The 124,493-nt window shown below is 39.1% G+C and overlaps 5 protein-coding genes and 1 pseudogene across 13 annotated transcripts; 3 read left to right on the top strand and 3 right to left on the bottom strand.

Annotated features, from left to right (window-relative positions):
- The first annotated feature begins 3,094 nt into the window (after nucleotides 1-3,094).
- LOC127629113 (45 kDa calcium-binding protein-like) lies at nucleotides 3,095-12,519 on the top strand. Of its 2 annotated transcripts, none has more exons than XM_052106181.1 (7): nucleotides 3,095-3,213; nucleotides 3,757-4,101; nucleotides 4,870-5,006; nucleotides 5,406-5,519; nucleotides 5,598-5,756; nucleotides 9,346-9,521; nucleotides 9,621-12,517. In XM_052106181.1, the coding sequence occupies exons 2-7, from the start codon at nucleotides 3,758-3,760 to the stop codon at nucleotides 9,795-9,797; spliced, it is 1,107 nt and encodes a 368-aa protein (XP_051962141.1). In that variant the 5' UTR covers nucleotides 3,095-3,213; nucleotide 3,757; the 3' UTR covers nucleotides 9,798-12,517. The 2 variants fall into 2 exon arrangements, with proteins under 2 accessions (XP_051962141.1, XP_051962142.1); XM_052106182.1 differs by having other exon boundaries at nucleotides 3,101-3,382; nucleotides 9,621-12,519.
- An 8,405-nt stretch (nucleotides 12,520-20,924) lies between these two features.
- On the top strand, nucleotides 20,925-33,622 carry LOC127629120 (carboxy-terminal domain RNA polymerase II polypeptide A small phosphatase 2-like). The gene is made up of 7 exons (XM_052106199.1): nucleotides 20,925-21,318; nucleotides 28,199-28,350; nucleotides 29,331-29,432; nucleotides 29,742-29,798; nucleotides 30,485-30,577; nucleotides 31,097-31,282; nucleotides 32,234-33,622. The coding sequence occupies exons 1-7, from the start codon at nucleotides 21,258-21,260 to the stop codon at nucleotides 32,357-32,359; spliced, it is 777 nt and encodes a 258-aa protein (XP_051962159.1). The 5' UTR covers nucleotides 20,925-21,257; the 3' UTR covers nucleotides 32,360-33,622.
- A 425-nt stretch (nucleotides 33,623-34,047) lies between these two features.
- nckap5l (NCK-associated protein 5-like) lies at nucleotides 34,048-74,429 on the bottom strand. Of its 5 annotated transcripts, XM_052106150.1 has the most exons (13): nucleotides 74,279-74,429; nucleotides 49,898-50,026; nucleotides 49,726-49,794; nucleotides 44,048-44,086; nucleotides 43,701-43,820; nucleotides 42,799-42,888; nucleotides 39,597-42,688; nucleotides 38,583-38,715; nucleotides 38,388-38,460; nucleotides 37,458-37,772; nucleotides 36,537-36,688; nucleotides 36,135-36,400; nucleotides 34,048-35,625 (listed from the first exon to the last, which is right to left on the bottom strand). In XM_052106150.1, the coding sequence occupies exons 2-12, from the start codon at nucleotides 50,015-50,017 to the stop codon at nucleotides 36,149-36,151; spliced, it is 4,455 nt and encodes a 1,484-aa protein (XP_051962110.1). In that variant the 5' UTR covers nucleotides 50,018-50,026; nucleotides 74,279-74,429; the 3' UTR covers nucleotides 34,048-35,625; nucleotides 36,135-36,148. The 5 variants fall into 5 exon arrangements, with proteins under 5 accessions (XP_051962110.1, XP_051962108.1, XP_051962112.1 ...); XM_052106148.1 differs by having other exon boundaries at nucleotides 34,048-36,400; XM_052106152.1 differs by having other exon boundaries at nucleotides 34,048-36,400; nucleotides 37,458-37,751.
- Nucleotides 74,430-75,623: 1,194 nt separating this feature from the next.
- LOC127628563 (KAT8 regulatory NSL complex subunit 2-like) lies at nucleotides 75,624-87,197 on the bottom strand (annotated as a pseudogene).
- A 2,645-nt stretch (nucleotides 87,198-89,842) lies between these two features.
- mlh3 (mutL homolog 3 (E. coli)) lies at nucleotides 89,843-97,970 on the bottom strand. 3 transcript variants are annotated; one of them, XM_052106154.1, is made up of 12 exons: nucleotides 97,678-97,970; nucleotides 94,952-97,416; nucleotides 94,553-94,629; nucleotides 92,730-92,834; nucleotides 92,518-92,602; nucleotides 92,366-92,434; nucleotides 92,036-92,144; nucleotides 91,777-91,936; nucleotides 91,659-91,682; nucleotides 91,477-91,555; nucleotides 91,136-91,284; nucleotides 89,843-90,044 (listed from the first exon to the last, which is right to left on the bottom strand). In XM_052106154.1, the coding sequence occupies exons 2-12, from the start codon at nucleotides 97,413-97,415 to the stop codon at nucleotides 89,949-89,951; spliced, it is 3,417 nt and encodes a 1,138-aa protein (XP_051962114.1). In that variant the 5' UTR covers nucleotide 97,416; nucleotides 97,678-97,970; the 3' UTR covers nucleotides 89,843-89,948. The 3 variants fall into 3 exon arrangements, with proteins under 3 accessions (XP_051962114.1, XP_051962117.1, XP_051962116.1); XM_052106157.1 differs by having other exon boundaries at nucleotides 95,159-97,416; XM_052106156.1 differs by having other exon boundaries at nucleotides 89,925-90,044; nucleotides 91,136-91,210.
- Nucleotides 97,971-100,121: 2,151 nt separating this feature from the next.
- tmem240a (transmembrane protein 240a) lies at nucleotides 100,122-111,684 on the top strand. 2 transcript variants are annotated; one of them, XM_052106202.1, is made up of 4 exons: nucleotides 100,122-100,822; nucleotides 101,108-101,214; nucleotides 103,636-103,844; nucleotides 110,527-111,684. In XM_052106202.1, the coding sequence occupies exons 1-4, from the start codon at nucleotides 100,766-100,768 to the stop codon at nucleotides 110,679-110,681; spliced, it is 528 nt and encodes a 175-aa protein (XP_051962162.1). In that variant the 5' UTR covers nucleotides 100,122-100,765; the 3' UTR covers nucleotides 110,682-111,684. The 2 variants fall into 2 exon arrangements, with proteins under 2 accessions (XP_051962162.1, XP_051962163.1); XM_052106203.1 differs by having other exon boundaries at nucleotides 101,024-101,214.
- Nucleotides 111,685-124,493: the final 12,809 nt, after the last annotated feature.

Genomic DNA, 124,493 nt, shown 5'->3' with positions numbered 1-124,493 from the left:
TGACAAGTGATTTGTTAATTTTCTAGTTGTTAAAGAGCTCCAAAGGTGTCATGTATTTACAGATAGGGTGATGCCTGAGAAAGGACAAAAGCTAAGCAAAGTGTTCATTACAATCAAAGGCATCTTCACCTTATCATGTCTGAAACTATCCATTGTTCCCTATACACCCACAAACCTTCTTGAGGTATTGCTTTGACAAAGATAGCACTGTTGGAACAAAGTACTTTTCAATCACTCTGGACAAAAAGAAAAACACTAAATTGATCCAGAGATGTGGACCTGTTGACCTTGGACACAGTAGCAGGCCACACAGGGCTTTAAATCCGAGTGTATCACCCTGCAGATTAGCATCAAAGTATGTCTACAACATTTGATCTTTGTACCAAGACCAACAGAACAGTCAGTATGTGATGATATATTATGGTGAACACACAAATGTACATTGCATAGATTTAATTAGGCTTAAGAATTCCCAACAATATTCCAATTCCTATAACGACACAAATAAGTAAGCGATAATAAATGTCTCACTGTACATCAGTGTACATTTTTAGTCCCACTCCATCCCTGATGGATCATTTTACTCTTTATTGAACAGTAATTTTTGCCAAGTTTTACAAGTTAAATAACTGTTTTGCATATGTCCTGAAAGTAATAATAAAAATAAATAAAAATATTTTAAAAATCCCGATTCAGGCTTTGTTCAATGTTTTGTGAGAGTGTAGAATCGTGAATTCAGTACAGTAAATCGAACAAAATACACCCTTTTTCATTTCTGATTTAACATATTTTAAAAAATATACAGGGGGGGTGGGTCTGTTTTTTATCTGATTAATTGAAGAAATAATTAAAAATTAATTGATAATCAAAATAATAATTAGTTGCATCCCTACAATAGGTAAATAACTAATAAACATGTTACAAAAAGTAATATATAAAATATAATATGTTATTTATTTATTGAATACATTTTTAAAAAGCCAATATGTGACCAAAATTATATTTAAAAATAAAAAATAAATAGAATTAGTAAAATGTATATTTTCATAATGTACCTAGTTAGAATGTCCCCTTTATAATTAACAGCATTAGCTGGATAATAATTTATTTCATTATGGACATTATGATTTAAATATACCCACATGAATCAATATCGTATCGAAACTGGAATATAATCGAATCAAGAGCTTGTGAATCTGAATGTAATCGAAACATAAAATCTGAATCAATACCTAGCCCTATATATGACACAACACAACAAAATCAAGCTACAACGTAACAGAAAAGTCACAGCACAATTCAATTAAACCACGTCACAAAGTAAATAGGCCACAGCACAATTCAATTAAACCACGTCACAAAGTAATTAAGCCACAGCACAACAAAAAAGCAACAAAACAATTAAATTAAGCCACACACAAAGCATAGGAGTTAGTGATATCAACATTTCCCCTTCTGTGGCTATGTCAGCAATACCTCCGTGGCTTTTCCCTATGCCTCTAGTGGACATACAGTTGTATGAAGAGAAGCATAACAAGGAAAGAAATGTGTTGGAAAGTGTAACAGTACAACAATATATTGATCAAACATATTATAATGCAGTGCAAATTTATACAGATGGATCAAAGGACCCAGATTCTGGATTTACTGCAGCAGCAGTTTACATACCACATTTTAAAGATAAATTTCAAAGAGGATCACTAACCATATTTCGGTATTTACTTCTGAATTAATAGCAATATTCCTAGCACTTCAATGGCTTGAGGAAATACAACCTACAAGGTCAGTGATATGCACAGATTCACTCTCAGCTGTCAATATCTTGTCAAGCGGCATATCAGTAGCAAGACAAGATTTGATATATGAAGTGATGCAGAGTCTATTTAGAATAAAAAAATCTGGGCTTATTGTACATTTTTTGTGGGTACCATCACATGTGGGTGTTAAAGGAAATGAGGAGGCAGACCATATGGCTAATCAGGCTTTGAATCATTCTCAAATTGACATAAAAGTATCATTAAGTAAAACGGAAGTTAAAGGAATTATAGCGACTGAAATAAGAAAGATATGGCAGAAAGAATGGGACGGTGGAATTAAAGGAAGACACCTGCATCATATCCAAAAAATAGTTGGTCTAGAAAGAAGAAAATTTGGAAACAGGAAAGAGGATGTTTTAATTTCTAGAATGTGTATTGGACATTGTGCATTAAATAAGAGTTTGTATAGAATAGGGAAACATGAGAATGGTAAATGTGATAATTGTGGTCTAGAAGAATCTGTAGAACATGTAATTATAAAATGTGATGCATATGAAAGAGCAAGATTACATCTAACTCAAGCTTTAAGATCTTTGGGAGTAAATGACGTATCTCTTCAGGTTTTGCTAGGAAATGGCCCAAAGCAATCAAGAATTTATCAAGAATTATTTCATTTCTTAAAAGATACAAGATTGATTAATAGAATATAACATAGGTTTTTTTCTTTTTTCTTTCTCCAACTTTCCAACAATTTAGCGCTTCACACTCCAATCCAGTAGGTGGCGGGAATGCACCATTTAAGTTGGATTGCCAACCGCCATAAAAGAACAACAGAAGAAGAAGAAATTAAGCCACAACGCAACGAAATTAAGCCTATGTTGTGGCTTAATTTTGTTGTGTTGTTTCTTTGTTTTCAGCGTTTATTTGCTTTGATAGTCTTGTTTTGTTGTGCACCCCTCGCTTACTGACCGATCAGAAATTGTTCCAGAGAGCAGTGTAATTGTGAAATCAAATTACATTTACTCAAAATATACATGATAATGATTTGATATGGAAACAGAGCGCATCCTTTACCCTGTTTATTTTAACAAGACGCTGGTAAGACTCTGGTTGACAAGATGCCACAATCTCCCTTTCCACAATACATGGCACGGAGAAATCTGACCTTAATAGACAACATTCCTCAAAATCATTAAAAACGAAACCAGTACGGATTTCAACACGGACGGTTAAAGAGAAAGATTATAAGATTTCCGATGAAAGATACGGTATGTGATTTATTTGGTATGCCGTTATTGTACAGTAGGTGACGATATGCGAGTTATTCCTCCAGTTCGCCGCCAGTAACAGAAGAAGAGGAAGTGATATTTTCTTGACAACGAAGCAACTGTTTCTTTCCTGAACGCTCCTCTAGTGTCAGTCTGCGTGAAATCCTGCGGTCATTGCTGTCTCTTTTGTGAGTTTGTGTGTGTGATCAGAGTACACACATAGAGAGAGAAGGTCACTTTCAGAGCCATAAACCTCCCCAGTAACCAGCGTTTCATCTCGAGTTGCGACGTGTACAGGAACTACGCGATGAGTTGCACATAGACAGCCAGCTCACAGCAGGCCATTCGCTTCTTTCGGTTTACTTACTTTATACATTTTTCCCGGCTTGTTTATTATTTTACTTACTTTATACATTTTTCACGGGTGGCTTGTTTATTATTTTCTCTTCTTTACTAACTGACAGACTGCACCTTTATTAGATTTAGCTAATAGTTTCACCAAGATGTGCTGTTTCAAAATTGATACTAACTCATATTACCTCATCTAAATAAATGATTCTTTGAGCAGCAAATTGCTATTCAATTGTAAATTAATCGCCACCCAAACAAGTGTAGTCATTCGATTTACTTCTCATGTTGACCGCTTTCACTTTGACCCTAATATCTCACTGAACATCTTCGAGTCTGTCAGTGTTTGTGTTTTGAACGTAGTCTTTATTTCCTTTTCATAGTATGTCTGCATTTGTTTGTGAAGTTGAAACCATGACTAACTGGAGAAGATTTCGGATTGGTTGCCCGTGGGCCTCATGTTTGGCAGTATTTGTGTTTGTGTTGCTGGCCGAGAATGTTAACGCCAGGCCGGCGAATATGTCAGCATTGAAAGACAAACATCTCAGTAGTAAAGAGGAAAACGAGATCCTTCCACCCGACCATCTGAACGGTGTGAAGCTGGAGATGGATGGTCACCTTAATAAAGACTTTCATCAGGAGGTGTTTCTGGGGAAGGACATGGAAGAATTTGAGGAAGACTCGGAACCCAGAAGGAACAGGAAGAAACTTATTGAAATCTTCACCAAGTATGTCCACCGCTGTTGAAGTATGAGAGTTTCCCCATTATGTTCTTAGTTGTCATTTTGAAGGGCTAGGTCACCCAATACTGAAAATTATCTCCGCTTACTCGCCCTCATGCCATCACAGATGTGTATGACTTTCTTTTGCAGAGCACAAATGAAGAATATCTCAGAGTTGTGTCTATACAATGCAAGTGAATGGTGACCAAAACTTTGAAGCTCTAAAAGCATTTAAAGGCAGCAATCTAGAGCTCTAGATGGCTTTATAGGAAATGTAACTGATTTTAAAATTATGATCGCCAGGGAGACTGCTGATGTCAAGGTTTAAAGTGAAAAAGGAGCTATATTTTGGCCTGTTCTCATCCAAAATCAATTTGATCTCTTCAGAAGACATTGATTTCACTGCAGTTTTATGGATTGTTTTTAATGCTACATTTATGTCCTTTTTGGAGCTTCAAAGTTCTGGACACCATTCACTTGCGTTGATATGGACCTGCAGAGCTGAAACATTCTCACACGCATTTGGAATGGCATGAGTGTGAGTAAATAATGAGAGCATTTTCACTTAGGTATACTATTCTGAGAGCAATTTCAGTATATCATCATGACAAACATAGCAAATATAATTAAAAACATATAACTTTATAATTAAATGCATATTTGATCACCTAAGGTGTATATGTTTTCAAATAAATATGCATACTATTAATTTGAAGCTCAAATACTCTACCTGTTCCAACAGCTGTATTATTAGCTTTTGTTCGCTGTCACTAGGGTGGATATCAATAAAGACAGGAGCGTCAGTGCTAAAGAAATGCAGCGCTGGATCATGGAGAAGACGGAGGAACATTTTCAGGAAGCCGTTAGAGAGAATAAGCTCAGTTTTAATGCTGTGGACCCTGATGGGGATGGTACGTCAAATTTAATTGTCATTCGTTTTGCGCCATAGAATTTTGTCTTGCAGAAATATTTTTATAGGATAGCAAATGTGTGATCAGGTTTCTAAGACATTTAAAAAATGGCTTTCCATTGATATCTTCCAATTATGAAGGCTTTGCACATTGTGACACTGTTTTACTGAGCAAATACACTTGGTGAATTTGTTTTCTTATCTTTTTAAAATGTATCTTTCTTCCTAAATTGCATTTTATTTGTTAGACTTTTTGGTAGAAAATGCACACAATCCTCTTTATTAACGGTGTTTTGTTTTTTCCTGACTATGATTATTCTCATAACATTTAACAAATCCACATGGCTGCTTTTGGTCAAGAGAATTTTTGACCTGATCTGCTCAAATTGTTTTCTCTCAGGACATGTTACTTGGGATGAATATCGTGTGAAGTTTTTGGCAAGCAAAGGTTTCAATGAGAAAGAAGTAGCTGAGAAGATAAAGAACAATGAAGAACTAAAAGTTGATGAAGAAAGTAAGTTGGAACAGCGTGTATTTGATAGTGTGTAGTACTCGTAATAAACACATTTTTAATGATATGGCATCACCACAGCCCAGGAGGTTCTGGAGAGCTTGAAGGATCGCTGGTTCCAAGCAGATAACCCTCCAGCTGACCAGCTGTTGAATGAAGATGAGTTCCTCTCTTTCCTACATCCTGAGCATAGCAGAGGCATGCTCCGATACATGGTGAAGGAGATTGTACGAGACCTAGGTGAGCATTGGAATGTTATTCCTACAGATCATCATAATTAAGGGGTCATGATAGGAATAGTTTACCGAAAAATGTTAATTCTCTTATCATTTACTCACCCTCATGCTGCTCAAACCTGTATAACTTTCTTCTGCTGAACACAAATATATTTTTGAAGGATTTATGATATGTTTTTGTCCATACAATGCCAGTCAATGGGCTCCAGAACTGTATAAAAAAATAATAGGTAATCCACAGGACTCAAGTTGTTGAATCCATGTCCTCTGAAGCTATACTATCACTTTGGGTGAGAAAAATATCCAAATTTAACTCGAGGCCAAAGTATACTACGGTTGTCCGCGTTACTGGTCACTCTGCGCACAGTATGCGAGTGTAACATGAGCCAGCTGGAACGTGATAGCTGTGCGGTATGTGTAAACTTTACTCCCCTGGCCTAAAGAGGCACACTAGCTACAGACACTAGAGGCTGTAGCCTCTTCGTTAGCGCTCCCGCCCCATATGCCAGAGACGCCAGTTCGGAGTGGGTCGATTAGGACCGGTTACAGTGGTGCCGTGACCTGGATGGGAGTGAGTGTTATGGGAGCCAGCTGGTGTGTGATAGATGTGCAGTATGTGTATACCTCACTCCCTAGCATTAAGAGGTACACTAGTTACTGACACTAGCGGTTGTAGCCTTTTGCCTTCTCGTTAGTGCTCCCGCCTCCAATGACTAAGACATCGGTTCGGAGCAGATCCGGGTACACATGGTGAAAATTTCATCATCAGCACAGTCTGCGCAGACTGTCCGCCTGCTGCCAATATTTTCTCAATGTGGACGGTCCTCTTCTGTTCACATCACTGGTGCATGCGCCTGCCATTGATTGTACTAAAAGAGTATTACAAAGCAGTCTTGGTGCACATGCTTCGAATGTGTCAAAAGATATACTTTGGAAGCCATCTTAGTCGACCAGGCACGATCCGATTTGGAACGCAGAAAAAACCAAAGTATACCTGGGCCTTTATTCAATGTAAATCTTGATCTCCGCAGCCTCCTTGGTGCGTTAATGAGAATTTTGTTCACACACTTACTTACATTTGACATATGTGCAGGGCACTGTACACAAACCAGACCATTTTTGGGATACTTTAAAAATGTACTAGCAGCGGTTGCCTTGCCAAAACATTGATGGTAAACACAAAAAAAAAAAAATGCAAGGTCTTATTACTGTATTATGATACTGGGATTAAGGACATGGCAATCACGTGCAGCGTCAAAGAATCACCATCTTCAAGCCTGGACTGTTACGATCGGTCTGGATGGCAAGATTTTTAGTGAATAAGGACTTACATTTTGGTGTGTTTATCACCAAAAACTGAGCTTCTCACTTGAAGACATGGATTTACAGTGCATCCGGAAAGTATTCACAGCGCTTCACTTTTTCCACATTTTGTTATGTTACAGCCTTCTTCCAAACTGGATTAAATTCATGATTTTCCTCAAAATTCTACCAAACAATGTCAACGTGAAAGAAGTTTGATTGAAATCTTTGCAAATTAAAAAAACAAATAAAAAAATCACGTACATTAAGTATTCACAGCCTTTGCTCAATACTTTGTTGAAGCACCTTTGGCACCGATTACAGCCTCAAGTCTTTTTGTGTATGATGCTACAAGCTTGGCACACCTATTTTTTGGGCAGTTTCTCGCATTCTTCTTTGCAGGACCCCTCAAGCTCCATCAAGTTGGATGGGGAGCGTCGGTGCACAGCCATTTTCAGATCTCTCCAGAGATGTTCAAGTCTGGGCTCTGGCTGGGCCACTCAAGGACATTCACAGAGTTGTCCCGTAGCCGCTCCTTTGTTATATTGGCTGTGTGCTTGGGGTCGTTGTCCTGTTGGAAGATTAACCTTCACCCCAGTCTGAGGTCCAGAGCGCTCTGGAGCAGGTTTTCATCAAGGATGTCTCTGTACATTGCTGAATTCATCTTTCCCTCGATCCTGACTAGTCTCCCAGTTCCTGCCGCTGAAAAACATCCCCACAGCATAATGCTGCCACCACCATGCTTCACTGTAGGGATGGTATTGGCCAGGTGATGAGCGGTGTCTGGTTTCCTCCTGACATGACGCTTGCCATTCAGGCCAAAGAGTTCAATATTTGTTTCATCAGGCCAGAAAATTTTATTTCTCATGGTCTGAGAGTCCTTCAGGTGCCTTTTGGCAAACACCAGGCGGGCTGTCATGTGCTTTTTACTGAGTGGCTTCACTCTACCATACAGGCCTGATTGGTGGAGTGCTGCAGAGATGGTTGTTCTTCTAGAGGGTTCTCCTCTCTCCAGAGAGAAATGATGGATCTCTGTTAGAGTGACCATCGGGTGCTTTGTCACCTCCCTAACTAAGGCCCTCCTCCCCGATCGCTCAGTTTGGCCAGGCGGCCAGCTCTAGGAAGAGTCCTGGTGGTTCCAAACTTCCATTTACGGATGATGGAGGCCACTGTGCTCATTGGGACCTTCAATGTTGCAGAAATTTTTCTGTACCCTTCCCCAGATCTGTGCATCGATACAATCCTGTCTCGGAGGTCTACAGACAATTCCTTGGACTTCATGGCTTGGTTTGTGCTCTGACATGCACTGTTAACTGTGGGAACTTGTATAGACAGGTGTGTGTGTGTGTGCCTTTCCAAATCATGTCCAATCAACTGAATTTACCACCGGTGGACTCCAATTAAGTTGTAGAAACATCTCAAGGATGATCAGTGGAAACAGGATGCACCGGAGCTCAATTTTGAATGTCATGGCATGTGAAAATAATGGTATTTTTCTTTTCTTTATTTTTTATATATATATATATATATATATATATATATATATATATATAAATTTGCAAAGATTTCAAACAAACTTCAATGTTGTCATTATGGGGTATTGTTTGTAGAATTTTGAGGAAAATAATGAATTTAATCTATTTTGGAATAAGGCTGTAACATAACAAATTGTGGAAAAAGTGAAGCACTGTGAATACTTTCCAGATGCACCGTAACTAAAGTGGAATGGATTACTTTTATGCTGCCTTTTTTTTTGGACCCCATTGACTTGTATGGTATGGACAAAAACACATACATCTTTCAAAATACCTTTCCACAGTGTAAATCCAGCCAGGTCTCCTAAGCAACCAAATTGGCCCGGTTGCTGGGGAGGGTAGTGTCACATGGGTAACCTCTTCGTGGTCGATATAATGTGGTTCATTCTCGGTGGGGCACTTGGTGAGTCGAGCATGGATGCTGCGGTGGATGGCATGAATCCTGAACACGCGCTATGTCTCTGTGGCAAAGCGCTCAACAAGCCACGTGATAAGATGTGTGGGTTGACGGTCTCAGATGTGGAGGCAACTGAGACTCGTTCACTGCCACCCAGATTGAGGCAAATCATTACGTGACCACGAGGACTTAAAAGCACATTGGGAATCGAGCATTCCAAATTGGGAGAAAAATGGGAAAAAAGACAACAAAAAAAAGTGAAAAGGGTTGTAATTATTTATTTATTTATTCATTTATTTATTTATTATTATTATTATTATTATTAATTACTCAACCCTGTGTTTAAAATTATTGTACAGATCAAGATGGAGATGGAAAGTTGACTCTTGCTGAATTTATCTCCCTCCCCATGGGAACTGTGGAGAATCAGCATGCCCAAGATATCGATGATGACTGGGTTCGTGAAAGAAAGAAGGAATTTGAAGAGGTCATTGATGCTAACCATGATACGATTGTAACCATGGAAGAGTTGGAGGTTGGTCCTTTTTTTATGTGGTGTTGATGATCAGAGTACTTTGGTAGTGTGTCATTCATTTTACATCTGTCCCTTGCTGGTTTACTCTTTCTCTCACAGGAGTACATGGACCCCATGAATGATTACAATGCCTTGAACGAAGCCAAGCAGATGATTGCTGTGGCAGATGAGAACCAAAACCATAACCTGGAGCTAGAGGAGATCCTTAAATACAGCGAGTACTTTACTGGCAGCAAACTCATGGACTATGCCCGCAATGTACACGAGGAGTTCTAAACTCCTCAAATCTGTAAAAAATTAAAATAGTAATATATTTGTATATATTCCTCAAGGCTACACTGAGGGCTATACAAAGTGTTGCAAGAATTATGTTGATCTTTGCTTGCCTCCCAGATTGGGATCAAAAAGTGCGTTTGAACTTGCGTTTGTAACTTAACAAACCTGCAATTCAGTTGCAGTACAAAGGCATAACATTGCGAGTCTGCTTTCGTGATGTCACAGGTGTGCTGCTCAAGGTGTGATTCCTGAATTACAAATGAGCTTACCCCATACATTCCCCTGAAATTAAGTTGAGACACTTTGTCTCTTTCATTAATTTTGGGAGTGATTATAATTTGGAAATGAGTAATGTATGGAAATGAGAAATTTGGTCAGGGAATAGAGTGTTTTCCACATAGAGGTGGAATTGAATTAAACATTTATTAATGTATATAATATAGTTACTTGAAGTGCCATAATATGTACAGTAAATGTTTTGACATTTTGGGTGGATTGGGTGTTAAGACTGTGCTTTAACAGGGGGTTTGTATGATTAGCTTTCTAAGCTGCAACCCCTGTCATTTCTAAAGATGAAGAAAATGTATTAAGGGTTTTTACAAACCCAAAATTATTAATTTTGTGAACTTAATTATATATCACTTCTTTTAGAATCTCATCATTCAAAGTAAACCAGTTAAAGTTTCAAATGCCTAGTAAAGAAATCAGTTTTTTGACAGAGTATAGAAAAAGCTGTCTAGATGTGATTTATTGGATTATTTGAACATTAGCTTTTTTTGTAAGGAACCCTTTTTTGTCAGTTTGGTGAATTCATAATTTCATATGGCCTGAATATTATTTTATGACTGCAAGTGAAAAATCAAATCATCCTGTTACCTCAGGAATTACTTTCAGTCACATGCTAATATTTCAGTGGTTCCCTGACCTACTGACAATATATTGGAAAATTTTCCCAAATGTGGTCATTGCTCCTCCATTGAAGTTTGTGATACACATAATTTTTTTAAACTAATGTCAAGTTTTGTTGTGCAAAGACGGTCTTGACTGTGCAATAATTTCTTTTAAGCATGCTTTGGTAATAGACCCCCCTTTATCATTCCAGTACTTTTGGCTGTTAAAACACTAGCTCCTAATGTGTTCCCAATCATCCATGTACAGAACATTGACTGACCATATATTGCCCTCATCCTGTGGAAATTCAAGTGACCTTTTTTAAGCTTTAAAATGCATCATATTGCTTTTCATACCATTATTATTAGACATTTTAATGCACCAATCAAGCAATGGATGAAATATACCTCTAAATTTGACACCTCTAAAACTACTTGGGGGATTATGCTGTGAAGTCTGGCAACCTTTAAATCTTCGTTAACATTTCTGATATAAACTGTGCCAGATTTGAATGTGAAATTAGGCTGTAATAAAAAAAAACAGCTACAACAATCTGTATATAATTTTGCATCATCAGACCCTTCTGATATCAGGAAGTCAGGAATATAAATATTGACAAATTTGAGAATAAAACCATTGAGAATTCTATAAAACCAATGTTGAAAGATGGAGTTAATATATTTACTTTTATGTCAGGATCATATCCACATAATTAAGTTGTACATTTATTTGAAAGGTCTAGAAAATCTCAGAGAAAAATAAAGAAAATTGCGACATGGTTTCTTTTTGCTTTCTAAAGTCTACAAATAAATTTCAATGAAATTGAAAATTAAAAACTAACCATTTATTCAGGTTTATACTCCTAATATACACCATAATCTACTAGTAGGTAAAAAAAAAAAAGATATGCTGTCAATTTGATACAAAATATTTTCCTGATAATATTGTAATCACTTCTTTTGGAATTAGTAAAATGACAATATACTGTAAGTGACAACTATTTGATTTTGTCAACATCATGTTGTCTTTATAATATTATCCTTACTATTTTTCACACAAGGTATGAATGGGTGTTTTTACATGAAACTTAGCCTCCTCATTCAAATTCAGTTGAAGTTAGAAGTTTACATACACCTTCGCAAAATACACTTAAACTCAGTTTTTCACAATTACTGCCATTAGGTCAGTTAGTATGGAGCCAGAAATATGCCAAAACAATTTGAATTGTGTAAATTTGAATTATAGACTTTTGAATTTGAATTATAAGTGTGATATTGCCAAATGAAATATTACGTTGTATTTTAAATAGGTTTGAATTTGGATTTTTTTAAACTCCAATACTGGACATTTCATATTTAACCAAATTTAATTGTTTTTTTTTTATGGCACAATCTTATAAATATATATTTTCAAACAGCACATTTTTGGTTCTGAATTCTTACACTGTAAATATCCCGTTTTAAAAAATACAGCTTCAAGTTTTCAAGATGAAGAAGAAATTCAGAACACCAAATTCAATATTCTAAAATTCAACCTAAAATCGAACCTTTTTATGCTGCTTGTTTAAACTTATTTTGCATCTTTGAAGATTTATGACAAGAACAAGTGAAATGTACATAATTTAAAATTATTCTCACAGTCAAACTAAAAATAAATGGCATAATGACTAAACATCAATAGGGATGTGCACTCTCTGAGTGAGAATGACAGTCATACTGTGTTTGTAATGTTTGTTGGAGTTCTGTGTGTAAATTATCCATTAAATGCCTTACAATAAGCCTACAATTTGCATGAAATTAATTGTATAATGTAATCACGCCTGCTAAATCACACACATCTGAATGATCATTCGTGATGTTCATGTCTTGAGCTCAAAACGCACTTACAAACGCCAACAAGTGTTTGAAATAATATCTGATGTGGATTCCGATCACAGAATGAAGCAGAATTACATTAATTATTGAGTTATATGTGATGCTTACGCATACTAATCACTTTCATACTAAATATACTTTATACTAAAACAAATACCAGAGACCGCTTTATTTTAAGAATGTGAAATGTCAGAATAATAGTAGAGAGAATTATTTATTTCATCTTATTTCTTTAATCACATTCCCAGTGGGACAGAAGTTTACATACACTTTGTTAGTATTTGTTAGCATTGCCTTTAAATTGTTTAACTTGGGTCAAGATATTTGTCACCATGTGCACTTGCAAACTGTAGTCTGGCTTTTTTATGGTGGGTTTGGAGCAGTGGCTTCTTCCTTGCTGAACATCCTTTCAGGTTATGTTGATATAGGACTTGTTTTACTGTGGATATAGATACTTGTCTACCGGTTTCCTCCAGCATCTTTACAAGGTCCTTTGCTGTTGTTCTGGGATTGATTTGCACTTTTTGCACCAAACTACGTTCATCTCTAGGAGACAGAATGCGTCTCCTTCTTGAGCGGAATGATGGCTGCGTGGTCCCATGGTGTTTATACTTGCATACTATTGTTTGTACAGATGAATGTGGCACCTTCAGGCATTTGGAAATTGCTCCCAAGGATGAACCAGACTTGTGGGAGTCCACAATTTTTTTCTGATGTATTCTTTTGATTCTTTTTTGATTTGATTGATTTCTTCTCCGGGAACCAGCACCTTATCGTGGTGGAGAGGTTTGTGTGCCCTTATGATCCTGAGGGTTGTGTTGTCTGGAGCCATGTGCTCCTGGTAGGGTCTCCCAAGGCAAAGTGGTCTCAGGTGAGGGGCCAGACTAAGAATGGTTCACAATGACTCATGGATAAAACGGCAAAAGGAGGAGTTACCCTGCCCGGAGGATGCCCGGGGCCCCCGTCTGGAGCCAGGCCCAGATGGAGGGCTCGTCGGCGAGCACCTGGTGGCCAGGCTTGTCACGGAGCCTGGCCGGGCACAGCCCGAAGAAGCGACGTGGAACCCCCCTCTACATCCCTTGGGCCCACCACCCATTGGAGGAACCGCAGGAGTCGGGTGCGCTGCCATATGGGCGGCAGTGAAGGCCGTGGGCCTCGACGGACCAGACCCGGGCAGCAAAGGCTTGCTCTGGGGACGTGGAATGTCACCTCACTGGGGGGGAAGGAGCCGGAACTAGTGAGGGAGGTGGAGCGTTACCAGTTGGATCTGGTGGGGCTTACATCGATGCACAGTTTTGGCTCTGGATCCGTACTCCTGGATAGGGGATGGACTCTATTCTTCTCTGGAGTTTCCCAGGGTGTGAGGCGACGGGCGGGTGTGGGGATACTCACGAGTCCCCGGCTGAGCGCCACTACGTTGGAGTTTACCCGGTGGACGAGAGGGTCAGCCTCCCTACACCTACGGGTTGTGGGGAAAACTCTGACTGTTGTCTGTGCATATGCACCGAACAGCAGTTCAGAGTATTCGGCCTTCTTGGAGACCCTGAATGGAGTCCTGAATAGGGCCCCAGTAGGGGACTCCATAGTGATGCTGGGTGACTTCAACGCACACGTGGGAAATGACAGGGACACCTGGAAAGGCGTGATTGGGAGGAACGGCCTCCCTGATCTGAACTCAAGTGGATGTTTGTTATTAGACTTCTGTGCTAGTCATGGATTATCTATAACAAACACCATGTTCGAACATAAGGATGCTCATAAGTGTACGTGGTACCAGAGCACCCTAGGCCGAAGGTCGATGATCGATTTTGTAATCGTGTCGTCGGATCTGAGGCCATATGTTTTGGACAATCGGGTAAAGAGAGGGGCAGAGCTGTCAATCGATCATCATCTGGGAAAGACTCTGGACAGACCTGGGAAGCCCAAGCGAGTAGTGCAGGTGAACTGGGAACGTTTGGAGGAGGTCCCTGTCCGCGAGATCTTCAACTCACACCTCAGGCGGAGCTTTTCAGGCATCCCTGCGGAGGTTGGGGACATTGAACCGGAGTGGGCAATGTTCAAAGCTTCCATTGCCGAAGCCGCGGTGGAGAGCTGCAGCCTCAAGGTTTTAGGTGCCGCAAGGGGTGGTAACCCTCGAACACCGTGGTGGACACTGGTGGTCAGGGAAGCCGTCCGACTGAAGAAAGAGGCCTTCCAGGATTTGTTGTCCTGGAGGTCTCCGGAGGCAGTTGCAAGGTACCGACAGGCCCGAAGGGCTGCGGCCTCGGCCGTGAGGGAGGCAAAGCAGTGGGTGTGGGAAAAGTTCGGAGAAGCCATGGAGAAGGACTTTCGGTCCACACCAAAGTGCTTCTGGAAAACCGTCCGCCACCTTAGGAGGGGAAGCGGGGAACCATTCAAGCTGTATACAGCAAAGATGGGACGCTGTTGACCTCAACCGAGGAGGTTATTGGGCGGTGGAAGGAACACTTTGAAGAACTCCTAAATCCCAACACGCCCTCTATGGTAGAGGCAGAGCCGGAGGATGATGGGGGATCAGATTCTATTTCCCTGGGGAGGTCACTGAGGTAGTCAAACAACTCCGCAGTGGCAAAGCCCCGAGGATTGATGAGATCCGACCAGAAATGCTGAAAGCTTTGGATGTGGAGGGGTGTCATGGATGACACGCCTCTTCAACATTGCGTGGAAATCTGGGACAGTGCCTAAGGAGTGGCAGAACGGGGTGGTGGTTCCCCTCTTCAAAAAGGGGGATCAGAGAGTGTGTGCCAACTACAGGGGTATCACACTTCTCAGCCTCCGTGGTAAAGTTTACTCCAAGGTGCTGGAGAGGAGGGTTCGGCCGATTGTCGAACCTCGGATTGAAGAGGAACAATGCAGTTTTCGTCCTGGCCGTGGAACGACGGACCAGATCTTTACTCTTGCAAGGATCCTGGAGGGGGCCTGGGAGTGTGCCCATCCGGTCTACATGTGTTTTGTGGATCTGGAGAAGGCGTATGACCGGGTCCCCCGGGAGAGACTTTGGGAGGTGCTGCGGGAGTACGGGGTGGGGGGGTCCCTTATTAGGGCGATCCAATCCCTGTACGTCCAAAGCGAGAGCTGTGTCCGGGTCCTCGGCACGAAGTCGAGTTCATTCCATGTGGGGGTTGGTCTCCGCCAAGGCTGCGCTTTGTCACCAATCCTGTTTGTGATATTCATGGACAGGATATCGAGGCGTAGTCGGGGTGGGGAAGGTGTGTGAAGCAGCTGGGATGAGGATTAGCACCTCTAAATCTGAGGCCATGGTTCTCAGCAGGAAACTGATGGAGTGCGTACTCCAGGTAGGGAATGAGGTTTTTCCCCAAGTGAAGGAGTTCAAGTACCTCGGGGTCTTGTTCACGAGTGAGGGGACAATGGAGTGGGAGGTTGGCCGGAGAATCAGGGCAGCGGGGGCGGTATTGCACTCGCTCTATCGCACCGTTGTCACAAAAAGAGAGCTGAGCCGAAAGGCAAAGCTCTCGATCTACTGGTCAATTTTTGTTCCTACCCTCACCTATGGTCATGAAGGTTGGGTCATGACCGAAAGAACTAGGTCGTGAGTACAAGCGGCCGAAATGGGCTTCCTCAGAAGGGTGGCGGGCTTCTCCCTTACAGATAGGGTGAGGAGCTCAGTCATCCGTGAGGAGCTCGGAGTAGAGCCGCTGCTCCTTTGCGTTGAAAGGAGTCAGTTGAGGTGGTTTGGGCATCTGGTAAGGATGCCCCCTGGCCGCCTCCCTAGGGAGGTGTTTCAGGCTCGTCCAGCTGGGAGGAGGCCTCGGGGAAGGCCCAGGACTAGGTGGAGAGATTACATCTCCACACTGGCCTGGGAACGCCTCGGGGTCCCCCAGTCAGAGTTGGTTAATGTGGCTCGGGATAGGGAAGTTTGGGGCCCCCTGCTGGAGCAGCTGCCCCCACAACCCGACTTCGGATAAGCGGTTGAATATGGATGGATTCTTTTGATTTACCCATGATGTCAAGCAAAGAGGCACAGCACAGACTTCAACCTAAATGTATGTAAACATCTGACTTCAGCTGTAGCTGCCTTTATATTTTAGGAAGGGGGTCCCTTACAAGACAATCATATTTTGGAGTCCTTGGCATCAAATAATTTGAAAACAGACATGCTAGATTAAAATTAGTATCCCTTTTATATTTAACAAAATTAAAAAAATTAAAAAAAAATCAGTCAACTCGTGAAACTGCTTATAAAATGTATTAATTTACAATTCTCTATACAAAAAAGAAATATGGTACATTAAGTAGTTAATCTAATTTTCACTTGCAGAATTGTTTATTGCCACAAGGTGGCAGTCAAGTGCAAAAAATTAATAAAGACTGTTGCTAAAATCAGACTATAATGAATATTATTGCATATGCTTTGAAAATATACTAATCAAAATCTAGTTTACCTGCAGCTATCACTTTTTGTCATCAATTCATGCACAGTAGTCCCTAGCAAAAATGTTTGCAAGCAGGACTTATGTAATTTTCAAGTTGAATTAATCTATCGATTTAAGTATTAAAATGAGCAAGGTTTTCCTTTCTCTCCAATAAATAAAACAGTCCCAAATTATAGTTCTAGCAGAGACCTACAATAGGGTGTGGCATTGTTGGAGAGCAGACAGATGGGTTTCAAGTACGGTGGTGGTAGATGGAGGCTTTTTTTCACTGTTATAGACTGTTATGTAAGGAGGGAGAGTCTTCCCACCTCCCCTCACTGTTTTTGTTTTTCTCAATGAGCCAGACTCTCCCTGATGCAGGCCCTGCGCCTGTCCACTAGGCCCCTTTCTTTCCTGGAAGCAGAGACTGGCAGGGGCCACTAAGGGGCAGGTTTGGGGGGAAAGAGAGAATGATTGAGGGAGGGGGTCTCCTTCCCCTTCCCCCTTCCTGCAAATCACATGGCTCCAGACTTGAGCTTCACAGAAACCTCAGATTTGGTCAATCTGGGCACAGCTCTTTTTGAGCATATGCAATACTTGGGTTCAGGTCATTGAGTGCACGGACTGTAAGTCACTGTGGGTGGGAGGTTCTAGGCTGGATTAAGTAGTTTATACCCTGTTCACTGATTATTGATGTAGGCAAAGATTGCAAAGAAAGATGGTATTTGGAGGATATCTCATGTGTGCAAACACCTTGTGGGTTGTGATAAGTACAATTTTGTGTAGCCTAATGTTTTTTGTCTACAATTACTATATTTATGACCAGGGTAAAAATGCTTCCAAATGGAAAATAAACCTCAAATATCTGGAGATAATCTATTATCTAACCGATCTTGAGTTTAGTCTTGTGATATTGTGATCTTGTGCCAAATAGCATAATACAATATGTATATTATGTATTCACATTATTGTTTAATGCTTCAGATCAGTATGCAACAGTATGACAGTTTATTGTTTGCTGGTCTTGAAATGTATACCAGAGATGCTTGAGTGCCAGGAAGCAGGTTCTAATTTCACTCCGCCGTTGTTCAAGGCACTAATCCAAAAATGTAACCTTATAAAAACACAACAATTAGGTTGCCCTTTTTGGTGAGGGCACGAGCTAGGATTACAGTTTTGGTTTAATGAACTCTATGGAGCCAGGTACAACTACTCCATGATGGTCCATGATCCATTTAAGAGGGAGCTACCTATCGCAGGGCAAGGTTTGAAAGGAACAAGTTGCCAAACAGCCCTAAATTGGTTCTACTAGAGTGTGTTATCTGTAGCTGTTATCTGAATATATAATGTAAATGATGAGAAATGGAATTAGTAATAGAAATGTTTGTACATTTCCATTTGAAAACCCGACAATAATATATTTTTCTAGAAATAATATAATTTTTTTTTACTATTTTTATTATTATAATACATAATTTTATTAATAATTAATGTTATTATTAATAATTATTACTATTATAATAAAAAACTATTATTATTAATAATAATAATAATATAATTATTATCATTTTTGGACCCATTTTAGCAGATTAAAGTGTAAATTAAGATAAATTAAGGAATTTAACAATGGAAATGTTAATACATTTCCATGTAAAAACTGACAATAATATATTTTCTATAAGTAGTAATATAATAACAGTAATAATAAATGTTTTATTATTTGAATGATTATTATTAATGTTTAAAAGTAATTATTCATGTTTTTTTATTATAATTATTTGTATCTTGTCTGGACTAAGCTTGTTTTCCATAACTATTATTTCACTATTAAATAAGCTCAACAGCTCAACTCAAGTTAAATCAAAATAGAGTTTAATTTACTTCCTCTTTTTATCTCACAGCTTTGACCTCTGTGGAATGCTTAATCAGCAGGACAAACAAGGGTCACTCTCTACAGCAAGGAAGAGGCACTAAACTTTCTGTAACATAAACACTTTCAGATTCTTTACAATGGATAGAGAAAGTACTGTCGCAAACCTAAACTGTGTGCTAAAAAGTACTTATTTATTACATATATATATATATATATATTACAAACATGAAAAAATAAATAAACAGTATGGTTTAGATAGGATACATTTTATATTATGCATTCTAAACCCAAGGGCTTTTTTCTGATTCCATGCCTTTTACCTCATGGAGTTGCAAAATAACTTTTTCAAAAGCAGATTATGTTTTGTAACTCTACTGCTTACACTTATTTTAGTCACATATCTGACATCTGCACAACTTCCACATTTCTAAAACTAGGAATGTAAACACTGGTACCATTCTTGTTGATGTCTTGGTTTTGTGGTATAGAATTGGTCCCATTTGGGAATAGTCAGGAATAGATTTCCAACACAGTAGATCTTGGCAGTACTCAGACTCATAAAACTGAGGTTGCTGTACCTCTCATCACTAATGTTTACCTCAACCACTATTCTCATAACTAAAATAAAAAATCTAATAAACAACATGCGAGGAAACAGAGAATACATTTTTGTTTGAAAACATGCCCAAATTGGATGCCATTGTACAAAATTAACACTACAGCATTAATCGCGACCTAGTTCTTTCGGTCATGACCCAACCTTCATGACCATAGGTGAGGGTAGGAACAAAAATTGACCGGTAGATCGAGAGCTTTGCCTTTCGGCTCAGCTCTCTTTTTGTGACAACGGTGCGATAGAGCGAGTGCAATTGTGCAACATTAATGGGAATTATTAACTGCAGTAAATGCAGTTGCATGTTTACAGTAATTAGTTACATTATTTAATGAAATTAATCTAAGTGGGTTGCACATAATACATGGCAATTAAGGTGTGAAAATGGGTCAAGTAGGACTAGGTGATAAGCAGCATAATGTCATAGGACAAAATATGTATTTCAACCAGAGGCATTTTTTATTTTCATGCAGCTCACTATTACAGTTTTACATCAATGCCTTCTCTAAGCCAAAATTCTTTCATGGATATCATGAAATATTGTTGTCAAAGCAAACATGTTGTTATCCAAGTGGTAACATGGTTTGTGAAACTTGATGATTTTGAAGATTTAGAATTGTTTTGAAGTTTACACCTTTGCAGAGATTTTAGTGTTTTTACTGTAATAAATATGCATGCTTGAATAAACATCAAGCTTGCATTAAATGCAGTAGCCTAATAAAAACATAGCATTCAAAACTCAATAATAAACAACTTGTATAATAATAATAATAATAAAGACATGGTTGTTTATGTTATGTATGCATTAATTATTAAACACTTAAAAAAGTTATTTTCCTTTCATTTAAGTTCTGTCAAATAATTTCTAGTTCGTTGGAATTGTGCAATTTTATTTTTAGCTGATATTTTAAAATGAGCAATATTTATCAATATTTTACAATTACAGTTACGATGAGAAGGGAAAGGAGGCAGACTGGGTGTCATATATATTTTTTTTTTAAACAAAGTTTTTCAAATATTACCAATTCAGCCGCATCCCTCAATTCCTTAGCAATTTCCTCAATTTTTAATTAGCATCCCGACACTGTTATTTAGATTTGATATGACTACTGCTGCCGCAGACTACTGATTCCAACAAAACCAGCACTGGAATGATTTCAGAGTGGAGCGTGCAATGTACAGAAGAATTATTTAGCTCCTCCCACGTCCTGGAGATCCAATCCGAAACAACCAGCTGTTTCAAGGCGCCCCTCCGAGTCCTTCCAGAGCAAAACAATGCACGGATAAACATTTAAATCGTAAATTATCGGCCATATTCGATTATTTTCTCCACAAATTATAAATCCGAGCAAATTGGCCGTATATTTTTGTAAAGTACGACGTTGGATATAGCCCAGTTATGGGGTTGTTTATCTGTAGTAAGGGGAACTTGAAACCGCCCCTTGCCCCATGTCCTCGGTTGTTTTTCTTCTTTCTCTTGGATTCTCCATGTTGTCGGAGAAAACGTGAGGGCTTCACCTAGACAAGAGGGGGCAACGGATAAATATACAAGCAATGAAGTAAACTGAGATGCGAAGCCTAGAGAATAGCAGATAAGAGAAAAGAAAAACAAAGAGCCATGCCCCTCCCATGTGGAATAGAATAGAAGGCGGGAATAAATAAATATCAAAATAATTTGTCTCCGTAGATCCGAGATATTTTTGCGCTGACGAGAATTATTAATTTCAAGCGTCGCTAGCTATTAATGCCACTAAATGCGGTCCGACTGTTTGTCGCCGAAAAAGGTTGGTTGGACGTTGAGGGCTGTGCGTTTGTTAGATGGAAAGTTCGATCATCACTCAAGTGCAGAGAGAGGATTCTCGGTCGCCTTCAAAAACAGGTAGGCAATGCACTGTTACATATGAAATGGCAGTGTTTCAGCGCTGTGAACACAAACCGTACTCTTTGTTGTCGGATAATCTCTTTTTGGCAAAAGCGCGATGTGAGATTCGAATTTCGAACGCGTTCGATGCTCGCGCAGTACAGTTGGCATTTGCGAAATAGAGCTGATTGACATGTCACATTGTGGAGCGGAATTCGTTTCGCTCTTGAACGTTGACAGTATTTCACATCACAGGATATATATACATATGCCTACATTTTGTTTTGTTTGTGTGACTTTGTAAGGCTATGTATTCCATCTCAGGGTGGCTGCTGATCCTTTATTTTATTATTACACACGTTTTGCTGTTTAAAACGTTTATGTAATATAACCTTTTAAAAGGATTTTAGACGACCCCTTGATCATACTTAAATGTATTTCTTTCTGTATTATGAGATGTTTCCCCTGTATTTATTGTTCATTCTTACAGTAGATACGATCATCACGATCATCACTCAAGTGCTGATGGTTTTGATGTTTTAAAACGGGTCGTTTATCCTAACAGAGTTCCTTGTCGTTGAAAGAATCTGCTGTTTCCTATTTTATGATGTTAAACAGGTGATGTTTCATAACTTGGTTAATGGTAATTCGAGTGACACATTTTATTAACATTGTGCTGATTATATTTCTAAAACACACGTTTGCTACGCTCGCATATCTTATACACTACCTCACTGAAGTAAAACGACGAAAATATAATTTAAGCGTGGAAAACATGGGCCTAATTGAGAGCGCAAGGTGCCGCGGAGGAATGCACAAACACACCCCTCAGCACACGCCCTCCATCCGCCGCGCGACGAACAGACGCTACGGTTACACAAATGTAAGCCAGAAGGCCTTAATTCGTTTGAACGATAGGGTGTGTGATTTTTTTTATAGTAAATGCCACAGTGTTCTGCAGAAAATACATAGTAGCCATTTTGTCTACTTACTTACTGCCTGGCGGACCTGCTGCCTATCCTCTCGACTGTGTGTTGACATGCGCTTCGACCCAGTGTTTATCTTGTATCTCGCAAATATGTGCGCAGTTTTGCGCTTATTATAGACCTGACGTAAATACTTAGGATGTGAAAGCTGTCGTAATAGTGTGTCCATATGCTATTGATGTTAATAAGGCTGTTATTACAGATGTTTATGACCAATGCATTAGTGAATTAAGAGCAGCCATTATTTTTGAAATAGCCAAGACAAGTATGTAGAAATGTGTGGAACACCCCTTGAACACAGTTGCACATGCTTGCATCCGTGTCCAATTACCAGACTGTGCAATATGTCTAATATATGACTTGTATGTGGCCATGACAGCAAAGATTCAAAAATTATAGCGCTCAGAGTGTGAACAAACACTAATGTGCAATGTAAACAGAGGTCTAATAATGTTTTGCAAGGTTGCGTTATGTATTGCTTTCTGTAGTTTTTTGATTTACAGTCTTGACGAGTTCGATCCGTTTATAATTTAAAATTTAGAAAATATAAAAATGTGAAAAGCAAGGATTAAAGTGTTTTCATTTGTTATTTAGATGAGCGTTATCCATCTCCATGGTTTAGTTGCACTTGAACTGTGCTGGGTAGTAACGGATTACATGTAATGTGGATTACATAATCAGATTACAAAAATCAAGTACTTGTAATTAGATACGATTATATTTAAAAAATTATCTTAATCAGATTACAGTTACTTTTGTATGGATTACATTATTACATATTAATCAGGCAACGGCAGTAATTTGTTCATAATTTATTTATCCCTCTATTTCCTCTTTTTTCTGTTTTAAATTTGTCAAATATTTTGGGGAGAATTACTCACACAAAACTGCTACTAGCCACCAGCCATAATTACACTGAAGATGGAGCACTAATCCCCATAAAAATGCCGAACCGATGGCATTGGTGCAGTAACGTTTTTTTAGTTTCACAAATGGCTTTTTGTACTTAATTTTTTTTACATGAATGCGCTTTAGCGACAACTTCTGAGACAGTTTTTTTTTCCTGTAAATTCACCCCCAAAAAATAGTCTTATCTATTATTACCACACGTGCATGCCGTTTGTAATGCCAAAATTGACGGAGTAAGAGCATTTTAATTGCCTGTTTTTATTACACTCAGAAACAGACAACTAGTGAGTAAAACACAAATGTACAAAAAAGAATAATATCAATTCACATATTTTTATTTATTAAGTAAGCTTTCTTTTTTTGCGTTTAATCAACATTGTCAAAATGGTTCAAGATTACCCAACTCAAATACATGTGAATGCATGACGTCATCAGTAATTAAAAAGCAATCTTATTAGATTTTTGTCTGATATAACATTGCCAATCTTATTCCCTTTGTTTTCAGATCTCTGCGCTTTAGATACATGTAACACAAGTAAGAATAAAACTTCTCTTAAAGAAAGGTTCTGAAGTGAACTGAAAGGCTTTGGGGACAGGTTTGTATTTACAAGATTCTTCATAAAGTGGCTTAATTACAGATATCAAGCACATGTTTCCTTAACTGATTCCTTGGAGTCCAGCAGCTACACTGATACATTGAAACTCAAATTCTAGCTTGACATTTATTTAACCTTTTTTTAGTCTTGACAAAAGTACCAGTACTTTGGTACTAAATTAAAAAAGATGTAGCGATACCAGTGTTTCTGCAGTAATGGTAGTACAGAGCACCTACTCTATCCGGTACCAGCGTGCAATATGACTGACACACGACAAAATGCTCACAGGCTTATTTTGAATGCATGCTCTGTTACTCCTTGTACACCGAAATGGACAATTAATCCAGGTGACATGTCCTAGCCTGATTTATTAAACCACTGAAGGCTGCGATCTTGGCGTGGATGAGAAGCATACTTTAAATTAATGTATTAATCCAACTACATACTCTGGAAACTCCACAGACATTGAGAATCGTTCACGTTGTTTGAGATGACGAAGTAGAGCACTAATCCACAGTGAAGCACGCAACACATGTAAACTATATATTTATGTAATTAAATCACAGCAATTGCGCTTTAATCTCAACTCAAGTTTGTTTATAAAGCATTTAAAACAACAGAGTTGACCAAAGTGTTTCACAGTAATAACATTTAAAATATAGCATTTCAAAATTACCACATACACAAACACCAGTAGTCTAAAATACAACCACTCCAAAACTGTGTCTTACATTTCATTTGTTGTGGACAAATGTAAAAAGGACAATGTAAAAAAATGAGACTTAGAGCTTAGACAATAGTCCTTTTTCACACTGCGGGTTTTGGAATGCAGAAGTAAACGTTTGCACGGTAAACTTTGACAGCGGTGAATGGGAGATCACAGCAAATATTATATTCACTTACCCATTTGCTCCAAGACCAAAAGAAAAAATCCACTATTATATTTAAATGACTTTCCAGAAGAGGAAAAAAAAATAATGAGCGGTGGATTAAGACAGTAAAATGTGAGAAGATGCCAAATGTACTGTCACTCTGTCAGCAGCTGTAATAGAAACCCCCCCGCAGCTGTGGAAATTCAGTTTTTAAAACTAATTCCAGGGTAATATAACACAGAGCATAATGTTATAAATATACACGCAATATTTAAAAAATGTATAACATAAAAAAAAAATAGATTTACGCTGATAAATAAGGCGGAAATGCATCATTGCAGTCTGTGAAAAAGGTCTATGATCACACTGAGCCATATTGCAAACTGTTTATCCGATAAAGTGAACCTTCTGGCAAAAAACACACATCATAATAAAAGCATGATTAAAAAAAGAAGCTTGATCCTTGAAATTGAAGACATTAAATAAAGAAATTAAATAAAAATATATTACAAATGTATAGTAAATTGTAATATTCTCTGTAATAATAATAATAACAACAATAATTTATCACAATCAAGACAGCTGTTGAATAAAAGTTTGTCAAACAAAATGCAATGACATGTTAAAAAAATTCTATTTTCACTTATTAAAATAGAATTAATTGATTAGACACCATTTTGATGATTAAAATAAACTTTAAAACATGTTCTGGAAAATAATAATAATTATTAAAAATAACTAAACTTATGTGTTCAAAATTGGTATCGAGAACCGTGAAATGTCACTGTATCGGTACAGACTACTGAAATTTTGGTACGGTGACAACACTACCTTCTTTAGATCTTTATTATCTAGGAAATGTCAGTCAGATGATGTCACCAAGAGGACCAAACATTAAAACGTTTGAAAGTTTTTAGCATTTATATGTTTACTTTTATTCTGTGTTGTTCAGAAAATTTATTTAAAAAAAAGATACACAGTCTCTCATTTGATTAAGTTCGTAATCCCTTACCACTTACACAGTTTTGAACAGAACCTTTGACGGCCATTAAAATAACCCATTCCTCCTTTCACACTGCTTAGAATGCTGTGCGATATTGTTCCATCTGCATGTGACAAAGAAAGTAGATTTAAATCATGGATAATTTTCCTTCAGTCCTTTTGTTAAGCAGGGCTTTATCAGTGAGTGTACAGATGGGCAAATACAGCAGAGTAAATGATGACGAAGGAGGCCATTTTCTCTCATCCTCTCTCCGCTGTACATGCTGCTCGTATGTTACATAAGATAATTCCTATGGCTAAATAAGCCCTCAAAGGCACTAAGAGGAAGAAAAAGTGCATGGATTGAAAATGAGGATCAACCTCAGCTTACTTTGTCCATCATGATGGTCAGTTCCTTCAGATGAGAAAACTAAATAATAGAAGTCATTACTAGAATGCACATTAATTATTGTTCGAAAAAAAAAAAACAGATACATTGCATGGCGTACTTTCATATGCAAGAGCTTTTAGGTCTACTTTTTCATATTTGCTTCCTCAAAACCTTAACAGACAAGTCTGGACAAAATCATGTTTCACTTAAATGCAAATATTTGGAAGCAAAAGTATGCAGAAGCCACTAAATATGCAGTGAGACCTAAGTCCTCTGTAATGAAGGGCAAAGCTTGCTACAGATACATTGCTACAGTCATTTTACATACATACAAAATCATTACATACAAAACAAATCTTATTTCTGTTTCTAGGAGTTGTGTCTGTGGCATATGCACTTCTAGAACTTGTTTCTGCCAGACTCTACTGTGATGAAATGGCTGGAGTGGTGTGTGTGTGTGTGTATATGTGTGTGTGTGCTCCGAAGGTACAGCTGAAATGTGTGGGCTTTCCCGCCCTCTGAGATTATATAACATATACCAGCCGTGGCCAGCAGTCTCATTTAAAACAGATTTTCTGTTTCTGTGCAACGTGTGCCATCTCTGGAGAAGGGTGGCTGAGCAGTTGGTCATTCCGATGTTAATATGCACTCCGTTTACTGATGCAAACATACATTTAATTCCAGTGCTCTGAATTATTTAAAAGTTATGTCAAGTGCCAGTCGCATACTTGTTGCAAATGTAACTAGCAAGTAGCGGGGAATATTGGTTGCATGTGGCACAAGATCTGTCTTCTTGTTTAAGAGTAAATTGAGTTGTAAATTGAGGAAATTGAATTCTCAAAAATGTGCATTCATGCACTCTGTGTGAGGTATGACAATAACATGTTTTGTTATTTTTGTTGTCGCTTTGTTGAGCTTCAAGTGGGATTGTTTTAGACCTGCAACAACTAATCAATAAAGTTCATAATGAAAATGGTCAACAACAAATGTAATTAACGATTAATTGTGTATTTGCACTATACATGGAGAAACTAAATAAGTGATGTCGCTTTACAGTGGCGAGAAATGCATCTCCATGGAAACAGCACATTTGAAAAAAAGCGTTAACCAAACAGAGTACAATAAAGAAAGGGAGCACAATAAAGATGCACTTAATAATTGAAAAAATTTTACTCCTAAAGAAATCAATTGTAATTTTTAAATATATGATCAAAGTTATTGTGCCTTTAACTATATAATAATTAACTTAAAAAAAATAATAAGTTAATTGGTTAACGGGTAGTTACCTTGAAGTATACGGTAAAAAGTTATAATATATTTAAATAGAAAATACATGCAATTTTACAGTAAAATGCTGTAAAAAATGTATGTAAAAAGTATGATTTTCCTGTATAATTAACTATAAAAATTCACATTATATATGTTTCTTATTTTTAATATCAGTTATGTTCTTTGGGGTGTTCTGTGTTATATTTGATGTAGTTTAGTTAATGTTTATTGTATTATTTTAATTTCACTTGTGTTACCCTGATGGTGTATGTGTGAGTGACACTGAGCACTGTCTCTACATGTTTACTGATCATTGCTCCTGGAAGGGCCACTATTGGTGAACTTCATGTCGTCATGTGCCCTTCTGTAATTACAATGGTGATTAACAATACATTATAAAGTGAAAAGCAGATTTTTACAGTCTCAGAAGGTTAATTTATCAAGTTTATAATTTAATAATATAAACAGTAATGCACTGTAAAATATATAGGCCTAGGCACCAAAATTACATTCTGTAAAGCCTGAAACGTGGTTACCGCGTTTTTCATGGTAAATCTCTGGCATCCAAGGCTGCCGGTAATTTACCGTAAATTTTTTATAGTGTATGTTTTGAATGAACCGGATTTTAATTTATATCCAACAAATAATGTAAATAATAGTATTTTTATGAGACCAGTACCAAATGAAAATAAGATATAATACAAAATATGTGAAACATTTATTTAAATCTGAGTAAATGAAGAAAAGATGAATTGAGTTATCAAAATAGTTGTTTGCAGCAGCCGTAGATTGTTTTATAAACCACACACCAGTAACCTTTTTTATAGTATTTAACTCAGTTGATGAAAGTAGATAATGTAAAAATGATATTTTATTGTGTTGCCCTTTAAACAGATCAGGTGAATAATTCCTCGCTTCGGAAACCTGGAAGTCGGAACATCTTCAAAAAGCTCATCTGTTGCCTTCGACCTCAAGATCCCCAACTGCCAACATCACCTACCCATGATGCCTTGTTAGCACCCGAGGACAATGGGACCATTGCCAAAGTATTAATAGAGTTACCTTTAGTTACCATTTAATTCCTTTTTTATGACACATCAAATTAGTCATTTTTAACTCTTAAAAATTACTAAAGTAAAACATGTTTAATATGTATAAGGACTAGATAAAAAATATATATTTTATGATTTAGGCATTGCAATTTCATAACAAAGTTCCATCACATTAAATTGAGTAATCTTTACAAAAAAACTAAACTAAATATTTTACGTTTTATGAATTTATTTCATTTGTTTTTTTGTGTGTGTGTGTGTGTGTGTGTGTGTGTGTGTGTGTGTGTGTGTGTGTGTGTGTGTGTGTGTGTGTGTGTGTGTGTGTGTGTGTGTGTGTGTGTAACAGTAGCTACCTGTGCTATGAACAAAGTTTTGTCTGCCAACTTCATATGGTAGCATCTAAATGAACTGGTCAAGAGTATTATCTAATATGATTCAACCAGTATATTTTGGGTTGTACCAACAATAGTCATTTTTAAGGGCCAGATCAGTTAGAAATAGCCAGCAGCTACTAACAATTGTGCCGTTTCACTTTTTACAGTGTAAACAAATGAAAACAACATTTCTTATTGATCATTATTTATCAATAAGAAGACTGATTAATGCGTTGAGCAGGAAACATATTCATAGTGACAAGTGGCTTGGCCAGTTGTCCTCCTGTTCTGCATTTTTGCTACATTGTAAACAAATGCATTGTCCTGACCAGTGGAATGAACGTGTTGAATTCTTTTGGTTGAGGAAATACAAAAGATTACATATAACACCAAAATAATTCCCCTCTTCTGTTTTAGTTTTTCCGAAATCAAATATACAGTGAACAGACAATATACATAAAACAATAATGCCGTGGAAGATTTTTTTTTTTTTTCTCCAGTCAGAAAGCTGTTACAAGCTCACATGGTTAGGAAATAATAAAAATATGGTCTGTGTGGAAACACTGATACTCATCAGAAGAGTTGTGGTCTCATCTCCAGATTCCAGGGGAGTGTCTTCTGCCAGCAGTGATCTCTAGGGACCAAGGAAAGATCTGTGTGGTTATAGATCTGGATGAAACACTGGTGCATAGCTCCTTTAAGGTATTCCTAGTTGAGCATTAAATATTGCATGAGATTGCATACTCGTTTCAATGGGTCTCTGAAGGAAATTGCTAATAAAATAGATATTTGTCTGTAAAGAAATTAAGTTACATGCAGCATTTTTATTGAGTAATGACATAGAATCACAAGATAGAGAAGTATAATTAATATGCAGAATATAAATATTATAAGTTCATAAAATATCCACATTTAACAGCACATTTAAGTTATATAAATATGCAGGCATATTATTGCAAACAGGCAGTTCTATCGCAACAATGTTTATGTATCCAATTTGTGTTTTTGTAGCCAATAAGCAATGCAGATTTCATTGTGCCTGTGGAGATTGAGGGGACCACACACCAGGTGAGATCTGATAAATGTTTGTATATGTGAGAAGCACTGGTAATCCCCTGCCAGTGCACTAGTGATTCTTAATGACTTGCACTATGCGCTGTGCCTGAGGAAAGAATGCGGATGTTTTTCACATTGAAAAATGAATGATGAGCACCCTCTGCTGGACTGAGGTGAGAAGAGAGCTTTGGCAATGGAGGAGGATTGTGATGTCCTGTATTCAAGCAATCAAATAAGACATTTGCCAAAAAGCTTAAAGATTTTTTGTTTCAATCACAGATAAAAACAAAATACAATAGTTTTGGAGACAAAGAAAGCAGTATGACCTGAATACTAGTGTTTTTAATGTGAGGCGACTGAGCTTTCATCTTTCTTGAAAAGTTTTTTTAGGCCTTTTTGGTTGTCGTCTTTCTAATATTTAATTGGAAACCTGCATTTGGCTTTTGCCTGGTTCAAGTAATCCAGGATAGGTTAGTTCCCACTAGTACGGCCTATTCTTGATTACTTGTTTCAGGATGAGGCTACCAGCGACAGCACTGTAAGCACCACAGTGCACTACAGAACGTTTTATGATGTTTTATTATTTACATTTTCGTATTAAAGAATTTTAAAACTTCATATAGTAGTGAACTTTACATCTAATATATCGGTGATGTCAACTATGTCAAACACAATAACAAAAAACACTTATGTTTTAGGTGTATGTGTTGAAGAGGCCATATGTGGATGAGTTTCTCCGGAGGATGGGAGAACTGTTTGAATGTGTTCTGTTCACTGCCAGCCTTGCTAAGGTATCGATTTTCAAATCTTTTCAAACTCTGACCAGGGTGGTAGAACATTAAGAAATAAAAGAGATACCGTAAAAAAAGCTGTTGTTTGTGATTCACCAGCCAAATGGAATTAGCAGGGTTCCCAGTCATTTATAACCTAGAAATATGATGGAATTTGATGGAAATTATGATTTCCTGGCCTGGAGAAAAAATTTAATAAATAAAAACATAAAAATGACAACAACAACCAAATAAAAATGCATGTATAGATTTGCTTAGCCCTAAAATATTTAATTAGCTAAGTATTGCTTTTTGTGAGTGTAGTTGTAGTAGCATGAGGGACTGGAAAATTGTTGGCAAAGTCCTGGAAAAGTCATGGAAATTCACTGCTGTGTGAACTGTTTTAGTGCCCTCATAGTGTTGCTTATACCAGCTTTCAAATGTATGCTCTACTTCTGTATTGATCCAAACTTGCAGATCCAATGCAGTTCTCTTAAGTCCATCCCTCCTTCTCCTCTATCCTTTTTATCCCTCTGGTAGTATGCAGACCCAGTGACTGATCTGCTGGATAAGTGTGGTGTGTTTCGGACGCGGCTGTTTCGTGAATCTTGCGTGTTCTATCAAGGCTGCTATGTTAAAGACCTGAGTCGCCTCGGCCGTGAGCTCCACAAAACTCTGATCCTGGACAACTCCCCTGCCTCCTACATCTTCCACCCTGAGAATGCTGTGGGTTTCATTTTCCTGCTGCCTTTATTGAACCCTGCCCTTGGTTTCTAGATTCACCCTCTTGCCATTTTACAGAAATGTAATGTTTCATGCATTGTGTACAGTATTGGGGATTTTACATAATATATACAGTGGGGTTCAAATGTGCATATTGGAAATCTGGGACTGAGAATCTCATTTAAACTTGGAAACAAAGTTTAAGTATTTAAAAAACAAATTGAAAACAAGAAATGTCATGACGTAAAATTATGTCATTAAAGCAAAAGTGTGACATACCAAATATTAAAGGAATATTTCTGGTTCAATACAATTGACAGCATCTGTGGCATAATGTTGATTGCCACACATAATTTCAACGTGTCCCTCCTTTTCTATGTAAAAAAAAATAAAAAAAGGCAAAACTTGCAGTTACAGCGAGACACTTACAACGGAAGTGATTGGAGCCAGTTTCAAAAGAATAGCCACAAGATGTAAACAGTACGCATGCCAACAATACACATTGCTTACCAAGCTTCTCTGTGTAAAGTTATATTTTACATCATTGTTGCTATGATTACGTAATGCTGTTAACCCTGTAATCCCAGTAAACAATGATTTAATCAACTCCACAGCTCAAATAATATCCAACTTTTTACAGAAGAATTCATAAAAGTGCTTTTATAAAATTGTAAGCTTTACATTTCTGCCTTTAAACCCTCCAAAAATTGCCCCCATTTACTTCTATTGTAAGTGGGGTTTTGTTTTTGTTGTAATCAACATTTTGCCACAAATGTTGTCAGCCGAGCTTAACTGGTATTGGATGCAGATGCAGAATACTCCTTTAATTATATAAAGTAGTTTACAATTTGTATCCTTAATACACTCATATAATGACTTATATTTTTATAATTACATGCATTTTGTTTGAAATGCTAACTTTTAGAGGTATGTAAAAACCTCTTTCTTTTACAGGTTCCTGTAATGTCCTGGTTTGATGATTCAGATGACACAGAGCTGCTGCACCTCATCCCAGTATTTGAAGAGTTGAGTCAGGCTGATGATGTCTATAGCAGACTAGAACAACTCAGGGGTCCATAATCCCTACACTTACAGACCACATCAAACCTCCATCTTGCATTGCACTGACTGCAAATCACATGCAAGTGGCTCATGTGACAGTAGGCTCCGCCCTCTGACCTGAAAACAAACAAGAAAGCTTTAAATTCTACTGAACATAGAGAAATGTGCAGTACTAATACTTGGATGATATTTTGGTCAGAGGCCAACTGTCTCGGTCATAGAGCTTGCCTTTTGCAAAACCACTTTACACATTTTGTATTTTTTTTAGCATTTTATACATTTGTAATGCCATCTTTTGGGAGATTAAAATAGATGCTGTTGAAAAAGACAATACATAGGGTATAATCAAGTCATTAGCCAACAGTGCAGCTGAAGTCAATGTATTATGCTATACAACTGCACAATGTGTAAGCACAATGTACTTTCAGGCCAGTGTCTCTATGCAAGCTCTACCTGAACACATGCTCACATGTTCATTTACATCTATTCATACTTTCAATATTTAAAGGAAACCTGGTGTTTCTAATGTATTCCGGATAAAAATTGTGAAATGGCCAAAATGGTAGAAATTTTATATTAATTATCCAACATGCCATGCATTTTTTTTATTTTTATAAATGCTAATGTGACACCAAGGACTCATACAGTCTTGTTTTGGAAAACAGTCCTATTACTTTACAAAGACATTTTATCAGCAGAGTAAATGGCAGAGGTGCATTAACATGGCCTTTAATGAAATACCTGTTTTGAACACAGTTTCATGTGAATTACAACCACACTGTTGATTTAATTTAACACTTTCTATATGTATATTTAAGTGGCCTTATCTCTGTTTTAAGTGTACTTGATAAAAGAGGTTATGATACGTGAGGGGTAGAATTAACCACATAGAATGAACCAAAGAGATTTATCTTATTCAGTTCATGTCTAACTCTGAGGGTTTACATCATGCTGTATTTATTGCAGACAACTACGAATACTGTCCATCATCTTATATGTGTATATTTGGTTAAACTTTAATTAAAATCTTTATACAAAACCATTTCGTATCATCTCTGGCATAGACCAGATGCTCCACCTCTTTATTACAATCTTGTTTTCATTGTAGTACAAGCATTCAAAATGGCAGTGGTTATATATATATATATATACACAACAGTGTTCAAATGGTGGTCTCTTGGCTTTGTGTTCAAAAATGGACATGCCTTTAATAAGGTTTGTGTTATGTAATATTTTTTTACTTTTGTATTGCTGACAATAAAAATTTGTCCTGTACAATTATTACTGTATTTCTCCATGTTCCATTATAGTAAATTCCAACTTTTTTTTTTTCTTTTGCATCTCGACGAGCCTGACATTTGCTCAACCAACGGCTTGACTTTTTTGGTAAAAAAAATTAATACCTATAAATAACAGGTGAATAATTGTTAATATCTTTAAAATAATCAGGAAACTCAACACAAAACAAGCATTCAGATTATTTGCCCTAACAGACTATTATGAAACGATCACACACCACAGAACCACATCTCTTGCTAGTATTTCTCCCTTCAGATGACCAACTTCACATTTACCACTAGGGGCACCAGAATCCTTCTAAACAAAACTACAGGAAGAAAAAAACATGTCACTTATTCTAACAAATAACTAAAAAAAAATTAAAAAAAATAAACCACAAATATAAATACTTAAAAGATTTTATTGAGTTATCACATGAGTAATGGCAATTGCTAAGAAAGGAGATTATGAAAACAAATTTATGGCTTTTGCAGGACAGAGTGGAAAAACAAAAAAATCAGATAGCACCTTACAGTATACTGTATAAACATTTGACAGATATATTAACAACTTCATAAATTCTTTTGTAAACATACCAAACTAATATAAAATATTCCTGAAAATTACAACAAAGTAAATAACAAAGTTTATAACGGCATGCAAAATATGATCTAACATAGTAACACAAACTACTTCAAAAAATAAATGGATTTGCGACAAACAGTGTCATGCTTATTAGATGGAGCTACAAAGTAATTTGTCTCTACACAAATGGTACATTTCACATGGGCCTGAAAAGACTGCTGGATGACAGTAAGCATGTTTGGGAATGTTTCTGATTAGTCTTTTGCTATGGTTGATTTATAAAAAATAGGTCAGCACATATTTGAAAAGATTTGGGCTGTGCTACTAACCTATGGCTTTTGTGCAACCACTTGAAAATGCAAGAATGTTTTTTTTTTGTGCCTATAATCCGTTTCGCAGGATTAGCATCATCAAAAACATGCATTGCAACACCTTGACTTGAATTGCACCAAAACGTTTTATGTTGAAGAAATATGGGTATGTGGAAAACTTTAGCATTTCCCTCCCAATGAAAATCCCTTCTGCTGAGTTATCATCTTCATTAAACCTGGCCCAGAGTAGGATACTAACAGCTGTGAAAATATGTTTAAGGCAGAGTCAGCAATATTGCATCAACAAAAATAGTAAATGAATGAATTATCAGCCTCTATTCGATGGGAATGGTTTGAAAATTATTTGCACATTTTTGTTGTCCGTTCAGCCGTGGTCAAACTTGGAAAGTCGTTGTCAATTTAAATTGTGTTACAATGTCAGAGATTGTAGGCATGTTGATCCAATAACACAGTTCAGAATTAGGTCGAGTTCACAAATCACAAGTTATTGTTTTGTTTTTTTTAAATCATTGCTTAAAAAAAAAAAAATTATATACACAAACAAGCCATGGCCAAATTTGGGGAACAAACTAACCTATAGACACCAAGAGAGACAAACACACAAAATCAGGCACAGAACAGGTTTTAAAAGAACTGAAAAGGAGTAACCAATAAAATGTGGTCTTTTCTTACCACAATATTAAAGAAAATAAATAAATGTAAATAACAATTCACTGTGGAACACTGTAGCTCTGTCTTACACGGATAGCACTTAAGAGACTGCTACAAGATTTTTATCTTTAAACGTAATGAATCAAACAAAGCTCTATGCATGAAGTTTTACACAAATGCACTGTTTTTTCTTATCATGAAATATGCATATTAAATTAACTGAAAATCACATATATTAACATTCACTTTCCAATAACTTTACACAAATGTTCCCAAAGAATGTGCACTGATGTTGCATGAGAATACCAGGACATTCGGTGAGTTTAAAAACTGGAAGACTGTTGCAATGGACTCAGAGATTTCGTCTTTGAAGTTACTTGAAGAGGTGGTTAACCCAAAAATGGCCATCATGTGTTCCATACCTGTATGACTTACTTTCTGTCATGGAACACAAAAGAAGATGTTAGGAAAAAATATATTTTCAGTCGCCATTCACTTTAATTGCATTATTTCTCTCGATACAATGAAAGTGAATGGTGACTGAGGCTGAAAGAAAAGTCATATGAGTTCAGAACATAAAGGTGAGGAAATTATGACAGAATTCTCATTTTTGGGCAAACCGTCCCTTTAACAATAACATGAAGTTCAACGTCACTACTTGGCTACCACTTGAAACAGAGAACACGAATGAGGTGACCGAGTTGTTATAATGGTTTAAAAATGACATCACCAAAAAAACTGTAATAGTCCTCCTTCCATCCATAAGGATAACTGAGATACAAACATGGGTATCTTGTGTACAGGGGTAACATTTTGTGTTGGTTTTTTCGGGTCAAAAAAATGGGTTATCCGCAAGTATCCACCTTTGAAAATGTCTGAAGCTTAAGAAGCATCACGAGAATCAGGGTTACAAAAAAGGTTGGTACCTGGTTATCATTCAGTCCTACCTTCTAAAACAATTTCAGCCTTGGCTACCACAGGAGGACAGGCTGTCGTAGAGAGAATCGCTCAGAGATTCGGGGGTCTCGAGGACTTGGGGATGGCTTGGAGATAGGCCATCGTCAGGTCTCTCTCTCACCAACTCTAGACCAGTGTCCCTCACCATCTCTGGGTTAGTAGGAATACGGCTTTTGCCTCGACGTGCCTGACCAGGTTGAGGAAGACTTCTTGGGTCGCCTTCGCGGTTGGCCATGGAATCACTAGTCTTATTGTGCTGCAGACAAAACGCAGCCAAAATGCATTGTAGCACAAAGCATTATTTCCATTAAAACCATTTTAATAAAACAGGATGGAACATTGATTGCATTGTCTTGTTGGGTGATACTAGGATAGGCATTAGTGATGCTCACCCTCTTAAAAGAACTCTTATGACTGATTGGCTCCACTCCATCTCCGACACCAAGATAAACCTCAGATGGCTCTGCAGATGCTTTGAGGTTAGGGAAAGTCCAGTTCTTTGTGGGGGGGCCTAATTTCATAGGTGCTCCACAAATATCAGTGTCTGAAAATACAAACCTTAGTATAAGCCAATGAGAAAGAAATACCTACATCAAGTTGAAAATCAGGATTTAAATCCAATTTAAAATGTGAAAACAAAGACACATTATGTTGGAAAATTAAGATAAAAATAAGATACGGTTTTAAACTATTAAAATCACTGATCAAAAAAGCTAATTTGTTGCATTAACTGGGTTAACTCCTTTTTTACAAAAGGTGAAATTTTCTTCCTTTCATTGAAGCCCACAAGGTGATTTTTGGGAAATTCTCAAATCTAGTCTAATAACATGGATCGTCAGATTTTGCACAAACTTATAGAGTCCATGTCAGCTCGAAGCAAAAAGGGAACATACGAAATATGAAATTCACATTCATTTTTCAATGATAATTTTCACTCTATTATTATGTTGATAAAATACTGTAGTTTATAATGTGAACAATTCTAAATAGAAGCATTTTCAATAGTGCACTAGATGTTTGAGCCCCACTGTATATGCTTTCTATTAATGTACAATCATTCTGTCTTCAAAAATCCTATAGCTGCATAATCTTAAGTGACAGCTAAGAGTTTTCAGACATCTATGCTCCAAATACAGCAAAGCAGTGCAATATTCTACAAGCTCCCTCCAAATTCAACATGATGAAAGAATAAAGCCATTCTCTGTCGTGGCATATTTCCCATATTGGTTTGGCATGGCTATTTACCATAATACTCTATGACCAAGTTCTATTAACAAAAAAGCATTGTATTGAACATAATATTGAAGTCATACCATCATGAACAATGTTTCCAATCTGGCTGGATGGAATCTTGGTTTCCAATGTGCTGGTGCGATGGTCCATATCCTGACTACCCATATAATCTTCTTCTAAAGATGACAGTTCTCTCTCCAAAGTCCAGCCCTTGTGGGAACTCTTCATTCCTGAGCCATGTTTTCCATGGAGAAGAGGAGGGTCACACTCTCCATGGGCTTTCCCTTTGGGAATGCTTTTGCAACCAACATTTGCGCTGTAGTCAGGAAGAGGGAAAGTGCCGATGCCACTGTCAAGGGTGTGTGTAGAGATTCCTGAGCAAGTAAGAGAGGGTACTGAACAAGTAGAAGGAAGTTGAAAGTAATAATGAGTACTGGTATATACTAATATATATTAAAAAAGATGTAGACATTACTAGCATCATGCTTAACTGTTGGCATATGGTTCTATTGATGGTAGGCAGGCCAAACATAGCAGTTTTAATTGTTACCAAAGAAATATTTTTCTCAATTACTTACACAATCAATTCTAATTTCTAACTACAGTATTTGATTGAATCAATGTCACAGCAGTAATTTCTTTTTAATAGTTTAACACCTCTTGCATGATTTCCCCTAAACCAACACATAACTGGTAAATATGTTTGTCAAATAAAAAGACTAGTGCTGAAAAAAAGGATTTGTTATAAACTATAAAACAAGGGATCACCAAGGAATATGATGCAAAAGATAGGCATGCACATCACACTCTAAACTATTGAAATCTGTTTGCCATGCAGCTGTTGTCGAGAATGAGTCACCGAAATGGGAAGGAAAAAAAACTCACCACACACCTAGATAATTATCATCAGGACTATACAACCATGTTTAAACCTGTTTTCTGTGACTACATGCTAATCAATCAGAATTCTTGGCTCCGGAAACATTGACAGCATTGTAATCATGCTTTACCTGCAAAGTGTTCATGATGAATCGTCTCAGCCAGGTTTTCATCAGACGTAACATCTTTATTCAAAGTAGAAACCTGTAAAATATGAAGGGTCAAACAAAAATGAAAATTCAACCTCCCATTGACTTCTTTTTAACAAAAAATGTGCATGATATCCATTCATTTCAATGGGTGATGATTACAACTTATGATTTCACCTTTTCCATGTCATCATTGCTTCTTGTCTGACTAGGAATGACTGTGCTCTGATGACTGAATACAGGTCTGGATTTACAGTCAAATGAGAGGCGTCGATGTGCCATACTGATACCTGCATCCTTCCCGTCAACCCTTATGAAAGAATAACAATAAAAATAAAAAATAATTTGAAAGGTACATTTCGTTGCTTTTTACACTTTTTTACAATGCAATATCTCACATTTTAAACTGTTCCTCACATAAAGTGCATAGCTTTAGGAGACTTGGAACAAGACTTGGAATACGTCTCCTAAATTTATATATGCACTTTGTGTATAAAAATAGAAGATCACCCACCAGTCACCTTCTAATTTTGTAATTTGTAAAAAAAATAGCAAGGAATTTCAGCTAAATAATTCTTTATGTTCCACAGACACACACAAATCATGTGGTAAGAATGAAGGAGAGCAGTTGGCAGATTTGTTTTTTTGGGGGGGTGAACTCTCTTTTTAATTTTGTATAAAACTATAAACCAGCTACTACTAGCCATACAATTCCCAGCTACTGAAAAAGCAGCTGACTGAATATAAAAGCACACATTATCACTTTCCTCACCTTCCATGCAAACCTTCACAACAACTACGCTACACAACACATCAACTTAGATTTATTTTGTTTTGTAAAACTTGATATAAAGCTTTAATTGCCTTTCATTTTTAAATCTGGCCTTTGTTTTCTAGTTGTTCTCCTTTGAGATTTATGTAAAAATGCAAGTTGTACCCTCAGCTACCTGTATTTGTTGCTATCATGATACCTGTACTTTATTATAACTAGGCTTGGGGGAAAAAAAGTGTCTGCTTGGAATGTAACCGACAATGTGATGAAAAATCAAAAATCAAATGTTTTAGAGAACAAATTCCTAAATTTGTAGGAACGTTCTTTTTAGGTTTGAATATTTTATGACCATAAACTAACATTCCCAGAACATTCAGGGAGCCAAAAATATTTTAGTTTAGATACTCTTTTGTACTAACCGGTTTAGCAGTTGCTGCATGAAGTTGTCAGATGGCACTCCTCTGTACATTACAGACAGCTGCCCTTGGGCTTGGTCCATCACTACCTCACAAGAATGTCCTTTTCCTTGGCGATCCAAAGCCACTCCATTCACATAAGCCCGTTCTTCTTCAAGAGCTTTATGCAAGCCCTCAGCTTTCTCAATTAGCATAGAAATGTTCAAGCTCTCACTCTCTGTTTTCTTAGCAGCGCCCTTGGTGTCCTTGCCAACCGAAGATATATTGAGTTTCCATTCTCTCTTGTCATCTTTCATCTTTGATGCTTCTGGTTTTCGGCTCAGAGCTGGAAGCTTGCTTTTTCTCAGGCCAAACCAGTTGGCAATACCATTGGAAGCCTTCTGCTTGACCTCGACAATTTGCCCTTTATCTTGCTCTTGCAGTTTCAGCATATTCTCCTCAATGCCCTTCATAACCTTCTGCTCAATAGAGGACTGAGGGCTGGGAGCAGAGTGCCTCTTTTCTTCTACAGATTCTACCGGTCTTGGTGGTGGAGGAGGAAGGCTCTCTCCATAAGAAGTTTTCTTCTTATTGGCCCTGTGATGGCTCCTGTCCTCAGATTTTGACATGTACCTCTGGAACTCCGGAGTAGGTTTCCCATCTCGGTTCATAGATGGTGGCACCGTTTTCGTTGGTGATTTGAGTGGGATTTTGTTGGGGCTGCTACTGTGGGAGCCAGAAACATTTTTGACATTATATGAAAGGCTGTGGGGTGTTGTACTTTTAGCATAGCTGCGTAAAGCTTGTGCTGCTTCTAAATTAGTAGATGGTGGATGCATCTTGGATTTTGGACTCTCTTGCTTGGCTAAGAATGTTCTAGAAGATTCATGTTCAATTTTCGAGACTAACGAGCTAGAGGGCAGTGACCTGACTGCTTGGTCAGCTTGTTTGGAGATAGCACCATCAAGATGACCTGAATGGTAGGGTTTATCATCTGTGGTTTCTGTATTTTTTGGAAGTCTATATTCTCCTGACCTACAATCAGAATTTCTGTCAGCCATTTTGCTTTTATCATTGGACTGTGCTAGTATGCATGCAGGGGACTGAATTTCTTTTTTCTCTGCAAGCGGAGGACAAGCTGTCGTTTCCTCTGGGTTCCTCAGCTTGCCAAGTGCAGCCAGTCGCTCTTTAAATGAATGGCTTGATTCACCTAAATGTCTTCCAATCCCTGATTTTCTAGGAACAGGTGGCGGATCATCCCTTTTAAAAGGTGACTGTGTGCTCCGTGGATCATTAACTGTGACTTCATTCTTCTCTTGGCTTCTGGACCTTGTGCCGATCCCGCTCTGAACCTTCTGCGATGATGACTGACTAGGCAGACTGCGATGATTGACTTGCTTATGCCAAACTGGACTCTCCGAGCTGTCCTCCTGGTCTGAAGAATCAGACTCTGGTGAGATATCTTTCTGCTTGAGACTTGTTGGCCATTCAATAACACATTTTTGCTGCTTTCCTTTCACCCCTTCTTTACTGGGACTGGCACTGCAAAGAGATGAGCTCACTTCCACAAGCAACTGGGATACATCGGTGCCACACGTCTTTGAGAGATCAGAGACATTTTCATAGTGTGGTATTTTCTGAGGGGTCTTCTGAATGGGAGAACTTTGCGTAGGTTTGGCTACACGACTTGTTTTAGGTATTCCACAACTAAGCTCCTTTGTCAGCTGTGTGGGGACATCATCAGGCTGGGGTGGAGAAGTTGGAGCGGAGTGTGACTCTGATTTAGAGGCAGGCAACTGTCTTTGCCTCTCAGTTGTGGTGGCTTTTCTTGTTGCGACAGGTGACTGTTGCACCTCATAGTTGTTGCTCCGGCAAGGAATTTTCGAACTTCGTGTCAACTGAGGACTGAGACGAGGTGGATTTGGTACTGTGGTATGTTCTTCAATAGTGGGTATCTTCAGGAATTTGAGAAGTTTGGAGGGGGAGGCCTTGACCTCTCTAAGGCAGGAAACTTGATTGGGGCTCACTGCAACTTTAGATCTATTGGACTGAGGGTCAGTTGGGGTGCTGTCTTTCACAGGGACAGAGATATCATCCAATACTTTTGAGGCAGTGTGATTCTCATTGGGCAAAAATAAGAGACCTTTGTGAACTAGTTCATTGCTTTCCATATCAAAGTGTGCATTGTCTTCGAGTCCAAGAGTTGGCAGCTTTGAGGTGGCTGTGCTGGCTTGATATACACAGTCAGAGTATTCTTTCACTGCAAACTCTTCACTACCAATTTCTTTCTCAAGTCTCTGTGGCACCACAACATTTAAGTGCTTTAAGTCAGAGTCCAGTAGGGTAACATCAATTGTGCCATCATCACAAATGGTCTCATTGCAGGAGCTGTCACTTGACCTGTTTGATTGTGACTCGAGCAGAACATCTGACAACCAATTCTTGTCTCTTGTTTCTACGGACATATGATCAGGAACTCCTCTGGTCTGATCTCTTTCCGAGACTGATAATCTGGAGTATGACTCTGGGACTTCTAATGGGTGGGGATCATTGGGTGGGTCCACTAAAAGAATAGACACGTCAGCAGATGTTCTATTTACAAACAGTTCACTTGTACCTATGGCAGGCTTCACCAGGCTCTGCGAGTCCATGTTCTCCTGGATATCGGGCCGAGTCAAATTGAGGTTATCAATATTAATGGAGTTTGAAGTGCAACAATTGTGGCTACTCTTGGCTAAGCTGACGGAATCTTTATTGGACAGCATCAGGCATGTGCTACAACTACCACACTTTACATTGCTGTGCTCTCCTCCATTCAAATGCTGATGTGTGCAAACATCTGGACAGGAATGGGAACAATGTGCTTTGGGTGCATTGCACCTGGATGAATTGTCTCTGCAGGCTAATACAGCCTCCTTGGAGGCAAGAGCCTGGCTGTAATCACAGATTGAGGGAATGCCAGAGGAACGATGGTACCGAAGTGGATCCGTTTCTTCAAGCTTGCGGAGGACCTCCAATATGTGTGCTTTCTTTTTCAAGAATGGGGACATGGCCTCCATTGAGGTGGATGAGCCCTGGGTGTCAGGTATGCAATTTTGTGCACACTCACTGTTTCCCTAATGAGCAGAATCATAAATATAAGGAAAAGTTGCTTTGACTGAGCTCATAAATATTAGATATAACAAAGACCATTGCCAGGCATTTGTTCTTTGTTAATGTCACCCACCTTGGCCTGCGGAATCCTCTGAGTCTCAATCAGTTTGGTAGATTCACTGTGCTGCAGCTCACCGATGTGTTCCAAACAGGGACCTGGCTGCTGAGATAAGATACATTAGGTAAGCTTTAAGCTTCTTATTATATTACTCAGTTAGTAGATTATGTAAAACACAATGCAGAACAAGCATAAATATAGGATTGTGGTTCAAAAGTCTGAGTCCTCTTGTGAAAATGCTTCTATTTAGCATTTTTCTCTTTTATATTTATTACAAATTATATTAGTCTCAATACAATTTGGGGGAAAGTTGAATTGAAAAAATAACATTTACATTTCCCCTTTAGCTTTACTAACAGCATTCACTTGAGTTGACATGGACTTTGTGCAAAACCTGATGACCCATGTTATTTAACATGATCTCAGAATGTTCCAAAAAGCATCTTTTGTGCTTCAATGGAAGCAAGAAAATCTGGCCTGTTTTTACACAGGAGTTAAATCCTTATTTGATGAGTGACCTAGAAATAGTGCAGAATCAAACATTTTACATCATAAAACTTCTTTTAGTTTACATTTTTCAAAATCCCAAAACTTTATTTACAGGTTTTGATTTTGAATCCCAGATTTTCAGTGTGAACTCAGACTTTTGAACCCCACTATACGTGTATAACTTGGGTATTTGTTTTCTGTCTTTTACACAAATTCATTTTAGTCACATAAATAATTTCTTTCCAGGCAGCCCGGTAAAATTAAACAGGAAGGCGTTAATTGAACCATTTTCTTCCATTTGTTAACAAATCTAATAGGACATCCCTGTGGAGTTTTAAGAATGTTTTGTGAAAAACAGCACATTTAAACTACAACATAACTAGCGTAGTGCATTTTTCCTTCACATGTTCCAGCATTTAATCACCTACCTGCTGATGTGCACATGATTGACTGTGTAATTTCTCCTGCAAAAGTTCACACAGTGTTCTGTTCTGCCTCTCCAAATCAAACACACGCATTTTCAGCTTAATGCATTCCTCTCGGAGATCCTAAAAAAAGGATGTACATTCATTAAAAACATATCATAAAACAGTGATTGGCACAATACCACTATACAATAACCACTTTATAAAATACATAACCACTACATAAAAATTCACATGCATTACATACACATGCAACAATAAACCAGTACATACATTTTTTTTTTTACATACATTTTTAAACACATTACATTTGTGTTTCAGATACAGTATATAAAGTATAGTGTTTTCACCTTTTGATTGAGTAAAGCTTGGACAACATGATTGGCCACCTAAAAACAAACACAAGCATTAAAAAAATTCTGAACAATTGTATTAATCAACTGACATAAACTCATTTTTCAGCATGATGCAAGACCATTGCAAATCTCTATGGCTAGATAAATGTGTGGTAAGGAACCATATCCATTCTGCCAAGTTCCAAGCACACTCATGGCGAAGTGCTTCTTCGTTGTTCGCTCAGAGCCGAAAAGAAGTTTGAAACCACTGAACAATGTCATACTGTTTTTGTGAACATTCAGACAACAGACACGCTGCTGGGGAAGGCATTTACAAGTACACTGAAATATGAGGACACACCTACTTATATATATATATATACATATATATTTCACTACGTGTGAAATATCAACTATTATTATCACTGTCTTTATGCCTAATTCTATAAGTACAATTCAAATGAGATCAGTGAAAGAAGTTGTTTAACCACTCAGTGTTAATTAAATGTTGTTTATGCAATATATAATGTGTAATTTGTAATGTTTACCATGTGCATTTATGGCGCTAAATGCCAACAAGCTATATATGGCCATAATATGCCCCGACTACACTGTTATTTTAATTTATGATGACACAGATACTACTGCAAAGATGTGTGTAGAAAAGTGCTAAAGGATTGAATACAGACAAAAGTATAATAATAGGCATATCTTACATGGGAATATGTGTGATTTTCGCTGCAGCGGCCCATGAGTAAAGCACAGAGGTGGGAGCAAGTCACACATGTTCAAGTCACAAGCAAGTCTCAAGTCTTATCCATCAAGTCTCGAGTCAAGTCTCAAGTGCAGTGTAGATATATCAAGCAAGTCATGTTAGTGACTCACCTCAAGCAAGTCAAGTCCTGATGAGTTTCATGTCAAGTCGAGACAAGCCACAGAAATAAAATAAATAGAGGTTAATTTTTTTAATTAAAAAAAAAAATGCATTGCTCTAAAAGATGAACTTATATAGGCCTACATATCTTTACATGAATTTTTTATATGAATTATATAACAGTAATGTGTTATACAATATATATATATATATATATATATATATATGTGTTCATTAATGCAATTTACTAATATATATATATATATATATATATACATACATACACACACACACACACACACTCACCTAAAGGATTATTAGGAACACCTGTTCAATTTCTCATTAATGCAATTATCTAATCAACCAATCACATGGCAGTTGCTTCAATGCATTTAGGGGTGTGGTCCTGGTCAAGACAATCTCCTGAACTCCAAACTGAATGTCAGAATGGGAAAGAAAGGTGATTTAAGCAATTTTGAGCGTGGCATGGTTGTTGGTGCCAGACCGGCCGGTCTGAGTATTTCACAATCTGCTCAGTTACTAGGATTTTCACGCACAACCATTTCTAGGGTTTACAAAGAATGGTGTGAAAAGGGAAAAACATCCAGTATGCGGCAGTCCTGTGGGCGAAAATGCCTTGTTGATGCTAGAGGTCAGAGGAGAATGGGCCGACTGAGCAACTTTGCCTGAAATAACCACTCGTTACAACCGAGGTATGCAGCAAAGCATTTGTGAAGCCACAACACGCACAACCTTGAGGCGGATGGGCTACAACAGCAGAAGACCCCACCGGGTACCACTCATCTCCACTACAAATAGGAAAAAGAGGCTACAATTTGCAAGAGCTCACCAAAATTGGACAGTTGAAGACTGGAAAAATGTTGCCTGGTCTGATGAGTCTCCATTTCTGTTGAGACATTTAGATGGTAGAGTCAGAATTTGGCGTAAACAGAATGAGAACATGGATCCATCATGCCTTGTTACCACTGTGCAGGCTGGTGGTGGTGGTGTAATGGTGTGGGAGATGTTTTCTTGGCACACTTTAGGCCCCTTAGTGCCAATTGGGCATCGTTTAAATGCCACGGCCTACCTGAGCATTGTTTCTGACCATGTCCATCCCTTTATGGCCACCATGTACCCATCCTCTGATGGCTACTTCCAGCAGGATAATGCACCATGTCACAAAGCTCGAATCATTTCAAATTGGTTTCTTGAACATGACAATGAGTTCACTGTACTAAAATGGCCCCCACAGTCACCAGATCTCAACCCAATAGAGCATCTTTGGGATGTGGTGGAACGGGAGCTTCATGCCCTGGATGTGCATCCCACAAATCTCCATCAACTGCAAGATGCTATCCTATCAATATGGGCCAACATTTCTAAAGAATGCTTTCAGCACCTTGTTGAATCAATGCCACGTAGAATTAAGGCAGTTCTGAAGGCGAAAGGGGGTCAAACACAGAATTAGTATGGTGTTCCTAATAATCCTTTAGGTGAGTGTATATACAGTGAGGAAAATAAGTATTTGAACACCCTGCTATTTTGCAAGTTCTCCCACTTAGAAATCATGGAGGGGTCTGAAATTGTCACCGTAGGTGCATGTCCACTGTGAGAGACATAATCTAAAAAACAAAATCCAGAAATCACAATGTATGATTTTTTTACTATTTATTTGTATGATACAGCTGCAAATAAGTATTTGAACACCTGAGAAAATCAATGTTAATATTTGGTACAGTAGCCTTTGTTTGCAATTACAGAGGTCAAATATTTCCTGTAGTTTTTCACCAGGTTTGCACACACTGCAGGAGGGATTTTGGCCCACTCCTCCACACAGATCTTCTCTAGATCAGTCAGGTTTCTGGGCTGTCGCTGAGAAACACGGAGTTTGAGCTCCCTCCAAAGATTCTCTATTGGGTTTAGGTCTGGAGACTGGCTAGGCCACGCCAGAACCTTGATATGCTTCTTACAGAGCCACTCCTTGGTTATCCTGGCTGTGTGCTTCGGGTCATTGTCATGTTGGAAGACCCAGCCTCGACCCATCTTCAATGCTCTAACTGAGGGAAGGAGGTTGTTCCCCAAAATCTCGCAATACATGGCCCCGGTCATCCTCTCCTTAATACAGTGCAGTCAGCCCTGTCCCATGTGCAGAAAAACACCCCCAAAGCATGATGCTACCACCCCCATGCTTCACAGTAGGGATGGTGTTCTTGGGATGGTACTCATCATTCTTCTTCCTCCAAACACGGTTAGTGGAATTATGACCAAAAAGTTCTATTTTGGTCTCATCTGACCACATGACTTTCTCCCATGACTCCTCTGGATCATCCAAATGGTCATTGGCAAACTTAAGACGGGCCTTGACATGTGCTGGTTTAAGCAGGGGAACCTTCCGTGCCATGCATGATTTCAAACCATGACGTCTTAGTGTATTACCAACAGTAACCTTGGAAACGGTGGTCCCAGCTCTTTTCAGGTCATTGACCAGCTCCTCCCGTGTAGTTCTGGGCTGATTTCTCACCTTTCTTAGGATCATTGAGACCCCACGAGGTGAGATCTTGCATGGAGCCCCAGTCCGAGGGAGACTGACAGTCATGTTTAGCTTCTTCCATTTTCTAATGATTGCTCCAACAGTGGACCTTTTTTCACCAAGCTGCTTGGCAATTAACCCGTAGCCCTTTCCAGCCTTGTGGAGGTGTACAATTTTGTCTCTAGTGTCTTTGGACAGCTCTTTGGTCTTGGCCATATTAGTAGTTGGATTCTTACTGATTGTATGGGGTGGACAGGTGTCTTTATGCAGCTAACGACCTCAAACAGGTGCATCTAATTTAGGATAATAAATGGAGTGGAGGTGGACATTTTAAAGGCAGACTAACAGGTCTTTGAGGGTCAGAATTCTAGCTGATAGACAGGTGTTCAAATACTTATTTGCAGCTGTATCATACAAATAAATAGTTAAAAAATCATACATTGTGATTTCTGGATTTTTTTTTTTTAGATTATGTCTCTCACAGTGGACATGTACCTACGATGACAATTTCAGACCCCTCCATGATTTCCAAGTGGGAGAACTTGCAAAATAGCAGGGTGTTCAAATACTTATTTTCCTCACTGTATATGATACCTTATACCTTATTATCCGAATAGTTTAGATTTTTAGAAATAACCAGTTAAAATGTTTAACACCGTGTGTATGCTGTGTAAAAATGCGGTCAGAATTTCACATTGATCTAACAAAAACGGCAGACGGGCTGAATGAAAATGCAAATTTGCTCTGTGACAGTAAGTGCCACTTATGGAACTGCAGAAATATGGCGGTTACCCTGGTAACACCTGTACACAAAGTAAAATACTTTGTATTTATTATATTTATATATATTTATATTTATTATATATTATTTGGAGGTAAGATGAAAAGAAAATGCGATCGGAACGTTTCTTAAGACAGTCAGTTCCCTTCAGAGATACATCTATATAAAATAGTCATAAAGGTTTTGCATTCAAGGGCTTTAGTTAAAGTCTTCAGAAGTCATAATCACTATGAGAGCACTTGGATTTCGTCATGAGTCATTCTGTATATTTTATACTAGTTGTCACGTTTTAAATAAAGTGTTGTGACTGCAAATCTGCCTGTTATGTTTTTATATTGCCAACAAATGGTTATGGTATATTGTTGACTTTTGAGAAGGTTTAGAAAAGGCACACACGTTTAGAGGCAATGTCAGGTCATTTCAAACTTGTCGCACTACAAAAACATGAGATTAATAGTCAATCATTTTAATTTACTGACAAACCTCAAACATTTGAAAAGTAATTTTACATATTCATCTTTCTGGATAATGAAATAATAATGAAGTGATTTACTTACCTTTCCTTGTGGTTTTTTAAATGTCTGAAGAAATTCAAGGTTGTGGTGGTATCAGATATTTTTGTGTTGCATACTGTACATCTGGCAAATCTTTTTTTTATTCACGCAGTCCAATTCGAAATCTTTATTTCCAAAGGAGATTATTTTGGGAACTCGACAATCATCTGTCATTTTGGCACGTTGTGAGTGCAGCGTTAACTGCGCAGATGCAGATCAGTGGTGCGGGCAATGGGCTTACATTTTTGCATATGAATTAATTGGTCACAATATTTTTTTTAACGCATTTCATTACTGTTTATAATAAGTTATTGAAAATAATAATAATAAAAAAACATTCAAGTCATTGTCGAGTCATGCTGTTCAAGTCAAGTCAAGTCTTGAGTTGCTGGTTCTCAAGTCAAAGTCATGTCATTTTCTTCCTTTAGTCAAGCAAGTCACAAGTCCTTAAATTTGCGACTCAAGTCAAGTCATGTAACTTGAGTCCCCCACCTCTGGTAAAGCAGCATGTTAAACAGAGTGAATGGGCCCTAAAGACTGTTTTAGTACATTTGGTTCCTAATGTAGACTAATTAAAGCATAAAATCTCATGACATGTTCATGGAAAATGACTCTTCGCAAATGATCGTACAGATGTAGGCAAGTCTCCACCAGCTCTGCACACCGTTGTGTTCATGTTGACTGATCGTAACTGCCAGATCAGGAATTAGCTTTTGGCCTCCAAGTAGGTGGAGCTCCAGGTTACACCTACTAATGATGTGGACCAATGGAAGTAAGAATGTGTTTAGAAGCCAATAAGAAGTTTTCCTGACAGCTCACCCTGGCAAACTATTATGAACCACCAAAACGATCTCAAAAACACCTTCTGGCCAGATTTTGTTACAATGAACTCATACCCATTCGTTCTTCAATTTCATAGGAAGTGTGCAGGGGCCTTGACTAAGAACTCACCTCGTCCAAGCATCGCTCATAAGCTTCTCTCTGGCTTTCATTGGCAAGGGACAGGGCAGAGTTCTCAGCCTATACAAAGAAAAATAGTTTTTTCTTATAATGAATCAAGAATGAAAAAAACAACAAAATTGATACAAATATACTCTTTTGTGGAAGTGTATTGCACACTTACTTGAAGTTCTTTCACTCGCTCCAGAAGCTCACTGCTACTCTCTTCCTCTAGATAGGATTCAAGATCTCCCTCCTCAGACTCAAAGTCCTCATCCACTCTATTTTGGGCCTCTTCTGACATTGTCTCTACCTAACAAGAAGAGTAAGACAGAAATTAATTTATAAAAACATTTCAGTAAATGCCAGTCTTAAAGGTGAAGTGTGTACTTTCTGTGCCGCTCCAAATGGAATTCCAAAATAAGTTTTTAAACAGGTTTCCTGGAACACTCCCCCTATCTGCCATAGGTAAGAAGAACAGATAGTTCCACCCAAACACACTCCACTGGTTGTGCCAAAATTGTTGTGTCAGGCTGGATGGGCTGCTCTAAACAAACAGAGGGATATAGCTCCACACAGCCACAGTGTTTACATTTTTCAGAGAAATCAACCTACAAATTGCTTATTTATAGCTGTCTCTGTGCATTAATCTGGGACCAGAGAATATATTTTAACATAAAGGAAAACTAAACTAAAAAGTAAACAACTGGTTAAACAAGCTGGTTAAATCCAGCTTTCCAAACACTCTTTTGTAACTGAGGAGTTGTTAGGGAACAGACAGGCTAAAGGTATGTCTTTGAGACAGCTGAGAGACCAGAAGTAAGACTACTGTCCCTGGGAAGCCACATCTTCACATTAATAGTGTCGGAGCGGATTAGACAGAAGAGGCCTGAAAAGAACTCCGGAGGATTCCAGCAATCATGCAGACTACTTATGACCTACTGACTTACTGACCGCAGCTCAGAATCTGTTCCTCATGGCCTGCATTCAAACCAAGAGGACAAGGCAGCGTGTGTTCAAAGACATGTGATCTAGAGTACATTTCAGAATATGACAAAGTCTGGGGTATTCTGATGTTAAATAAATGAAATATGACAGCTTTCCCAATCACTATGCAAGAGTTTTGAGTAATAGCTTAATATAAAGTTGATGTACATTTGCGTATGTTTTAATAAAGAGTTTTTAAATGTACTACTCAAGCTACTATTTGATCTTGGCAGTGCGGTACTGCAGCTATTGTTGACTTTTGTATGACAAGTTGCTTGCTATGTTCCTCATTTGTAATTCACTTAGGATCAAAGCCTCTTCTGAATTACTAAATGTAAAATGTACATTAAAACATTTAAAAAAAACATTATGGAAACATTATTATTTCTACAACATAACAATGAACAGAGGTTCATCATTGCATCCCAAAGGGGATAGTCTCTCAATTGTGTAGATCCAAATAAAAACATATTCTTTATCACAGCATAACACGGTAGCTTTCATCCACCCATTCCCACCACTGCACTATACCATATATTTGACCTTCAATAAGAATGCCGGATGTTGTCAGCAGATATACTATCATTACAAAATTGAATCACAAAATCAATACACATGTTCATAGGACTCATTCATAATTGATCCTCTAACCATTCTCTGTGCTCATTTATGTGGGAAGCCCATCTATAGATGTCTGACTCTTTGCGAGTGAATAGCTTAAATGGAAACTTCATATCTGAGAGTAAATGAATACAAAGGCTATTGGGGTCAGGGGGTTGAGAGGGTGTAGGGGGTCAGAGAACAAGCTATGCTTTAACAGTAAAGGATGGCACTAAGACAAGCTCCAGGCCACACTATACAATTGGGAGTTCCACTAGGACTAGGACTGCAGTGCCAGGAGGCTCCTTTCACATGACAGACATTTTCACAGAGACACAAGTGATAGTCTTCCAAAAGAGGAATATATATTTGTGCTATAACTGAGGCACATTTAGCTGTGCAGAGTTTAAGCACAAAAAGTATTTATTTATTTATTTATTTTTTCATTTTGAAAACAACCTGCTGAAAAAAAAAGAACGAAGAAAGAAGGTCTTAGTTGGGTTAAGCTGGTCAAGCTAATCTTGCAGTCTGGCCAAGATGGTCCTCAGCTGGTCTAACTGGTTTCCCTGCCTGGCCAAGCTGTTGCCATCTGATAAGCTGCCCAAAACCCCTCTAAAACCAGTCAACCAGACCAGCCTGATCAGGCTGGGAAACCAACTAAGACAAACAGGCCTGTATGGGCTGGTTTAAGACGTTTTATCAGCAGAGCAGAAAAATAAGGAAAATGTTTAAATCTAACTAAAACGAAGTAACATAATTTAAATTGTATTTTCTATCTACACATCAAAAATATTCAACACTGTCTGATGCATTTTGCCATTATATTTCACTGTCATTGTACCAGATGTTTGATACATTAAACGTTGAATTAAGCCATTTTTTAATTTTACATATAAAAAAATTCAGCACTGATACACCCCTAATTTAATAATGAAATCCTTTAAAGAGAATGCATTAATTTGAATAAATCATACGTCTCTGTTACATAGCACAAAATAAAAGAAAACATTTAAAAGATGTTCTATTCTGGAATAAATTCAAAGTTTTTTGTCCTGTTCTTGATTACTGGCAAAATACCTATAAAGTATAGCAGCCAAAAACTCAATGATAAATGAATATGGTAACAATCCAAAGCCTTGGGCACAAAAGTATAAATGGAATTTTCACATTGCTTAAATATCATGTTTATATGATAGCCCTCTTTAGAATGAATATAGCCACAGGATGAGCACTAACAGGTATTCCAGGTTAGAACTCTTGTTTCTTGTCTCAAACAAAATACCAAAAAACAGTTTCAGTGTACCATGCTCAATTTGTCATCTGCCTAAGCCATACATGTAAAAAACCAAATTGCTCACCTTTATAATTATGCATAAGTGATGACATTTTGGTAAAACACATCACAGCATTTGAAATACTTCTGGATTAGCAAGAAGCGTTTTATGTATTTGTTCCATTGTTACTATGTTGTTAATGTTTGCCCCTTTCTAAACGCTGGTGGCCAAGGCTGGGCACTCTCAAGAGATGTGATCTACCACCAGCCTTGATCATCTTTCCTTTTCATCTATGAATCACTGGCAAGCAATGAAAAATGAATGGATGAGTAAGCTGATTCTGGTGAAACAGAGCATCAAGAGCCTATTTTGAAGTCTTTAAGATATCACTGTCAGTGGAAAGATGACTGCTAGCAATGATTTAAAGTGTTACACTTTATGATAAATTCACCTTTACTGCTAATGTACATAGTACAGTTTGTACCATTTACAGGTGTAATGCCTTTGAAGTCTTCCGAAAGCATTACAAATATGCCACATTCTTCAAGTGATGTTTTGACCAACCAAAGCTGACATTTTATTAATTAGTAATATGTTTGACAAAATAACAGTGGACCTGTTACAAATTAATCACTTTTCGTAATTCCTGAGAAAGAAAAAGGTTCTCCTGCCAGGGGTTCAGAAACTGGTTTTGCTTCAGGCCCCTGATTATACATCAAGTGGCGACACAACACTGTATCAAAATTGAATTTGAATCGTTTCATGCTGTTGGCAGCCACTGATTCGCTACAACTCATAGCGATCTGTACAAATCAATGTCATTTGCAAGTGAAACCGTATTTAATGCAGTCTGGGTTTTATTCTCTTTAACTTGCATAGATTTGCTCAGGGTTTTCAAGAATGAAGGGATGGGCACGCAACCTGCGCATGTTGGCATCTGCCTAATTTCTACCAAGTGACAAATGGAATTGTGCCAAAATACCATACATTTCAATTAGACGCATGACCTTTGATGTCAACGACAAAAGTCATTTTATTATTTGGATTTATCATAATTTTTTCTCTGCAGTCAATGACCATAACATACTCCGAGTCTGACCCATCTTTGGGTTGCAACTCACCAGTTGAAAGCTAATGTACTAGAGAATCTCAACAACACTAATGCCTAGTGGACACTACACGACTCAAGCTTGTCTCCTTTGATGTTTTGAGTCTGCGACTGCTCTGCGACAAGAAGTCTTAGATCTCACAACGAACAGCCTTATTGTGTGCGCACTCCTGCAACATGCTGAGACTAGTCCCAGACACTTCGACACTTGCGACATGCTGAGACTAGTCCCAGACGCTACAACACTTTTAAACGGCTTGATATCTAGACATCTTCAGGTGAGCACTGTCCCGACAAGTGAGAGACAGTTATGATCCAAAACCATTGAATATAGAAAGAACGCAAGAGAAGGGCAAGATATTAGGAATACAAAAATATATTTATAAAATAAACATTTTTAAAAATATTATTTAAAAAGAAATGTATTGCTAATTAGCGCAAAGAAGCGTAAAAACGTGTATGAGCCGTTCATTCATGTTTGTTGAAAAAGGAGAGCAATTTATTGGGTAGCAGAAGACAAAAATCATTATAAAATAAAACCACCCACATCTCCCTATTGGCTATTTTTATTATTTTCAGCTGTTTTTATATTTTTTCCCTTTGCAAATGGTGCCAATAAATGCAAAAGAAAAACGTTCATTCATGTTTACATCTTATAGAGTTTGTGAATTAATTATATGATCTTAATTTTAAGATGCATTTTGGGTGATCCGTTTGAAACAGGACAATACTAAAAGGCAGCTGTAACAGCCAGTTATGTGCAGATTTAAAGGAAATAAGTGTACGGTCTGAAAATTTTAAAAAGTGAATGCATGAACACATGCACAATAAATGCTACACCACTTGCCCTTACAAAAATCGAGAGTTCATGGCAAATTTGCCACTGATAATTTTCTCACACAAATGAGCTTTGCGGCAAAGTGTCCATTGTTGCCAAAGGCTTGCCAGAAGTTCACCACTACCGGTGAAGAGCTGCAAACTTCTGGCGAACACTTGCAACAAGCTCCTTTGCATGTGATTAACGAGCTGCAAATTGACGGCAAGTTTGCATCTAGTTTACATTTTTTGTAAGGGGAGTTGGCACCTAATGACCTGAACAAGATGTGTTAGTATGAGGTTTAAAAAAAAAAAGAAAAAAAGTGTGCCACCAGGATGAAGAATGGAAACCGCTGACCTATTATTCAGTCAAATTGCTATTAGTCACATCACTAACATCACTTGTTTATGAAATGAGAGCTCAGAATTCAAATAATGACTGACATTCTACGGTTATGCGCCTCTGCCGAGAAATGGAAGTGCAGCGTAGTTCTAGAGGGAAGACTAGCCGCTGTACATCATCACTTCATTAGCGGGGTAATTCCTAACCAATCGCATGTAAGCCATTGCTTTATAAGTCTGTTATACATTGCTATAAACATTGCTGTTTCAATATGCTAAAACACAGGCAACCTCCACCACCCCACCACCACCAGCTGAGCCCTGTCCCGCACGGGGGTAGGCTCCTCGCCCCTGCCTCCTATCTCCGGCAGGATATGACGGTTCCGGGCACAACTCCCTCGGACCACCGGACGGGGCCTACGCCAAAGAGACATTACTTTCTGTTTTACATTTATCAAATAAATGGCATCTTAAACTTCACTCAAGCCTGCGTGTCTTCCCGATAGAACAGATGTCCTGAAGGCCAGTGGCCTCATCTACAGTGCACAACTGAAGTACTACACTCTCACTCAGTAAAACCGGGCTAATCCCCACTATTCTTGTAAGGACCTAAGAAGATTAGCATCAGTTTGCATTTGACCCTAAACTTCAGGTTTGTGTTCTATGCAGACCAAATAAGGATTGTTAAATTGCAATTTGCTGCACATGGGATCTTTAGTGGATTAAATTATCATTAAACTGGATCATTAATTATTACCTGGGACAAATAATTGCGTTGCATTCATGCTGGTCTATGACTTCCACTTAGTAGATCACCAATTTGAAGCACCTAATGACTTTTAAGGAATATCATAACATATATGGAAGATATTTTTTAGGTGTGTACTTTATCAGTGTAAAAATAAAAGCTAATCTAAGCTTAACATGCAGACAACTAAGTAAGCTATTTAATTTTCTGGAAAACTGTAAACACTGTATCCCTGAGCCGCTATAATATTAAAGTCAAGTCAAGTCAAGTGGCGTCCTGTTTGTTTTGAGCAACATGTCCAGCCTGAGAGATTTTGGGTCATTACTATCTGTTTGTTGTGATGGGGGGGGGGTGGGGCGTATTTGGAACAATGTTTATTTTTGCCATTTGATGGTGATAGTGCTACAGAAATATTTCTCCTTCAAAGATGAAGAGGGTAATTTATTCTATGTTTTGTCCTACCCAAGCTCAATATGCAGAGACAACTATAAGACTGCGGTTCACACCAAATGCTTTTTTGCGTCTGTCTGCGCTGGTTTACAATTTTTTTCTAAATAAACATGCGTTACTTCTTTGACCTTTGCACCAAACCTCCTTATATTCTTCAGACACCTGTGTTTCATGTTATTTGTGGGACTGTCTATTTTATTGAATTTCTTTAATGGAAGCACGTATTCTCTGAACAGCCACAAGTCAGCCATTTGTACTTTAATTTCCCCAATAATGTGAACATTTTGGGTCTGTGGTGCTATAAAAACATTGGCCACGTTCACATGCATAACAATATTCTGATTATTGCAAAAAGCAGAGTACCGAGTACACTGAAGAAAAATATAAACGCAACATGTAGTGTGTTGGTCCCATGTTTCATGAGCTGAAATTAAAGATCCCAGAAATTTTCCATATGCACAAAAAGCTTATTTCTCTTTTACATCCCACAGTTTACATCCCTGTTAGTGAGCATTTCTCCTTTGCCAAGATAATCCATCCACCTGACAGGTGTGGCATATCGAGAAGCTGATTAAACAGCATGATCATTACACAGGTGCTCTTTGTGCTGGGGACAATAAAAGGCCACTAAAAAATGTGCACATGCCACAGATGTCTCAGGTTTTCAGAATAACCTGTTTTATATTGTAGAATTTGTCAGTATGTCAATTCGGCCTCACAATCGCAGAACACGTGTAACCACGCCAGCCCAGGACCTCCACATCCGGCTTCTTCACCTGCGGGATTATCTGAGACAGCCACTCGGACAGCTGATGAAACTGTGGGTTTGCACAACCCAAGAATTTCTGCACAAACGGTCAGAAACCGTCTCAGGGAAGCTCATCTGTGTGCTCGTCATCCTCACCAGGGTCTTGACCTGACTGCAGTTCGGCGTTGTAACCAACTTCAGTGGGCAAATGCTCACCTTTGATGGCCACTGGCACACTGGAGAAGTGTGCTCTTCATGGATGAATCCCGGTTTCAACTGTACTGGGCAGATGGCAGAGAGCATGGGCCCTGAGGCCCATTGTCGTGCCATTCGTCCGCCGCAATCACCTCATGTTTCAGCATGATAATGCATGACCCCATGTCACAAGGATCTGAACACTATTCCAGAAAGCTGAAAATGTCCCAGTTCTTCCATGGCCTGCATACTCACCAGACATGGCACCCATTGAACATGTTTGGGGTGCTCTGGATCGACGTGTACGACAGCGTGTTCCTGTTCCTTCCAATATCCAGCAACTTCGCACAGCCATTGAAGAGGAGTGGGACAACATTCCACAGGCCACAATCAACAGCCTGATCAACTCTATAAGGAGATGTGTCGCGCTGCATGAGGCAAATGGTGGTCACACTAGATACTGACTGGTTTTCTGATCCATGCCTCTACCTTTTTTTTTTTTTTAAGGTATCGGTGACCAACAGATGCATATCTGTATTCCCAGTCATGTGAAAGCCATAGATTAGGGCCTAACTGTAACTCAGTAAAATCTTTGAAATTGTTGCATGTTGCGTTTATATTTTTGTTCAGTGTAGATTAAGATTTTTACATGACTTACTTCGGCAAACCTCTTCAATCCCGTTTACTTGCTACTTGTCATTACTCTGAATATTCGCTGGGAAATGTGATAAATTATCACTACTTAGTAGGTCCTCGTGGTTGCGCGGTTACTCACCTCAATCAGGGTGGCGGAGGACAAGTCTCAGTTGCCTCCGTTTCTGAGACAGTCAGGCCACGCATTTTATCATGTGGCTCGTCGTGCATGACACCGCAGAGACTCTGCATGTGGAGGCTCATGCTAATCTCCGCAATCCACGCACAATTTACCATGCACCCCATTGAGAGCGAGAACTACTAATCGCGACCACGAGGAGGTAACCCATGTGACTCTACCCTCCCTAGCAACCGGGCCAATTTGGTTGCTTATGAGATCTGGCTGGAGTCACTCAGCACACCCAGGATTCGAACTCGTGACTCCAGGGGTGAGTCTTTTTGAACAAATTATTAAAAGAACCAGTTCATAAGAGTCATTTTTGGCTACACTGGATGCTCTTTCGGTTTTGATTCACTAAAAAGTAGCGGTACATAAGAGTAATTTGTTAGTGAATCAGAATACACACACTGGATGTTGTGTCTTGCTGGCGAGGGCAAACTTGTTTGGAAGACGTGTTTCCTTTCCATTATTCAGCTGTGTATATGGTCTATGCTGCCTTCTTAATATCCTCATAATTAAGGTGGCCTTTGACCGTGCTTGATGACTTGGCAGCCGATATTTTAATGGATAAGCATACCATTAAAAAAATATTAGTAGTAGTTTAGAAACATTGAATCGGTGACCATACTATTTTAAAACTTAAAACAATATTAATTTAATATACTTAAATGTAATCAGTGACAGTGTACAAGCAGATGTTTCTAACATAATAAGCGATTATCAAAATAATCGGTAGTTGCAGCACTAATCGCAATAATCTGTTAACTGTAATGCTACAGTTTAATTGAAGTATTGCCTTTATTGCATAATAACCACATTATGAGGGTATATGTAAATGTGACCATTGTTCCACTTCCGGGAACATCCGGGACCATTATTTCTCAGACAAATATTCAATTCTGTTTGGTGGGGGGAATAAATAGATCTACGGTGGTTACAAGCCTGATGTATATACTATGTTTATGTGGAGCCGATTACAGTGGCAAGCAAAAACAGAGGCAAATGAGTACAATACCAATGCCAACAGGATTCTTGGCAGCCTAAACCACAATGCTACCCCCTAATCTGTGGATATGCTGTATAGTAAACATAGCAATAAAGCACTGTGCCATAACCTAAACAGGGCCCCAAACTAATTTGTGTATAAAGCAGTACATTTATTGAGGCTAAGCTTCTGAGACTACTGCTAGTGTTGTCTATTGGAATACAGAGGACTGCTAAGACTTATATTCTCCCATACTTCTGAGTCACTGACTTGGTATGATGCCCAGATGAGAGAAGTCTACTGAATGTGACTAAGACTAGAAATCAAAGCTTCACTATGCAGTCGAGACTCTAAAGCATGGCAGAGTCAGACAACAGAGGCCACTGCCTCTTTGCTGGATATATCAAATACACAACAACCTCCCTTATCAATGTTCAGGAAACAGACTGGGCTTCTCTAAAGGCTGGCAAACTTGCTCAAACGTTTTAGAGGAGACGTCACACAGAGTCAATTGGTTTAAAAGAGATACCTGCTGGAGAATGATGTAGTTGTTTAAGTTTTGAAATTGCACAGGGTGCAAAATTGATTTGTTTAAAATGGATAGATCAAACTGAAATTCTAATTGGATGAGCTGTATTTGAAACCATTAAAAAATTACTATAAATTCATACCTGTGACCGCACATGCTATATTAGTACGCCAATTCAAGTTGCTTGCCAATTTGCAAATAGCCAACAGCTAACTTGTCAAAAAATTATTAAAGTTCAAAGAACTATTAATAGCAAATTGAATGGTTTATTGAACATTTGTGTATATCACAGTTGCCGCCATTTCGCACTGTGCCTAAAAACACCCCTTGCCATGGTAAATTCATTGTATCACACAACATCTGGACATCAGGGCATCATGACGAAGAGAAAAGGCCTAATGACGTTCACATGCCTTCTAATAAATGTCTGTAATGTCTGTAATTTAAATAATTACACTCATTATAGAGATAGCTATAGGGATAGCTAAGAAATAAAAGCATTTTAATCAGGGTAATGGACAAATATGAACTGACATGTTCAAGCCAACAGCCAATCCAGTTCCAGACAATTCTCGACAAACATTGTTCCATTGTGTGATATTTTTCAAAGACATTTAGTTGGCTTTATTTCACTGGTCTTTTGCATCTATGTGCAAAAACCCATGTTTCTTTCACAAGCTTCACTGGTTTCAGTCACTGATAAACCATGAATGAAGGAATTAATAAATGTCCGACATGGTTATGTTGCTCGTTTTCCTTTCTTTTTTGTGGAGAACCTCATCCAGTTAAGAATGATATCTTGAATAATGCAAATAAGGAATTAGAACAGACTAAAGATAAAAAAGGGAACTGGATGCTGGGGGAGGCCCTGAATGGCTTTGAGGGGTGGAATAAAGCCAGTGTGAAGGCAATCAAACACAAGTAGGGCTCTCTGGGATCGCAAAATGTGCTGGGAGCTCCGCCTCCATCCCCCACACTTGAGGAGTTATTAAGCAGCAGCCAATCCCCATCAGCAGAGACAGTCTGATTATTCACACCCTGCACAATGGGCACAGTGCCCTTAGACACCTTCATAACCCAATTATTGATCTTTTCCTATGAATAACGTGCTGATAAAATGATAAATCATGCTTAAAGAGAAAATAGGCTCTCCTTAAATGCACTGAATAATTGAGTTAAAACGAATAAAACAGATGATGCCGCATTCTGAGGAAAAGTAAACAAACATACAGACCTTCCATCAAGTCCCTAAGGACATTATTTTTTCCCTTTGATGTAAATTATTCCGGGGATAAAGTCTGTCTCTGAAGTATGCAAGGCAGCTTCTATTCCTTAATGGGCATGGCATTAAATATATAAAATCTTTAATAATGCAGGTTTATGCAGCATCAGTAAAGATTTCTATTTCAAGTTATTATGTACTTAAGAGATAACTTCATCTACTAGCTCAGACTGTACCATCAGTGTCACTCTGACAGCAAGGCCCTACATTTTCCTTGACTCTCTAGTCCTCCATTTTGCTCAAAACATGAAAGGTAAGCCATGTTACTCTGTAGCTTGCAGCAAAGTTAGCAAGCAGCAAAGTTAGCATGCAACCATCTGCAGACTTATGCATTATTGTTGTTCCTTTTGCTATAGTGAATCTATGTGGGATATGCTTAGATGAAATATATTATCTCCATTTCTTGGCCCTAACTGCAGCATGAGCAATAAAAACACCTTGAAAGAAGACTAAGCAAGCAAAAGCCTTTGCTTAGTCAAGGATAATTTAGACTCTAAAGACTAACTTGGGCATCAAATGAAGTCTAATCTAATTCAATTCCTTTCAGCTGGCTTTGAGTTAAATAAGGTAATCACTCACACCCAAACAATGAATCCCTCAGACATTACACTGAAAGGCATAAGCCATGTTGTCTCTGATTCAATTCAAACAGACCTGTTTTTATTAACACTTAAACATGCAACTTCTTCACTAATGAAATCTGAGAAATCTCTATTTAAAAATGACATCAGCCCCAGGAAAACTTGTATGGGTCATTGAATCATGCTATGCTGGTTTAAGCAACGTGTTTGGATAGCATACGAGAATAATAATCAGTGACCTACCTTAAATCAATGTCTGAGAGATCCTGCCTTGCCAGTTTTAAAACATGTGTTGTATTATTGCAGCATAGTAATGGAACACAAGTATAGATGAGATAAAAATGCTACAAATTCTGTAGATTCCTGCAAAACTGTCTGCCAAGGAATAAATGCATACTTATAATACTAAGTCAAATCTGAGACCAATTTCCAATAGCTCGCGAAATATACTACTGACAAAGTGCTTGCTAAAACAAGTCACTGAAAAATAACAAGAAATGTACAGACAGGATACAGCAATAGCTGAAAAATAGCATTGCGAACAGCTATGCATACAATTACCTTTAATTCCAGTCAGAGCATCCCAGGCACTTTTGTGCAACCCATGCAAGGCAAATGCGAGACACGGGAGCAGGATCCAAAAAATGCCACAAAGAGACCCTCACAAAAATGGTTTATTTTCATCAGTCGTCCGTCCTTTGCAAGCATATAAATCTTTCTCCCTTTACTCTGGAGCTGGAGTTGCTGTCCTTAGGCAACTGTAAGGAAACTGTCTATGCTGACTGCAGTGGCCTCCATGTCCTCCCATTGTTCAAGGGAGTGTGAGGCAGGCATCCTGCCCCACTAGACCCAGCCTACTACAACAGCTGTGGGCCAGCCCCCTACCTCTCTCTGCTGAGTGTCTCTCCCTCCTCCAACGGCTGCAGCTAAACATTAACCCTACAACTGCTGGAGAGGCCATAAAAAAGAGGGGGTTATATTTCAACCCAAACAAAGATGAGGACAGAGAAGGATATCCGAACAAGCTACCCGGTTAACTCTGCCCCTCTCAAGTAGTAGGAGCTTCTTTTCTAAGAGGATTGGACTACTTTATTAGACTTGCACTGATTGGATTGCAACTGCAGATACCATGGCAGTCAAAATAGCTACATTACCAAATAACTTCCCTGGAAAACACAGCAAGACGAAGATGTAAGCTGCAAACTAGAGACAGTTTGGGCCCAATTATTCTTATGCTGCATTCACATTGAATCGGGAAAAACGTATTCTACTTATTCTACACAATATGTCAATGTTCAGAACACCAAAATGGATACATGTGCTGATAAATATTTTAGCACTAAATTCATTTTCCAAAAAGAAAGTGCCCCAGTTAACGTTACCTATAATAAAATGGCATTTCAAACAGAAATATGCTTAAACTACCTTTAACTATTGAGGCTGCTACCATTTTGCTTCATTTTGCATGACGTCACGACTGTCAAGTCATAGTTTTCAGTTTCCAACTTGTAATTATGAGTTCTAAGAAGATGTGAACAGTTTTGCAATGGAATCTCATAATTATATTAATACTGACATGGTGCAAATGCACCATTAGTCGCTTCTTGCATCTTGATCAACCGGATTATATCAATTAGGTACTGTATGTACATATCATTTACACTTGGCCACATAAATGTGTGTTTGCAAACCAATTTGCAAAATCCAATCTTCTATTTCCACACTATATGCAAAAATATAGGAGTTCACTTTCACAATGATGCCAATGCATTTACAGTAGACCAAGTAGTGTCTTGTATGTTTCTCAAACATTCAGTCTTTTGAAAAAAGCCTGTGGTCTTTTGAGAGATTGACTTGCTATCAGTCTCAAACGCTTCTTGGAATTTACACTTGGTCTTTTCATGTTCAGATAGCCATCCGATACATAATTTATTAAGTGTAAATTCACTTTGAAATTCCAAATACACACTTAATCTGCTTCTATGGTACTGTCAGTCACTAAACTGTGCTGGGCACACTAAACATTTGATGCAGTTTCTGACTCTCTCCAGTCCAAAAGTTCATTTCTCTATCACAGTCCATTCCTGCCCAAATAAAAGACCATTCCTTTGCCAGTATAGGACAGTAAAATTCTTGTAAGCACTAAAATCTTATCTAAATATCCATTATGGCTACAGGGCTGGTCTACGAGGCCAAATGGCAGAAAAACATTAAATAAAAAATAAACTTTGACCCTGAATGTGAATGCTCACAGATAATTTCCCTGCCAGACACTAATTCATATGTGCATGCCTATAGGTGGAATTCCACCTCAGCTGTTAGCTTCTTCACATCTGACAACCAAATTGGATGAAATGACCCAAATGCAAGGGGGTCACATGTTGTCTTGGGAGTCAAGGGGTGAAAGCATTTTAGACAAAGGGTCATTGTGATCCTTAAAACTTCACTTTAACCTCTCTATACACCAAGATGGATAGACTTGCGTTATTACTTACGATTCAGAACCCTAATGAGAGTCGTTGTGACATGTTGACAGTAGTATTTTCGATAACAAAATTATATGAAAACATTTCTGGTAGCTGAAATGAAAACAATTGGACAAACTGAAGTTAACTAAAACACATTGTCATGATCTTAAATCTAACCTAAATAAAATACAAATTACCACAAATACATTTTTGCTTTTGATACACTTGAAACCTCTAAATCCTGCATTCATTAAATATGAAAATAACTACCAAGCAATAACACTGGATGGCCCTGAGAAATGTTATGCTGTTAAACCTAGTTAGATGATACCCAGTAGCTTAGGGCTGTCACTATCAATTATTTTGGTCATTGAGTAATCTAACAATTTTTCTGCCGATTAATAGAGTAATCTGAAAAATTATTTAATAACTCAGATTGCATAGTTTTTATGTATTATACGATTGAATAACAACAACAAAACAACTGATATACAATATCTAAAGCCGACACCCAAAGATGATCTATTATAATATATATATATATATATATAAATAAACAGTGCATCCGGAAAGTATTCATGGCACTTCGCTTTTTCCACATTTTGCTATGTTACAGCCTTATTCCAAAATAGATTAAATTCATTATTTTCCTCAAAATTTTGCAAACAGTACCCAATATTTACAACGTGAAATAAGTTTGTTTGAAATCTTTACAAACAACAAATCTATGGTACTTCCAACAGGACAACGACCCTAAGCACACAGCCAAGATAACAAAGGAGCGGCTACGGGACAACTCTGTGAATGTCCTTGAGTGGCCCAGCCAGAGCCCAGACTTGAACCCTCTGGGAACATCTCTGGAGAGATCTGAAAATGGCTGTGCACCGACACTCCCCATCCAACTTGATGGAGCTTGAGAGGTCCTGTAAAGAAGAATGGGATAAACTGCCCAAAAATAGGTGTGCCAAGCTTATAGCATCATACACAAAAAGACTTGAGGCTGTAATTGATGCCAAAGGTGCTTCAACAAAGTATTGAGCAAAGGCTGTGAATACTTATATACATGTGATTATTTTGGTTTTTTATTTTTAATACATTTGCATAGATTTCAAACAAACTTCTTTCACGTTGTCATTATGGGCTATTGTTTGTAGAGTTTTGAGGAAAATAATGAATTTAATCAATTTTGGAATAAGGCTGTAACAATAACAAAATGTGGAAAAAGTGAAGAGCTACGAATACTTTCCGGATGCACTGTGTGTGTGTATATATATATATATATATATAGAGTTTAATATATATATAAAACTCAAGCTGACAGAGATTGGCTTCTCCAGGTATGCCCAAATTTTTAAATGCAAGATCTACTTTTTTCTTTAACTATTTCAACACAATCCACTCCTTTTAGTTTAGAACTCAAACATGGGAAAACATGGAAATGAAATATTCATCTTTTTAGAAACAATGTCTGCCCAACAGTCTTGTTTATTGAGGATAAGTTACGTGGTTAAACTACTTTATAGAGATGTAAAAGCAATTTTATTTGTTTGTTGTTTTTAACTATCACTTGCATGCAAAACAGAATACAATATTCACAGTAATTGTGTGAGATAAATTCTTTCACTCTCGTGTTGAGCTGCAGCTATTGCGGGCATTGTTGCGTTTGTGCTACACACTGCAGATTGCAAAAGCTGGTTGTTTGCCATGTACCATGTAAAATGTCCTTAAGCATCTGGACATTCAGTTCCTTAGTGAGAATTTGTTTTTTAATAATTTCACATGCAGAGATAGCCATTTCTCCCACAGGTAAACCAAAGTTTTATTGCATCTGGCCACACAGAAGCGCAGCTGTGGCTGTGAGTGGCGTTGAGCTTTGACTGACAGCATCCAGACCTGCAGTTTTATTCAGTAAATAATGTTCTCTGGATTCCTATATTGAGTTTTACCTGTAATAATGGCCATAAACTACATAAACTATCAATTATTTATCGGAAGTGGGGCATTGCAATCTATTTTTTAAACACAATCATCACAAAATCTAATTTACATGAGGAGAAAGATCGCATTACATTCAAATGGCAATTAATTTAAACAGAATAGAACTCAACCAATAATGTACTGAAAATAACCTTGTTACATCATCTGGATTCAGTCAGTTTTTTTGAACAGAATGTGTTTGTGCATCTGTAACTGCGCGTGTAACTTTAATCAATTCTGAAGGACATCTTTTTCTTGACATTATTTTCTGTTGCTTAAATAACTTTAGATTGCATTCCAATATGTTTTTTGCTGAGTTCAGCGTGTCCCACGCGGCGCTGAAGGGCTTATCTTCTCTCGCGCATCTGGACATGCAATACCGCAATCGCATGCAGATGAGCTTACTGTGCGTGTGTTTCTGGCGGGTCTTGAAAACTGGATGCCATCTTTTCAAGTGCTGTTGCATTGCTGAAGTGATGTTTTTTAGGTCTTGTGTTGTTTTTCAAATCTAAAGTGAAGCACTGTCACACAGCTGAACCTCTTGTCATTATCTGTTCGCACCTTCATCCGTCTAATTCATCACTTCCGCCTTATATTCGATTTGTCGATTCGGCAATTTTGTAATTGAGGAATTTTTTTAAATCGAGTAATCGAATTATATCGAGTAATTGTGACAGCCCTAAACTAAAGTAAAATAAAAATATACTCACAAGCTAGAAAACACTTAAAAAACAAGAAAATTAAAACTAACAGTCATTAGTTAAACCTACCAAAAACTAAAAATAGAATAGAACACATTGAAAATGTAATTATGGTAAATAATAATAATACATTTAAAATGAAATTACAGGAATTTAGAGCAAATCTTCTTATTGGAGGTTGTCATTACTTTAGCATTGCCAAAGTGTTACCAATTCACTACTCAGCAATGACATGCAAACTGGAGCACACTTGAAAGCGTTTGTAAGCCCAAGGTGCCAAGTGACATTAACATGCTTGTAACAATTCTGCTGAACTACATCTCCTTCAACACAGCTGGACATTTTACCCAATTAGAAAATCTCAAAAGGAAGTAATGCACGTAATTCTATTTTCAAAGCTGATGATTCAACCTGACTGGGCAATATCTGGAAAATGTTGCATAACTACATCAAATTTGATAGAGCTGATTACGAAAACTTGGATTCAGCGAGGGAGAGGATGAAAAACCTGAGAAGGCTTCTGAGATTTCCTGGGTAACTAAGGGGGCTTTCACACTGGCAGATAGTCCAAAACAGAGCACGGTTCGCATGAGAAGTTGGTAATATAAAAGCTGTTTTGCGGAACGGGGAGTGGACCACAGTACCAGACCAGAGGTTACCTGTAGGAGGTGGTCTAAACGCAGTTGCAAAGGAAATGTGGTTCGCATGAATGAGAAAGCAATCCGTACTCTGGTCCGCACATGTTCAGGAAGTAAAATGACTACACATGATTTTTTTTCCTGAATAAGCATTATGACATCAGCTTCACAACAACAAACATGCATCATGAATGACAGGGTAACATTGTGGGACACATAAGTGATGCACATATATAAGAGGCACCTCATGAGTGAGCGTGCATAGAGCTGTGTCCTCCAAAAAATATTTTCTAACATCAGATATTGGCGTCTTCTCCTGGACATGTACAACTGCCTAATTACAGCATGTGAACACACAGAGGCGCAAGTGTACCTCACTCTAGTGTGCATAATGACAACAAATTAATAAAAAATACACACAACTACTGTGACCAGCATTGTGTTCTGCATCATGTGCATGTTTGTGATGATTCAAGTTAGTGAAGAAAAATCACAGAGGTTCGACAGAAACGATGGGGGCGCCGGGAACAATCGCACTCGGATTCAGACCACAGCAAATGTGCCCAGTGTGAAAACAACCTGAATTATGCCATAGTGCTCGACATGAAATAGGCTACTTTGGAAAATGTCCTGCAGTGTGACATGATACTCCATATAGTGCTATTGTAACTGCAATTCACAAATTCAAAAACAGACATACAATATTTTACCTAAAATCTTATTGTTGATATCAAAACATTTGAAAATGTTGGTTGACTTTTTGTATGCCAGCAGCTGGTCAATCACAAATAATTTGGGTGACTCAAGATTAAAGGAATAAATCAGGCTCATGGCAAAAAAGCCCCCACTGAGAGTGAGACAGCTTAATGGGCGGTAATGTCCTGAACTCTATGTGAGGTGGAGGGGCTGACCCACCTTTTAGAAAAGTGACACTAGTCTGGGGGGAAAGGGAGGGGCAGAACACCACTGTGCTAAACTGACCCGTCTCCTGTTTTATGCAACACAGGGAGTGCCGAGTGTGTCTTCTATACAAGAGCAACAAATATGAAGTAGTAAGCAATCAAAAATAAAAAATTCAAATAAACTCTGCATTACATCATCACACTTATCTAACAGCATTTATCCTACTCATTGCATAAGGAAGCTCACATCAATTCAAGGATCTGTGTGAACACTAATTCTGTAGTCTCCAAATACACCATGCAAATATGAACAGCAACCGTTATAAAAAAGCTTGACAAAGCAAATTTGACTTGGAGGCCACAAACACACGTAAATGGTTTGTCTACCAGACAAGGACATCTGGTAAAGTCTACATGGAATAATCTTATAGCCATGGTTACCACCTTGACAAAATCTCACACCGACTACTGTATTGGCTACACACACAAAGAAGGGAGAGATACAAATCTGATCAAGTTCCTCCATTGATAAACAATGAAAAGAGCCACACAAAATAAACAGCTCTACATAGTAAAACAGTGGGCCCTACGCTTGGTTTAAAGAATGGCATGTGAGTTGTGCTGGCTGAGCTGGTGTCCCCATGCCAGCTCTGCAGTAAAGTGCAGTGAAGCCTAGCTTTCAGCAGACTGAACACGGACACAGCCACTAAACATCTGGACACCAGGCGTTGTGGCTAAAAGCAAATGCCCTCCAGCACTTTCCAGCTGGGCCAATCCAGCCACCGCCATTTGAGCTCCCAACCTAGCCTCTTTTGTTCTGCTCCATGTGGCAACAGTCCACTTAGAAATGCAAGAAATCGCATTTAAGCCATATTAATGTGTTCTACGGATATGCTGCAAACGTGCAGTTCCCTTCCATCCTCTGGTTAATCCTCTGCATCTGTCTGGACTATACAAATGTATGAAGTCTGCCACCCAAAAAGGCTACCATGACAACGGACTGCCACCAGTTCTTATATACCAGATTGATAGTGCGAGTGTTTTAAAAGAAATGACCCTTGAGCAGGGTGGGTTGCATATTTAACATAAACATAACATTCATCAGCTTTGGTAAGCCTCTCAAGGGAATAGTTTGGCATAAATTACAGGCTAAAGGTCACAGGATCCCTAACCACCAACACTTTCATTTCAAGAGAAAAAAAGGAGGCAAATGAAAGCACATGAATCCATTTTTCCTCTCTTTCAAACAGGGTGGTGGTGTGGCTTTTCAAAGGGGACCCTGACTGTAGCCTCTTTGTGCCACAGCAAAGGGACCCCTGCCATATCAAATGTATAGCACTGTACAAATGCTCCACTCTAAACCATTCACGATGAGGTTTGTTTGACTCTCATTGCTGCCTAACCAAATTGTGGACATTTATCCCCTCTCTCCCCAAACAGGATGTGGCATTGACCTGCTTTGCTTGAATTGATTAAGGCCACATTCCAAAGCATATTTCTGTAGAGTAAAAGTATGAATTGAATGTTTGTTGCAGCTGAAGACTGGTGCACTGTGAAAAACCAAAGCAAATAATTGCTTCAAGTTTTTCTGCAGTGGGAATGTGAAGCAAAATAAATCCACATATTTTGCAATGGTGCATTTCTCTCACTTGGTCTCCACTGATAGGTTCACTAAGCACCAGTGTTCAATGCCAAAAAAATACTGTTCAAGGGCAAAGCATACAGGAAGGTAATAGGAATGTAAGAGAGAGACAAACCCCCTATAATAATATATACATGAATGTGTAATATATAGGCTTCATTGTGACTTGGTAACTTAACACAGCATCTTAGGGTGCTTTCACACTTGGTTCGATTGCTTGGACCGAACCAGAATTAATTTCCTTCCCCTGCCTCCGCTGGTCTTTGTTCACAATCATATTTTTGGGTCCGAACTGTGGTTTGATTATGTCATCAATGTGAGTACAAGTGGCAGCTGTTTACCACTGTAACTAGGCAACAACTTGAGACATCAGCTTTGCTGAGCTATTAAAGTATTCATCTATTTGGATTTACCACCAAAACCACACCAAAGCATGCACAAAATGACAATTATGTCTGTCTGCCATGGATGCATTGAATGTGCAATGATGTAAAATATATTAGCGTTTGTCTGTTGTGAGCCCGCGGATTAATTGCAATAGATGGGAAGAATGTGAGCTGCTCTCTGAAGGTGATTTATTGGACACAAGCAGGTATGAGAAATTAATGGAACCATAATAATTGTGATCGGGAGCCTGAAAGGTACAAATTATACTTCATAAATAGCGGGTCACTTCCACAATTTAGTACGACTGCGTTCACATTAGCAACGAACCACACAAACTTTACCCAAGACCACCTTGTCATGCAGACTTGGATACGGTTCGTGGGTGCACACCAGAGTTCGGAAAACTGCATCCACACCATCCAAACGAACTGAACTGTGACGTCAATCAAATTTGGGAGTGCACCAAAAGTGCTAGTATGAAAGCACTCTTAAAAACATGTCATTCATGGCGTGAGATGCTGAAAAACAGTGAAACGCAACAGCTAAAGAGGTCTGTATGACACAGATGTACAAAAACAAACAATTAAAAAATAGAGCAGACGGAATGCAATAACTTGCGCTGTGTGAATGACCCCCAAGTCCACATTAGGCCTGGACAGACCAACAAATATTGCAAAATGGATTGCTGTAGATTGTATGCCAGTGACTGGTTCCATGTCATGGAAATAAAACTAAAAATATTTTGACTTCTACAGCCACCTTTAGTACTGCTGTCATCATCCACAATAAAGTAATAATGTAATTACCTTAATTTTTGGTCTTTTCTCAGCAAATATTGATGTAGATGATGCATATGATGAAATTAATTGGATTCCAATTTTTAACATTTAAGCCAATATAATGGATGTGCTAAGCCCTCAGTATGCCTGTATGGATTGCAAACCTCAAAAATGAAACAAAGACTGGAGGAGGGGAACACTGGAAGAGTAATTGCTATTGCCCAAATTTCTGCAGTGTTTGTGAAAACAGTGGTAATGTCTTGGGGATGTGGCAGCCCACTCCCCTGCTGTGCATTTGGCATATCTTTCCAGCATCCCAGAGCAATTGATGAGTTTTCTACATGCTTATATGACCCCCCCAATCCATAACCATGGTAACTGTTTGCCAGGGAAAGGATGGGGGGGATGTACCAGCAGGGGAAACTGATAACAGACTTGGCCGACCTAACACAGCATGGGTAAAATGAAAGCATGTGTGTCTAGAAGGAGTTTAAAGATGCTTTGTGCTAAAAGTGACCCATTAGTACACTTTTCAGCCTTTTTTGTTGCCAAAAATAGATGCTGCTGTAATGATGCCTTCTATTTTCTCACACTAATGCAACAGGCACTGCCAAAGGTCCAATTTCATGCCTCAGCCCTAATTGTCCAGAGAACAATGTCTAGATGACCGAATGCAGTGTGGGGATGAGGTGCCATTCACACAGGACACTCTCTTGAGTCCGTTTGTGCTGTTTTGAAATTGTAATTCTATGTGAACATGCCTTTGACAGAAATATCTGACCTCTGCAATGCGTCTCACTGTTTTTCAGCATCTCACGAAATGAGCGCCATCATTTTAAGACACTGTGTCAAGTTAATATAGTTCAGCTTTTAGAAACTGAACTATTGTTTCGAGACAGCTGCATTTTCCATCATTTCGTTGCACTCCATCTAGCTTTTTTCAACGCAAGAGCAACTTAATGAAGGCTTCACTTTCCTACTTTCTTTTTTCAGTAAATATTGAAATATAGAACTATTTTTTCTCACAAAATCACCGCCATGTTTTCACAACATCATGTCAAGTTCATGACAGTTCCAACTAAAAACTTGCCTAGAAAAACTCGCATTTCTGTTTCATTCCGTTGCGCTCCGTCTAGCTTTTTTCAATGCAAGAACATGTCTTTTGTTTCAAATTTAAGGAAGGGTTCACTACCCTACTTTATGTTGTCATTCCTTAAAGCTTTGCAGATTAAGACTGCAGAGAAACAATCGAGAGACAAGCATTAAAGCAGTGGTGAAATATGAAAGATATCAGTAAATTACCTCCGAAGCTATTTTATGAAACATTTTCATCCGTCTCAATAATATAACATTTATTGCATTATGCATTATCTTAATTTTCTCAGAAAATATTTAAATACTAAATAGCTTTTCAAGAATCTCATGAACACAGTGCTGCATTTTCACAACATGTGTCAAGTTAACAACAGTTTTGTCTCAAAACACCTGTGTTGTGTTACATTCCATTGTGCTTCATCTAGCTTAAAAAAGCACCATTCCTGAAACTGCACAACAACACGGCCAGATAACTGTTTCAAATTTAAATTTAAGGAAGGGTCCACTTCCCTACTTTCTGTGGTCGTTCCTTAAAGCTGTGCAGAATCAATCTGCAGACTAACAGTCACAAACATTAAAGCAGGGGGCAAAATCTGAACCATATCAGGCATACATTTTTCAACAGCATTCTGTGTGATTTCATGCCTTTATTAAACAGGTGTTTGTTTGTATGCTGCTCGTGTGCAATTGTGATAGCAGTTGATCGGCATCTCTGCCTTGTACTAGAATCAGGTGGCCAGCACAATCTCCCCTAACCATTCTGGGCTCCAGTCCATGAAATAACATCATGATCTTCAAACTGGAAAAACAATGAATGGCACTGTTCACCGGCTACAACATAGCCGAGTAATGACTTCAGGCCATGTGGGAGTTGTAATGTGTTTAAATACATTTCAGTGCAGTGACTGATGGTATCATTTTAAAATACACATACATGGAAATAACAGTACTTGTGTGTCTGCTTCGACACAGCGTAGCCAGGAATTGCAACTACAGTGGAACTCCAGTGTAGTCAGATTGTTAAATTGATTAGTTCAGTGTTATTCATCTCAAAAAACATTTGCACCGGTAAGTGTTTTGGCAAAAGAAATGGGAATGTAATCACAAGGCACAGTGAAGAAGACCAACTAGAAGATCTGCCTCACACAAAGTGCCTGGGGCACTCTGGTGCATGTGTTCTTTCTATGCAAGGATACGCCCATATTGGCATGTCCAAAATCTGTCTTAAAGCAAAAAAAAAAATACAAAATCAACAGCAGCAGCAGCAGCAGCAGCAGCAACAACAACAACAACAACAACAACAACAACAACAACAACAACAACAACAACAACAACAACACACACAATCTCTGTTTAGACATGTTACAAAAATAGATAACCTGCCCCAACACAAAAAAATTTTAAAAAAATGTGCACATCTCATTAGAGAATTCTCCAAGGAAAACCAGCATAAACATTTTGAATTCCTAACTAAGTGTTTAGGAATCTGCAATAATCTTGCCTATCTCATCTGACTCTCATTAAGGACAATGCATGTCCCCCGGGGTATGCAAAAAGATCAAAACCTATGCCAAGATAATGTTTTGACCATGGGAGTAGTTCGCAAAATTACCACATAACCATGACTATCAGTAAACTGGGAGCAAGGCCCCCCTGCTGCCTATAATGTCCTTTGTGGCCATTTGGTTTACAGAGCAACTGGGAGTTTATAGTGCTTTCGATTGCTGTCAGCTATTTTGGGTACATTATTTATTTCATGCAGTGTGCAATTGGTATGTTTGGACATCAACATCCTAAATGCACTCGGAATATCTCTACTGCACTGTCTTTAAAAATAAAATCCTGTAATCTAGTCTTAACATGGTTTTGTAAATGTGAAAAGCATCTGTGAAATATTAAAGGGGAGGAGCTGGGGGGCATGCTTTTACCCTCAATTACTCGTGAATTGGTAGCTGTTTTAGGGTCTCATGCAGAATATATTGTGCCAAAATTAGCTATTTTACAATGCACTCTGTGTCCTCACCAAGTAAACACAAACGTTGGGGGTTGTCAAAGTGAGACTATAAACAGGCTATACGTTTACTATGCTTTTTGCTTTAGAAAGAGGAAGGGTTATACCACTCATCACAACGTAAAGGCTAATGACTAGGTCAGATTTTTTTATTTTATTTTTTTAACGCACTGTCCTAAATGTTAAGATAAAACTGGTACAACTGGCAAAACATACCCTTTTCAAAAACACTAGATTGTGCGGAACTCGTGATTTAAAGAGCCATTGTATCCGAGTATCTAGGCAAAGCAGGATATCACAAGCATCCTCGGTCTAACACCACCACCGGTGTCCCAGATAGCCGGATGGCTAATGCCCCACATTTCCCTTTTCAATCTTACATCCCGCATTTCGGCATTTAAAAACACCACATCCCGATATGTGCATAGTATGTCACATTTGCAAAATCGACATAATTTCGACACTTAAACACCGAACGCGATACCTGGAGAAAAGGGGATATTTACCTCGCGCGATCCTTGTGTTGCTTCGGACGGTGTGAAAAATCCCCGATAAATATTGCTAAGAAATACCCTTGACTGTGTTTTTAAATTCGCTGCGTGTGGACATTTTTATCTGTTTTCCCAGCCGCTGCTTAGATGTTTTATCGTCGTCTCTTCCCATCCGTCTCCCTTCCCGTGTTTAGGTTAAAGCACTCGGCAGGAAAAGTGATGTCATGGCTTGAAATTGTGTTGCCCGCCCCACTTTTAGTGAAATGGCCTATCTTTACTGTTTGTGCTCCACGTAGCATTTACAAAAGCCTGGTTTTCTTTATGGCTTTGCCTTATACATTATCTTACGTGTACATTTTATTTGCTAGCCCCAACCACATATAAATGTATAAGATGACTTATAACCAACGAATCAGTTTTATTTGTTTAGGCCGTCAGGATTCAGCAACGATTCAATGTGTGGCAAATATTTTGCATTTGTATCTCTTTAAATGCCTTTAATGTATGTAGAACTTTAAGGACCAGTTCACCCAAAAATTAAAATGCTCTCATTTACTGACCCACAGGCCATCCCAGATGTGTATGACTTTCTTTCTTCTGCAGAACACAAACGAAGATTTCTACAAGGAAATCTCGGCTCTGTTCGTCCATTCAATGGAAGTGAATGGTAGCCCGAACTTTGAAGCTTCAAAATGCACATTAAATGAATCCATACGACTCTAGTGGTTGAATACATATTTTCAGGAGCTAACTGATTGGTCTGTTTATCACCCACACCTATTTTTAAGTCCTTTTTTATAACCTTTCCTCCCTGCCAATAGGTGGCAACATGCACAAAGAATGCGAGTTGCCAAAAGGTGAAAGTGAAATGGAGATTTATAGCAAAGGAGGACTTAAATATTGATCTTTTTCTAATCCACACCTATCATATCACTTCTGAATACATGGATTCAACAACTTGAGTCATATGGATTACTTTTATGCTGCCTTTATGTGCTTTTTGGCCCTTCTGGTCACCGTTCACTTGCATAGTTTGTACCTAAATAGCCAAGATATTCTTCTAAAAATCTTTGTGTTCATCAGAAGAAAGTCATACATCTGGGATTACATGAGGGTGAGTTTTTATTTTTGGGCGAACAAACCCTTTAAGATTTCAATTAGATCTAGCTTTGTTTTAGATTTGCACTTCTTATTTGTAACTGGAAAATGTTAAACAACAAGGAAAACATTTTTTGTTCTAGAGGAGCTCCATTCATGAGTGTGTAGTTCTGAATAACATGAGCAAGAAACGATGTAAAGGTTTATTTTAATAAACAAATCCCAGTATGGGTAAAGCATATAATGTGAAATCAAACTTGGGGAAAAAATGTTGACGGTGCCAAGAGACTTTTTGCAGCTTGATGAAATACCATCCTCATCTGCACTGAAACCATGCAAATTTATTTAAGTCTCACAAGAGAGAAGAAAAAAAACTTGGGGCCAGGTACTACATCAGAACATTCGGTTATCTAGTCATTAACAAGACATTTATGCATAGTGATATTTTGTGAAATAAGAGAGTTTTGTTTAAATGTTTCAGCAATGATAACAAGCTTTTGGAAACATGGCTTGCAGGCAAAGTTACTCAAACAGTTTGAAATATCAACAGTACAGCAGCTGAAAAAAAATCAGGTCACAAGGTGCTCCGGATAAGGCATCAGTTGATTTCATGTCAGAGTCCTGTGATAAATTTGTGTGGCAATGGCTTCTCCAACTGCTTCAAGTATTTCAGATTCAATCTGTAAAAAGACAAGATATGTCTGGTGCTTAAGTGCTCACAAGGGGTGTTAAAGCAACAAAAGACAGGGGTGACTACATACTACATGCTCACTAGCGTGCAGAAAGTTCCATTTAGGACAGTAACTATTACCTGGTCATCCACAGACACCTCATCTTGGGCAGAGGCATCAAGATCACCCAGCTCTGCCTCTGTCAGAATGTCCATGGGGGCCTTTGCAATCTCTCTGATGGTTTGGTCCTCTAGAGCAAGTGCTGTGTTAAATAACAAGGGAGATGGGGGACACGGCAAACCCTCATCATCATTGTCAAGATCCGACACATGAAAACACTTGTCAGCAGTTGGAATGACATCACTGACTGTAATTTTAAAATGAAAGGGTCATTCATTACAAGCAGCAAGAAAACATTTGCATTTCCTGGGAAATTCCCATCATGCAAATCTAGAACAAAGGCTCCTGTTTGATAGGAGGTTCCTCCTCCATTATACTGTCATGATATTCAAGCCTCAGTATCTCAATTCATTTTCAATTTTTCAAATTAAGGTCCACATGTTGATCTAGGGTAGTAACAATTCTAAAACAAAATGTACAAAGCAGCGCATACAAAAGGACTATTATAATGAGAAATCTCCTGGTCTCTCATCCTCAAATTCCATCATTAAGATGTCAAAGTAACCAGCACAAAAAGTCCAGCAATATTGTTACTGTGTAAAGACTTTGTTTAAGAAAACAAGCACTGTGAACACGTAATGGAAAGGCACATAAATTGAGTAGTAGCGTAATAGGATAAGAAGATTTCCAAAAATAAGATTCAATGAGAGGCTTTACTGTGGGCACACAGAAACATCAGACACTCAAAATTAAAGATAGATCACTGTTGAACATTCAGATTCATTTGTTTTACATTCATGTGAGGCTACAGGCAAGTATGTGATTTACACAGTATGTGTTCGCAGCTCTGTTTGCAGGCATGTAGATACTTGATTGATACCTCCACATGATACCGCCACAATCTGGAGAGGGATCCAGGTGTTTTGATGAACAAATTTGATGTAAGTGTTAAATTGCAAGAAGTTAATTATACTGATAATGTGAAACTTTAGTTTGAAGGGATGTGCCAAAACAGCTGAGAGAAGAAATTGCACACAGTGATTTGTTTTAATGAGGAAAACCCAACACAAATCATACGTCACTGAATTCCAGAGGTAGGTTTTCTGTTGGCTGGAGCTCCGCGACACTGAGGTACATGTCTGTAGGTGCAGTAGCCAGCTGCTCCGGGGCAAGATCCTGGTCAGGTTAGTACATGTGTTGAAGTAGGGACAGGTGCAGAGGGCAACGTGGCTTCTCTGACTGTCCCATGTGCACAGACCGATCACATGGAACATCTTTCAGACCTGGGCACATCTTGAATAAAACTTGGCTACTGTCTTGGTAAATGTCTAGTGTGAAGGGTTAAGACAAAATAGATAATGCATTTACCAAGGAGATCTAATACTGGCAAAGTTGGGGGGAAAACACTTAAAGGGTTAGTTCACCAAAAAATTTCAATTCAGTCATTCACTCAACCTCATGTTATTCCAAATCTGCATGAATTCTTTCCTTCAGTGGAACACAAAAGGAGATGTTAGGGCCTCAGTCACCATTCACTTCCATTGCATCTTTCCAAAAATTATGATGAACTGTAACTGTGGCTGTTATTCTAGCCAACATCTCCTTTTGTGCACCACAGAAGCAAGCAATACAGGTTTGGAACACGAAGATGAGTAAATTACAGAATTCTCATGTTTGAGTGTACTATGCCTTTAATACTGAATTTATAAGAACAAGAAAGGCTTCCTAAGAAATGTTTCTTCTAACTGAATTGACCCATTATATACAATTGGTCCAGTTAAAGAAACTACTTAAAATAAATACTTCGTTTTGCTGGCCTTCATTCAGGGCTCTTTAAAATGGAAAGTTGTAAAATAAAAGTAAATCATTTTTTATTTTATTTTTAAAGACAGTGCAGAAAATTAGAATCAGCTTTATTGCCAAGTATGCTTACACATACAAGAAATTTGTCTTTGTGACAGGAGCTTCCAGTGCACAATACAAAAAACAATACAAAAACAGCAGCAAGACATAGATAATAAAAAAATAAAATATACTATATATATATATATATATACATATACGTACGTACGTACATACATACACACAGACACACACCTACATACACACACACATATATGTTTTAGCAGGAATTCAAAATTCTTTCTACATTTACAAACAGAAGGTATTCTATTGTCTATACATAAAGGTTCTGATTGAAATAAAAAAAAAAAAAAAAATGGAAATTGTTATTAGTTTTACTTTATTAAATTATTTACATGAATTCTGAAAATGTCTAGATTTCCTTTAAAAGGATATTTCACCCAAAAATTACAATTCTGTCATCATTTACTCACGCTCATACCATTCCAGATGTGTATGACTTTCTTCTGCAGAACATGCATGAATGTTTTTAGAAGAACATCTCTGCTTTGGCCTTATCGGCCTTCACGATGAAGTAAATGGTGACCTGAAGTCAGCATAAAAGTAATCCATATGAATCCAGTGGTTAAATCAATGTCTTCAGAAAGGATATGATAGGTGTTGGTGAGAAACAGATAAATCCCCTAGGGATGTTCAGATAATGATACTGGTATCCAGTGTTGGGGTGACGAGTTAATCAGATTTTTTTTTCTAATAACGAGTAAAGTACCACTTTACTTTTACTTTACAACTATTTTAGACCATGATATCAGAGTTACTTTTTAAATAATGTAACTTGTTGCTTTTGTACACCTCTACTTTCCCTGTATTGTGAGAAATCAGAAGTAAAAATGTGCAAACTTCGGGGAGGCGATGTAGTGTATGATGGGCATTGTAGTTCTATAGAGTGTGAGGACAGAGACTATTTAGCAGAGATGAGTCACTTCTATTTAAATGAATGGGAGAAATTGGAACATCCAAACAAGAAGCTCTAGCACCCAACAGTCAATGGATGTAGAATGGAAGTCCCAGCTTGCAAGTAAAATAGCCAATCAACTTTTAGATGCAGACATCACCTGTCAATCCACTCGCTAATGCACATTAGCTATACATGCCAGGAAAATATTTCGTTCCGATGCCGCACTCATGTACTAATACTAGTAAAAATAGCAATACCAAAACCCAATGCCATCTGACGTACAAATGTCATTATGTAAACATTCAACACGCAAATTAAAATCATGTTATGTCCTAATGCGATTATTTAACCGCAAAAGCTCTGATTTAATGAGATAAATATATAATTTGCTACACGCTTCAAATGTGAGCACTTGTAAATTTGTGGAGACAGTGTTGTGCTGACGCCGGCCGCTCATACCTTTTAAAGCTCCTCCTTGGCTCTTACAGGGAAACCACCATCATGAGCATCGCATGCTCTGTTTGCAGCAGATGACAGCGAACACAGTGCAAATTCACTTTATAGTGTAAGGCACATACATAATTAAATAGCAGCCTTTTGCAGTATCATAATCACTTGAGTCATGTAGCATGACTGACTTTTCCAGACTGAAATGTTGCCTTCATAACACAAACACTTCAAAATTAAAACAAAATAAAAATAAAATAAAAAGACAGATAGACAGACAGACAGAAATATCTCTACTGTAAAGTTATGTAATATTCACTGTATTACTACAACTACTACCACCATTACTAATTTTTTTATTATATTTAAGCAATATCTCACATCTGAGATGTTATGCATCACTTCATTTGACAAAATATAACTCCAATGTTGTATTTTGGATTGTGCGGTTTAAAAACATAATTTGATAAAAATACAATATGTTGAAAATTGTTATATTTTAATTTGATAAAGGCTAATTAATTAAATGATTTTAACACCATTTTGATGAAAAACTGATATGAGTTCAGAAAAAAGAAACCAAAAAACAGGTAACGGACTCTGAATCGGCAAGTACCAAAAATGAAGTAACGGTATTCTTACTCAAAAAAGAAAATGGTATTGGGATAGCACTAATCTCCACCTTTGACCAGCCCCAAGTGAGTAGGTGGCTGAATGTGAAAGTCACTTCCACACCAGAATGTGGCAGTGAAAGTGTAGATTTACAGTAAAAAGGGGCTTAAAGAGATCTGTTTTTGACCCACACCTATCATATCACTTCTGAAGACATGGATTTAACCACTGGAGTCTTTTGGATTACTTTTATGCTGCCTTTGTCATTCTTGGACCTTCAAAGTTTTCGTCACTATTTACTTGCATTGTAAAGCACTTTTCAAGCATTTTCAAGATACCATAATCATCTTTTTCAAAGCACCTTGAAGCTTTAAATAGTATCCAATTCTAAATGTTACCTGACAAAAATGCAATGATTAAAAACAGCATGCTCTGTGATTACAAACATTGCCCAGTGCCAACTCTAAAAAAATTTTTAATGAAAGTTTCAACAATTCCTTTAAACCCACAGGCAGCCAAGACTGGAATCCTTAAGACTTACATCAAGTCTTGAATAGAGTAGGCAACACCGGTCATCTATAGGGTGTGAATTACCATGGGTAAAACAAATCCTGGTTACTGTAGTTGCTTATATATATATATCTATCAAATGGATTTGGCTAGTTGTTAAGAAGGTTTGTGTGTTCAAATAAAAGCAAAAATTATACAACTGATATTGTCCCCAGCTATTTGAATAATGGCAAAATATAACCTATAACCAAAACATAACCGCTTTGAAAAATACAAGTTATTTAGTGACAAGGTATCAGATACATGTGGAATCTCACCTCTAAATACGCACATCTGCAGCAGAAGTACATTTAGTGTGATGTTTACCCACACCAGTAAAAGACATGACTCCAATTATCAGACTGATTTGAAGAATATTATGTTATTAATACGTAGTGATTTCAGCTGCTCGGACAGCTAAAATATGTAGAATAAGGGATAATTGTACACACACACATTCAACAAGGCTTTAGAACATGTACTAATGCTTGTCAAACAGGGTTCCTGCAAGATTAAAATAACAGGGTTTCTGCAGAGTTTTTAAAATCTAATTTAAGACATTTTTCAAGACCTGAACAAAATACCGTAACCTCTTACCAAAACAATCTCACAATAAATAATGTGTCACTTAAATCATGCAACTTAGACAGGGGCACACATGCACCATGGCCTTAACATTGCTTATCAGTAAAACAGGGTAGGATATATGCAAGTTTTAAATACTCAAGACATGTTTTCCGCAAATATATTACATTAAAATTGGTTTATGTTCCATTATATAAATATATACAAATTAGAGGTCGAACAATATTGGATTGTGCCGATTCAATAATGTGTTGAAACTGCCAATAGTTTTTTTAAATTGGTAGCCTATACTAAATGTTTTTAGTCTTTTCTTCCTGTGATGGGGAGGGCCAGACAGAGGCTACATGAGTCCAAACTTAATTAAATTCCATATGCACTTTATGGTTGGGGGGGGTTTGCAGATTTGATTCATAGTGTGGAACTTTGAACTTTAAAGAGACTTTAAGTTTGAAATTAAATTCTGAGTTGGAGTTAAACCGGGGTCTATAATTATGAAATATTTGCTCTTCACTACTTCCACCTGCTCATTCAAACAAATAAGGGATATAAAGTGTACATTCCTACAATATCACGTTTTACAATAATAAACAATTAATGTTTATCATTATTATTTGATGTATTATTTAGGATAGTTAACACATTAAGACCATACATTTTGGAAAACTGAAGACATTTTAGGGACCACTGAATAATCAATGTTTTCCACTTAATGAGTTCATGGAAGAAAATTATTCATCATAATCACATTAAAATGTATAAATGTACCAACATATCACAGCTGATGAATAAACAACAATATTTACCTACAAATTATTAAATGAAAATCGTAATGCAGCGGAGCAAATTTCCAAAGGAAACTGTAAAATTATACTACGGTAATGTAATATTAAATTATTATTTAATGTTAATTTGAACACAATTTAATTACATTCACTCAGCATTGGTCCTATTAAATCCTCAAGCCTTTTTTTTGTTTTGTTTTTTGAGTACACTGAAGACATTTGTATTTGTACAGTTTGTCTGTTTTTCCCCATTTAAACATGCTGCTCATTTACAATGTGGTGAAATGCCATCTCTTCCTCTTCTGTGCCCCAGTATCACGTTACTAAAAGAATGTTTTGAATTACGTGAAAATAAAGGGATTTCGTAGCACTTTGTGTTCTCAGCACACATTATCAGAAAAGCGCACCGCACAGCGATAGCAAATCAAACTCAGAAAACTCCTGAGATGGACGGAGTTTGTGTGGGCCATTCGCTGACAATAGTCATGCTTGGGCCATGTTAATCCAGACTATAGCTGTCTCGTTTGGAAGACTGCATGCTAGATAGGACGCATCCTGTGAAGGCCGCAGTATACAGAGCGTCCTCCTTTAAACAAGCCTTGTTTAAACGAGACGGCCGCTTTGAGAGGGGAACAAAGTCTCTCTGGAAGGGAATGTATGAGGTAAACTTTAGGAGTTATAATGATGTAAAGAGAAAAGAAAATAGATTTTACAGGTGTACTTTTAGTCTAATACTTTATTTTAATAATATATCAATATAGTTATACATATTATATACTCTGCACCCATCTACTGAGGTACTTCAACTTGGGAATTAACATTCCTTGCATTTGAACATATTTATACATTCAAACATTTTCTTTAGACATTTCCATTGAAGCAAAGTGCCAACGAAGGCTACACCTAATGCATCCTCAGAATTCCTGTGAAAGAAGGTCACATTCGAAGAATACATTCGAAGTGTCCTACTTGCTTTTATGAAACGAGATAGCCACGAAGACGTATGCGGCTGACAAATGAGACCTCCGGAGGACGCAGCCTTCCAAACGAGACAGCCTATAAGTACATTTAATGAAATTGCAGCCTTTTGGGAGGTTTAATCAAATCGCACAGTCGTCGTAATTTCGATTTCCCACATACCTTGACTTTCTGCCCACTGTTTAAGTATTCATGCAAAATTACATATTGACTGTAAATTATAACAAACTTAATTCAAATTTTAAATAAATATTTGGCTTAGTGCCGATAAGTGCAAACACTATGTTTGCACTTATCAGCACTTTTTTTTTTTTGCACTTTTTTTTGCACACTATGACGTAGGTTTTCCTTGTTGTTGATCGCTTATCCGCACTGAGATATTTTATTTCTCCTCTTCCAGCCAGCTGTCATTGAAACAGCAATACTGACTTGACGGAAGCAGGATATAATTTCTTGGGTGCCAATCTACCACAATGGAGAGACGTGCAGTAATTCCATGTGCACGTAACATCAAAGCAAATGAGAAAGTTGCAAAGTGGCACTCGTGGGCCCCCACGCTGACGAGACACCACAAACACAAAAAATTCAAAATCTAGAAACAAAACCATCAGTCAGGAGTCATTCAATTTTAAACCTTCTATACCTGTGGTGTTCCTCCCACAGTAATTGTTTGTCTATGCTCTACGAGCTGACGATGCAGCAAAGCCTCCACACCATGGCGGCCACGATAGCGACGCAGAGCCTTTAATTTCTTCAGGTTCTCTCGCTCCTTCATGGACAGCCCTTCTGGATCTGTTAGCAAGCTGCTCCCTGTAACATAAACATCAGAGATCAAAGTTAGTCGTTAATGGTACATTATGACACTGTAAGTTAGAATGTGATAACAGGGAGCATCTTACCAATTGTGTCATGCTCAATCTTGCGGCTGTGCAGGTAGCATCGCTTCTTTTCTTTCAATAAGTGTTGCAGATGTTTAAATTGGTCTATGTAGAGGGACTGAAATCTGATTAGCTTCTCACGGGTGATGAGCGCCACTTCCTCTGCTGTGTATACACCCGCATGTCTATAGAATATGAATCACCCTCCATTACTTAATTTCTCAGGTGACATTCATTTAACACAGGTTGAGCATCGGTATTAAATTAAGTAAATAATAAATTGATGAATGTCTCACTTCAAAGGGTCTTCATGGTCACCGTCTACACTTTCTGCTTCACTGTCAGGGTCTCCTCTCCACATCTGATCCAAAACAACTGGCTCCTACTCCCCTTCACCCCAACTGTCGTCATCTATACAGAGAAATGCATGCAGGCATCAGTATAAAAACCAGATAAGAGTTAGATTATTAGAGAATGCCACAATTTTACAGATCCTTTGTTTGAAGGCTTTTATTAAAACAAGACTCCAATCTTAAAATAAAATTACAATGTACAATTATTTGTACACATCCATGTGTATGACTTTCTTCTGCAGAACACAAACAAAGAGCTTTTAGAAAAACATCTCAGCTCTGTTCAATGCAAGTGAACAGCAACCAGAACTTTAAAGCACAAAAAAGCATATAAAAGCAGCATCAAATTACCCGTGAGAATACAGTGGTTTAATCTCTACATCAAGTTATATGATGGGGTTGGGTGAGAAACAGATCAATATTGAAGTCCTTTTTTTTTCTACAAATCTCCACTTTCACATTCTTCTTTTGTTTTTCCTGATTCGCATTCTTTGTGCACAATGCCTCCTACTTGGCAGGGACAATTTAAAGTAAAAAAAAAAAAAAAAAAGAGTTAAATATTATCATATTGCTTCTAAAGGCATGTCTTAACCCACTGGAGTCATATTGATTACTTTTATAAAAATCTTCATACATATTCTGCAGAAGAAAGTCATTCACATCTGGGATGGCATGAGGGTGAGTAAATGATAATTTTTGTTATTTTTGGGTGAACTATTCCTTTAAGTCTGTTTATCATATCTCAGGGACAACCAAAATGGAGCCGTTCACATTTAATTTAATGCAGGTAGCTATCAGTTGACACATTTTATTTGATTTACAGCCAAACTTTAAAATGATTTCTCAATGGTTATGAGGTTATTAACATGCCTGGTTAATAAACAGTACACGCAAAGCCAGTTAAAGCTCACCTAGTATGCAACTAGCTTCACTACGTCCCTCTTGACTGTAAACTCCAGATTCTGGCCGATGGTAGCCACTGAGCTGAGACAGCAGAACTTCAGGGGATGGTCCCGATGAGGCTTTTCGCTTCTGAGCTTGTTGAAACAATGCATTTCTGCGAGCGTGCTCAGCACAGAATATTACCCTATGGAAGGGAATACAGTAACATTGGTCTAAGATGGGCATTTTGGTCATTTTGTCTACTCCAGTATTTGTCCAGTACTCAAGAAGCTATTACATGTTCATAACTGTATATATTATAACATATCTGACAAACGTCTATGGATGCTGCATTGTGTCATGTTGTTCCAGTGTATCATCTATTTATTATTATAGGCTGTTATAAAATAGTATGTTACAAAATGTACAAATGATTGCATAATCAAAATATAATGCATCATATTTTGTCATTATGTGAAGATTCGCTGCCCAACTCTGAAAGAATGTGCACAAAGCAGGTCTGTCTGTTCTTCGTTCAGATTCCCGTAGTAATCTTAGTAAGTGCGCATCAGTTTATTTAGTGAGTGTCTGAACCATTTTCAAATAACAGGAGATGTCATAACCATTGCGTTTTAATGTGTGTGTTAAGTTGAAGTTCAGTTTTGAAGATGATGCATTGTGTTCCATTTAACTGCGCTCTGTCAAGCTGTTTGAAACACTCGACTGCTGTACACTGCCACACGTGCCTGGTGTGTATGTGTGTGTCCCCAAATGTTCGCTCTTGTGAGGAAAGCCGTAATGCTCTGTATTGTTGTTGCTGCGATTCATGAAGCGTTCCATTCAACTCAGAGAGTCTGAATTTCCACCTTTCAACTGTGGAAAGTGCAACTGAATGACACTTTATATCTGATATCCAACTTGGAAACTCAAGCAGAAATCTTCATTAATTTTGTCGATATAAAGGTGTGTTAAGTCACGCAGGGCAGGGAGGTTTAGTCAGTGACAATCATTCACTTTTATTAAATAATTTCCATTAACGAGTCAAAGTTCATACATTAAATGATAATAAAGCGTGTTAAGCAAATGTTTTGCAGAGACAGGTTTTCAAAACACTGTTAATTACACTCTCTTTGTTTTGATTATTGTAACGATAGCATTGTATGTTGACAGCGGCGTATCAGTTTGTTTGCCATGAGAAGTCTCTGATAATCAATGTACCTCAAAGTCACAACGTAATCAATCTCTAAACACAAGCTCCCTCTTTGGCATGTTTGTGTTCAGTTGTCAGGTAATTGTCACTGGATTTCGAATTCATTTGAAAAGTCACATCATGCGTGATCACTATCGATCATCGTTTTCATGATCGATCATTGCTGCCATGTCTGAGTACTCGAGTCCTCGTGCCCAAACCTACATTTGTCAAATATATATTTTCAAATAAATTTACGAATATATAAATGCGTAAACAATCACACTCACCCTTCTTTCTTCTCTGGTTTCGGGGCGGTATTGGGGTACCAGCCTTTCTTGTTGGACACGTAGCTGCACTGCCTGTAACAAGCATTCTTATCCTCAAGTACATGCTTGATGCAGAACTCCAGGCCCTCCAGACGAGGCTGTGAACAGGGTCTATGGGTGCGGAGCAGGTCTGAGGCTCCTGGGCTTGAAAAGTCTGGGTCACTCTGCCCCTGCTGGAAGGCAACACATGGATCTGAATCCTGTTACTCACTGACGGGATGCAAGAAAGTAAAATTAAACACTGTAATACATACACCACCATTTCTGAGAGACTTTTTGGACAACTTTGGACCATTCATTATATAATTTTTGGTGAACTGTTCCTTAAATGATATGACTCTGGTCATTTACTCAACCTCACGCTATCCCAGATGTGTGTGACTTTCTTCTGCAAAACACATATGAAGATTTTTAGAAGAATATCTCTGCTCTGTAGGTCCTCACAAAGCAAGTGAATGGTAACCAAAAATGTGAAGCTTCAAAAAGCACATAAAGGCAGCATAAAAGTAACGCATACAATTACAGTGGTTTAATCCATGTCTTTTTAAGTGATCCAACCCATTTTGGGTGAGAACAGACCAAAATATAACTAATTTTACCCACTGTAAGTCTCGACATCAGCAGTATACTTGGCAATCATGATTTCAAGCTCAATTACACTTCCCAGTGCTATCTGGTGATCAGTGCATATGTTAAGCACTAGGAAGGGTAAAAGAGCTTGAAATCATGATCTGTTCTCACTCAAAACCATTCAGATCACATCAGAAGTCATGGATTAAACCAGTGGAGTCATACAGTTCACTTTTATGCTGCCTTTGTGCTTTTGGAGCTTCAAAGTTTTGGTCACCATTCACTTGCATTGTATGGACCTACAGTGCTGTGAAAAAGTATTTGCCCCCTTCCAGATTTCTTCTATTTTTCATACTAAATCTTTTTAGGTCTTTAAAGAGATATAACCAAGGCAACCAGAGTAAACACAAAATACATTTTTTTTTTTTATTGAAGCAAAAACTTTATCCAGCACCTATATCACCCATGTGAAAAACGAACTACTCCCTTAAACTTAATAGCTGGTTGTGCCAACATTAGCAGCAACAACTGCAACCAAACACTTCCGATAACTGGATAGGAGTCTTTCACAACGCTGTGGTGGAATTTTGACCCACTCTTCTTTGCAGGACTGCTTTAGTTCAGCCACATTAGAGGGTTTTCGAGCATGGACTGCCCAATTAATGTCCTGCTATGGCATTTCAATCGGGTTCAAGTCAGGACTTTGACTAGGGAACTCCAAAACTTAAATTTAGCTTCTGTTGAGCCATTCAAAGGTGGACTTACTCCTATTCTTTGGATCATTGTCTTGCTGCATAATCCAGTTGCACTTGAGCTTCAACTCATGGATTGACAACCTTACGTTCTCCTTTAGAATTTTCAGGTAGAGAGCAGAATTCATGTTTCCCTCAATTATTGCAAGTCGCCCTGGCCCTGAAGCAGCAAAGCATCCCCACACCATCCCACTACAACCACCATGCTTGACCATAGGTATGATGTTATTTTTGTGGCATTCTATGTTTGAGTTACAACAGATGTAACGGGATCGCTTTCTTACAAACAGTTCCATTTCTGACATATCAGTACACAAAACATTCTCTTAAAGTGTTTAAGGAGCATCAAGGTGTGTTGTGGCAAAAGTCAGACAAGCCTTAATGTTCTTCTGTGTAAGCAGTGGTTTTTGCCTCGCCACTCTTCCATGGATGACATTTTTGGCCAGTGTCTTTCTGATAGAGGAGTCATGAACAGTCCCCTTTATTGATGCGAGAGAAGCCTGCAGTTTCTTGGATGTTGTCCTTGGCTTTTTGTGAGTTCCTGGATGAGTAGTTGCTGTGCTCTTGGAGGAATTTTGTAAGGAAGGCCACTTCTGGGAAGGTTCACTTCTGTGCCACGTTTTCTCTTTTTGGAGATGATGGCTCTCACTGTGGTTCTTTGATGTCCCAAAGCCTTTGAAATAGTTTTGTAACCCTTCCCTGACTGATGTACTTCAATCACATTTTCCCTAATCATTCCTGGAATTTCTTTCGACCTTGGCATAGTGTGCTACTGGGTGAGACCTTTTAGCCAACTTCATGCAGCTGATAAGATTCTATTTAGGTGTTGAATTGATTGAACAGGGCTGGCAGTAATCAGACCTGGGTGTGGCCATTTCAGTTGAAACCCATTATGAATTAATCTTCATAAATTTGGGGATTTCGTAGAGGCAAATACTTTTTTTTTTTTTTTTTTGGTATTGGAGAACGTTTTGCTTCAATGAATAACATTTAAAAACTGTATTTTGTGTTTACTCAGACTGCCTTTGTTTTATGTTAGATTTTGTTTTACGTTTTGTATGATACACAAACCAGAAGAAATCAGGATGAGGGCAAATACTTTTTCACAGTACTGTATAAAGCGAAGATATTCTTCTAAAAATCTGTGTTCTGCAGAAGAGAAAATGTCATACACCTCTGGAATAGCATAGAGGGTGAGTAAATGAGAAATTACATTTTTGTGTGAACTATTCCTATAAAGAGGGTGCACTTAATTCCCATTGCTATGTGCTTGCAAGAGAAGTAATACAAATAAAACCACCTCGCGGAAGCTGCACACAAATGTATTATGCCCACTTATTAAAAAGCCAAATATGCGCTGTTTATATTGATATAGATTCTTAACGTTATATAACGATTAAAGGTGGTCATCCTACAATATTCGTTCAGATCACTAAGAGCGGACAACCCTTTAAATAAAAAAACAGTATACACGCAAATTCTAAATGTAACATAACAATGACTAGGGGTTATCAAAAATTAACAGTAATCTTCCAAAGAAAGCGCCAAACTGCTGTTCAGCCATCTTTGAATTAAGAAGGCAAAACTAAGAAACAACTGATTTGCTTAATATACATGATCCATTTAGTGAAAGACCATTTTAAACGTTGTATTCGGGCATTTCCGCGCACAAAACTCACCGATTTAGTGATAGTTTTATTCATGTTTGGCTGAGGTCTCCCAGCATTACCCTCCCGCGATGTACGTCAAACTCACAAGCTGCTGAAAGCGCTTTCATCCATTTTAGCGCCCTCCTACATTCACGTTGATTGGACCACAGCCTCGTAAGGCACCATCTGATTGGAGGCCAATAGCTACTCTACTGGCCACTACATTTCGTTGCCAAGAAACGTTTGCAACAATTGAGACTACAAAATAAACGTAATCCTACATTAATCGCTCAGATTAACGTACATGGCTTTAGACATTTAATATAAATTAAAATACAGAGAAGGAAACAATCTCTATTAAAGTAAATAATTTAAGTAATTTAATAAAAATTGAAGTACAGGAGATCTTCATTTATAATTTCATGCTTTGTTTTGTGACAGAGGTTTAGCTTGTCCATAGAGCTGCCATGACTTGTACATCCTTCTCAATTTCTTCAGATTTGGTTTAGGAGGATCCTGTGGGGATATAACATGTAACTTTATCAACATACACCTTCAAGTATTTTCATATAGAGCAATATTCTCCACTGAAAGGAGGTTTTGTCCAGCGATATGAACTGCGATATGAATGACACGCAGTGGGGGCCGGTCAGTGTCAGAAATTAACTTTTATAGTAAGGGGCAATATTTTCCCACTGAATTTGATTTTTTGACTCTATATGAGGGCAAAATTGTTCTTTTCTAACCATTTAAAAAAACTCTCAACCATTTATGTCAAATTTGTGAATTTAATCAATTCACTAAAAATCTCACAAAATAACTAAGATTTACACATTTCATAACAAAATTCTATCAGAACTGAATAATATTTAACAAAACATACTAAATATTGAAAGTTTTATTATTAAACTGATTAAAATACATAACTGAATTTGATGAAACTGAAATGCGTAAATGTAAAAAAAAAATTAAATGCTCAAATATTTTTCTGAGTGAATAAATTCTGATGATAGACTATTCGTTTTACCATAAGAATTAAATCAACATCAATATTTTATACCATAACAAGGGCTGTCATTTTACGAACTACTGTATATCAGACGCTATAACTGAAAAACAGAATAAAATATTGAGGACATTTTTTGCCCCTACATTTTGCCATTTTTGCCCCCAGCCCCTCTTAATTTCTGGCCCTGGTTCCAGCTGATTAGGGTATGCTTATCAGTTTTTGTTTAATTTCAAGCAAGTTTGGTAACACTTCTAAATAAGGTTTCATTTGTTAACATTTAATGCATTAGATATCATTAACTAACAACGGAATATATATTTTTACAGTAGTTATTCATCTTTGTTAATGCTCGTTAATAGAAATATGATTGTTAGTTTATAGTACATTAACTAATGTTAACAAATACAACTTTTGATTTTAAAAACTTGTTATTATATGTTGAAATTAACATTAACCAAGATTTAGAAATGCTGTATAAGTATTGTTGATTTTTAGTTTATGTTAACTAATGTTAACAAATGGAACTTTATTGTAAAGTGTTACCAAATGTTTATAATGGGACAAAGATCAATGGAGTAGCTTTAAAGTTGAAACGTACATGTTGATCTTCTAAGTGGTGAAGATCTGCCAGAGGGACAATGGAAGGTCTTCCATGGGCACACTGAAAGGGAAGCTGACACGAGGAGAGCGAGCTCACCAGACTACAACACTCCTCTTTACTCAATATGTGATTGAACTTAATCGCTCCTATTTAAAACAAACCAATGGCAATATTAAAAACATATTCAATTTAACAACTGTTACATTTACTCAGATATACAAAAATGTTTATTGTGCCTTCTTTAGTATACAAAATGTAACAGTTTTCTTAGTGTTCATTATAACAGTTTATACATGGAATATATATAAGAAGAAATCTTGTGGCTTCATAATACTAACCATGACACGCTTGTGAGGCGAGCACATTATGAACCGTTAAAGGCAACGTTCCACTCACTCTTCCTGTTGAGCGCAGAAGCTGCAGACATGTATCAAAAGAATGAGGCCTATCACAAACAAATCCTTCAAGCTCCAAAACCATACTTAGACCAAACAAATCAAATATGAACATCATGGTTCACCTCAATGTGTTCTCGCAGGTAGTCCTACAGAATAAAACAAAGTTTAAGAAGAGGTAAACACACTTGGGTTTCTAAAGTGAGTTTAAATCATTTCAAATAATTACAAATTGAGTCTGACCTCTGCAATGGTTTTAATTACCGACCGCCTTCCACGGCGAAGCTCTATGCTTTCTTTCTCTGTGAAACACTTGGGAAGTCTCTCCAATGACACATTCAATGAGTCGCTCTTTGGGAAGCTTACGTCTAAAGCAATATCCCTCAAAAATGCCTGACAAGACCTACAAGAACAAAAAAAAGAAACCATTTATTCAGGGAAGCGGTAGGTTCACAGTTTTAGAGGAATAAGGAATGTTGACTCAGACAGCAGCTGCACTGACCTCAGAAGTCTCATTTCCTCCTCTGTTACACTAATCTCCAAGGGTGGAGTTACACTTGAGGAACACAGCCTCTTTTTTCCAGGTGTGTCTGGGTCATCCTCAAAGGAGTCTACATCAGAAAATCAGCAGTGTGGGGAAACACTAAATTGAATCAATATTCAGCTCTTTTGAAGCTGATGTGTATTAGTGTAATTTAACTGGTATTTTTTCTTATACGTGGTAAAGACTTTTATGGAAGGTATTTTGTCACAATTCCTAGATGTGAAGTTTATTTATAGTTTCACATTAAGAAACTTTATATTTGCTACTGGATCACGTTACTGTATTTACCTGTTACCAACCCTTCCAGTCGAACTCTTTCATGGGCAGCATGTTGATCAACCAACACAAGAAGATTTCCTGCAGGGGAAGGCAATAACACATTTTCAGAACAATGTCACACAATTCAATGTAATGATTTTAGCCCGAGATTAACAGGATGCCTTCATTTTCACTGCTTTCCGAGGTGTCTTCCTCCGTTGTGTTAATCAAACAAGCAATAAACTTCTTGTCCACTTGATTGATGACCTGAGGCAAAAACAACATTACTTAGTACAGCAAGATTAATTTCCACCACAGAAAAAAGACCTTGCATAGTTAGTTTAAGTGACATACAAGTTCCTCAACCACTGAAAGAATGGAGCGTAAGACTTACTCTCATTGTGTGGATCATATTCTTGGTAAACCGGTAGGGGAAAAGAATGTTGTGGATTTTTACAGCAAGGCCCTCTGCTTGACCGCTGGTCACATCCACAGCTACCTGTTCAGAATGAATTGGAAAATAGCGTACAGGTTCTTATTAGGGATGGGCATTACCAAGTAATTTTGTAGGCGAGTACTCTAACCCACAAAAAAAACGAGTAATCTATTATTCGTAAATGAAAATATAAGTTCAAATGAACAATTACGGACATTAAATATATATGTATATTTTGTTTTATTCACAGAAGTTACTAAGAACGGTTTCAAAATAAGCTAATATCAACAAAGTATGTTTTTTGCGAATACGCAATAATACAAATGAAAAATATTAATAGTTAAAAACATTTGCACTCACCCAGAGCTTACATACATCCAAAAGCACTTTATTAGAACACCTCTAGACCTACTTAGTCATGCATTTATTTAATCAGCCAATCATATGGCAGCAGTGCAAAGCATAAAATCATTCAGATACAGGTCATGAGTTTCAGTTAATCTTTACAACAACCATCAAAATTGGGTAAAGAAACTGATCTCAGTGATTTTGACCGTGGCATGATTGTTGGTGCCAGACAGGCTGGTTTGAGTATTTCTGTAACTGCTGATCTCCTGGGATTTTCACATGCAACAGTCTCTAGAGTTTACTCAGAATGGTGCCAAAAATAAAAAACATCTAGTGAGCAGCATTTCTGCAGACGGAAATGCCTGTCGAGCTGACAGAAAGGCTATGGTTACTCAGATAACGCCTCTGTACAATAGTAGTGAGCAGAATAGCATCTCAGAATGCAGAACACGTCAAACCTTGAGGCGAATGGGCTACAACAGCAGAAGACCACATCAGGTTCCACTTCTGTCAGCCAAGAACAGAAAGATGAGGCTCACCGAAACTGGACAGTTGAAGACTGGAAAACTAAGCCTGGTCTGATTAATCTCCATTTTTACTGAGGCACACAGATGTTAGGGTCAAAATTTGGGGCAACAGCATGAATCCATGGACTCAACCTGCCTTGTGTCAACAGTCCAGGCTGGTGGTGGTGGTGTAATAGTGTGCAGAACGTTTTCTTGGCACACTTTGAGCCTGTTAATACCAATCAATCATTGCTTGAATGGCACAGACTATTTGAGTATTGTTGCTGACAATGTGCATCCCTTCATGAACACAATTTACCCATCTTCTGATGACTACTTCCAGCATGATAATGCACCATGTCACAAAGCAAAACTCAAACTGATTTCATGAACATGACAATGAGTTCACTGTTCTTCAGTTTCCTTCCCAGTCCCCAGATCTGAATCCCTTTAGGATGTGGTAGAATGGGAGATTTGCAGCATGAATGTGCAACTGACAAATCTGCAGAAACTGTGTGATGCAATCATATCCTCATGGATTAGAATCTCAAAGGAATGTTTCCAACATCTTGTGGAATCCATACCATGAAGAATTAAGGCTGTTTTGAGAGCAAAGGGAAGTCCTACCCAGATTAGTATAGTGTTCCTAATAAAGTGCTCATTGAATGTAGAAACCAAAACTGATGGCATTAGGGCAGTGCATATACTGTTTATAAACTCTAAGTCTACATAAAGGCTATCGCATTTTTATAATTTGTGAAACATTTTATTATTTCACAAAATACATTTTCGATATTCAAGAAGTTTTTAATATTCAACTAGCTGGTGCGAAACGAGTACTTGATAAATTGTGCACATCCCTAATTCTCATAAAATTAACATTTTAAGATGTGTTTGAGTGAACTAAAAAAACTGTAGTCTTTTTACCTCTGGTGGTCGTATGAACACTGGGTTAATCCATTCAGAGAACAAAGTCAACAGTGAATTGGGACCCTGGACATCCTCTTAAAAAAAAGTGAGTATAGAAAGAAAATTAGTTAACCGGCTCCAAAAAGAAAACTCAAACCTGTCCTGATTTCAGTCTATAGCTATACCTCTGCTGTCTATCTCTGAGCAAAGAGCTCTTTCTGCTCTGGGTTTGGGCAAAAAGGGAAGTACAATATCTGTCTGAAATGGATAACACCTGTACTCAAATCCTATGAGCAAAGAAAAGTAGATTTTGATGTTGATTATTGTAAAATGAGATTCATAAGTTTAGAAGAACCTAAGAAAAAGGGTAAGAATGTCCATGAACTATTACAAACCTCCTCACTGAATTCTTCCTACCTGTTTTTGAAACAACACTGACCGCCATGTTGGTAACATCTGTGGTACATGCAATTTGAGTCTCCTCCACTGGAGAATTATATTTGCTGAGCCCTGTAACTTGGTTGATATAAACCAGCTTTCCTAATGAACTATCATAATGAGCCAGCCAATTGCTGAATGTTGGGATCACTTTATCATTTTCATGGCTTTCATTTGTAGTCTGACCTTCAATTCCAGTGTTGTGTGACAGAGGATCATGCTGAGGAGTTAAGCCAGGTTCATCACCAAAGCTCAAACTTCCCCAAGAGGAAGTCATATTTTTGTTGAGGTTTAAGTCTTCTGAAGTGGAAGCAAGTATTTGTGTGTCCTCAATCACATCAAAGTGTTGAAGGTCTTTAGAAGAATCACTCAAAACTGAATCAAACAAAACATAATTTTCTCTATTCACACTAAGTGCATTCCGATAATGTCCAAAGGGAGTTTTTTCCAATTCATTGAATACGGGATCAACACTGGACATCTCTCTGAAATGCGAGTCAACTTGCGCAGCTGGGCTAGACAAGTTTGCGCTAATAAGCAAATCAGAATCTCTGCTTACCTCGTGGGATTGTTCATGTTGGGGTAATTTTAATGCTACTTTGTCACGTTTTAAATGGGAACATTTGTCAGCCAATGCTATTTTGTCTCCCTTGTTCCATGGTGAGGACTGTGGTTGTAAAACACTCGTTGTTTTTTGTTTTTTCTCAGCATTCTTTCCAAACAACCTTTTGAACTTGTCGAGAGAGCCGGTTTCAAAGGACAAAGTTAATTTACGGCATGGTGTCGTTCTAACCGTCTTTGAACTGGTGCCATAAAAACTGTGGCAACCGTGCAAGTCTCTTTCAGTGTCATTTAATGGCAAATTTCTCTTTGGTGGATTAACTTTGTTTGGCAAACTAAATTTTTGCAAACTATCCTGTTCCCCTTTTTCATCCAGTATTGAAATCTGGCTCTTGCTTCCTGACACTTTGTTGTTGTTAACACTAACTGGTGAGTCATTATTATTCATATTAGGATAGTTTGCATTTTTTTGGCATTCAAGTATGTCATCGCTTTTGCAATTGTTATTCAATTCTGTAGCAGTTGATAAAGTGATCTGTTCAGGAAAATCACCACCCTGAATAGCTTCCTCTGAATAACTTGTAGTGTTAGATGACACCTGCTCCAGCATTTGAACATCACCACAGGCTTCCAAATCATTGGCATTATCCTTGTTCTCAGTCAGTGCTTCAAACCCCTCATGTGTTGTACTGCTTGTATCCTCAACATTGTTCTCGAGGTTTCGTACTGCTGCAAGGGTCTTTACCTTTCTCCCTGGACTACTTGTTGGATTATCAAAAATACTGCCCAAATGATCAGTGTCATTCATGGAAAACTCCGTCACCAAGTTTTCCTTAATGAGGAATGATTTTACCCCTTCCTCAATGCAGATGAAAACATTATCCCAGTCTTTGAACTCTATAAGGGACTTGGCAGGTTCTAGGCATATGTCATACTCAGAGTAGTGACATTTGATGTTTAACACATAGACTCCATGTAGATCAGTTCCACCCCTTTGTTTAGGGCTTGATGTTAAAGGAGACAAATTCGGAGTGTTATTTTGTCTAGCTGCACTGCTCACTCTCTTCAAGAGGCAGTTGAGCATTTTATGAATGCGTGTCTTAAGAAGAAGCCTCCCATTTACAAACAGGAATTGCAAGCTGTTGTTGTAATGGCCCTCACGGCCAATATGACCAGTCATTTCAAACTGCTCATGAGTATAACTGACCTCTCCAAGCTTTTGAGCTCGACTCAACCCATGAATCTGAACAAACCTGTAATAGCTACTACTTGTTTTGGAGAGCTGCACCATCATGTGTGCCGAGTTATCCTTTTTCACAGTAAATGACACAGATGGCTGCATTAGCGATATGGCTTCAACTCTCTGACGGATTCGCTCAGTTTCTAAAACGTGGTCCATTCTCTTTCTTCTTACTGGCATGGTGTGGAAGAGGTTGTAGACGGACACGGTTGTCCCCGCAGATGGACGAACAGTCTGTGCTTCACAAACGCCCAATCCCCTTCCTTCATTGAAGGCTTTAACATATGTTTTCACAGACAGCTTAGTCCTAGAGGATATTTCTACCATTTCAGCCAGGGACACAATACTGGAAATTGCTTCCCCTCTGAACCCATAAAAGCGGAGATTCTCCAAATCCTCCAGTGTGCTACATTTGCTTGTGTTGTACCGGATTCCTACTTTATCCATGTCCTCTTGGCACATTCCTGAGCCGTTGTCTATCACCTGCACCTTGCAGGCCTCTATGTCTATTTTGACAGCTACACATGTTGCTCCAGCATCAATGCTATTCAACATCAGCTCTTCCACACACTGCTGCAAGGAGAAAATGGCAACGCCAGAGCGCAGCTGTGCTTGAACTTCTTTGGGCAAACTCTTGATCATTCTGAAAAATATAAAGCTTAAAGTAATTTAGTGTACAACAATGAAAAGTGATAAATGAAATGTTAAAACATCTATTTTGTGTTCTTCGTAACAGAGAAAGTCCTACGGGTTTGGAATAACATGAAGGTAATTATGATGAGTAATTCGTTTAATTTTTTGTTAACTATTGCTTTAGGCAGGCGAGTAAATACAGACACACATTCACTAAAGACTAAGTAGCATTAAAAATGATAATTTAATTAGAATGAATAAGCATATATACCTTTTGGTGGGGCTTAAGGTGTCAGGTGTGACTGAATGAAATGACGCAAATGAAGAAACAGGAACATAATTTAAATTTCAAAACTAACCGCCAGCTGTGTGACTATTGCCATGTACACAAATAAAGTAGCCGGTATGGTTGGTAACCCTCATAGCCATGATGTTAATATTCAGTACGTTTACAATGGCAGTGCCCCCTTTTGTGACCACTTCTGAATGAAATAAATAACATTTGTTACATATGTCCATCGATAATTGATGTAGCCTAGTGTAGCACAAACTACTAACAACAACATAGACCGCAACGGAAATGACGTTAAACGTGAGTAGCGTGAAGTAAGAGACCGTAGGGGACAAATATTGCGGACGTGCGTCGTTAACAAAAGTCTCCACAGAATACGTAAAGCAGCATTAATTTGAAATTAATAGAAAAATAGAGGAAAATGGAAGATACGCCTGTTTTTGAAAGTTGACAAAATAATCTTATTTTTTTTAATACGTTTTAACATGAAATTTCTGTTCAATGCTAATTTGGATACATGCTAAAAAAAGTATTTCTTATATTTCATCAGTAATTAACAGAGGATATGGCCTTTTTATCCTAAAAATAATACGTTTAAATTAATCCCTATTAGGGTAAGTCCTCAATAAAGTGCACTTTATGATTACACATATGTTAAATCAATTTGCATCGATATAAAAAATCATAACTGTGTCTTACGCACGAACAACTCATGTGTGGGCCTTCATTTAATGTATTTTACCATGTTACTAGTTTGGGTTTAACATGCTGAAGAATACTTCGAAAGAAGCCAAAGTATTTAAAATTACATTTATTAGTCTTTTCTGTCATATCTGTGCCTTTTTCATAGTTGGTGAATACAAGAAGAACTTTACAAAGTCCTACATGTTCTAGTGCATAAAAATAACCAGGGGAAGTTGGAGGACTGTCAAACAACTTAAGTGCAGGTTTAATGTTATAATTATTATACAGGAAAAAAAATTATATACAAAGTTCAACATGACATTTTTTTTTTATAATTCACTCACACATACACTAACATAAAATAAAATACATACATTCCAAAGGCAGTAGATATTTTTGACTGCATGTTTTCAGTTTAAAACTGATTTCATCAGAGGTCTGTCTTACAATAGCCAAAACTACAGACTCTACAAATCTCAAAAACAAAGTGCAACTTTATTTGGAAAATAAGTGTTAGTTACTAAATCAAATGAAGGGACATTTACATGTCATGCTTAGCATCTTTTTTTTTTTTTTAAATGAATTAGTGATAAAAGTTCATTGTAAAGTCTTATAACTACTGTCTATTTATTTCGTATTGCTTGTGTTGTAGCCTTTCCATGTCTTTAATTAGATGCTGAAAACATCTAATAATCAGTCATAAATCAATCAAACGTCATAAATGACATTTTGGATTATGAGATCTTAAAACTTCATTCTTTATTTTATTTGTTTTGTGCATGCAAAGAAAACGCAGTTGCAAAAATATTCAAAGCAATCTAATACTAATCTCCTTCTCAATTTCAGTCTCTGTCGCTTTATTGAAAGAGAGAGCGAATGAGTGAGTAAATGAGAGAGAGAGAGAGAGAGAGAGAGAGAGAGAGAGAGAGAGCGAGAGAGAGAGAGAGAGTTTGATGGTGGTCAGCAGTAAATCTTAACTGTTGCTGCTCTCCAGGGTGCTGAAATGTGTTGCTGTTGAATGTTGAGGGCATCGTGGTATGTTATCTGTGACCTTCACAGATAAAGATGGGTCGACAGTAGGTTACCTTAAATGCATCATTGTGCAATCGTGAAAACAAAACAAAACCAAAAAAGCAGCAAGTTTTGCATTAAAAGCTTATTGAAAACATAAAAGTCACTGATAGGTGTACTTCTTAAAATCGCGTTCACTTTAAAGCTTCTGCAGTAGAGCAGAATGAATTTGGTTACGTTTTGTTCAAGAAAAAATTGATCATCGTCAGTCTGTACCACTGCTCGCGTTCATCAAGCTGAAGTGCATCAAGTGAGTTCTTGAATCACTGTCACGCGGGAAACAGACAGAGAGAACAATATGGCTTAAAAGCTTGAATTCCTGCCAAGTTGGTGCTTTGAATCTTAGGTCAAGGTCCTTTTACATGTGTTAGTTAACGTGCAGAGCATCAGAAAACACGAGGTGGGATACAGTGGCTGAACAATCGTATGGGCTCAATGAAATGGCGCAATAGGAACTGCAGAGCGCGTGAGGGGGCGCGATGGATTGTGAAAAACTATATAGCCCACGGTCCTTGAAGGATGCCTGTCCTACATAATGTAAAAGCATTTAATTAATTGAAAAGGATCAGGGAAAAAGTGAATTAGTCAGACCCCCCCACCCCGCCCCCAAACCCCCACCAACACTCACATACGCTCGCGCGATCGGTAGAATAGCTTCCGTGGACGAAGGTATGAGACAGTGATGGCAGATGCTGCATTAACCAAAATGGATATAAAGAAAGAAGAATCTTAGAAGCCTTCTTTATTAACAAAAAGCAGTGCTGGCATCACAGGCGATATAGGCTGCTTAAACACGCCGCGCGACAAAAAATTACGCCTTGACGACGACACGAGTCTGTGGACTATTAAATAACACATGAATGAGACTGGAACATTTCTGCTCAGCCGGAAGACGTTCAGAACCAACAGAACCAACTGTCCCCGGCCTTGCTCGTTTTCCCCAAGACGTTTTCAACGGTGTTGGAGCGCAAAGGAGGAGAGAAAGCATCAGTAATCAGACTAGGACACTCTCCTCAGCACCCTCCCACGACGATACCGAACAGCACGGCTGAGGCGGATTCAACTGCAGCATTGGCGGAACGTATCGCTGGATGTGGGAGAAGACCGTGCGTGTAGGCTAATAGGGATAGTGAGATCTGGCCATCCCAACCCGTATGCACTTTCAGAACATTTCCCAATCTGGCGAGTTTAGGACTGAGAGGCAGGTGTAGTGGTGAGGGCGCATCCATGAGCCCGGGACGGCATGTTTTTAGTTTAACCGGCTTTGTTGAAAAGACTGGGTGAAGAGGAAAAGGCGAGTTCGGAAGTTTTGATGCATATGATCACAACCACCATGATTTTTATGATCCTCGGTGCTTCAGTTGTAATGGTAAGCTAATTAGGCTGCCTATGCACATCATCATTTAGGTTTCAAATATCTAATTTAGTCATTTTTGAAAGAGAAATCGGGGAAAAGGAGACAGTACAGAATTGGAGTACGTGGTCCATTTTAAACCCTAACTAAGACAGCACAAGCACACTTGTTTATTGGCTGATATGGAAAAGTATCAATGTGTATTTTCCCCTGCAGTGGTCACAGTACCAGGTCATGTAGCGGTTGCTGATTGCCAATACTGCTTGTCATGTCCCGGTTGACTCGAATGGTTCTTTGCAGGCGATTGCGTGTTTAATGGACATGAATGCACTCCTGGACCGCTTTCACAACTACATCTTACCGCATTTACGAGGGGAAGACCGCGTTTGTCATTGCAACTGTGGAAGGTAAAAAAACAAATGTTAATAATTCATAGAATTTGTATCACGAGAGACAAAAATAAATCGTCGTGATACCGCTTATTGGTATCTATTACTAACAGCTCTTAGGCCTGAACCATCCTCTAACCACCAAAAGACCGTCTTTTCCATTTCATCTGATTTATCCATTCGTATATTGTCACATTAATTAGCCTTTACATATACGTGGGTTTGGGCCATAATTTTGGGCGTAATTCGACATAAGAGAATTCTCCTTGATTTGCTTGTGTTTTTTCTTTTTTTTCTTTCTGCGTATCAAGGTGTGCTTTTTCTCCAAGCACAGCCAGAGAGATGTTGTTCTTTTGGGTGCGTGTGTTGCCCATACAATTACACAACTTTTATTATTTTAACTTAATTGCTAAAGAAACCGGTTGTGTGATTTTAATACTAGGACTGCGATGAGTTAAATGCAGTTTTGTGATCTTGTCTCAGCAACAAAAATCATGGGCTTAGTCCATGGAAAAATATTAAGGTAACACTTCAATGTTCCATTTGTTAACATTAGTTAACTACACGAACCAACATTACTTTTACAGCATTTATAAATCTTGGTTTATGTTCATTTCAGCATATGCTAGTACATTATTACATTTTAAAAGTTGTAAATGTTAACATTAATGCATTATGAACCAACAACAATTAACAATTCAATTTTTATGAACATTAACCAAGATCAATAAATGCTGAAAAATATTGTTCTTTGTTAGTTCACAATACCTAATGCGTTAACTAATGTTAACAAATAGAACCTAATTTTAAAGTGCTGCCAGTGCATGTTAAGTTTAAGTGGCCTTTATATAGACTTTTTGTTGGTTTTTATTTACACAACAGTGTTGTCTCTGTTCAAGCAAACAGACGGCTAAATCTGAATACTTTAGTAATTTATGTAAGGACGTAACTTCTAGATTAGGGTACTAAATTAGGTAAAATTCAAATTGTTCTCAGTTATAAGGAGTGCATGTTTTTCAATGCTAAATGTTGATGGAAATCAGTTGGGTATAATTTCTTAACAGACGGTACCATGGTGATTTCATTTAGGTATATAGGCCTGTGTCATTTCTCTTTCCAAACATATTCTGTGTCAAATATCAGGACCAAGAGCATTCTAAATAGGTCACTGAACTGTGGTCAGCAAAACCCCACTTGAAAACAGTATTCAAAATCTCATGTGACTTAATTTATTTGTTTGCCACTGTACATGAAACTTAAAGGCAACTTATAAACAGTCATATTGTCATTGTCATATATATATATATATATATATATATATATATATATATATATATATATGTGTGTGTGTGTGTGTGTTTATCATTGCTATACATACACATCATATAATTCACATATCACACTCTATATTAATATCATCATATAGTAAGTCTTAATCCTACAGATGCAGGTATCTGTAAAATGTTTTTATTTCTGTTAATTTCTGTCTGCCTAAAAATATCTTATGCCCAACAAATTTGAGCTGTACTTTTATTTTGTTCTATCACGTGTGACGCATTGCTCTTATAACTTCCATATCACTGCGGTACTATTGTGCATAAGGAATGATGCTTGTTAGGCCTAAATACAGATTAACACCGTCCAGTTATCTATAGACTGTGGCGTAATATCTTGCACAATTTCCATAATCCCAAATGGTTTTTCTGTACTTCTTCTGAATCAGAAGCGATTCATAGTTTAAAATTAGGTTATCAACTCTTTCATGTGTTACACAGAACACAAAATGTTGATTTATTAACCCAGTTAGGGCTATAGGTTGTCATGAGTCCTGTAAAATTATCATATATCAAGTTTCTTTAAAGCAAAGCTATACAATTCAGTTTAACTAGATAATAATTTTATTAAAAATATTATATACAATAATTTTTTATTACAAACCAGATGAAAATGTAACACTTATCTAAAACACTGAAGATAATTCTGCAGAATATTGTCTAATGGAATTTGAAACTGTAAAATCACATTACAATAGATCTCCATAAATATCTCAGAGCAATGTGACTCATTATATTATTTGAAAATTAAAAAAATAGCAGAATTTGTAACAGCTGTGTTCCAAGCATGCAATGCATTTGTGTTCCAAGAAAGCAACCCAGCTTGGTTGAGTTCAGCCGGATCCAAATACGCACACATGCAGTTTAGTACCAGTACAGAAACGTTGAATTTTCCACCCTGCTGAGAGAGTTATTAAAGCGCTTCTTCCCTGTCTTCTCTTTTTTATGGTTTGTGTAATTTACATAATATGTTCTAATTGCCTCTCTCCCCATCTATTGTTTTTTCTTTCTTTTGTATTTTCATTCTTTCATATTAAAACTTTATAAACTTTGTTGCTAAATGTAGAACTGTTTTCTAAAAAGCATTTTCCCCTCCTTGTCTTAGGCATCATGTTCACTATGTAATTCCATATGATGGAGACCATTCACTCGTGGACTCGTCTGAGAATTACTTTGTAAGTGACAGTGTGACCAAACAAGAGATGGACCTCATGCTGGGGCTGTTGCTGGGGTTCTGTATCAGCTGGCTGTTGTTGTGGCTGGATGGAGCTTTGCACTGTGCTGTGAGGGCCTGGAGAGCCAGTCGCTATTATGGTGAGTGGAAAGAACATTGTAACCATGAATACAGAGAGAACATAGACATAGATAAATGTAAGGGCCTAAGGATATGCTTGTAGGAATCCTGAAGGCCAAGATCTGACAAATGAAACTGAAAAATTACATAGTTACAGAGTGTTCATGCATTTTTAAACAGTTTTTCTCCCCAAAGTGACATTTCATTCAATATTATGAAGAGAAATGACTACATTAATGTTTTTTGTATTTGTTGCTATCATATTTCATTTGACATGATGCATTTGAGGTCGAAAGACATTGAGTGTTTTTTTTTTCTTGCTCAATAAATGCCATGTTTTATGTGCAAGACTACTATGTAGTCAGATACTAAAAAGACACTGTATCTTTTTTTGTAATAAAAATGTTTTATTGATTCAAAAATACACAACAGAGAAAAACACATCACATATATTTCGAATCAACATTTAACATTTAACCCTACCCTAACCCCCAATGAACACCCATGTGGTCACATATAAGAATACACACAAACAAACAAAACAATTTTTTATAAACATACATAATTAAACTAGACTTCTCTCTCTCCCCCTCCCCGAGAGTCCCCCAAAAACGCTGAATAATTACCCCATTTCCTGAAAAACAAGTCCCCAAACACCAGCCTGCTATTTGCCCCCTCCTCGAATATTGCCACCCTTCCCATCTCTGCACACCACTCCGCAATGATGGTGCTCCATCTGACTTCCAACTCTTTAAAATAATTTGTCTGCCAATCATGATACTGGTCAGAACCCAATTTTTTATATTTTTATCCCCCAAATTTATGAAGGCCCCATCACCCAAAATACAAAGTCTGGAGCAAAGTAAATTTGAGTGCCCAAAACGTCACACAACCAAAATTCAAATTCCAAAATTACAGAAGTCTCCAACTTCTGATTGGCATCGCCAGCAGGTGGGTGTGTCTTTAAAACCAAGCCTATACAATCTAGAGAGGTCTAATAGAATCGATGTAAAATCTTGAACTACAGAAGGCAAACCCTTGCATCTCTACATGCAAACATGACATCTTTTAGAATCCTAGCCCACACTCCTTCCTCCAATACCAAATTTAAATCTTTCTCCCATAATCTTTTGAGAGAAGTTGAAGCTCTTTCCAAATTGAATTCCAAAATTCAACTACCTGCTACAATCTCTCCCTACAGATGTCCCCCTCTAAGAAATTTGATAGCACAGCAAAGACCTTCAATTGAAAAGGAAAGCATCCTAAATAGCATTTTAATAAGTTACATAGGCTGATTGACAAAGATGGGCTAGGCCTACCCGAGATTTTGTTTTATTATTATGCATTCGATCGCTTCCACCTGAAAGAGCCCCTCCCTGGATTAGCAAGGAGTAATACACTGATGCCTCATGACATTTCCAATAGCAGTAATCACATCTCACAGAGTATCTGCCACTTAAATCAGAGATTTAGATCAAAAACAAATTTGCTGGGAATAAAATACCCAAATACTTAATGCCCTATTTGGGTCACTGAAAGGCCCCTGTCTGTAAAGCAGTTACTGGGCAGTATGCTGTCAGAGCCAAAGCTTCGGATTTAGACCAATTGTCTCTGCATCCCAAGAATTTATAAAAGGAATTAATAATTCAATGGAGGCAAGGCATAGATCTAATGTAGTCAGAGATGAATAATAAAATATCAACTGCGTAAAGCAAAAGCTAATGTGCCATACCTCCTTCCACCACCCCTGGAAAATCATCTTCCCTTCTTATCGTGGGGAAAACCCTGCTGGGTGCCCCTATCCAGAGTAAAATAATCTGAAATGAATCCATTTGTTTGTACCACCGCTACCGGGTTTCTATAAAGTAACTTCATCCAACCAATAAATTCCTGAACCTGTATATTTCCAAAATCTTAAAGAGATAATATCATTCTACCATATAATGGGAGATCTAATGGTTCCACAAAGTTTCTAATGTCTTCATCAGTAGACGAACACATGGAACTATAGAGATCAAGATTAATATCAATGGCTGAGGTCTATATATCTAGCCACAAGATTCCCTGCTTTGTGCCCTGACTCAAAATATGACTGTCTTGCCCTGAATAGTCTTACAAAATAGTTTTATATCTGTATTTCAATCAGGGAATTCTCTGAGGCCATCAGAAGACATTTGGCTTTGAGATATTTATTTATCAATGTAATGACTCCCCTGCTCTTACTTGAGCCAGCACTAAAGAAAACATGTCCACCCCATATCTTCCCAAGTTTTTCAGCTTCCTGCGGAGAAAGATGTGCTTCTTGAAGAAACACTATATCATATTTCGAACATTTATGAAAATAAATAATGTGGAGCGGAGGGGGGCGGGGCCGGGCTAGAATGTCGCACGCCCGGTCCCCAATCGGCCTGATGGGGCGCGCGAGGCATAAAGGCGGCTGGTGACGACGGTTTGAGAGAGAGAATTACGGGCATGTCCGTCGTGTGTTATGTTTGCGCTTTTGGTTTGAGTTTAATTAAAATATTATTTATATTGACAAGCCGGTTCTCGCCTCCTCCTTGCCCATTGTAACCCCCTTACATTGGTGCCGAAACCCGGGAAGGAGGAGGGATGCCCGTCGCAGAGTCCTCGACACTACCGTCCACCCAGGGGAGCGCCGCTACCATCTGCCGGGTGACGGAGTAGCCCGACCGCGGGGAACGGCCGCCAAGTGGGGACTGGATTCCCCGACCTCCTGGAGCGAAGGAGCCGCTACCAGGGACGGAGGAGTGCCCTGCCGTCCCCCAGAAACGCCGGAGGGGTCGAGGGAAGACCGCCGTCCACGAGGGAAGGAGGGAAGTAACTCCCCGATCGCCTGGAGTGGTAGGGCCGCTGCCAGGGGCAGAGGAATGTCCCCAGGTGCTGCCAGAAAAGCGGAGGGGCGTTCTGTCTGCTGGGGGTCAGAAATTTTACTCCGGTTCGCCCAGAGAGGAGCGGCTGTCGTCCACCGGATAGTGTGGCGTAGTGTTCCAGGACCACGCGACGGTACATCAGCGAACTGGTGAGTGAGTTTTGCTCTCTCTCCTCTCTCTCTCTCTTTCGCACCGTGTTGGCCTTTTTCCCTCACCGATTTAGTGTTTTTTTGTTGTTGTTTTCCCCCTCCTGTCTCCTCCCAGGTCAAGGAAGGCGGGGATGACCTGACTGGGCGCAAAGCACGCCCCTCCCCAGGGAAAGAGGGGGTGTAGGTCATGAGGTGACGCCGGGGGGAGTGTGGAGCGGAGGGGGCGGGGCCAGGCTAGAATGTCGCACGCCCGGTCCCCAATCGGTGCGAGGGATAAAGGCAGCCGGTGACGATGGTTCGAGAGAGAGAGAATTACGGGCATGTCCGTCGTGTGTGTTTATGTTTGTGCTTTTGGTTTGAGTTTAATTAAAATATTATTTATATTGACAAGCCGGTTCTCGCCTCCTCCTTGCCCATCGTAACCCCCTTACAAATAACCTTCCTTTTTTTATGGGGAATTGTTTGAGGCCTGTCTCCCTCAGCAGATCTCCGAACCAGAACTTTGTGAGCTTGTTCGATTTCCAGCTTATGGCCTGTTATGTCGAGCAGACTCAGGAAGATCTCATCTAGGAATATCACCATATCTCGTCATTCTTCATTCTCAGGAATTTCAACAATTCAGATGTTGTTTCACTGATTATGATTCTCAAGGTCTTAAATTTTTTTCCCAAACGTGTTGCAAGTCTATCTTGGTTGCTAGTGGATTAGCAGCTAATTTCCTCTCCAATGATTCCAGATAATCGTTTCTCGACGTCACCCATTCTTGTAACCAACCCAGAGAATTTTGTCTCCATGATACTGATTGATAGACGTATTACAGCATTTTAAATGCTACTTTATAAGGGAATGCTTTTAGTTTGAGTATGTACACAGTGTTCCATGGATGGACTTTCGATGATTTTTGGGATTAATGGAATAGTTCACCCAAAATGTAATATTCTGTCATCATTTACACACCTTTATGACGTTTCAAACCCATATGACTTTCTTTCTTATGTGGAACAGCATTAGGGATGATGAAAAATGATGAAAGATGACAGAATTTAAATATTTGGTTAAACTGACCCTTTAAAGAGATAAAGACAAAAAAGCTCGGAACAAAAGAGTTTATGCAATAAGAACAAAACATCTTATGAAGTGACCACAAGTGCATAGGAACCTCTTTAACAACTGCTTATTAAATATTATAATATAATATGTTAACTCAGCCCCCACTGGAAAAATAATGTACACTAGCTGTGCACACTGGCTATGCTTCATTTTTGTAATACAGGCATTCAGAAGCCAAATCAGAATTAGCTTTATTGCCAAGTATGCTTACACATACAAGGAATTTGTCTTGGTGACAGAAGCTTCCAGTGCACAATACAGCAACAAGACAGAGATAATAATAAAAAAAATAGATTCGGATATCATTGAGCGAATAGTGTCTAAACACAGATCTAGAAGAGAAAATGGTTTGACCTACTGGAAAGAGTTACATTTACATTTATGCATTTGGCAGACGCTTTTATCCAAAGCGACTTACAGTGCACTTATTACAGGGACAATCCCCCCGGAGCAACCTGGATAAAGTGTCTTGCTCAAGGACACAATGGTGGTGGCTGTGGGGATCGAACCAGTGATCTTCTGATTACCAGTTATGTGCTTTAGTCCACTACGCCACCACCACTCCACACAAGTGTTGGGAATGCCCCTCTAGTGAAGCACACCACAGCTGTGAAACTGTGACGTTAATGGTAGGTCAACCTCAACTAGCCTCACCAATATAGGGAGTGAAGGTGAGGCTGATGGAGAGGAAGAAGGGAGGGAGTTGCTGTCATGCCCCCACCACCACCAGCACACACACACACACACACACATGTTGTGTTTCCATGTTTTATGGGGACATTCCATAGACATAATGGTTTTTATACTGTACAAACTTTATATTCTATCCCCTAAACCTAACCCTACCCCTAAACCTAACCCTCACAGAAAACATTCTGCATTTTTACATTTTCAAAAAACATAATTTAGTATGATTTATAAGCTGTTTTCCTCATGGGGACCGACAAAATGTCCCCACAAGGTCAAAAATTTCGGGTTTTACTATCCTTATGGGGACATTTGGTCCCCACAAAGTGATAAATACACGCACACATACACACACACACACACACACACACACACACACACACACACACACACACACACACACACACACACACACTCCTGCACCCTTGCACTGTGCAAGTGCTATAAATAGACAAAGAGCAGCTGGAAAGGGAAGGCAAGTTGGCGATACGTGTATGAGTGCAGTCACACTCACATACAATACATACACTGTGCAATGAGAGATACACCATCATTTTGTAGCTGCCTTTGACCAATTTCACAGTTCAGTCTCATTTTTCATTCCTCAGCCTACGGAGGTCATTCTTTACCCCCTAATCAATTTTCTATTTAGTCATTTTTTTTCTGTTTAGATCAGGAGCAATATATTTTACAATTTATAAATCATACATTTTTTAATAATGGAAGATTGCGCATAAGAAATGGCTTGCTAAATTTTTAAAGGAACTCTGTCTCTTTACACCTGTTATTGTATCCTCTCCATATAATTGAACCCTTCTTCCCTTCCTTTTGATTCATTTGAGGCTAGGGAAAAAATTTATTCACTGTCTACCTTTTAATACCCTTCACGATAGTCCTAGTGGATGGCATACATATAATGCTATAATTATAATTATAATTTTTTAAGCTTTTGTCTTTTGTAAGGATAATTTCGGCTAGAATTGTATGCACTGTAAATACACACACAATTAAATAATATTTTCACACATTTACCATAATTTGGCAAAATTACAGCTTGTTTGGAAATCACACCCAATAAAAAAATACTTTGGTCACAAGTGATATTTAAGTTTTCTTTAAACATCACTTGTCTCGTGTTTAATTTCAAGCATGCTCTTCACTGACAATTTTGTCGACTTGGTTCCCAAATATAATAACTTATATTATATTATTAGTGTTGGAAATTATTCTACAAATCTGGGTTGTAATTTAAAAAAAGGAATAGAAATAATTTTCACATAATAAATATTTAAACAGTTTATGGTTATTTCGTGCTTTGTTTAGATTATCATAATGTTAAACGTAATAATTTGTATTTTCCGTTTTTTTATCACGGATTTTCATAGCTAAATACTGAAAGTCCAGGACAAGGCTAAAACAGTTTAAATCCGTACATTAAAGGCATTTGAGAAGTACCAAAAATAAATGATGAAGGCCTGGTAACTTTTGAGACCTATAACAAAAAAGAAAAAAAGATGAAATCTGTTTGTTTTAATAACAATCAACCTCTGGGACTTGAAAGTGCCCGAAATTAAAAAAAAACACCCAAATATTCATCTTTTTTTTTACCATTTAAAGTTGTTGCATATACATTAACATTTTAATGCAATATGAACAAGAACTAAGAATGAACAGTAGCATATTTACAAATTAACTTTAACTAAGATGAATAAATGTTGTAAAAACATTTTCACAATGTTAGCAGCGTTACCTAATATATTAACTAATCTTAACCTTTTAAAGTGTTAACACATTCTATTTTCTTTCTTGCGAATCACATGGACACAGCTCAAGTGTTCACCAATTTTTCCCATTTCCCCTCACAGATACCCCTTCCTGGTCATGGTTGCCCCAGTTCTGTAACCTTCGGGACCTCCGTAGACGTGCACAGCTGCGACAACTGGAGGATTCCAGTGGAAACATGGTGCATATCAAGCAGAAGCTCTATCATAATGGTCATCCCAGCCCTCGCCACCTCTGACTATTTAATGGCAGTTTACCCAAAACTACTCCATTACCAGCTGCTGCCTCAGAGACCCAATTTAATTGTTCCACTACAGTTTGAACCATCTTTTAAACCTTCTAAAAGCACTCAATGAGATTAAGTATTTGCCAAAACTAAGATAGAAGATTAATGTTGCCAATTTCCTGATTTGTGTCGTCGTTCACTATGTCTGAGATAGAAAGTATGGTGAATGTTTTTGAAAAGGTTTGTTTCTGTACAGGCTTTTTATTTTTCATTGCTGAATCCAGGCATGCACTTTTAGAATGGGGGAGGATGCAAGAATTATTGTTTTTTGTTTGTTTGTTTGTTTTTAGACTTTGTGATTCAATTAATACTTTTTTCCTGCTTTCCCCTACTTACTTTTTTAGCTTATAATCAGGATATTACTTTTTGGGAGGGTTTGATAAGTGTGGGTGTGGTGGAAGTTTGGAGGTCTTGTTTTGAGATGGAAGAGATTATGTGAATAGTTATACATATTGTTTTAAGGGATTTAAGACCACAGCTATTAGAAGGTTAGAAGAGTCATGAAGTGCATAAAAAGACAGTAAAAGACAAATGTAAAGAATTAATTTTTAATGCAGATGTGATATGTGAACTTTTTGGATGGATGAAAAACAGATCACTCTAAAAAATATTGATTATCTTTGTTACTATGTGAAATAAATGAATGTATTAATTTTATCTGTAAATAAAGGAGAGTGCAGGAAGATTGAAATGAATGGTCAGGGCTCTTTTTGCTGTTTTGAACGTCATCCGTCAAATGTGAGAGAACCGCAAGCACTTGCCTTGTCTTTCCTACACTGTGTCCAATGTCCATCCCTGCTCTGCTTTTAAACTACTCCATACTCAAACAAGAACAACCAGCCTGCCAGCACAGAGAGCCCTGACCCAAATTTCTCTTCCTCTTTATGTCCAGACATTGCTGTTGTGAAGATAAAATGTCTGTTTTATTAAAAGTGCCACTGAAGCACCACAGTGACCCCTAGATTTGGGATGAGTCATTTTTCAATGGCAAAAGGTGTTGCGGACTCACAGTTGGCAATACAATCGCACTTTTCATGCAGGTTTTCATTGCTAATAATATTAATATAACTCTATAGGCTCATTAAATGTAACCAAAAACTTGGCAACACAACATAAGTTGTAAGAAGTTTGATCAAAAGTGCTCTATTGGGTGAAAAATTGGAGTAGGCATTGCAAAAAACATTAGTTTCACAGTCTAATAGATGACTGAGAATCTACTCAATGGTACTTCGGTTTGGATGAGGATGAGAAAGTGATGAAGTTAGAGATACAGTCAACTTCCTTGGGCATCAACAGCTTCATTTTAAAGGGCACCTATTATGGCATTTAAAATGTTCCTAATATTGTTTTGAGAGTCCCCAACAACAGTTTTACATGCATGCAATGACAAAAAACACTTTTCTTGTCTTATAATATGCATTTATGTTTACCCAATTTGCTCACCGACTCCCAAATGATTCGTTCAACGACTCATTTTTCCAAACCCCTCCTTTGCGTGACGCTAATCTGCGGTGATTGGTCAGATGATTGGTATACTCTGTGCAGAGATTGTCGGAAACGGAAAGCCCATCACCGCTTTGTAGAAAAAAATCAAAATCAGAGAAGGAATTTGAGTTGATTTATGTTAGCGATCATAGCCCAAAGTTCGGTGGTAAACACCCAATCAGTTATTGTTTGCGTTAGCCCAACGCATAAACATTGATAAAGCACTGCATTACTACAAGTTATTGCTCTATTCTTTATGACAACTCCAATAACATCGACAAACATTTCACATATTTCAAAAAAAATTGACATTGGAAATTGGAGACCTAGAAGCTGCGCTGAGCGTAACTTAAACAACACACACAAATACTTATTAAGCGTGCTAAAAAACACATAAAAGCAACAATTATTAATAATACTTACAGGTTGTGATTCGGAGGAGGAAGCTGATCCAAATAAACTTGGTACTGAACCTTCCTTCAGTATCAACCGGCTCGCGAATCCACACTTGAAAGCATTCATGTTCGTAAAGCAATCGTCATTAAAATGACGCGATCACAGCACAAGGTTCGGGCTATACTTGTGTGGTATAGTTGTAAATATAAACTCTAGCCACTGATTCTTCACATGCTTGTCCCTGGGCAGTGAAAAAAAGGTCACTTTTGATATGCACTTCAGAACACAGCATCTTGTTGTCGAGATGTTTTCAAGTTTTCCCTGGTGTCTGCGTGCGCAATGAGTAGGCGCGGACAATTTGATAATTTTTCGTCTTGACGTCACAACGAAAAGGAAAATGATTCGTTGGAAAATCGATTCATTACATTGACTCAGAGTCGACTCCTACTTTTGAGAGACAATAACTTTTTTTACGGTGAACTTTCATATATAAAACTTTGCAGGATGTTTTTGTTCACTTAAATCTATGTTACACACTACATGAAAGGTAATTTTCAAAATTCTATAATAGGTGCCCTTTAACTCCACTTCTTTCTTACCCTATTATACACGAACCTTATGACTTACCAGTCAAGCCACTCCAAATTTATAGATTTCACATCCAGACATGAACCTTTTCTTGGGGTATTTCTTGTAATGCCTGACAATTTTTACCATCTAGTTTTTTGGATTTCTTGCAAACTGAATAAAAAAGTTAAAGAATGTTAAAATATTGCAAGATTGTTTTCCCAGTCAGAAGAAATGTACCTTAGAAGTGTGAAATAAAATATTAAGTTCTGTTAGAAAATGTATGAAATCTGCAGTAGCCGATCCTAGCAAATATTTATCAAAGTACAACCACACTAGTCTTTCTTTCTGCTTCAGTAAAGGGAGATAAGTTAACTTTTTGATCATCTGTGTGCAGGGTTGGGGAGTAACGGAATACATATAATGAGATTACATATTTAATATACAAAATATAAGTAACTGTACACTACAGTTACAATTTAAATAATTGGTAATTATAATACAGTTACATTCAAAAATTATTTTGATTACAGAAGAGATTACTAAGAATCACTGCATTTTATTGTCTTTTGTTTCAGTTAATATTTTGTCCTTTCAGATGGAAAAGTGTATACATATAAATTATGCGATCCAAAGTGCATTTGAACAGTGGTGAAACACTTTCTTATGATACGTTTCTTATGATTCAAGTTTGAAGTAAGTTTGGAGCAAAAGAAATAGAAATAAACCTTGTGGAAATTGTCAGCTTTACGCTTAGCTAAAATGCTATTTCTAGTCTTTGATAGTAGGTCAAAAATCATAATCTTGATAATAATTTTTGTATTTGTTTCCTGTAAAAATATCTAAAAATCCTTAAAACAAGATCAATTTGATTCATATTGTTTTAGAAACAACAATGCATAAGATATTTAGGTTCCCCTTCTGTCACTCACTCGATTTTGAGTCGATGTAGTGACACTAGGGGTCTCACTTGAGAGCCCCAAAACACCTCAGATCTTTGAGAAAAGGCCAATGAGAATTGGCGAGTGGAATTTGCATGCCACTTCCCTGGACATATGAGTATAAAAGGACTGGAAAGCTGGAATGTCCACTCTCATTCTGATTTTATCTTCGGAGCCGAGCAGTTGTGTGTCAGCGAGCTGAATCCCACTGCTGTTCCATTCACCTCTGAAAGAAGCATATGCTGTTGGATGTGCGGCACATTCCAGCAGCTTTCTCTCCTTCTGCACGATTAGTGCAGATTATGCCTCTCGATCGCTGCATCAGAGAGTGCACTGGTGATGTTGGATGCCGACGACTCGACTGGGCTGCCACCTTCAGGTCTGCCTGCCCAGTCTGTGGCCAATGCAGAGCTGACCACCATGCTTGGCCTGGCCACGGTGAGTGTTGGGTTGGATTGGAACGCTCCGTCCTCCCCTGAGTCCCTCCAGCCGAGATGAGGAAAGGGTTCTACAGTCCTTAATTCATCGTGCCAAAGAAAGATGGTGGGTTGGGGCCAATCTTGGACCAGCGAGTTCTGAACCGGGTCTTACACAGACTCCCGTTCGTGATGCTGACGCAGAAACACATTTTGGCGTATGTCTGGCATCAAGATTGGTTCCCGGCAGTAGACCTGAAGGATGCGTACTACCACATCTCGGTTTTACCTCGACACAGACCCTTCCTATGGTTTGCTTTCAATGGCCGGGTGTATCAGTACAAGGTACTCCCCTTCGGCCTGTCCCTGTCCGCGCACGTCTTCACGAAGGTCTCAGAGGCAGCTCTTGCCCCGTAAAGGGAAGTGGGCATCCGCATACTCAACTATCTCGGCGACTGGCTGATCCTAGCACACTCTCGAGTGTTGTTGTGCTCACACAGGGACCTGGTGCTCACACACCTCAGCCACCTTTGGCTTTGGGTCAACTGGGAAAATAGCAAGCTCTCCCCGGTTCAGAGCATCTCTTTTCTCTGCATGGAGTTAGACTCAGTCTCAATGAATGATAGCTCACCTCACAAGAAAGCATACGCAGTCAGTGCTGAACTGGATTCAGCCCTCTCCTTGAAGATGGCCCTCCTGATTGCACTCAACTCCATCAAGAGTCTGCAAGCACTGCCCCAGGAGGAGGCAGACTCAGCAGTGTCGTTGCTATGTCCGGTGCATGCTTTGCACATCTTCTTGGATCGCAGAGCTTTATACGCTCTGAGCAGCTCTTTGTCTGCTTCGACAGAGAGTGGAAAGGGAATGCTGTCTCCAAACAGTGGATTGTCCACTGGATTGTTGATGCCATCACTTTGGCATACCAGGCCCAGGCCGTGCCCACCCCTTTGAGAATATGAGCACACTCTACAAGGAGTGTGGCATCCTCATGGGCACTGGCCAATGGAACCTCTCTAGCAGACATCTGCAGAGTAGCACGCTGGGCAACACCCAATACCTTTGCAAGATTTTACAATTTCTGGGTTGAGCTGGTTTCGTCCTGTGTTTTGTTAGGTACGAACAGGTAAGTTTGGTAATACGGGACAGCTGGCCAGGTGTTTCGTTTGCGTATAGCGCCTTTCCCCTCCATCAGGCAAAGACGTGCGCTGCTTCTCCCATGCAAGTTCACTGACCCATGAACCCTGGATGTCCTTCCTCTTTAGCCCTGTGGTTCAGGAATTCGGCAGAGGAATTTGCAGCCACACCCACTATGGGGTCTAATATACCCTGTAATGGGATAGGTGCTCCACAGGTCCAGTTACTCCGGTAACGCCTATGATGTATTTTCCACGGTACGGTCTCCCTGTAGGCAGACCTGCGTCTCCCTTGGGCAGAGCTCTCTCTGCTCTCGGTCGCTGAGTTTGTAGAGCTTCTCCCCTTCGAGGCAGGATCTACCACCGCGCCTCTTCCATGTGCGGCTGGTTAGCCCTCGTGTCGTATTGCCACATGTTACCTCCACTTCGGGCAGGATATGTCCGCTGCTGTCCTTGGTCTTTTCCCCCTGAAAGAATAGGAAAGGAAAAGAACACCTTGCCCGATGAGTATAATAGCGGCCCCAGCCGTATCTAATACTCTGTGGAGAGAAAACACAGAGCGAAAAGCCTGGCGTGGCCTGCTTCCATGCTAGTTATAGGGATTTGTCAAAGGAAAAGCTCTTCTGGTAGAAGTGGAACTCGCTTGACACATAAACGTAGACGACTCCAATTGAGGCCTGAATAGGTTTGTTTTTGATCCAGTTCTCTGGGTGAAATTGCGGCAAAGCTGATAAACATCATTAGAGTTTTACCTTGAAGGGATCTTAATGCCTGTTCAACCGTAATTCTTGATGTCTCTAAAAGAAGCAAGGAAAAGTTAACTCAATATGCACTCTGACTGTGAACTGTGTTTCTGTAGAATAACTTCCCTTCTATTTGGCATTCAGTCTTTTGCTCAGGGTCAGAGCAAGTGCTCAGATATTTCATTTCACTGTTTTGCCAAAAAAAAAAATTATTTGGCTCCAGTAATCTTTTTTGATGAGTACAAAAATAAAGTTAAGATACAATTTACATCATGTTAGGGATAGGAATACAGTTAGGATTTCACTGGGCATATATGACTATTAGGGTTATGATTTTAGCTGGTATATTACTTATTATATTATATTTAGTTACTTATTATTAAATGTATGATTTATAAGGGAGAGTTTGTTCTTACAACTGTCGCTCCAGTGAATAAATCTCAAGAAAAGTTATTTTCTATAAAGCCAAACACAACGTCTTGGCTACAAAAAAAAAAAGAAAAAGCTATTGAATATTTACACTGTTATTGCCCAAGGAAGAAAATATTTGTTTCAGCTCATTGTACACACATTGACCTTTTCAACTAAACAGGGCATCCTCTGGTCAAATTGATGCCCTACGCAGAGTTCCAGGTGAGTGGGGGGCAGGGGGTGGTACGCGTAATATGAGAGCAAAGTGATCATCTGTGTTCTGCCGCAGTTTTCGGGTCCTTGAATAACGTATAACGTGTGAGAAAGGGCAGCCGGTGGACTTTCTGGTGCCCTCCTAGGGTAAGATGGTGCCCCCCCTAGGGATTTGGAGCCCTACACAGACTGCGTAGTCTGCTTATAGGGAGCGGCGGTACTGCAACTAAAGCCCACTGTTGCTAATAGCATTTTATTTCTTATTTTTTCCCCAATACTGATTCTATATTTTAGAGCATGACAAAACCAAGGTCATAGGTTCTATTCTCAAACCACTGACGTGCGGTCTGGGTAGGCAAACTAGGCACTGCCTACCCTGCCAAAATTAAAAAATAAAATGTTTATTAAATAATAAACTTGTATTTGGATTTTTACTTTTTATTCTTGTGATTTATACATGCAATATGTGTGTTATTCCAATTGTTTAGACGTTATGATGACAAATGTAGCAGTTACGCATAATCAACTAAAAACAAATGGTAGAATAAGCAGTGCTTTTACGGTCCATTCATTGCAGACGACAAGCGGAAAACCCATGTTGCGCATGCGCGCTCGATCCTGTATTCTTTAACATGTACGGCAAAAAGCACAAATCTGCTGTGCCTTTTGACGTAAATATGTTATGCCCGTAATCATCTCCGTTACGTATCAGACATGGACCAATTAAAATCGAGATATTCCTGGACATTTGCGTAGCTAACGTCATTACACCACAGCTAGCGTACATGCCTAATCCCCGCAAAATTCAAAATGACAGCACCAGCCGTAATCACGGAATTAAGAAATTTTTCCAAGCTCGATTTTAATTCCAAATAGGAGTTAATTGCAAGAGGGAGGTCTACGCCAGCCTTAGATGGACTAGTACAGCAAAAGGGCCCAAAAAGTATCCGATCATTTCAAACTGATTGGTATGTAAGAAAATATTGGCTATGTGGCTGTGCTAACAATCAGCGGCTGTACTGCTATCCCTGCCTGCTTTTTTCAACCAGTCAGACTGTTTGGACTTCAGCGGGATATTGTGATTTGAACAACCTGCCCGCAGCTTTAACCAAGCATGAAAAGTCGTCAGCTCACATCCAGTGTCAAATTACACTGAAAAATCTCGGATCGACCTTGCACTTGACGAGCAAAGGAAGCTGAATATAACCTACCACAATGAAAAGGTAAAGGAAAACCGAGAGGTTTTGAAGGATCTGATAAATGCATATAACGTTCACTGTTTACGCACTTGTGTGTGTGTGTGTGTGCGTGAGAGAGAGAGAGAGTACACGATATACATCCTGATTTGTACATTTCTTGATATGCTGCGCTTGTGTGTAACGTTCACTGTTATTACGTATTATTAGCTTAAACAATAAATCAGGTAATCTGGCTTTCATAACTCAGTGCCTAGCCTCTTTAAAACATCACCGCACGTCACTGTCTCAAACAACACACATGATAAAAAGTATACCTTGAATGCACTGTTAAGTAGGTTTTGTTGGATGTGTTGGTCCTATTGAATTGAAACTTTATTGATCCCCTGAGGGAAAATTCAATGTTACAGCAGCACAGAAAGAAAGAAAATAATATGGAGCGTTTCAGAATATTAAAAAATATATATTTACCCTAAAGATATATAATATATATTATAATCTAAAGAAACAAAATATGTACAAAGTGATGAGTAAGCAGACAGCAATGTACCAATTATGAATTGCACCACTATTGCATAGTGTTATTATTAATAGATAAATAAATAAATACATATTGCACATAAAGTAGTTAAAAACAGTCCAGCAATCATTTGAGATGTTAGATAAAAAGTTTTATGGTAGATGGGAGAAAAGTCTTGCAATAGCCCTCTTTTGAGCATCGCAGGTTAATGAGCCTGCCACTGAATGAGTTGCTGAGGGCCTTCCCTGTTTCATCGAGGGGTGAGATGTGTTGTTTTGGATGAATGAGTTACCATTCAGACAGAACTAGCGCTCCTGATCAGTTTATTAAGTCTGTGTTATCAAACCAGTCCAGTTTATTGTTTAAGTAGACACCCAGATATTTGAATGAATTCACAGTCTCAATGATTGTAGGGTACAATGGGGCTAAAGAACCCCCTGGGGTAAAAGGCACATTTGATCTCCCATAATGCTAAATAACAACAAAAACTACTATTACACTTTCCTAAAGACCTGTTTTGTCACCTGATCCATGAGATCATTGGAATATCTAAAAGTTGATTTTGAGGCAATGTGATCTAATATTTAAAGGAATAGTTCATCCAAAAATGAAATAATTCTCTCATTTACTCACTTTCAGGCCATCCCCGATTTTCTTTCTCTTTCAGAGCACAAACAAAGATTTCTTTTGAATATTATCTCTGCTCTATAGAGCCATACAACTGAGAAACAGATCAATAGTTATGTCCTTTTTTTTTTTTACTATAAATCTCCACTTCCCCTTCTGTCGTTCTCTCCACGTTGTGTCAGAGAAGCGACACTAGGGGTCTCTCTTGAGCGCCGATATTCACCTCTGAACTATGAAAAAAGGCCAATGAGAGTTGGCAACCAGTATTTGCATGTCCCGCCCCCGGACATACGGGTATTTAAGCAGCGCAAATACGGGAGTTCATTCAGAAAATTTCTTCGGAGCCGATGGTCGTGTCTGCAACTGCTGCATACTACACACCGAGTTCCTGTTATCCCTCTGCTGCATAACTGTTGGATTCCACGGCGCACAACAGCGGCTTTCTCCTGTTTGCACGGCTGTGCATTCCTGCCCCTGGGCGCATCGACAGTGCAGATTTAAAAACTCTCACAAGTTTTTTCCCTAAAAGAGTGATTTTATTTAAAAGAGTAATTTCCTCTAAAAGAGCAAAACACAGCGACGTTGAACGTCCTTTTAAGGACGCGTCTTTATAAAGTTGCCCTTCCGCCCCTGTGTTGTTTCTGGATGCGGTAGAGTGCTCTCCGCTTCCGACGGCCACAGGCGCTGTCTCGTGTGTCTGGGTAGCGATCACACCGAGGCTGCGTTTGTGGATGGTTCATGTTCTCACTGCGAGAACATGACCATGACAACGTTGCGGTCGCGGCTTGCTTACAACCGTGAGCAAGCCACTCCAGCCGCCCCCCGTATTGCTCCTTCTTCCCACAGGATTGAGGACGATGCAGCTGGCGATGGAGGCGATTTGGGGATGGCTGCGGGTGCAGCTCCGCCGGGTACGCCCCCTCGGACCACCCGCGCCCCAGCACGCTCATTGATTCCCGTCCGTGCTCGAGGTGGCGGCGACTCGCCTCACAGCCAGTCAGCCGACCCTCTTGCGATGGAAGCCGATGAGCTCGCCGCGACATCGGAGGGCGCGGCATCTGATGCAGAGGACTCCCCTGGGCTGCCGCCTTCGGGCTTGCACGCCCAGGCTGAGGCTGACGCACAGATGTCCGACATGCTTTCCCGGGCAGCCAACAGCGTGGGCTTGGATTGGAACCCTCCATCCTCCCCACAGCCATCACGGCTGGATGACTGGTTCCTGGGGTCTGCGCGCCGCTCACAGCCTCGCCCCCCCCGGTTCCGATTTTCCCGGAAGTGCATGACGAGCTGACGTCTTCGTGGAGAGCACCCCTCTCCACTCGTCACACCGCCACAGGCTCGTCCGCCCTCGCCACCCTCGATGGCGGAGCACGCCACGGGTACGCGGCGATTCCCCAGGTGGATAGGGCGGTTGCGATCCATCTATGCCCCGGTACCCTTACCACCTGGCGAGGTCGCCCCGTACTCCCTTCCCGGACCTGTAGAGCAACCTCCTTGCTGACAGCGAAGGCCTACAGCGCCACTGGACGCGCCGCTTCCGCCCTGCATGCCATGGCTCTCCTGCAGGTCCACCAAGCCAAGGCACTTCGCAACATGCACGGGGGTGGCCCTGATCCCGACACGCTGCAGGAACTGCGCTCAGCGACCGACCTCGCCCTGAGAGCGACGAAGGTCACAGCGCAAGCGCTCGGGCAGGCGATGGCCACGCTAGTGGTCCAGGAACGTCAACTGTGGCTGAACATGGTCGAGATGCGTGAAGCCGACAAGACTCGCTTCCTCAACGCCCCTGTCTCCCAGTTCGGCTTCTTCGGCGACACCGTCGAGGACTTTGCCCAGCAGTTCTCCACGGTAAAGAAGCAGACGGAGGCCATCTCTCACACCATGCCTCGCCGCAAGCCTGCCGCCACGGCCCATGCCCCCTCTGCTCGCAGAGGGCGTCCTCCCGCGGCCAGAAGACAAGCTCCTGCTCCGCCTCAACCCGGGCCCAGCTCTCAGCCCCAGCGTCGAGCAAACCGCGGGAAGCGCACGCCCCCTGTCTCACGGACCCCCTTGAGGACCTGGAAGGCCCCCAGGCGCTCCTGAGACAACGCACCCAGAGTCCAAGAAGTTAGCTCCGGAGGTGGTAAGACCGCTCCGTCCCCCGGTGGAGGGCCGGGAGGAGAATCCTTTGTTTTTTCATTTGCCGCATCCCTTAACGGGGGCTGCGGTACCCAAATTCTCAATAAAAGAGCTATTTCCTTTGTCTCTGGGGCATATGGCCCGCAAATGCCGTTCTCACGGCACTCTGCTTTCAGGCCTCAACAGTCCCGGCTCCATGGACGCGGTGTCCCCGCCTTCAGCCCCACGACTGTTCCCCGGCCAGCCGGTTCAGACGAGTCCAGAGGACGCCAGCATCAGACCTCCTCCTCAGTCACGAACCCGCCCCCTGCCGGGTGCGCGGAGCAAGGTAAGTGCTTTGAGTTTATTCTCAGCACCAGAGCCTCGGGATGCCACGTTACCTGTTCCGCACCGCTGCGAAGCCCCACCAGGTACGTCCAAAAAACCCGTCCCTTTGGTGCCCCTATCAAGGAGTTTAGAGGCGTGGCTTTCACTGCCCAACCCGTCACGCTGGCTGCACCGGACCATTCGACTCGGTTACGCAATTCAGTTTGACAGGTCTCCGCCCCCCTTCGTGGGCGTACATTTTTCCCAACATGGCCAACATGCCCATTCCCTGCGTGAAGAAATCGCCTCCCTTCTATTAAAGGACGCGATAGAGCCTGTCCCTCCAACCGAAACGAAGAAGGGTTTGTACAGCCCTTACTTTGTTGTACCCAAGAAAGGCGGCGGCTTACGACCGATCTTGGACCTGCGAGTTTTCAGTCAGACCTTGTCCAAACTCCCGTTCAAAATGCTCACCCAGAAACAAATTCTATCTGGCGTCCGGCATCTAGATTGGTTCGCAGTGGTAGACCTGAAGGACGCGTACTTCCACGTCTCAATTTGCCCTCAACATCGACCCTTCCTACGGTTCACGTTCGACAGTCAGGCGTATCAGTACAAAGTCCTCCCCTTCGGCCTGTCTCTGTCCCCTCGCGACTTCACGAAAGTCGCAGAGGCAGCTCTTGCCCCGCTCCGAGTAGCCGGCATACGCATACTCAATTACCTCGACGACTGGCTCATACTGGCTCACTCTCGAGAGTTACTATGCGCACACAGAGACCAGGTGCTCAGGCACCTCAGCCGTTTGGGGCTTCAGGTCAACTGGGAAAAGAGCAAGCTCTCCCTGGTCCGGAGCATCTCTTCTCTCGGTCTGGAGTTAGACTCAGTCTCAATGACAGCACGTCTCTCCAACGAGCGTGCTCAGTCAGTGCTGAAATGCCTTGCTTCCTTCAAGCCAGGCGCTGTGGTCCCGCTAAAACGTTTCCAACAGCTCCTGGGGCATATGGCATCCTCCGCGGCGGCCGCTTGAGTCCCCAGACGAGCATGGCGCCGCAGCACGCACAACGTAAAAGTTACCTCTGCCTGCCGCCATACCTTCAAACCCTGGACAGACCTTTGCTTTCTAAGGGCTGGAGTACCCTTGCAGCAGATGTCCCGATGCGTTCTGGTCACGACCGACGCCTCCAAATTGGGTTGGGGCGCCGTGTGCAACGGGCGTGCAGCCGCAGGCCGGTGGAACCGAGGCCCGCTGCGCTGGCACATCAACTGCCTAGAGCTGCTGGCTGTTTTTCTGGCCCTGCAGAAGTTTCTTCCGTTAATTCGGCACGAACACGTCTTAGTCAGGACAGACTGCACCACGGTCGTAGCCTACATAAACCGCCAAGGCGGAGTACGCTCCCTCCACATGTCACAGCTCGCCTGTCGTCTCCTCCTATGGAGTCAGCAGCGACTGGAGTCACTGCGCGCCACTCACATCCACGGCAACCTCAATGTGATGGCGGACGCGCTGTTAAGACAAAGCTTGCCCGGCGGAGAGTGGAGACTCCACCCCCAGTCGGTCCAGCTGATTTGGGACCGGTTCGGCAAGGCCCAGGTAGACCTGTTTGCCTCCCAAGAAACCTCCCACAGCCCGCTCTGGTATGCCCGGACAGAGGCTCCCCTCGGTGCAGATGCGCTGGCACACAGCTGGCCCACAGGGCTGCGCAAGTACGCATTTCCCCCAGTGAGCCTTCTTGAGCAGGTGCTATGCAAGGTCAGGGAGGACGAGGAGCAAGTCACTCTGGTAGCCCCCTACTGGCCTACCCGGACTTGGTTTTCGGACCTCACACTCCTCACGACAGCCCCTCCCTGGCGAATTCCCCTGAGGAAGGACCTTCTTTCTCAGGGACGGGGCACGCTCTGGCACCCGCACCCAGACCTCTGGAACCTCCACGTCTGGCCCCTGGACGGGATGCGGAAGATCTAGCCGGTCTACCATCTGCCGTCGTAGATATAATCAATCAAGCCAGAGCCCCCTCTACCAGGCATCTTTACGCCCTAAAGTGGCATCTGTTCGCGGACTTGTGTTCTTCCCAAGCCGAAGACCCGCAGAAGTGCGCAGTTAGGTCAGTGCTCGTGTTTCTTCAGGAGAGGCTGGAGAGGAGGCTGTCCCCCTCCACCCTCAAGGTGTATGTCGCCGCTATCGCGGCCCACCACAACACGGTAGACGGAAAGTCTCTTGGTAAGCACGACTTAATCGTCAGGTTCCCACCACACCCTTCAGGGATCAGGTAGTGAACCTGCAAGCGCTGCCCCAGGAGGAGGCAGATCCAGCCCTTTCACTGCTGTGTCCAGTACGTGCCTTACGTATCTACCTGGACCGCACACTAGCACTAAGAGCACTAGACGCTCTGAGCAGCTCTTCGTCTGCTTTGGGGGACAGCAGAAAGGGAATGCTGTCTCCAAGCAGAGACTCGCCCACTGGGTTGTCGACGCCATTTCCCTGGCTTATCACACCCAGGCCGTGCCCCCCCCTTTGCGGGTCCGAGCCCACTCCACCAGGAGTGTTGCGTCCTCATGGGCACTGGCTAGGGGCACTGCCCTAGCAGACATTTGTAGAGTAGCGGGCTGGGCAACACCGAACACTTTCGCGAGATTCTACAATCTCCGAGTTGAGTCAGTATCGTCCCGTGTTCTCTCAGGTACCGAGCCCGTA

Source organism: Xyrauchen texanus, chromosome 35 (genome assembly GCF_025860055.1).
Source record: "Xyrauchen texanus isolate HMW12.3.18 chromosome 35, RBS_HiC_50CHRs, whole genome shotgun sequence".
NCBI lineage: Eukaryota > Metazoa > Chordata > Actinopteri > Cypriniformes > Catostomidae > Xyrauchen > Xyrauchen texanus.
Note: the sequence above shows the minus strand (reverse complement) of the source record. Positions and strands in the feature narration are given on the sequence as shown.

Bases quoted from the DNA above. Each gene is read 5' to 3' on its own strand.
- LOC127629113 (XM_052106182.1), top strand. From the start codon at position 3,758: ATGTCTGCATTTGTTTGTGAAGTTGAAACCATGACTAACTGGAGAAGA. The intron at 5,757-9,345 runs GTGAGCATTGGA...ATTATTGTACAG, and splicing joins GGAGATTGTACGAGACCTAG to ATCAAGATGGAGATGGAAAG. The intron at 9,522-9,620 runs GTTGGTCCTTTT...TTTCTCTCACAG, and splicing joins TAACCATGGAAGAGTTGGAG to GAGTACATGGACCCCATGAA.
- LOC127629120 (XM_052106199.1), top strand. From the start codon at position 21,258: ATGGAAAGTTCGATCATCACTCAAGTGCAGAGAGAGGATTCTCGGTCG. The intron at 21,319-28,198 runs GTAGGCAATGCA...CCCTTTAAACAG, and splicing joins TCGGTCGCCTTCAAAAACAG to ATCAGGTGAATAATTCCTCG. The intron at 30,578-31,096 runs GTATCGATTTTC...TCCCTCTGGTAG, and splicing joins TCACTGCCAGCCTTGCTAAG to TATGCAGACCCAGTGACTGA.
- nckap5l (XM_052106148.1), bottom strand. From the start codon at position 50,017: ATGTCAGAAGAGGCCCAAAATAGAGTGGATGAGGACTTTGAGTCTGAG. The intron at 42,889-43,700 runs GTAGGTGATTAA...ATCTTATCTCAG, and splicing joins AATCATGTGCACATCAGCAG to CAGCCAGGTCCCTGTTTGGA. The intron at 36,401-36,536 runs GTGAGCATCACT...TTTTGTCTGCAG, and splicing joins ATAAGAGTTCTTTTAAGAGG to CACAATAAGACTAGTGATTC.
- mlh3 (XM_052106154.1), bottom strand. From the start codon at position 97,415: ATGATCAAGAGTTTGCCCAAAGAAGTTCAAGCACAGCTGCGCTCTGGC. The intron at 92,145-92,365 runs GTAAATACAGTA...TTTCTGATGTAG, and splicing joins ACTGGAAGGGTTGGTAACAG to ACTCCTTTGAGGATGACCCA. The intron at 90,045-91,135 runs GTACGTTTCAAC...ATATCCCCACAG, and splicing joins ACCACTTAGAAGATCAACAT to GATCCTCCTAAACCAAATCT.
- tmem240a (XM_052106202.1), top strand. From the start codon at position 100,766: ATGCATATGATCACAACCACCATGATTTTTATGATCCTCGGTGCTTCA. The intron at 101,215-103,635 runs GTAAAAAAACAA...TCCTTGTCTTAG, and splicing joins TGTCATTGCAACTGTGGAAG to GCATCATGTTCACTATGTAA. The intron at 103,845-110,526 runs GTGAGTGGAAAG...TTCCCCTCACAG, and splicing joins GAGAGCCAGTCGCTATTATG to ATACCCCTTCCTGGTCATGG.